This window comes from Capricornis sumatraensis, chromosome 10 (genome assembly GCF_032405125.1).
Source record: "Capricornis sumatraensis isolate serow.1 chromosome 10, serow.2, whole genome shotgun sequence".
Taxonomy (NCBI): Eukaryota; Metazoa; Chordata; class Mammalia; order Artiodactyla; family Bovidae; genus Capricornis; species Capricornis sumatraensis.
The window spans coordinates 9568525-9693526 of NC_091078.1; the positions used below are offsets into that span (position 1 = coordinate 9568525).

Here is a 125002-nt window from a genome sequence, read left to right on the forward strand (position 1 = left end):
GCAAAGGTGAAATGGGCCAGGACAGGCTTGACCCAGAAACAGAGAGTGGCCCAGGGACATGGAAGGAATGATGCACATATGTTGCAGAATCTGCTCACAGGCCAGTCCCAGGAGCTTGCTGGCTCCTAAAGGGAACAAAAATCAAATCAGAAAGCAGCTTTTCCCTTAAAAATGCTGAAGATCCAAGTGTGGGCAGCATCTACATTGCTCCTCAGGCAGGTAGATTCAAAGCATTAATGGATTTGTTTTCTGTATACTTCCCTCCCCTCCCCTAGTTCCCCTAGGGGCACCCCAAGCTGAAACAAAGTCTCCAAGACACAGACACTGATCTTGGTGAAAATAGCCAATGGGAATTTGCCGTGTGACTCAGGGAACTCAAACAGGGGCTCTGTGACAGACTGAAGGGTGGAATGGGGAGGGAGATGGGAGGGAGGTCTGGAAGGGAGGGGACATGGGTGTACCTATGGCTGATTCTTATTGATGTATGACAGAAAGCCACAAAATTCTGTAAAGCAATTATCCTTCAATTAAAAACATTAAAAAATAAAAGAACGCTCCAGCTCCAACATGTTTTTTCCCAAAGCAAGAGCTTGGATTTTTGCTCCCTGAATTTATTTAAGGCTGGAGAGAAGGTAGGGAGTGGCTGACGGTGACAAGGATAGTAATGTGGGGAGGGAGCGTCCGTCGGAAGGAAAAGAAATACCAACAAGCAAAAGATCGGGGAGCCAACTGAAAGGGCCCTGGCAGTCCCTCATTGACCCAGCCTGTGGACAAGAGCCTGGACTCCCGTGAACAGGTAATGTGGGCCTTGGGCAAAGCTAGAGCAGAGCACAAAGAGAAAACCTTCACACGACCATCAGGGAATGTTTAAAGGGCCCAGCGCAGTGGTGGGCACAGCCCTGGTCTGACGATGCCATGACAATATCGTCTAGCGCCCGGTAACCTAGAGGCCAGAGGAGCGCCGGTCCCATCCTGTCACAGGTACTGCAGCACTGGCTGGCATCACGGGAACTTCAGAGTACTAAGTTTGGCATCTAGCAGAAGTCAACAGCCCCCAGTGGGAGATGCTATGGTGAGAGCTGGAGGGAGCAGAGAAGCAGAAAGGTCTGACAGAAAATGGCCAGAGAGCCATTCGTGAGTACCCAGAACTCCAAGAGCCCTTAGATCAAGGGAGTGTTGCAGGGAGAAATCAGTTCTGACCCCATATTCAACCTGTTCCTTTGACTTGCTTTCTTGCTTTTGTTATAATAATCATACATAATGGTCTGCCTCAGAGAATCCTGCCTGACTGCTAAACTAAAGTGCCTTTATTCAGAACCCTGTGCACCTGTAGATGGCAGGAAGAAAGGAAGAAACTAACACATCCCCCCGCCTGAGGCTTGCCATGTCTAGGAGATATTTGCAAGATTAATGGCCTTTTTACTTTGTTTCCTCACCTCTCCCCCACACCCCCATCTCTGATCCATAAAAAGAACCTGACATCCAGACCCAGGTAAGATGGTTATTTTGAGATGCTAGTCTGCCATCTTCTCTGTCAGCTGGCTCCCCGAATAAAGTCATATTCCTTGCCTCAGCACCTCACCTCTGATTCATTGGATTCATCAGCTTATTATGCAGCGAGCAGAGCATGCTTGGACTCAGTAACAGAGGGAGAGCCCAGGCCCTGGGTGAGCAGATGGAGCAGGTCCCCTGAAATCAGATGCCTCCTGTTAGCATGCCCCCATTTGTTCTTCCAGCCAGACTAGTAAGGAACTGGGCTGATCCAAGACATGGCTGAAAATGCAGCTTCCATCTGGCAAAACCTGTTTGTCAAGTTTATCGCATATCTGATGGAGAAAAAATGATGACAGGTACACCACAAATTATGCAAGTAGAAAACTAATGTATGACTTTTAATTCCAGGAAAATGAAAAGTTGTACAAGAGAGAAAATGTAATCATAGGACCAACTTGACCTTTAGTGAACAGTGTTTTTCATTAAACTGAGAGGACTTGGGCAGATGAAGAGACTAAACAGGGGTGGGTGTGCAAAAGTCAGGAGAGCCGACTCTGCATCTACTGATGAGAAGTCAGTGGGTAATTGCCTAAAACTGGAAGGACAACAACAGCAACCCAATCTCATAATTCAGAAAAATAAAGATAAATACTGGGAAAAAATAGCTAAAGAATTGAGGAATGTTGTGTCTAAGGAGCAGCAGTGAGTGAAACAGGAGAAGGGGGACCAGGGGCATGCTGGGTCCTGCCTCCAGGCCTATGGGTCACCTTGAACCCGTGAACTCTGGTACTCAGTTTCCCTGTTTGAATCATGATGGAGCTGTGTAAGTGATCTCTATTGGCTGCCCCACTCTGGGGTATGGGGTTCTAGAAGGGTGGGGTTCAAAGCACATGGCTTTATGTGAATGAATGCACTGTGGGTACTGGGTGTGAGAATAAATGCATTTTTATGGTCATAATAACCTGAGTGTTGCACATTTCTGGGCCAGACCAGCTGCAGGGTGCATCTCAGACTGGCACGCAAACTCTCACATGAGTACTGTCTACCCAGGACAGCCTCAACCCTTCCCCAATTCAGCCAAAGGAAACTCTGCCCACCTGCTCCCAGGCTGAGGGGCCAGCCACAGGAAGGCTCCTCTGGAGTCACTGGACCACAACTCTGTTGCACATACTGACAATCATCCCAGCAGGATCCATCTTATCTCTGCAACTTCCTCTCTACCTCACCCAGCACTCCCTTTGACCTCCTCTCCCCCATATGCCACATTCCACCACCACCAAGAGACTTTTGTGTACTCCAGACTGCAAGGTGAGCAAACCAGTCAATTCTAAAGGAAGTCAGTCCTAAATATTCATTGGAAGGGCTGATGCTGATGCTGAAGCTGAAGCTCCAAGACCTTTGGCCACCTGACATGAAAAGCCAACTCACTGAAAAAGACCCTGATATTGGGAAAGATTGAAGGCAAAAGGAGAAGAGGGCTGGAGAGGATGAGATGGTTAGATAGCATCACTGACTCAATGGATATGAATCTACGCAAACTCCTGGAGATAGCAGAGGACAGAGGAGCCTGGCCTATTGCAGTCCATGGGGTCACAAAGAGTCAGACGCAATTTAGTGACTGAACAACAAAAAAAAAAATACTCCAGAACTGAAAGACTTACTTCAATGAGAAGATAAAAAGCAAATGGAAACTGACCTGCACACTCAACTTAGAGAGAAGAGGGAAATGATGGTGAAAAAGACATTCAATTCCTTGTACAGGCTTCCTCTAGAGGTAAAACTATTTTGAAAATGAGGGAAGCAGTCCCTATAGATAGAAAGTAACTTTCTACAAATCTTCCGGAAAATCTTCCAGAGCCCAGTACCCAGCAAGTCTACATGTGGCCACCACACAGGCGAATGGCCCTTCCTTTTACTCCTAAGGCAAGTCAGGATGGAAAATGCTGATTATCCTTGAGACTGAAGCTCTGAGGAGGGAGAGAAATAGCATGTATTTAAGACCTACAATAGGTCACCTGCTTTTTATGTATTTTCTCAGGTAATCCCAACAATAAACTTTCCAATGCAGGAATCATTACCCTGATTTACAAATGAAGAAACTGGGCTTCCCAGAGCTGACGTATCTTCCTCGAGGTCACATAGCTAGTGAGTATCAAAGCTGGTGTGTGGTCATCAAGACAGTATGGTACTGGCACAAAGACAGAAATATAGATCAATGGAACAAAATAGAAAGCCCAGAGATAAATCCACACACCTATGGACACCTTATCTTTGACAAAGGAAGCAAGAATATACAATGGAGTAAAGACAATCTTTTTAACAAGTGGTGCTGGGAAAACTGGTCAACCACTTGTAAAAAAATGAAACTAGATCACTTTCTAACACCACACACAAAAATAAACAAAATGGATAAAAGATCTAAATGTAAGACCAGAAACTATAAAACTCCTAGAGGAGAACATAGGCAAAACACTCTCCAACATAAATCACAGCAGGATCCTCTATGATCCTCCTCCCAGAATTCTGGAAATAAAAGCAAAAATAAACAAATGGGATCTAATTAAAATTAAAAGCTTCTGCACAACAAAGGAAAATATAAGCAAGGTGAAAAGACAGCCTTCGGAATGGGAGAAAATAATAGCAAATGAAGCAACTGACAAACAACTAATCTCAAAAATATACAAGCAACTTATGCAGCTCAATTCCAGAAAAATAAACGACCCAATCAAAAAATGGGCCAAAGAACTAATAGACATTTCTCCAAAGAAGACATACGGATGGCTAACAAACACATGAAAAGATGCTTAACATCACTCATTATTAGAGAAATGCAAATCAAAACCACAATGAGGTACCACTTCACACAAGTCAGAATGTCTGCGATCCAAAAATCTGCAAGCAATAAATGCTGGAGAGGGTGTGGAGAAAAGGGAACCCTCCTACACTGTTGGTGGGAATGCAAACTAGTACAGCCACTATGGAGAACAGTGTGGAGATTCCTTAAAAAATTGCAAATAGAACTGCCTTATGATCCAGCAATCCCACTGCTGGACATACACACCGAGGAAACCAGAATTGAAAGAGACACAAGTACCCCAATGTTCATTGCAGCACTGTTTATAATAGCCAGGACATGGAAACAACCTAGATGTCCATTGATGAGATAGATGAAACTGGAGCCGATTATACAGAGTGAAGTAAGCCAGAAAGAAAAACACCAATACAGTATACTAACACATATATATGAAATTTAGAAAGATGGCAATGACGACCCTGTATGCAAGACAGCAAAAAAGACACAGATGTGTATAACGGACTTTTGGACTCAGAGGGAGAGGGAGAGGGTGGGATGATTTGGGAGAATGGCATTGAAACACGTATATTATCATGTAAGAATTGAATCGCCAGTCTATGTCTGACGCAGGATACAGCATGCTTGGGGCTGGTGCACGGTGATGACCCAGAGAGATGTTATGGGGAGGGAGGTGGGAGGGGGGTTCATGTTTGGGAACGCATGTACACCCGTGGTGGATTCATGTCAATGTATGGCAAAACCAATACAGTATTGTAAAGTAAAATAAAGTAAAAATAAAAATTAAAAAAAAAAAAGACAAAAAAAAAAAAAAAAGCTGGTGTGTGCATGCTAAGTCGTTGCAGTTCAATTCAATCCAAAGACCAGGTCATGACAAAATACACTCTTCTCCCTTATAACTTCCAACTTGCACGGACTTATGCCATATGATTCTTGATCTGGCTGAGGAGGAGCCTGCGGCGTCAGACCCTAAAGGGGATGTGCGTAAGGTGCTTTCTCTGTCCCTGGCTGCCATGTGCAGAGACTAAGCTACATTTTCCAGGCTGGGTGTGGATGGAAGGTCACAGTAGTTTGTTGGCCAAAAGGAGACCGTGTTGAAAAGAACACAGAAGAAGAGAATTGGTGCAAGTTGGGGGGCTCAATCACATCATAGTAACTCTGTTCCCTACTAATGGATCTCTCGATTTTTTTTTCTGTTTCCATGTATTTTAAATGCATTTAAATGAAGTTGATTATTTAATGATTTCTGTGGGTTTTCTGGTATTTGTTTTGGGGTTTGTTTTTTTATGTCATTTTTATTTGACAGTGTTGAATCATCAAAACACTGTAAAGCATTTTTCTGGCTCACTAATTGATACACCCCTGCCTAATTGCCTGCTGTTTCATTTTTTCTTTGTTAAAGTGACACAAGGTTTTCTGTTTTGTTGCTTCCCCAAATAAACAGTGCTGCCTCACTTCCCCTCCATCTGTGCCTGCACCAGGATGACAGCACATGCCTCAGATTCCAAGGATCACTGGCCCTGGGCAGGGAGTGGGGAGCAGGCACTGGGAAGGATGGGGTCGGGGAGCACAGTGGCCTGCCTCCTCACCACGTTCCCTAAGCTCCTTCCCCAGCACCCATGCCTGACATTATCTAAGGGATCCTCTGACGTCCTCAGCAGATCTTAGTTGCCTATACCCTGAATTGCCTGTGCCATGAAGCTGGTGGAAGCTCCTGCCTTTGGCTATAGAGATTCCATGTGTAGCCTTATTTATCCATCCAGAAACTATGGCCTTAAACCAGCCAGCCTCACCCATGCCACAGAACTGCGCTCCACTGACACCTAGAGCAGGTATGGGTCCCACCTGAGGCTCAGCACATGGACCTTTCCCAGCACCCTACGTTTCCAACCTCTCCCTGAGCCTCCCTCTCTCCAACAGGAACAGGATTTTGAGGTATGGATACATTTTTATGAGCTCATCTCTGCCCTTTCCATAGAACCTTGCCAAAACCAGAGGTTGGCTGGAAACTCATATTATGATCCTGGCCTCCTGGATTATAGAAGAGAAAAACTGAGACCCAGTGAGAAGAAAGTGGAGTCGTTACAATGTGAGTCAACGGTAGAGCTGGAACCAGATCCAGGAGTCAAACTTCGAACCCAGTGCTATGCTAATTCTAGACTTTACTCTTGCAAAAGAAAACTCAATATCCTGACGTTCCTCTAAAGACCTGGGCATGCCTGGAAAAATGGAGAATGTTAGCTGGGAGACCTGGCTTGACAGTAGTATTTGTGAAAAGGGTTAGGGGGTGTGATTGCCTGGAAGAATCTCTGAGTCAGTGCAGTGATAAATCAGCTATAAAGTAACCAACAAATGAATTACCAAAATATTTATACCCTAGCTAATGTGACACATATGTTACACATATGTTACATAGATACTACACACACACGCTACATTTAGTTTAACAAACTTTCACTGCCAGAGTAAGGGACATGATCATCTTTCCTAACCAAACCCCACATAGAAGGCTGTGTTTTTAAGAGGAAAACTGATAAACTGAAGCATTCCCAAAGAAAAGCTACCAAGAAGCCAGGCTAACTCAAAATAATAATAATAATGTGAGGAATTATGTGTAAAAGCCAAGGAGAAGTTTAGTTACAAAAGAGAAGATTAAACATGTATCAGATCTCAAATGGCTGAAAAATAATGTGAAAAAGAGAACAGAATTGTTCTGGTTCATTTTAGAGAATCAAGCTTGATTCAATGCTGAAAGATAAAAATGAATTTTAACCACTGAAATTCTTAAAATATGAAGATTATTATGGAAGATAGCAAGCTCCCCAATCATTCCACGTATCCAAGCAGAGATGTCTCCTCAGGGAGACACCAGAGGACTTACTGAGTATGCTCTAGAATGAATTTGGGTAACAAAGAGAAGTTTGAAGTAGATCAAGGATATTCTGTCATCTGATAAACTCTACTTTCCTTTCTCTGAGAGTCAAAGGGGGAAAGGGAAAGAAAAAGTAAGAGAGGGTAACAGAGCTGAGCTACCTTTTCCAAGTGGAGTCAGAGGAGGTGACAGTGTTTTCACTAGTCTGTGTACCTCTTAATATCTCTTATATATTACCAAGATCCTTTGGTTGCTCATGTATTTTTAGGCAAAATAAAGGTCTTTATTGTCAGAACACAGGGTGTCTTATAAAAAGTGAAAAGCTCCATCTCTTTCATCCTCGCCTCTCCCAGAATATCGTCCATTCTCTCTTTCTGCAGACTACTTTATTGCATTCTCCAGAGTCTTAGGTTTACGAGTTTAGAATTTATTCTGCAGGTTTCTCAAGTTTACTTGAGGTTAAGAATCATCTGAAGTGCTTATTTTGGAAATGGATTGCTGGGGAACAACCTAAACAGCCTGATTTAGAATTTCCAGGGGAAAGTCCTGATATTCCAGTGAGAGATTCTTATCATCGGGGAAGTTTGAAAATCTTTGCAGAGGCAATTGGGAGGCATTGAAGGTTTGAGAGCAGAGTCGTGACATAAATGGTCACGCTTCGGAGAGATTAATTAGGTGGCCCCATGGAAGCCAGTGGAGAAGGCAATGGCACCCCACTCCAGTACTCTTGCCTGGAGAATCCCATGGACGGAGGAGCCTGGTAGGCTACAGTCCATGGGTCGCAAAGAGTCGGACACGACTGAGTGACTTCACTTCACTCACTTCAGTCACTTCATACTTTATCACTGGAGAGGGAAATGGCAACCCACTCCAGTGTTCTTGTCTGGAAGATCCCATGGACAGAGGAGCCTGGCGGGGCCCATGGGGTCACAGAGAGTCGGACACAGCTGAGGTGACTGAGCACGCACATGGAAGCCAGATTATCAGGGTCAAGATGCAGAGAGTTCTGATGAGGGAGACATGGTATCTCTAAGATCGGACTGGAGGGACAAGAAGCAAAGATCCCACAGCCATGTCTTCCTCTCATGAGCCTACTTCCCTGGCCACAGTTGAGAGGAACACGATACACACGTGACGTTGGTAGAGGCAACTGCCCAGATCAAAGCCCACCCCTACACTGATTTTCTGGCCAGATGACACTTCACCCTCCATTGAGTACTCATGTCACCTGTCCTTGACCTCTCTTCTGACCCTAATTACTTCCCTCCTTCCTACATCAGGGATGTACATGTCCACTTCAGCACTAGACTATAAATTCTATTAGGAATGAGGACCCTGCTTCATGCATCTTTGTTTCTATCCAACATTCCCTACACATATACAATAGCCTGGTTCTCAAAAATACTTCTCTAACTACCACTACAATGTGTTCCATGGAAACATTGATCCTTCTCAAGTTCCTTTCAGTTCTCAAAGTGGCCAAGAGGTTTCATACATGAGTGTTAAGAATGAGACCTCAGAGCTACCACTAGGTATCTGCAATTTGCCTCTTGTCCTCTAGCACCTTTTATGGGAATTTCTCCTTCCTTCACCCACTCAAGAAGTGAGGCCCACAACCCAGTGCCCAACCAGGCCCAGATGCTCATTAGATGCCAAAGCTCAGTGCCAAGAGCACTAAAGTCAATGCCGCTGCCATCCTCAATTCCAAATATATCAGTGCCTTGTCTTTTCTGTGTCCCACAGAGACGCTCAACACATTTGTTCATTCAAAGTATATTACTGTAGGTCTGGTTGGTACCGGGACCACTGCTGGGTTGTAGAAAATCAGTAGTATATAGTCCCTTCAGATTCACTTATTTTAAGGCTCAGACATCTGTCCCAAGGGTCTGGAGTGAAGGACAGACTTCCTGGCAATCTCACCTCACCCCTCCCATAGTGGCCTCTTGACCAGCAGCCAGGCATTTGCACCATGATGCTGTCTTCCTCTCAGGGGTACTTCATGTCAAGAGGGATCCCACTGCCTTCCTTTGAATTAACATCAGGATCAATCCCACCTCCATACACTCCTACAGACCATGTTAACTCCTAGAACTGATGTAGCTTAAACCCAGGAACGGGGGAGCCCAGTGGGAAGCCGTCTATGGGGTCGCACAGAGTCGGACACGACTGAAGCGACTTAGCAGCAGCAGCAGCAAACCCATACTAACAAATATCTGTCGGATACTGAGTGAATATTTTCCACCTACATATCCTATCTAGTCAGACTCACACCCTTCACTCTCCATCCTGACCCTTCACACACATCCTCCTGCATCACGGTAACTAAGAAGGCTTCACGGCTCTTAAAGGATTTTCAACACTATAAGTTGAGGACCTCATAGCGTCTGTCAGAAATCATCAGAGAGAACAATGATATTAATCCTCTCATACAGATGAGATAAGTGTCTTAGAGACTAAGAGCTTCTCAGAGCTGGAAGGATTGGCCATGGCACTTGGTTCCAGGTTATCTGCTTCTAGTTGCTATCTTTCTTCCAATCCAGCTTCTCTAGAGGGGAGGAAAAGTCACCTTGATGAAGTACCTACTGCGTTGCAGGTACCTTCTTTGCTTTATCTCATCCAATCATTGCAATGGCCCCTTGAGGCATGTGTCATTGCCCCCATTTTATAAGTGTGGTAACTGAGATACAGGGAAGTCAAGATCACCCAACGAATAAATAATGGGGACAGGATTCTACCTCACATCACTTGGATCTAAAACCCATGCATTTGGCCCTCATGACTTTGCCCCCCTCATGTAGAAAACTCCATGTCCTGTGATTGTCTCATTAGCAAACCAGCCCCCATGCTACTGCAGTGAAAGCAACCTTCATAAATAAATTACCTCCCTAATCCATCAAATGATGAGCAGCAAAGGGTGTTTTAATTCCCAGACTTCCAACCAGCAGAGTAAAGCACTATGTGTCACTTGTCTGTGCTGCCTGTGTCATGTCACACAAACCCCCAGCTGAACAACCACAAAACTGAAAAAGTCAACACATGCATTAGCCTGAACAAGGACATCTTGTCACAGGACTGAATGCCCTTCCACAAGAAGACCTAAAATCTCCAAAATTCTAGGAATTTGGCTGGGGTATGAGATAGTATCTATAGAACCTCTATTAAAACATAAATGATACCCACTACAAATTAGGACTTTAGCTCATTTTTCAGGTAGGCAGTGATACAGACTTCCCTGGATCTTCCTTCTGCAGTGCTCCTTTCCCCCACCAATGTAGTGACTTTCCCGTGGAAAGAGGATCGGGGCCAGGGAAGGTGTCAGGAGAGCCTGACTGGAGATGAGTGTGAGGCGCAGAGTGGCTGGGCTGCAGGGCACAAGAAGGCACCACCTCACTTGGGGACGACAGAACTCCTGGGTGGTCCCTAACAAGCCTGGCTTGCCCTCTTCCTCATGTTTCCACCTCTCACTCTTCCCCCTTGGGGCAAATCCCCCTGTCATTGTCCTGTGGGCCAAGTAGGGCAGTGAGAAGGCACTGAGGACACCAGCCCAGTTGGCTGCCCTTAAGGGAGAAATCACTCTCTTTCTGCTCCCAGCATCAGCCTCCTCATGGGTCGAATACTGGCCAAAGGACTCCCACGCTTTCAGAGCCATCTCCTGCATGAGTTTTGGCCATGGTTTCTTCCCTCCACCTGGCCCCACCAGCTTACCATACTTCAGAGATTCAGCAGGTTTTGTCCACTGTAAGGAGTTTCCTGAGGATCTGAGTAGCCAGAACTCATGGTACACTGAGTCTGTCTTCAACTCCTGTGCCATCTCTCCAAGATTGCTCTAGCTCCAGGCTCTCTTCTAATGTATGAAATAATTTTCCTAAATTGCCACTTGTTTGAAACTGAGCTGCTATGATGTGCCAAGAACAGAGGCAGGTAAGTGACAGGTGGTTTCAACAAGCACCCTATAAAAATGAGGACAAGATTTGAGTGATGAGGGGAACGTTTCTGAAAAGGCAGCCTCACCTCAACAGGTCCCTGATTGAGCTCCTTGTCTTCCCCACTGTCTCCTCTTTGCAGAGGCTCTGTCCTGATGACTGGCTTTCTCATCTGTTCAGTCACTCACTCTAGAAAGTGGGAGTCAGTCCTGAAGTCTGATATCCAATCAATAGCCAAGTGCTGCCAATTTATCTTCTTGATCTGACGCAAACATATCCCCTTCTCTCCATTCCCAGATGATATGACAAGATTCCAGTCTTTGCTGTCTGTTATGTGGATGATTGCCATAACTTCCCAACTTGTCTGCCTGTCTGTGGCCTTCCCCCAAACAACCAATCCTTCCTTAACTTGATGCCTCGGAGGTCTTCAGGAAATGCAGACTAACCTCTGAAAACACTGTGCTTGTTAGCACCACCTGCTACTTTCAGTCCATCTGAGTGCAGCCAGAAATGCACAAGCAGTAACCATTTTCCTGCCCCTCCAGGACCAATTTAGAGCCACTTGTAGGTGCACAGACAGCTGTGCTGTTCCACACCTAAATTCCTCAGTGTATATACTATCCTCTCCATCTAAATGCCCCTTCCCCAGTCTGCCTAGACTGTCACCAACCTTCTACACCTCCTCAAATTCCTTCTCAGGTACTGTCTGTTGTTCCAACAATCACCTAATACTTCCAGTCTCCTCTTAGCACTCATTAGTCTTCCTGTGTCTGTTCTATACACTTTGGCAAACTTGTTTGCTCGATTTAATTTTCTGACAATGCATTAGTTTTACTTCAATCAAGTCAAAACACTTTCTAGCTGCTGCAAAGTCCACCTCCAGTTTTCTATTACAGATTCACTTTTAAAATGTTTCCTGTGAATGGAATTGTTTCCTTAATTTCTCTTTCTATTTTCTCACTATTAGTGTGTAGGAATGCAAGGGATTTCTGTGTGTTACTTTTATACCCTGCCACTTTACTATATTCATTGATTAGCTCTAGTAATTTTCTGGTGGTGTCTTCAGGGTTTTCTATGTAGAGGATTATGTCATCTGGAAACAGTGAGAGTTTTACTTCTTCTTTTTCAATCTGGATTCCTTTTATTGCTTTTTCTTTTCTGATTGCTGTGGCTAAAACTTCCAAAACTATGTTGAATAGTAGTGGTAAGAGTGAACATCTTTGTCTTGTTCCTGATTTTAGGGGAAATGCTTTCAATTTTTCACCATTGAGGATAATGCTTGCTGTGTGTTAATCATATATGACTTTTATTATGTTCCTTCTGTGTTCCCTCTGTGTCTGCTTTCTGGAGGGTTTTTATCATGTCATGTGGATAACATTAATGGATGTTGAATTTTGTCAGAGGCTTTCTCTGTATCTATCAAGATAATCATATGGTTTTCATCTTTAAATTTGTTAATATGGTGTATCACATTGATTGATTTGCAAATATTGAAGAATCCTTGCATCCCTGAGATAAAGCCCACTTGGTCATGATGTATGATCTTTTTAATATGTTGTTGGATTCTGTTTGCTAGTATTTTGTTGAAGACTTGCATCTATGTTCATCAGTGATATTGGCCTGTAGTTTCTTTTTTGTGGCATCTTTTTCTGATTTTGGTATTGGGGTGATGGTGGCCTCATAGAACAAGTTTGACAGTTTACCTTCCTGGAAGAGTTTGAGTAGGATAGGTGTTAGCTTTTCTCTAAATTTTTGGTAGAATTCACCTGTGAAGCCATTTCATCCTGGGTTTTTGTTTGTTAGATACTTAGGAATAAAGCTACCTAAAGTAACAAAAGACTTATATGTAGAAAGCCATAAAACACTGATGAAAGAAATCAAAGATGACACAAATAGATGGAGAAATGTACCATGTTCATGAATCAGAAGAATCAATATAGTGAAAATGAGTATAATACCAAAAGCAATCTATAGATTCAATGCAATCCCTATCAAGCTACCAATGGTATTTTTCACAGAGCTAGAACAAATAATTTCACAATTTGTATGGAAATACAAAAAACCTCAAATAGCCAAAGCCATCTTGAGAAAGAAGAATGGAACTGGAGGAATCAACCTGCCTGATCTCAGACTATACTACAAAGCTACAGTCATCAAGACAGTATGGCATTGGCACAAAAACCAGAAATATAGGTCAATGGAACAAAATAGAAAGCCCAGAGGTAAATCCACACACCTATGGACACCTTATCTTTGACAAAGGAGGCAAGAATATACAATGGAGAAAAGACAATCTCTTTAACAAGTGGTGCTGGGAAAACTTGTCAACCACTTGTAAAAGAATGAAACTAAATCACTTTCTAACACCATACACAAAAATAAACTCAAAATAGATTAATGATCTTAATGTAAGACCAGAAACTATAAAACTCCTAGAGGAAAACATAGGCAAAACACTCTCTGACATAAATCACAGCAGGATCCTTTATGACTGACTTCCTAGAGTAATGGAAATAAAAGCAAAAATAAACAAATGGGACTTAATTAAACTTAAAATCTTCTGCACAATGAAGGAAACTATAAGCAAGGTGAAAAGACAGCCTTCAGAATGGGAGAAAATAATAGCAAATGAAGCAACTAACAAAGAATTAATCTCAAAAATATACAAGCAGCTCCTGCAACTCAATTCCAGAAAAATGAATGACCCAATCAAAAAATGGGCCAAAGAACTAAACAGACATTTCTCCAAAGAAGACATACAGATGGCTAACAAACACATGAAAAGATGCTCAACATCACTCATTATCAGAGAAATGCAAATCAAAACCACAATGAGGTACTACCTCTTGCTGGCCACAATGGCTGCTATCAAAAAGTCTACAAACAATAAATGCTGGAGAAGGTGTGGAGAAAAGGGAACCTCCTTACACTGTTGGTGGGAATGCAAACTAGTACAGCCACTATGGAGAACAGTGTGGAGATTCCTTAAAAAACTGGAAATAAAACTGCCATATGACCTAGCAATCCCACTGCTGGGCATACACACTGAGGAAACCTGAATTGAAAGAGACACATGTACCCCCAGTGTTCATTGCAGCACTGTTTACAATAGCTAGGACATGGAAGCAACCTAGATATCCATCAGCAGATGAATGGCTAAGAGAGCTATGGTACATATACACAATGGAATATTACTCAGCTATTAAAAAGAATGCATTTGAGTCAGTTTTAATGAGATGGATGAAACTGGAGCCCCTTATACAGAGTGAAGTAAGTCAGAAAGAAAAATACCAACACAGTATATTAACACGTACATATGGAATTTAGAAAGATGGTAACAATGACCCTATATGCGAGACAGCAAAAGAGACACAGATATAAACAACAGACATTTGTACTCTGTGGGAGAAGGCGAGGGTGGGATGATTTGAGAGAACAGCATTGAAACATGTATATTATCATATGTGAAATAGATCACCAGTCCAGGTTCAATACATGAAACAGGGCACTCAGGGCCAGTGTGCTGGGACAACGCTGAGGGATGGGATGGGGAGGGAGGTGGGAGGGAGGTTCAGGATGGGGAACACATGTACATCCGTGGCTGATTCATGTCAATGTATGGCAAAAATCACCACAATGTTGTAAAGCAATTAGCCTCCAAATAAAATAAATAAAAATTAATTTCAAAAAAAAATAGGTTTCCTGTGACAGTACAGCAAGCTTCTTTTTTCAAACAGAGAATGTTCCCAAATTTATCCTCAAGTAAAAGTAAAAATTCCTGAGGGCTGGCCCCACTGAATGAACAGAACTAAATTCCACCAAATTAATTCACTGCAAAGACTGAAGTTCATCCCTTGGTTTAAAGAGTTTGAGTATGTATTTTTCTATCTTCCTTGAAAAATGATATTAAAGGTAATAAATCATGACATACTTTAAGTTAGTTCAGTTCAGTTCAGTTCAGTCACTCAGTCGTGTCTGACTCTTTGCGACCCCATGAATCGCAGCATGCCAGGCCTCCCTGTCCATCACCGACTCCCAGAGTTCACTCAGACTCACGTCCATCGAGTCCGTGATGCCATCCAGCCATCTCATCCTGGGTCATCCCCTTCTCCTCCTGCCCCCAATCTCTCCCAGCATCAGAGTCTTTTCCAATGAGTCAACTCTTCGCATGAGGTGCCCAAAGTATAGGAGCTTCAGCTTTAGCATCAGTCCTTCCAAAGAAATCCCAGAGTTGATCTCCTTCAGAATGGACTAGTTGGATCTCCTTGCAGTCCAAGGGACCCTCAAGAGTCTTCTCCAACACCACAGTTCAAAAGCATCAATTCTTCGGCGCCCGGCCTTCTTCACAGTCCAACTTTCTCTTCCATACATGACCACGGGAAAAACCATAGCCTTGACTAGGCGGACCTTAGTCGACAAAGTAATGTCTCTGCTTTTGAATATGCTATCTAAGTTGGTCAGAACTTTTCTTCCAAGGAGTAAGCGTCTTTTAATTTCATGGCTGCAGTCACCATCTCCAGTGATTTTGGAGCCCAAAAAAATAAAGTCTGATGCTGTTTCCACTGTTTCCCCATCTATTTCCCATGAAGTGATGGGACTGGATGCCATGATCTTCGTTTTCTGAATGTTGAGCTTTAAGCCAACTTTTTCACTCTCCTCTTTCACTTTCATCAAGAGGTTTTTTAGTTCCTCTTCACTTTCTGCCATCACAGTGGTGTCATCTGCATATCTGAGGTTATTGATATTTCTCCCAGCAATCTTGATTCCAGCTTGTGCTTCTTCCAGTCCAGCATTTCTCATGATGTACTCTGCATAGAAGTTAAATAAGCAGGGTGACAACATACAGCCTTGACGTACTCCTTTTCCTATTTGGAACCAGTCTGTTGTTCCATGTCCAGTTCTAACTGTTGTTTCCTGGCCTGCATACAGATTTCTCAAGAGGCAGGTTAGGTGGTCTGGTATTCCCATCTCTTTCAGAATTTTCCACAGTTTATTGTGATCCACACAGTCAAAGGCTTTGGCATAGTCAATAAAGCAGAAATAGATGTTTTTCTGAAACTCTCTTGCTTTTCCCACGATCCAGTGGATGTTGGCAATTTGATCTCTGGTTCCTCTGCCTTTTCTAAAACCAGCTTGAATATCAGGGAGTTCATGGTTCATGTATTGCTGAAGTCTGGCTTGGAGAATTTTGAGCATTACTTTACTAGCATGTGAAATGAGTGCAATTGTGTGGTAGTTTGAGTTAAGGCAAAATAAATTACTCCCATCCTGGATATTGGCAAACGGTGCAAAGTATCCTGAGACTAACAAAAATAAGAAAAGAAGAGAAGCTATTGAGTGGGGCAGAAATCATGGGGTGAGTCACTCAGTGCCAAAATATGGCAAATTTTATGGGAAATATCTTTGATATTACTCTAAAGAGTAGGATATTCTTCCTCAATAAAGAGGAAAGTGACTAGGGAGATGAATCAAATGGCTATTATATGACAACTATTTTGTTAAGTGCTTTGTAAACATTTAATCTCACAACGGTTATGCAAGATGCATGTTATTAGCCATTTGCAAAAGAAATTAGGTTAAAATAGAAAATATTCTTAGTTTCATGCTAATAAATGACAAAACTAGAATTCAATTTCAAATCTAACTAAAGACCAGCTTCCCAGACCAAATGCTAAATCAAAATAAAGAACATAATCTAATAATAAAAAATTCAAATGGATCAAACAACAGTTTAAAATGAGACCCCCATACACAATGGATTCATTAAAAGTATCCACCAATATCTTGTCTTAGACACCTTTCATAGAAATAGAGAAAACCTTAAAAAGTTTTTAATGGGGGAAAGATAGACTGGGCAAATATGAAGCCAAAGAAAGCCAGGAGAGCAATCCTAACACTTGACAGAATGGAATTCAAAACAAAAAGAGCAACAACACTGTATATTGGTCAAAGAGAATAGCAGAGTAAGAAAATATATTAATAATTAGGACTATTCATGCACTTTACAATATAATTTCAAAATATATAAAGAGATAACTGTCAGAACTGTGGGAATAAATGTATAAATTAACAGTTACAGCTGAAAAATTAATACTCACTCCCAGAAACTGATAAATATAGCAATAAAATTGAGCAAAAATATAGAGTATCTGAATAAGACAGGTATTGAATATAGAGGACTTCACACCCAATAAATACAGAATGAATTTTTTTAATTGAGCACTTAATATGCACCAAGAAATGAGCATGTGCTAAGCCATGGGGGTGTCAGAAAATTCTAAGGACTCAGTATCACAGAGGAATGTTCTCTATAACATTAGAAATTAACAACAAAAATTTAAGTTCAAAACCTTCTGTATCAGGAAACAGGATTACATATTACTAATAAACGGGTGGCTAAAAAATCATAAGTAAAGTTAATAAATACTTAAAAACTCAGTAACAATTAAGACACCTCATTTCAAAATCTGTAGGAATAGCAGAAGCCAAACTTTTCAGATATTTATAAGTTCATCAGGGAAAATTAAAACAAAAATTGAAAGCACATAGTCAATTCAAGAAGTTGCAGAAAATTTAACAGCAAATAAAACAAAAAAGCAGAAAATAATACAGGTAAAGGCAAAAATAAATGAAATTAATAATCAAAAAATAGACATTTAACAAAGCCAAAAGCTAGTTGTTTGATAAATTAACAGCATAGAACTTTGACAAAACCTATCTAAATAAAAGGGGGAAATATTAAAATAAACAACAGAATGAAATAGGAACTAGCAACAGACACAATATAAATGAAATAATAATAAATTGAATAATTATACACTAAAAATCTAAAAACCTGGATAAAAAGAGTATATTTCTTGACAATGCTTCTGGCAGGGACAGAGCATGACCCTGCCCCAGTGAGCAGCATAGCCCCCGCTCCAGACCTCTGCCCTGCAGACTAGTGATCTGAGCCTAGATGCCAGCAGATACCCTGAGACCCACCTCTAAGAGGTTACCTACCTTCTGTCACTCTAGAGCCAGAGTTTTCCAAAGCACAAACCTGACCAGATATCATCCCTATTTAAAAGACTTTGGTGGGTCCAAGAAATTGTTTCCGCCAAGGGCAGCCAAAGGAGACATGGCAATGAAATGAAATCTGATATCCCTGATGGGATCCTGAAGCAGACCAGGGACATTAGATAAAAACTCAGGAAGACTGAATGAGGTACAAACTGTAGTTAATAATGATATATCAGTATTGATTCATTCACTGTGACAGGGCTTCTCAGGTGGCTCAGTGGTAAAGAATCCCATTGCTAATATGGGAGACACAGAAGCCACAGCTTTGAACCCTGGGTGAGGAAGATCCCCTAGAGAAGACAATAGCAACCTACCCCAGTATTCTTGCCTAGAAAAATTCCATGAACACAGGAGCTTGGCAGGCTGTAGTCCATGGGGTCTCAAAGAGTGAAACATGACTGAGCAACTGAGCATGCATGCACTGTGGCAAAATCACTGCACTAATAGCCAATGTTAATAATAGGGGGAATTGGGTGGGATGTGCACAGCAATTCTCTGTTCTGTCTTGGCAATTTTTTCTGTAAATCTAACCACCATTATAAAAATAAATGTTATTGAGTTACAAAGAATCTAACAAAGGGGAAGAAACCTTCAGGGGTTCTCCAACACTTCTAAACTCAAATTCCTTTTCTTGGGAAGCTCAGCCCTTCATGAACTGGTGCTCCCAGGGGGCTAGAGACCAACTGGTAGAACCAGCAAGAATGGAGAGAGATGGGAAGACTGCTTCTTATCAGGCTATAGAACAGGATGGCTAATGGGAACATTTAAAAAGACAGGGTCAAGCAAAGGAAGAAAAGAGAATTCTGAGGGACATCCCTGGTGGTTCAGTGATTAAGACTTCACCTTCCAACACAGGGGTTGTGTGTTCAGTCCCTGGTCAGGGAACTAAAAACCCCACATGCCTCATGGCCAAAAAAAACTAAAACATAAAAACAGAAGCAATGGTGTAACAAATTCAATAAAGACTTTAAAATAGTCCACAGCAAAAAAAAAAAAGAGAGAGAGAGAGAGAATTCTGAGAAATGGCTTAAATTTGGGAAGGGCCCTGGTTTTGACCAGCAAAACAGCAAACATTCTACAAGGTTCACCAAAAGGAGCTTTGGCATGCTTTGGGGACTTGTAGTCATGGCTTGAGGGACCCCTGCTGCTGTGCTCCCTTAGCTTGAGACCTAAGTTGGTTCAGCAGCCCAGGCTAGAAACCCAACCTTGGCTTAACAGGGGTCTCTCCACCAGCCAGTGCATCTAGATGTGGTCAGGCACAGTTCAGTCAGATCTAAATGGATTGGATGCTGTTCCTCATGGTTGCAGCCACAGCTTATTTTCAGATGTCACCCTCAACGCTTGGGCTTAACCAAGCCCTGGACGGTAGGCTCAGGGGTCCTTGTCTAAACTTGATCCTCCTGGGTCAAGTTCCCAGGGTCAGTCCAAATTAACTTAAAGACAATCTCAATTTTATAAGGGAGGTTTGGAATAGAATTGATGATTTCGAATAATCTTTCCAGCTTGAAAAATATTCTCTGAATTTCTCCACCAAATCTGTACACCTAGACTCTTAAATCCCCTTGTCCTTCCTTCTCCAGATTCCTTATTTTCAATTACTCTACAGTCCTAAGAGCCTCCAGCTTTCTTTCCAGCCAGACCCCCACGAGAAGAGAATGTCTGTGCTTGAATACCCAGTGGCCTACAGAGGAAATGCCAAGTGGCCACACACAGAAGCTACTTTGCAGGTTACGGACTGCATTTCCATCCATATCCCCCCACTCATCTTTTGGCAAAATGCAGACAGAAGATTAAAGACTGAGGAGGATTCTATCAAGTCAGGCAAAATTAATTAGCTGCAATTTCACTGCTGAGCTACCAGGTAAATTTCACATTGTGATCACTCCAAGCTTCTGCATTAATGTGACAATAATGTCTTTTAAGTATTCAATATCCCATTTTCCTCCATGCATGGGCAAGCCTAAGAATTAGGTACTAGCCTAGATGCCACGCTTGGTTTGGAGCTGGGGATAATCACATTTTGTAGAATGCTTCTCATAGAGAAACACAGTAGCTCCAGGCTTCATTTTTTTCTCCTCCCACCTTTAAATGGGAATAATATCAAACTCACTGGGTTGTTGAGACACTTCTAACGCAGCACCTGGCATATAATTAGTGCTCAGTATAGCTTTATATGGCAACAACACAGGTATGTCCCCAACGGCAGTGAAGGCCTCAGAAGAAAAACTTTAGAGGAGTGGGGATTGTGGTATTTGGGTTACATGTAATGATTCAGAAAGCATGGGGTCCACACAAAAGGAACAGCAGGTCACCTGGAGAGAGGACGCACGTCTACCCTCTGTGATCATGGCTCACCGAGCCTGTGCACCTCCCACACCCCCTGAGCCTGACTCAGAGAGCCCTAGACCCCAGCAAGTCTTCTCTGTGTGAAATGAAATCTTCTCAGCAGACCAGGCTGGGCCCTTCTCTGCCGTCTGCTGCTACATAGAACAGTTCTGTGATTCTTAGTCACTCTTTCGTGCCTGGCTCTTTGCCACCCTTTGGACTGTAGCCCTCCAGGCTCCTCTGCCCATGGGATTTTTCAGGCAAGAATATTGGAGTGGGTTGCCATTTTTCTCCTCCAAGGAATCTTCCCGACCCAGGGATCGAACCCTTGTCTCCCAAGTCTCCTGCATTGCAGGCGATTCTTTACCTGCTGAGCCATCTATCTGCTTCTAAATGGCAGCCCTGCAGGAAGCACTTTCATCCTCCCTCCTCATTCCATCCTCAGTCCCTAGTGGCCAGACTGAAGCTGTGTAGCCTTGTGCTTAATCACAAGACCTCTGAAGTCAGGCAGGTGTGGAGAGAATCTAGTTTGGCCCTGGTCCAGTTATTTTACTCTCTTAAGCCATAATGCCTCTTCTGTAATATGGAGGATTTAATAGAGAAGATACCTCATAGAGTCTTGTGCATAATTGAACACCCACCTTAACTCATATTAAGCACTTACTAAATGTTAGTCATTTTCATAAAATGGGGGATTTACAGGAGAAGATAGCTCAAAGAGATTGTGCACAATGCAAGCAGAAGTTTTAATGCATATTAAACATTCCATTAAATACTAATAAATTATTCTTCCTTTAAACTCTGTTGTATTTGAGTTTTCTGACACCTTTAACCATTTTCATAGGTAGATAAGTAAGTAGATAGATAGGTAGATAGATAGATATACCAGAAGCTCTCTGAAAGTGTCTAGTTTTCTCCTACCTCACTGGCTGATACTAACTGGTGTCCTCTGTTGATTCAGGCTCTTTGGATACCTCCAAATGGTGGGTGCTCAGGATTTGTTCAAGGCCCTCAAATTTCCTCTATCTACCCCTGGCTGTTAATAGCATCCCTATGCCTAAGACCACCCCCAACCATTTTAGCTCGAGCTCAGATATTTCTATTGAGCTCCAAATTCATATACCCAACCGTTCACCTCACATTTCCTTTTGGATGTTGTGCAGTAAAGAATTTAACCTTGCCCCGAAAGAAGTCTAGCCTCTGCCCTTGGCTTCTGAGAGGTTACCTTTAAGCCTTTGAAAATGTCACTTCTGAAAGGAGTATCTTTATTTGCCTAAGAGACTTGGATCATGCAAAATAGTCTAACAACGAGATTTAGGGTTAGGGAATTTGAGTTACGTGGTATTGGTGAGCCACCGAGAATGGAAGTTAGGATCAGTCACGTGAGCAATCGATCGTGCCTACACAACTGATGCCAATAAAAACTCCAAATACTGAGGCTCAGATGAGCTTCCCCAGTCGTTAGCATTCCACGCATATTGTTCTCATTAACACCAGTAGAACAATGCTGTCCTGACTCCACGGGGAGAGGACAATGTAAGTTCCGTGTCGTATTTCTGGACTCTGCTACGAGCTTCTTCTGTTGGCTGATTTCAATCAGTATTCTTTCCTCATAGCAAACCATCCATATGGATAGAATGGCTTTCAGTGAATTCTGTGAATCTTTCTAGTGAATTATTAAATATCAAGGCAGTTTTTAAAGTCCCTGAACTTGCAATTGGTGTTGAGTGAAAGTGATCTTATAGACCGTGCCTTCTAACCTCTTGGTAGGGAAGTTCTTGTGGATGTCTAATGGCCTCTCAAACCTAGTGTATCCCAAACAGAAGCCTTGATCTGATCTTCCAAAAAGTAAACTAACAATAAAATTTTTTAAAACCTTCAAAACCAAGGCTCTTAATAACACTTTGCTCATCACCATGAAACCAGCAGGAGGAAAACATACATGGAGTAGGCATGGCGGGGGTGGGCTTCAGAAGCCAAGACTAGAGGCACATCTCCTACTTGTACTTGCATTCCATTGGCTGAAACATAACGAGACAGTCACACACCTAATATTAGGGTGGCTAGAAAATATACAAGACTTGGGTGCTCAGCAGAAGAAAAAAGCCTGTTGAGTAGTTAGCCATCACTGCCATACTCCCCATCAACAGAGGACTGAAGCTCACTCCTTTATTTCTGCTCTTCACTAGGCTGATTCCTGCATCAGGCTGTCTACCACTGCTGTTACCTTTGCCTGGACCTCCACATGACTGGCTGCTTCTCGTCAATCATACATCAGCTCAGATGTTACCTCCTCAAACAGGGCTTTCCTGGACACCCAATCAAAAGTAACCTCCACTCACCAGTTACTTTCTGACATTCCCCCTGTTCGAATTTTGTCATGCACTTGTGTTTGGATCTGAATCAGTCTTGTTATTCCTGTACTTGTTAATCAGTCTGTACATTAAGAAAGGGTTTTCTTGTTGGCTTGGGTGGTAAAGAATCTACCTGCAACGTGGGATACTCAGGTTCATTCCCTGGATCGGGAAGATGCCCTGGAGAGAAGGGAATGGCAATCCACTCCAGTATTCTTGCCTGGAGAATTCTATGGACAGAGGAGCCTCGTGGGCTATAGCCGATGGGGTCACAAAGAGTTAGACATGACTCAGCAACTAATACTTTCACTTTTCATTAGGAAATCTATGAGTGCCTGAGCCTGGCACTGACACACTAGTATTTTTGAAAGAAAGAATGAATGAATCCTTCTCTATGCATTTGCCGATTCACCAAACATCATCTTAACCATGGAGAAGGAAATGGCACCCCACTCCAGTATTCTTGCCTGGAGAATCCTGTGGACAGAGAGGCCTGGAGGGCTGCTGTCCATAGGGTCGCCCAGAGTTGGAGACGACTGAAGCAACTTAGCATGCATCCATGCATTGGAGAAGGAAATGGCAACCCACTCCAGTATTCTTGCCTGGAGAATCCCAGGGACAGGGGAGCCTGGTGGGCTGCCGTCTATGGGGTCGCACAGAGTCAGACTCGACTGAAGCGACTTAGCAGCAGCAGCAGCATCTGAACCATGCAACCCCCAGATGAGATTTCCATAGCGCAAAAACACACATCATTTTGTGGTTCCCCTGCTTCTTCTGGTAGGCCCCATACTGTCAGGAGCACTGGGACCAAAACCCTCGAGCCTTCTGAGGCAGGTCCTAAAGCTCTGATCCTTCTTACTTGTACCTTTCTATCCGCTGTTACTGTCCTGGTGGTAATCTCAGAATTTATTCGTGTTAAAACTCTTCATTTTATATAAATGATACAGCTTGTCTCTGAGAGTCTTTAATGATCCCTTTGTATTGGTTCTTCCATCCAAATTGAGTCAGTACATAAATGGGTGCACCCCACAGGGAATGGGAAGCAAAACAGTGTTCTTTTGACTCTGGCTGTTACCCTTGCCCCAAACTTAACATTTCAGAGACTGTCCTTGTTCAACTAACTCCAGACAAAATTAATAGGCCCTTGAGCCCAACCTGTCCTTATTAATCTTGAGTCTCAGGCTCTCAGGAGCTTTGTTCTTCCTGACACAGCCTGCCAAGGTCGCTGTCCTGCCCACATGTTCCTCCTCCCACCTCTTCTTGTGCCCTGCGGAGCCTCTGGAATTTCTACAGGGCCCTTGGGTGTCAGTCACCAGGTTTTTCATTAAACATGCCATGATTTTAAGCATGGTTCATTCACTTACTAGCTGTATGATTCTGAGCCTCTGTGTCCTCTTCTCTAAGAAGAGGTGACCATGCTCATTTGAGGGGCTGTTGTGAGGATTAAAGAAAATAAAATGTGCAAAGCACAGAGCCCAGCACAGAGCAGAACTCTAACAGAAAGCTCACATCCTCAAAAGAGGATACGCCTGTGGGTTCACCAGATCCTTTAGGTCCTCACATCCAGCCCTGCAGGTGTTGACGAAGGAGAGTTGATGCCCCTTTCCTTAGGAATGTCTCCATGTTGGGCATCCCTCAGCCATCATCAGGTGCACTCACTACTGCAGACAGGGGCAGAGCACTGATGCCCCACCAGGCATGGCTTTACCATTCATGATGTTGTCTAAAAACAGGGTTCAGGGGGCCTCAGTCCTTTTCCTGGGAAAGGATCAGGGTCAACAGACTGTTAACCCAGGAGTTCCTATGACCTCTTCACCCACCCCTGTCTTAAAGCCTTGACCAATATCAAGTTCTGAAAGCTCTCATAGAGCAAACAGAAGAACCCTTCAGTCATCTGAGACACAGTTCTACCAATGGCCCATCCTGCGATGCACCATCCCTGTTGGAGGGGGCCTGTGATGCTGGACACGGGCCACTTTCTTCTCACTGACTAGGAAGAGAGATGAGAAGCCTGCAAGTCTGCCAACAGATCAGGTATAGCCAGGGCGAAACCAGGTCAGGACGGGAGTCGACAATGGCCACCTCACATCCTCCATCTCCCCTCACCAGCTCAAGGTGTCTTTGTCCTGGGAGATTCCCTTCTGTACCAGTTGCAGAGAAAAGACCAACACAATAGGGGAAGAGAGGGCAGCTGAAAGGTATTTCTTCTAGGAATAAAAGTAGCTGGTAAAAAAATGAAAGGAATCTTCTTCTTTTCATTGCGGCATTTTTTTCTTACGAATCGTTGTATCGGAAAGGTCACTCTTTGAGGCTGATGGCTTTCATTGGAATACATTTGCGTTCCACTCCTCAGTCGTGGGGCCTGCACATCACAAGACAGAGAAGCTGACGAGATGGCTACTCTTCTAAAATCTTAAATTGCAACCGTGTGAATAGCTAAAATAAAGCTTTCTGGGGCTCTGAAGTTCTGGCCTTTTAAAAAATTGAATTTATAGGTTACTCTGCTTTCAGATGTCCCTTGCCAGTTCTGGCTTGTGAAAAGAACCATAAACCCCAAGTGAGAGGCTGGTTTTCCAGAGCCTCTCAGGAGGCAGCAATTCTGCTTCATCCATCCATATACTCATCATATATCCACCCATCCATCCACCCATCCAGGCATTCATCTGTTCTTGCAACAACCATTGGCTGAGTGCCAGCCTCTGGCCTGTACAGTATCAGTATAGCAGGAAATTCATGGTGGTGGTCCCTGGTCTTGTGGAACTGGTATTGAAGGTGGGTGAACTAGTAAACCAGTGTAGCAGGATGGTTTGTTATAAATACACTATAACCTCATTTAGAAATGCTGTTGTTGTTGTCCAGTCACTAAGTCGTGTTCGACTCTGTGACCCCATGGACTATATAACCTACCAGGCTCCTCTGTCCATGATATTTCCCAGACAACAATTCAGGAGTGGGTAGCCATTTCCTTCTCCAGAGGATCGTCTCGACCCAGGGCCTGAACTCACATCTCCTGCTTTGCAGGTGGATTCTTTACCACTGAGCCTCCTGGGAAGCCCTTATTTAGAAATACACTATATATTTGCTAGAAATATACTATAATTTTGTTTAGCTTAAAGATACTATAACTGTGTCTTATTCCCCTAAAGAGATATTTAGGGCATTCATTCCTGAAGACTTGGGTTTCTTTTACCTAGTGGATATGTACATGAATAAGTTTTTGTTTTAAAATTTTTGAGTGAATGGTTCCTCACTGTCCACTGAGGGTCACCCTGCAGCCACTGTTTTCAGCCTACACAAGGCTTTTAAAGACACTGGATGTGGGCAGGTGAGAGACCCCAAATAATCCTGATGTTAACCACTCACCCTCTGCAGGCAGTTGAGTTTGTGAATGTTCTCTATATACACAGTGAAGAGAAATTGGGCTGGCAGAAGTTCTCAACCTTGGCTGCAAGTTAGTCACCTGGAACTTTTAAAAATCACTATGCCCAGACTGCATCCAAACCAATTAAATCAGAGAAGCTGGAGGTGAGAGCCAAGCATCAGTTTTTAAAGTTCCCCAGAGGCATCCAATGAGAACAGCTAGTCTTAGCAGAAGAGCTGGCAGCTTTAAACGCTGAGGGTTGAAAGAAGAATTATTTCAGCCCTTTGAGAGGGGCTGCAGAAAGGGAGCGTTTGGGTTTCCGTTCCTAATGGGAGCCAGATCATCATCACAGGGTCCTTCCCAGGGAAGCAGTGATGTCATTAGCAGAAGGAGCAGAGCAAGAGACACAGGCAGCCACCATGGTTCATGGAAGCCCCAGGGCACGTGTCTGAGGAGAGCCCAGGAATGGCAAGGCCTCGTGGGCAGAACCTCAGGGCTGAGTTTTATACTATTTAGGAAGCTCAGGACATGTGTCCCTTTTTGTACCTCAAGTGTCACGTAAGTAATTCATCCCTTTTACCCACTCAGTGATCAGCTAGGGTAGCAAGGGCTAAGAAGGAGACAGACCCTTGGTTGTGGTAAAAGAGGTTCACAAGCTGGCTGGTACTCTCTCTTTTTACCAGCACCCATCAGCCAACCTCACCTGCCTCGGCTCCCAGCCACATCCCACTGGGTCACATCCTCTGAGCACTTTAACTCCAAAGCAGAGAGAAGTGGTAGTTTGGGAACACTGGGCTCCAAGTAGCCAAGTCCTCCTAAGACTGAACTCTTCCTTTAACTACAAATTTCAAGGGGGATGCTCTTCCTTAGGTCCCCTTCCTCCTACTCTGTTGCTCGCTGTACCCTCTTCCCGCTGCACGCTCCAGCTTCCTTCCCAAACAAAGAAGAGAAAAGTGTCTGAAATATTTGACCAGCCCCTTTCCCTTCTGCGAAAAGGGAATTTTCCCACCCCTCTGAATTTCTCCTGCAGCATGTGGCTTTAAGAACCTTCCCTTGCTTACTGTTAGGATTATTCACCATATTTCATAGAAATAAAAAAAAACTATAAGCTTGTTCTCTCTGTTGGCACAGCCTACAAGGAACAGCTGGCAGCTTTGTAAATGACTCCATTAAATCCCATCTTTGTAGTGGGGCAAAGATTTCCACAGCCCAGTGTTTCTCAACCTCGGCTGCAGTTGGAATCATCTAGATGAATTTTTAAAAATAAGATGCCTAGGTCCACAGCTTACCTCCATAGATTTTGTTTTAATGAGTCTGTGAGGGGCAGGAAGGGCTGTACGAGAGAACTGACTTCTCAGCACTCCATGTGAGTCTGCAGGGTGCCCCAGGTGGAGAACCCCTGCAGTGGCACTGACAAATGCCTTGTCTGCCCAGGGAGCCTCTCTGAAGTGCCATGATCAGGGATGCCATTTCATGAAATAAAGCTACATCACTCATCCTCCAGGGGGTCTGCAGGTTCCCATCTGGTGCTCTCACTGCCTCCAAACTCACCTCCAGTTGGTATAGGGACGGCTGCGGCCACACCGTCTCTATGCAAATATATGTTCCAGGGTAAAATATCTTTACTTGATATACTTTTCAATCAGCAAACCCTCTCCGAGCATGTAGACTAAGACAGGTACCGCATGCATAATAGCCAGCGCTTTCCCTTCCTCAAAGAGCCTCATATCCAACTGGGGGGATGAGCAGGTGGTCAAAGGCTGACCTGTATGCTAATGCATATAAATTCAGGTGTACAGTGGACTTCCAAGGAAGGGGAAACAACAGGTGCTGCAGTAGAGACAGCTGTCTGGAGGAGGCAGGTCAAAAGTAGGGTGGAGAATAGAGAACAGCAAAGCCAAAAGGAGAGCTTCCTAAGGAAAGGCGAAAGAGAAAGGACAGCCCAAGGGCAGGAAAACGTGTAACAATGGGAGGAGATGATGGGAGAAATCAGGCAGAGAAAATTGCATCGAACCCCACTAACCTATCACAGCCCCATGAACTGAGGCCACTACCGTCGCCTCTCTAGAACTTTGCACCTGCCTCGTCCTTATCTGCAGGGGCCCTGCCACTGGGAGGGATACAGGTAGTAGGAGGAGAATTTGCTGAACCATAATCCAAACTATCACTCACACCGAGCCAATTAACAAAAATTCCTTAGTATCAGCTGATTTCCAGACCACCGTATTTCACAAATGTCCTTTTTATAGGCTATTGGTTCAAATGGAGATCCAAACAGTGTCCATATATCGCACTCAGCTGATGTGTCTCTTAAGTTTCTTTTCAACCAGAAGTTACTTCCCCACCCCTGATATTTTTCTTATGTCATTTCTTTTTCAAAGAAGTCAGGTCATTTGTCCCATAGCATTTCCCTCATTCTGAAGTTAGCTCTCTACTTCCTCATTTGAGGTGTAATTTAAAAGCACAAACAAACAAAAACAGGCAGAGAATCATCAGGACAGGGAAGAGGCAGGGAAGACTGCCTAAGAAATATTCTCTAGAAAAAGAGAATAACCGAACCATTAGCTTCCATTTATGTTAGTCCCTGAGAGGGAAAAGTAGAATGAAGCTCTTTCCTTTCCAAGCCTACTCATAGTTCCAAACTTTGGAAACTTATTGAGAAAAACAGTTAGTGGAAAGAAAGGACACATGAGCTAGGAGGGAAATGGCACTGAGGTTTGAACCAGCTCAGAAGAGGTGCAGAAGAATCCCAGCTGTGAAAGAAGTATTTCAAGTGGTCCCATCCTCTGCGGACACCTTTTAGGGGCAGAAGAGATCAAAGTCTTGTTCAGCCGTAGACAGGGACCCACATTGCCTCCTGCAGGTGAAACTCCTTCAACACCAGTGATGAAATCTCAGCTGGGATTTCCTTCAGAGCTTTGGAGAAAGCAGGAGTGTAGGAACAGCTTCCATACTGTGTGTGCTGACTCGTTAGAGGAGAAACAAGGTTTAAAATGTCCTGAGCCAGAAGTCAATCAGTGAAAAAGTCTTCAAATCATACAATTGATGGTGGAGGCCAGCATTCTCATTGACATTAGTTTAAATGAGAGTTCTCTCCTCTCAAGAAGACACTTAAGAAGACTGGGTATGAAGTTATAAATGCACTATATATTTTCTTTGGGGTAATGGGAATTGGCTAAAATATGATTGCTTCCATTTTTCTGTTTGTACAACACAATCCTGTAGCGATACTACACTGTATCTGTGTCTGATGCTTGTTGTTGTTTGGTTGCTAAGCTGTGTCCAACTTTTTGTGACCCCATGGACTGTACCCTGCCAGACTCCTTTGTCCACAGGATGTTTTTATAGGCAAGAATACTGGAGTGAGTTGCCATTTTCTACTCCAGGGGATCTTCCCAACCCATGAATCAAATCTGTGTCTCCTGCATTGGCTGGCGGATTCTTTACCACTGTGCCACCAGGGAAGCCCATCTGATGTTTATACATCCCAAATATCAAGATTAGAAACATACATTTTGATCAACTCTGTTGGAGGAAGCAATAGCTTATCTTTTTAATTTATTTGCAATATATTATAAAATGACAATTTTACAGAGATATAATCAAAAAGTATGAAGCCAAGATATGTAGGAAGTTGAAAGTACCATAGAGGTGTGTTAAAAATAACTATTTAGTGAAAACATTATACCATCTTTTTGAACTTGAGGGTGTTTGTGGTATTTGGCAACTTATTTAAATTTGTGTTTTATTGTTATTTCTTTTCATATTTTACATATTCATTTTCGTACCAAAAGAAAAGACTTAGGCAGAAAAAAGTGAAAGTTATAAAATAGATGAATTAAGGAGTGATAATTAGCTTTGCACAGTTTGATTTAACAAAATAATTCTTTTAAACAGACAATGTTCTCTTGGGACATTTTAATTATGACTTTACAAAATATTATAGAGGTGAATAGACCTGAGGTGACCTTAGGCAGCTTATTCCTCAGATAGCTGAGAAAAGGACCCCAGGTCCAGAATGACGCTGGGAGTCTGCAAAGGCAGAATTAGAACCCAGGACCCCCGTCCGCTGTCCACACGCTCCTGTGTCCACAGGTTTACAGGCTGTGGAGAGGTACACGGGCTTTTCTGGGTGGCTCAAACAATAAAGACTCTGCCTGCAATGCAGGAGACCTGGGTTCATTCCCTGGGTCAGGAAGATCCCCTAGAGAAGGGAGTAACAACCCATTCCAGTATTCTCGCCTGGAGAATTCCTTGAACAGAGTAGCCTGGCGGGCTACAGTCTATGGGGTTGCAAAGAGTCAGACATGACTGAACAACTAACACTTAACTTAAAGCCATCATTTACCCTGAAACACACATATTAACAAAAAAAACCCTACACCTCTGGGCCACAGCTCTAAGTTCCCCAGGCTAAGCAAGCGGAGGGCAGGGCTTTTTCACCTAACTGCATTTTTCGTGGGTGATGTAGATACCATATACATCTACCTAGGATGGTATCCAGTATGTAATAGACGTCCATCACATAGTGTCTGTTACTGTTACATGAATTTTCTCCCCGTAGGTTCTGTGTCCTCAGCAGCTTACTGCTCGTAGATACCGGTAAAATGCTGTGATTTACACCATCATGTAAATCATAGCATCTCAAACTTATGGACATCACAGTTTGATTTTATTAGCCCCTCACGGCCAAGGTTAGATTCACCTACAATTGTAAACCCCGAAGCTGTGGATCATACAAGTAGTATGACTTCCTACATTACACCCTTCCTATTGCCATGGTCTGAGACTCCCACCTGTCTTCCTGCTGCAGGAGAGGCTGCCTCAGCAGATGCTGCAGGTGCCCCCTGCTGGCCAAACCGAATATCACAGCCCAGGTTACCCTCCCTTTAAGAGATTCTGGCTCCTCTCCAGCAGCTTAGAACCTGTACAAAAGATGTGGGGCTAAAGGAGAGCTTTAGTAGAACTAAAGTAGAACTTCCTACACATAGAGGGGACGGAAAGTGTTCCATGAGACTTTGTCCTGTACATGCTCAGTTGAGACTACGGCAACTCCATCCTCAAGATCCTGAAACTATGAAGCCAAGTTGTGGAGCCTAGGGAGGGGCCTTGAAATTTAACATGAACAGACATTTCCTGGGAATCTTGTTCAAACACAAATTCTGATTAGCTGGTTCTAGGTTTGAGCTTCGGGTGCTGCGTTACTAACAAGGCCCCAGGTCATGCCGATGCTGCTAGTCCAAGGACCACACTTTGAGTAATGAGACTGTAGATGAAAGTGCATGTACTCTGAAGTCAGATAGAATGGTCTGAACCCCTTTCTTTCACTCACCAGCCATATGACCTCAGACAAAAGTGGTTAAATCATCCTGAACCTTGAATTCTAGGTCTATAAAATGAGCGTGCACACACCGACTGCATTTTTCGTGGATGATGTAGATATCACATACTTCTACCTAGGATGGTATCCAGTATGTAATAGACACTCAGTACATAGTGTCTATTACTGTTACATGAATTTTCTCCCCATAGGTTCTGTGTCCTTAGCAGGTTACTGCTCGTAGATACCGGTAAAATGCTGTGATTTACACAAACATGTAAATCATAGCATCTCAAATTTATGGACATCACAGTTTGATTTTATTAGCCCCTCACGGCCAAGGTTAGATCCACCTATAATTGTAAACCCCGAGGCTGTGGATCAGTTAGAGTTGGGTCCTTAACAGCGGTCTCAGGTGGCCCTGATGAATGTACATCTTCTCTCACACCCAAACTGGAAAGACACAGAAGAAGTAAGATTGATGCCTCATCGCCACGCTGGAGGTGAGCCGTATTTCACATGTGCTCCAGGCAGACACTGGAACGTGACCTGCACAGAAAATCTTCAGAGGAGCATGTAAAAAGAGACTCAGTTCTGTGAGCTGGAAGGCCTGGGTTCAGTGCCATGTCACGGAGCCATCTCAAAGAACCCTCTAAGTTATCTGAACTTCAATTTCCTCATCTGTAAAATGAGATGATGAAAATAATGCAGCCAAATTAGACACAGGACGTGAACTGCTTTTAAAAGCATCATCCCCATCACCTTGGCTCCCCTTGTGTGAGAAGGGTTAGAATTTAAGATAAATGGGGAGAGATCCTCTCTCCATAGTAGTTCTGAACCCAAGAACCCGGGAGTTTAGAGGCAGCAGATGTTGCAGAAATATTTGTTTGTGAATGAAATATACTGCGGTTTATTTTACATCAGAATTTAGGTTATAGAGTGGCAAAAGTCCATCCCCCCCCCCCCCACCCAATTTGGGTTACATTTTGAAGCAGGAAGTGATTGAAACACTGTAATCCCATCTCCACAGCAGAGCCTGTAAGAGCCTTCCACCATGACCCTCTCCAGCCCATCGCTGATTGCATCCCCAGTAACTCCAGACTGCCAAGTCCCGGTGCCCTTTTACCCCTCTGCACCTTTCCACACGCCCCTACCTTCCTCTCCCTCAGTACCCACCAAACTTCTGACTCAAGGACCAGTCAGTGCTTTTGGTTCCAACAGAGTCTGTCCCTTAGTGACATAAGCAGTAGAATAGCATACCAGAGGGTATCGGGGAGCTGAGAGAGCCACCTAGAAGGCTGGAGAGAGTGGCTGGGCAGGCGGAGGGCGATGTGGGAAGTCACAGGCAGAACCACAGCCAAGACTTCCATGCAAAACAGCCCAGGGACCACCCTTCTGCTGCCACTACCAAGCACAGGAAGCCACAGGTGTGTGTTCAACCAATACCCACCCGCAAAGGCTGGCCCTACCCTCACATCCCCCCGACTCCCATCACCAATCCAGGAAATGAGACTGGGCAGCTGCAGAGACTGGGCAGACTGTGCAGGTGGGCAAGTCTGGGGGACTTTGCCCTTCTTACCAGGAAGGCAGAAAATTGGGAAATTGCGCTTCTCAACTTCTGTGGTAGAATGCTGCATTCCAGCCAGACCCACTCAGATAAAGGGCAGGCAGCCAGATAGATAAGAGATGCATGTCCACAAGCCTAGCCTCACGAGGCCCCAGAACTTCCCTGCTCTACTTTTCTCTGTGTCCTGAAGCTATGTTCCCAGCACCCCTTAAATCTGATCATGTGGTTTTATATTTTTCTAACTAGGTTTCTCTGACTGCCTTAGGACAGACTCCCCAAAAACAGACCTTGGGAGGAGAAATCTCATACAAATGATTTATGAAGGAAATTCTCCAGGAAAGATGCACGAGGGAGTGGGACAACAGGACAGGAAGAAGAGAAGGCCAACAAGGAGGCGATCTTGGGCAAAAGTGAAACAGGGTGGCTTCAAGCTGACTCCACAGGGGACCTCCGGAGGGTAAACTATGCCTCAGAATCGGCTCAACTCAAGGTGAGGGGCTGGGTTCCCACACTCAGTACCCAATGGGCACGGGTTAACGGCAGCCAGGGTTGGAGAAGGAAGGTATGAGTCCAAGGCACATCCTTGCCCAGTGGCTCCAGTCGCCTAGCACCAGGCTCCAGGAAGACTGGCAGGTGCCACCGAGCTACTGAAAGCGCGGTGCTGACTGTGGCAAAGATGAAATGGGCCCAGGAGGATGGACGGGGCTCTGACTCTGTCTGCTCCAGTGGCCTCATTACACTGGAGCCCCCTCAAGATCACTGCCCGGTGCTGATTTAGCCTTATGTTCCCAGCACCCAGCGCAGGGCAGGAGCTTAGAAGGCACTGAGGAAATGTTGGAAAAGTGAATAAATGCTGGCTGTAAGGGGCTTATTGCTTCTGGGGTGCAAAACAAAGCAAAAAGATGAATGCAGACCCTGACGGGAGGCGAGCAGGCAAGGGTCAGGAAATCCCAAGCTGGGATTTATATTCTCTCCATTATCGTGCAAGTCCTGGCCACACCATCTCTGACAAAGGAAAGAATTTATGGGGTTCCCAAGGTCAGAAGGGACTTGTCTTTGGAAAGGGTCTAGTGTGACATGAACCCCTGTCTCTGGAAGGTGAAAGAGCATTTGGAGTTCTCCAGGCACAGCTGGCCCATAGCTACCCACCCCCTCAGGAAGCACCTAGAAGCTGGAGCTGATGCAGATGGCTTCTGAAATCACATACAATGCCCAGAGGCCACAGGCGATTTGCTGCAGCAGCTCACTTCTTGTCGCCTACTAGCAGGTGGAAGGCGGGACTGGACAGGCTTGTAAGCCCCTGACGAATGTGCTTTCACAGTAGAGCTCCCAGAGGAATTCACCCTGGCTGACTCTGGAGAGAGAGTTATTTTTAATCCTGTGCCTTTGGATTGGCCAACCTTAGAGAAAGAACAGAGCTGGTGGGGTGCGGGCAATCTCCCCCTTCCACTTTAGGATCAAGAAGAAGGCAGAGTGTTTTAGCACAGGCTTAATTTGGGATGCCAAAGAGATCTGTGTTCCTCCAGTCTGAGGCCCAAATGGTAGCCCTGTGAGTGTGGCAAACCCCCAAGAGAAGGGACCACTGATTAAGGGTCACCGTGGCCCAGGTCACGTCATCAGCAGGCCAGTGTGGAACACCATCATCAGCCTCTGAAGTTAAGGGCCACTATGACGGTTAATTTTATGAGCCAACTTGGCTGTGCCACAGTGCCCAGATAATGTGGCCAAGGATTTTTGCGAGGGTGTTTTTGGATGTGATAAACATTTAAGTTGGTGGACTTTGGATAAAGCTGCTTGCTCTCCATGATATTGGTAAATCCATCCTGGGAAGAAGAGACTGGGAATTCACTTACTTTAACCTGAAATAACCAAATTTTATTTAGAAAATGGGGACTTGATATAAAGTAGATTTAATTGCAGAAAATTAAAGTGGCATCTCTAAATAAAATAAAATAAAATAAAGTGGCATCTCTCACACAGTTGCCTAAATCATGAAGATAGTACATGTCATCATCGTCACAACGACAGCATGCCCACGCTGTCCTGTGCCCCACAGAGGGGACACTTCACCTCAGAAACACAGTCTCCACTTACTTAGAATAGACTGATGCTGAGGTCCCGCACAGACCAAGGGTTGAGCATCTCTAGAGTAGGAACATTACTGTCTATTTGGGTTTTTTTGTTTTGTTTTCAGGATCCCTGGAAACTGCTGTAGATCATCCAGTTCAGGCCCATCCTGTAACCCTGTGAATGGACAATTTCCTGGCTGGGCAGACAAAAACAGAACTGAGGTCCCTTCCCCTCTTTGCTGGTTTGTTTCCCTTTTATTGTGCAAAGTTTCAAGTACAGTCCAATTAGACTCTGCCTCCAGTCCAAACTGTAGCTGAGCTTCACTTCTTCCTTCTAATCTGCAGAATTTACACTAGAAATTATATTCCATGCTCAGATTAACCAGTGAGGAAATGACAACCATTTTAAATGGCCTTCCCCTTGTTCTGCCAAAACCATAAAGCAACTACACAAAGGAAATGGACAGAGTCGCCTGGTAGGGGGGACCCAAAGTCTCCACAGCGTCCCAGCAGCAGAGCCCTGGCTTCCCGGGCAGGGACACTGAGCCACAGGCTCGGGGGAAGAAAACCTTCGTGATGCTCAGACTATACTGACTCCAAGCGTGTGCTTCTCGGATGAATTTCCCTTGTCTCCTACTATTGCTTTGTCTTTGGAGATTCAAAAAAGGAGAAAATCTATACCACGGGAAAAGCGGAGAAAGTTAGAAGTGAAATAAACCTTTAACTAGAGATTGTTCAAATGATCCCTGCCAGAAATGTATGAAGAATGGGCTCCGTGCTAAAAATGATGATACTGGAAAATCCATGAAAAGCAGCATAAACTAAAGAATGTCGGAGTGCAGAGGATACGGTGGTCTGCCATCCCGGGGTCCGGTGACCACCGCCAGGCAGTCTGTCTCCTCAGGTACGGCGGGGAAAGGTGAGGGTCCTTGTGGTGGAGATGCTGAAACACTGCAGCCGAGTTTCAAAGCCAGAGGTTGGGTGATAGGATATGGCCTCTGCCTTCAAAAGCGAAATAAAAAGATCTGTTAACGGACTTCACGAGTGGACCTAGAAAGGTGACTGTGGTGGGTGGAACAGGACAGCAGGCAGAGACACTGTCTCTGAATACGTACAAGGACTCAAGGTTGGCAGGAAAAGCCGGGACACCTTCAGACTAACGTTGCCCCCCTGCCCAGGTACACTCTTGACCGTCCATCTTTGGTGGCTGTCCTGTGGAGAGTTCACCAAGAGTTTCAGACCCTCTGGCCACAGGCAGGTTCAGACACTGGGGCACCCAGCAGAGGTTAGAAACAGGGAGCAGGGTGAAGGCAGGCTATTTACTTCTTGCCCCGGCTGCCTCCCTGCCAGGTCACGTCAGCTGGCTCTGTCCCCGGACATAGTCCTGACCTGCTCAGAATGGCCGGCTGTACCTGTCCCTCCCGCTATAACTACCCTCCCCCCTTCACAGCATGAGGGCCTGGGGTACCAGGCGTGATGCCACTAAGCCACTGCCCTTTCCACCATGGGTCCCCTACGCCCCCACCTTTGTGAAGAAAACCTCATCTGGTGACCCTTGTTGAGGCCCCCTCATCCTTCCTCCTGGGGCCCCAACTGACATAGACACCAACAGCCCCTAGATCTTTTCCTGGCTATTCTCAGCTGTCACTGAAGAGAAAAAAATCCCAAATCACATATGCAATGGGGGAGAAAATGATTCCATTTGAAGAAAAAATTGAGACAAGACAAAAAGCTTATAAAAGCCTATGAAATGTGTCTCCTAACTTTTTCTCCTTTTTGAGTCACCATTGTACTTTTGGTACAATTGGTTAAAAATTAGTGTTCAGAGGCTTTTAAAATTGTTGGGAGAAATGGTTCCTCCCTTAAACCAATAATTGAATTGCTTAATTGAGAACATAAATCTCTGTTGCGAATATTGACCACTTCTCTTTAACGGCTCTGTATGCGACACCTACCAGCCTGGGCGCCATTGTTTTATAGACACGTCAGGTAAGTGCTTTTAACACAAAGTATTCCTCCCTGGGTATGTACTAAGTAATAAAAGTTAAGTTGTTACTAAAATGATTTTTGTGTTTCTGTTTCAGCGGTGAGTTAGCCTCTGTTTTTTAAGGTTAAGAATGTTTCTAATGCTGAGTATCATTAATTAGTTTCCCCATGGCCCTTGTGTTCAGGGATTCCATGCCTCCTGAACAAATTGCTAAGCGGTTAATGGAAAACGATATTTTGTTAGGCAGACTGGGGAAAGTGTCTGATTTATTCCTAAAACAACGTTTTAGAGTAGGGCCCTGGGTTGCTAGATCACGGATGTTCGTATGGGTTTAGTTATTTGTTCAAATACTAATTTTTGTATTTCAGCATACTCTTTTGGTTGTGCTGTGTGTTTTTATTTGCTTGTAGCCACAAGTGTTCTTTACTTTTCAAGAAGCCTTAGAAACTGGAAATGAGGAGAGAGGCCTCATTAATTAGCTCAGAGAACTTTCCGTAGTTCTGTTCAACAACCACTAGTAGAAAATAGGCTGAAAACAACACACGTGCAACATGGAAGGGGGCGGGCCCCCAGCTTATTAAATTGCCCAGCAGCTGCACAGGGGGAGAAGAATCACTAAAGAAAGGCGAAATGACAAGCAATAATTTCAGCCAATCAGAACAAGCCAAATGGGAAAACCCCACCAAAACCCCATGATGATGTGAGAATAAAAAAGAAATTAACCAGAGTCATACCGGCATAAATAGCAGTATGAAACATCAATTAGAGTCAAGAAAGGAGAGATGAGGAAAAAAACAAGTTATGGAAGGGCTAGGCTGAGTTTTTGGCCAACACCCAAGTTAGGGGTACAAACTGCTTGCAGAAGTGTCCAGGACACTTGGCTGATAAGTGAGAATCTACGCAGAATGAGTCCCTTATGATGAGTTCAGTTGTACAGATATTCCGTCTGTGTCATAAGGGAGGAGTGGATTACAGATGCTAAAGAGGGTCCCCCCACACACACACACATATATGTAGCCCAAGTTTGCTTCTGAAGGAACTTGTGGATCACAGGGGCTTTTAAAGCCTTTCTCCTGGAATATAGGCATACATACACTCATGCACTTTTATACTGCCATACCCTTACTCACGCCAGTTTTTCCCTGTTTCTCGAAGCCTCTTTTATTCTTCAACCATTCAGATTTGGACGCATGTTGGTGACCCTCAATGAATTACTCTTCCCTCTACCCTGCTTCTTCCTCCTGCCTACGTGGGGGATGCGAGATGAGATGTCCATGGAAGAGAGAAGCCCTTTGGTGAATAGGCTGAGGGTCCACCATAGATAAGCTTGCTACCTCCCTCTTCTACAGAACATGGATGCTCCTGAGGCCTTCTCTCCTTCAGCTCCCCTAGAGTGGGGTCACTGTGACTGCTGGGCCTCTAACATGCGATGCCTCTAGGGTAACAAATTTTCCTTCAGAAGAGTATCCAGAATAACCATTTTTTGAAGAGGGGTTATTTTTAAGATTTTTTTAATTTATTTTTTAATTGAAGAAAAATTGCTTTACAATGTTGTACTGGTTTCTGCCATACAACAATGCAAATCGGCCGTATATCCCCTCCCTCTAAAGCCTCTGTCCCCTCCTCCCATCCCACCCCTCTAGGTCATTACAGAGTGCCAGGCTGGGCTCAATGTAGCAACTCCTGACCAGCTATGTATTTTGCACATGGTAGTGTATATATGTCAGTTTGGCTGTGCCAGGTCTTAGCTGCAGCACGTGGGATCTTTGATCCTCGTTGCCGCATATGGGATCCAATTCCCTCACCAGGGATCGAGCCCAGGCTCCCCACATTGGGAACACAGACTCTTAGCCACTGGACCACCAGGGAAGTCCCTGGCATAACCATTTTTGAGTCTGTCTCTGGCTCTGAAACCTCACCATTGTCCACATTATACAGTTTCCTAGAGTATAAGCTCATAGCCCAGCAAGTCCATGAGCTCATCCTGTGAGATGATGTTAGAAATGGACATGGACTATTGCCCACCATGGCGACTCTCACAGCTGATCTTAGCATGGTCAACAAAAAAGGGACATTCAGCTGTTATCAACTGTTTATCATGGATCCCATAGTTTACAGATATCATCTTTATAAAGCCCACCAGCAAAAGCCTTCCTGGAATACATGTGTAACCAAAGTTAGATTGATCAGCTGGTTGCAGCAAGGGGGAGCACATACCAGAAGAATTCTGGGAGTTAGATAGGATAACTTGTTGGAGCTGAAGTTGATCAGAGCATAACCTTGACAGGGATTGGTCAGAATCTATAAACTAGGGAGTTGCTGAAACACCCAAGAGATCTTTATAACACACGAGTCATGTAAATACTCACCCAAGTTCATAGCAGCATTACTCACAACAGCCAAAAGGTTGAAGCAACACAGATGTCTATCAACAGAAGAACGGATAAGCAAAACATATACACGTACGATGGGACATTACTCAGCCTTAAAGAGGAAAAAAAACTGATACATGACACAGTATGGATGAACCTTGAAGAAATTATGCCAAGTGAAACAAGCCGGTGGCAAAAAGGCCAATACAGTGATTCCACCTTCATGAGGTACCTGGAGTCATCACATTAATTCAGACAGAGAGTAGAAAGGTGGTTGCCAGGGGCTGGAAGAAACGGAGAACGGGGAGTTACTGTTTAATTGGTTCCGTTTATCTGTTTTGCAAATCACAGAACAGTTTTGCCAAGATGTGATTTTTGTTTGAATTCTCAGTTCCCCCAGTTCAGACTAGCTGTGAGCAGAGCTGTTTTTGAGCTTATCCGTCTTGCTTGTTTGTTCCTCTTAACAGATGAAAGCAGTGGATTCAGGATTCCAACCCAAGACAGCTGCAATGCTCAGCTTGGGCTTTTCAACCACAGGACTCCCCTAAAGGTAAAAGCAGCCTTTTGAAATCCACACAGCCCATTTGTCCCCAATCCATAACAAATGCAATTTGCAACAGCGACTATTCCAGGCACCATAAAACATACAGGTATATGGCATCACTTGGCCTCCAGGACCTCACAGACTGAAGGACAAAACAAACAGAACTGTAGGGAAGGATGATTCATTCGAGAAAGCAAATGACCCTGTGCCCTTGTAAAGTATCTATATAACTGTGATAGTGCTTGCTTATATTTGGTTAAAATCCTTTGACAAAGAGACAGGCGTTGTCTTTGATCACTAGAGATGAGTTTCAAATTTAAAACGGAAACATGTAACACATTTACTTAGGTTTCTCAGACATATAAACAATGGTATTAGCATCTTTCCCAAGGAGTAGAATTTAGATAAAGCAGAAAAAGAAAGTAAAAGTAATTTCTCACATATACACCAAAACTTAATGCTGGGGTCAGCAAATTTTTCCATAAAGGGCTACATAGAAAATATTTTAGGCTTTGCAGACCATAGGCAGCCAAAGACTGGGTAAGCAAACTAGCAAAGCTGTAGTCCAATAAAACTTTATTGATGGACACTGAAATTTGGGTTTAATGTAATTTTCACAGGTCATAAAATATTATTCTTCTTTTTAATTTTTTCCAGCCAACTGAAAATATAAAAACCACTCTTGGCTCAGGCTGTAGAAACACAGTAGAGAGGCCGAATTTGGCCTGCAGCTTTAATTTGCAAGGCTTGCTTCTTCAATTGTGGTGAAGGCCTAGCAACATTGACCGCACCTGAAAACTTGTCAGAAATGCACACCTTCAGGCCCCACCCCGCAGCCACTGCAGGATGTTTTAAGAACGTCGGTTCAGTTCAGTTCAGTTCAGTCGCTCAGTCGTGTCCAACTCTTTGCGACCCCATGAATCGAAGCACTCCAGGCCTCCCTGTCCATCACCAACTCCCGGAGTTCACTCAGCCATCTCATCCTCTGTAGTCCCCTTCTCCTCCTGCCCCCAATCCCTCCCAGCATCAGAGTCTTTTCCAATGAGTCAACTCTTTGCATGAGGTGGCCAAAGTACTGGAGTTTCAGCTTCAGCATCATTCCTTCCAAAGAAATCCCAGGGCTGATCTCCTTTAGAAGGGACTGGTTGGATCTCCTTGCAGTCCAAGGGACTCTCAAGAGTTCTCCAGCACCACCGTTCAAAGGCATCAATTCTTCGGCGCTCAGCTTTCTTCACAGTCCAGCTCTCACATCCATACACCTGTGTTTATTTACACATCTGAGATTGAAAAGCACTGGTGTGAGGTCTACACAGTCTCCAAAGCCAGATTGGTGAACCCCAGTGCTTTAGGACAACTTCTCTGACAAGTGCCCCTGGGAAAGTTCTGAGCTTCTCTTTGCCTCAGTTTCCCCACGCACAAGATGAGGATGATAGCACGGTCTCCCTCAGCATGGTTGTGAGAATTACACTCACACACAGAACTCAGAGTTTGTCATTACTGTTACAGAATCGTGTGCTATTTTCCCAGCGACTGACTGCTCTGAGACCAGCCATTGTGGAGAAACTGTGGCCCCGAGAGTCGGAGACACTTGTTTAGAGTCACAAAACAAAGGTCTTTCTGCCTCCAAATTTATCCTGAGGATAATGAAGGATTTAAGGGTACAGAAGGGGGCATGCTCCCCAGGGACTCAGATCTTCCTATTCAACGTGTCCTTTCTTGTTTTTTTTATCTAAGATTTTTTTTTACACGTAGACCATTTTTAAAATCTTATTGAATTTGTTACAATATTGTTTCTGTTTTATGTTTTAGCTTTTTAGCTGTAAGGCATTTGTAATCTCCAGCCAGGGATCGAACCCACACCTCCTGCATTGGAAGATGGAGTCTTCACCACTGAACCACCAGGGAAGACCCAACACATGCCCCATCTAAGGATTCCCCCTCAGTAGCTCTTCGCAGCCTTTGTTCCTTACATATCCCCTCCCCCTACAGTGCGTATCTCCAACTCCACACACAGGGACCTTCCCCCAAATCTTTACCCCAAGTTCCCCTTTCATCCTTTGAAATTTATCCTCCATTAAGTTGCACAGTGTTTTTTACAACTTCTCTTTCTAGTTGTGGATTGTAAATTTCCCTTCTGCTGAGTCCTGTAGCTGGCTGACTGTTTTTCATTATATTTGTAGGCCTCAGGGAAAAAAAATAGGCAATTCCTTTATTTGAGAATCCTGACATTTATTAGCATAATAAAACTCTCAAGATGAGATTGCAGTTTTCCAGACAGTAATTTCATTTGCAGGACAACTTACAAGGAATTTATTTTAAGGCCAGGTAAAACCTAAAATCTATGAGACATGCAGAAAATGCAGGCCCCAAATAAAAGGAAATAAATGTGCTGGGCATGGGAAACTCAGCTGTTGTCTCTCACAAGTTAATTAGGGGTGACAGGAACAACAGCTTAGGGAATCGACTTCTCAGCCCATCCTGATCTGCTTTCAAAGCTGCTGCTGAATAGAAGTTTCTTCCTGTTAGTTCCTTCTAACACCTCACAAATCATCACATCCTATCCCCTCGACACTTGAAATTATTGTCACTGTTAAACCAGTTGTCACCAGCAATACCTTCCATTTCACAGAACTCTTATACTTATCATTTGACTGACCTGCCAAGAGGCCTAGTGATGGCCATATAGGAAATTCTCTTCTCAGTTACACTGAACTTTAGTGAGGTTGAATGACATGAACAGCGTCATATGATTAGTTAAATGGCAGCCAAAACTCTAATTTGATTCCTCAGAGTCTAATAGAAAGAAGGTAATTATAATAATAATAACAATCAGGTTTTAAAGCACTTTGAAGTTCAGAAAGCCAATTCTCTCAATCACTTTCCTGCATCCATTCAGGGCCCCTGCGATGCAGTGAAATACGAGGGAGGCCATGGAGTCAGGATGCAGATTTTATATTATAAAACACATTTGTATGATGGATCCTTACTCTGGCTTCCCCAAAATGCTAAGCCTGCGGCACATGCTTATGTGCTGCTGTTTCACATGGGAACAAAGTCCCGAGGGACAAGGAGAGAAGAAAAAAACAAAAAGCAGAAGTGAGGCAGAGATGGAGGGGCTGGACTGATCCAGCTACTGCTTGCTTCGTCATGACCAGCTGCTCGGTCTTATTGGACTGTCTTAATATGTCTTGCATAAGGAGAACTGCCTCGTGGTACAGTCCATCCAGAAGGGAGGAGGAAGGGAGAAGAGCTGATCAGCAGCCTCTGTCTCCCATTGATCCACGATTCCCTGAGTGGGGAATTAACTTCCCAGCTCTCCTTGGTCGCATGGTGTCTCAATGCCTCTGCAGTAACAGAAGAACAGCCCATAGCACCACACGCGGCAAGGCACCATTGGCCAAAGCTCAGGTAAAGCTGATCAACATGGTGGGGAAGAGAAGAGCCCACCCAGAACTGGTTTTAGTGGTGGAGACTGGAGCAAAACAAGTAGCAAGTAGCCAAGGTGATCTGAGGAACAGCTGAGGTCAGTGGTGGAATAGAGCATGAGAGATAGTTGATACGGTATCAAGTAAGGTAACCAGTTCACCGATGGCCAGAGTCCGTTCATCCTTTTACTCCCACCAAATACAATACTGCCAGCATTATAATACTAGTCAGGTTCAGGGTGTGGTTTGAACCCAAGTCTGCTTGATTCTGCAGCCTATAAAATTCCCATGATAACATGTCATATACAAATACATATAATCCATAAATGTGAAACATGAGCATACAAAGACCGATGCTGAAAGTTATTGAGGGGTTACTGGAGAGTCTTCTTGTTAATAAGAAGAATCTGCTCAGTATAAACATAGTATAAATAGAACATACTCAGTACAAACAGGCATGCGAGCATGCATGCTCAGTCGCTTCAGTCGAGTCTGACTCTTTGTGACCCTATAGACTATAGCCCACAAGGCTCCTCTATCATGGGATTCTCCAAGCAAGAATACTGGAGTGGTTCCCATTTCCTTCTCCAGGGGATCTTCCTGAGCCAGGGATACAACCCATGTCTCTTAAGTCTCCTGCATTGGCAGGCAGGTTCTTTACCACCAATGCCACCTGGGAAGCCCAGTATAAATGGAGAGTAAAATCAAAATCAAAAGGACTGTGAGGACAGAGCTAATTATTTGAGTAACCTGCATAAACAGGACCACATGCTAGAAAGCAAAGGCCATATCAGAGGTCTACAAACCATCCTTGGATTTTTAATTCTCCCTGGGGCTTAGGCACATCTGTAGAAATACATGAAACCACTGCCTCAATATTGCAAAACTGAGGCCAAGATATGATTCCAAGAAAAAGGAGAGGTTGCAGAAGAAGAGGGAAACAAAGGCAGGGCAAAGTCATCTGTTCCGGAAGCTGGGGCTCAGAAGCCTTAGGTAATTTCAATGATAATATCAATGAGAATGAATATCATTTAAAATACAGTACCTATGCCTTCCATATACATCCTTTACAATATTTCTTCCCTAATCTCCATGACTTTATAAACAGCGACAAACAGAACTTACTAGAAATCATTGCTAACAAGGGTTGGAAAACTTTCAGAAGAAGTGCATTCATTCAACAAACATTTATTGAACATCTACCATAGGTTAAATTCAGAGTTCGGCACTGGAATTATTTGGTTAATTAAAACATGACCGTGTACTCTAGGAGCTCAGTTTAGGGCAGCCCTGACAAAATGGCTTTATTTTCTGAGGTTGTATCTAAATTTTTCAGGAAAGAGCTGCATCAGCTATTAGCAATTTCTGTCTTGGGTCAGGAACCACCAACATATACGCCATATATTTCATATTTGTTGAAATACACTAATCCACTTGTTCCTCTGGGTGTTAGTGGATCTTCCAGAAGGCCATAAGGATTTGAGCTGGGAAGTTCTTGAGTTCAAAAACAGGATGCCCAATGAAGTCCAATTGAGAAGGGGGAAAAAAATCATTCAAACAACAGATGGTAGTCTGGTGGGCTGTCCCTCTGTCCACAGGGTTCCTGCAGCAACTCTCCCCCTGAAACAGTGATAATTTCCTCCTAAAAAGGAAAAAAAAAAAAAAAAAGGAAAATTCACTTTTAATTAGAAAAAGGAAATAAATGTCCACCAGAGAGAGACTGGTTCAAGATAGAAAGACTAAGAATATGTATCTCCCTCCTCCTCATTCAAATTTATAGAAATGACAGAAAAAGTGCTCTTAAAAAGAAATAAACCTATAAAAGCGTGGGAAAATAAGAAGGAAGGCCACCAACAAAGCAAGACCAAAATCAATATGTGATGAGATTGTCAGAGGAGTGAACGTAGGGCAGGGGGGAGAACGAGCTGTCAGTGGGCAGGTTGGGGGAACCCCACATGGCAGAAGTCTGTGCCTCAGGCAGGTGAGGACGTGAGGAGAGGAAGCTGAAGCAATCCAAACAGTTCAGACAATTCCACTCCCAAAGATGAGCTACTCACTGTCAGCTCCAACCTTCACCACATGAAGAGGCTGGATTTGAGAAACAGGAACTGTATCCACAGAAGAACAAATGGGAATTTCAAAGTTCAAAGATTCTCCCCAAAGCCCAAAACTTATAAACATTTAAGGAAAATCATAACCATAAAAGAAAGATGCCAAACTCAAACAATCGAAATGACTCCCAAGAAAATATCAGGTTTATAAAACAAACAAAGAGTCTTTCAGAGATATGTATTAAATTCCTCAGTGAAATAAGAAGATAAATCACCCATGAAATGAGAATGAACTATTATAAAATAAAAGAACCCGTTAAAGAACCTGGAAATGAAAGGGACGCCCATTTAAGTTCAACACTGTTTTTCAATAGAAGACCTGGAGAGCGGAAGGGACGTAACTAAAGAGCAATTTAGCCACCAGGAGAACTGACACATCAAACATCAGTAAGAAAAAGACACCTGAGTAGAGAAATGGACAAAGGATAGAAACAGATAAGTCACAGAAGAAATCCAAGTGGCCATTAAACATGTGAACAAATCCTCAGCATCAGTGGTAATGAGAGAAATGCAAGCTCAACAACAGTGAGATACATTGTCTGCCCATCTGGTGGGAAAAAATTAAAATGACTGATAATCCCCAGTATTGGCAGCAGTGTGGGGGAACAGCCTCATATAGTTTTGGAAGAAGCATGAGTTGGCACTACCTTTTAGGAGGGTAGTCTGGCAGATCTTGACAGAGTAAAATGTGCATAGTATTGAAGGCAGCAATTCCAGTTTGAAGGATCCATCCCAGAAAAAGATTTGCCCGTGTGCCCAAAGTGACACAAACAGCAGTTTGTGATCATGAAAACCTGGAAGCTACAAAAGCAACCAGCAAAAGGAGGGTGGAGGACGAAACTGTAAGATGCATCCACACCAAGGATGTGGTGCAAGCCTGGACATCAAACGATCCCACAGACACATGTCAGCAACAACCAGCTTGTCCTGATAATATACAAATGTAAGGCATAGTGTTTTTGTGCTTTACACAGTGATATCTCATTGAAACCTTCCTGACCTTAAAGAGGTAAAGACTATTATTAACCCTATCTTACTGAGGAGGAAGGGCTTCCGTGGTGGTTCAGTGGTAAAGAATCCACCTGCCAATGAAGGAGACGCAGGTTCAATTCCTGGGTCGGGAAGATCCCCTGGAGGAGGGCATGGCAACCCACTTCAGTATTCTTGCCTGGAGAATCCCCGTGGACAGAGAAGCCTGGCAGGCTACAGTCCATGGGGTCGCTAAGAGTCAGACATGACTTAGCGACTAAACAACACTGAGGAAGAAACTAAGGTCCCAAATTTGAATAGTTGCCCAAAGTGACACACAATAACGAAGCTGGGGTTTAAAACTTGTAGCTTGATTTCAGGGACTATGCTTTCAAAACACTCATTCAAGGATATATATTGTGAAAATGTTAGTCGCTCAGTCATGTCCAACTCTTTGTGACCCCACAGACTATAACCCACCAGGGTCCTCGGTCCATGGAATTCTCCAGGCAAGAATACTGGAGTGGGCTGCCATTTCCTTCTCGAGGGGATCTTCCTGACCCAGAGACTGGACCCACGTCTCTTGCGTCTCCTGCATTGGCAGGCAGATTCTTCACAACTGCACTACCTGGGGAGCCAGCGCCACGACGAAAGTTAAATACAACGTGGATCACGGATGAGCGCCACAGGCACGTGCTCAAAACAGAGAAGGTGCCAACATCCACACACCCCTCCTTCCTCTGTCCTGTGGCTGAAATGTAAGGAGAAAGTCTGGTTAACCGAGTTTTCCAGGCAGTTCTCTCCTCCCAGCATCTAGCTATTTGTAATTGGATAGTTTTCTACACGCTTTGCTTGAAGTTAAGAGCTGCCCTAGAGACCTGGGGACATTGTGAAGAAAAAGTAATACGAATTCCAGAGTCCCTTTTATAGCAAAAACCCAGTGAGATGGCCATGGAATTCTGTGAACATTTCTACACCTGCGAAGCTCAGGGAGATGCGGACCCCTGTGTTGTCACAGCCCCACCTTTCTGGGTCACTGAGCTCCACTGCTGGCTTTCTCACAGGTAGTACTGAAGCCACGTTAACACAAAAGTTGTTTCTTTTTATACACACTGTTTGGAAGGCAACATCTTTTCTAATGTGAGGTCCCCATCAGGGGAACAAATAACAAATAGAGTTGTGGGAAACAAGGATGTGCAGACCGCTTCACAGTCATAGGGCGCTGTTACATACAGTCCCCATGGAAGACTCACAGGGGCCAAGCTAAGTATTATTTATAAGACATCTGTTTGCCTAGTTAGGGGACTTCAGCTCAGCATGAATAACGAAACTGCCTGAGGTCACACACTGAGTGGTAAGGCTGTATTTGGAACAAGAGGCACCAGGAAAGCTTCCCTAACTGCAAGGTTGCCTGCTCAACCTCAGCTAAACCTACGAAGCTGCCAGAGGCTTGTCTAGAACATGCTCAAGAGGGACATCCTGGAACAAGCCGGGGGTGAGACATGGGCCTGGACAGAAGACAAGTCAACCAGCCAGCCCTCTTCTCACTCAGGTACTCAAGGTGAAAGCACGCCTGCGGACCAGGGTTGGAGATGGCCACACGAGTAGAGAGTTGCCCAGAGAAGAGCAGCAATTCCAGAGCCTAGTCTAGACAATCTCTGGTCTCTTCCATCAGGATGGTCTAGATCCCTGTGATCCTAAAGACTTTCTGGGGCTGCCTGCTCACCCTGCATCCTCATCTCTTAGAATGCCCACAGCCTCGCATTTCCTGCCGTCCCCCACATCAGCAACCCTAAGAGGAATACCTTGTGGAAATCAATGAGATCTGTGAGTGTCGCATGGCGATTGGGGTCCACTCCCAGGAAGCTGTAAAAATCCCCAGAGGCATCCACAAGAAAATGCTTGAACCCTTTCTGCAGGCGGTAGGAGAGGGTATAACCCCAGATTTTCTCACTGACCCGGACCAGAAATGCACCCTCGGTCATATTCTCAAGGAGATCTTCAGCATCTTCTCGGCTGATAATTCCTGGTTTAAAAAAGAAAAGAAAAGAAAAAAATGTCAGCAGATTCTGCAACCCCTTTCTCATCCTGCCACGCTTCCCCTCTCATCCTTGCCCCTCAGCCTCTGTGAAAGGTCTAGAGAAAAGGGGAGTCTCAGGAGCTGTCCAGCACTTCCTTTATTCCAGTGAGGGGACCTCTTGGCCCGGAGCAACTAGCAGCGGTGAGCTTGGGGTCAGAGTTTCTACTAAGACCCCAGTTTAGCATGTTTTCCTCCAAATTAAGCCACACTAATTTGGATTAATTGGGTAAAATCGGGCAAGCAAAGAACTAGTAATGAGCCGGAATTTTAGCATCTATGGATTACAAATACAAGTCAACAAACATTGCCCTGTGGAGATCCTTGAGAGTCCTGCTTTAATGAACAGGCCAGAATGGCTTATGGTTACTACCTTGGCTATCTCTGGTACCTGTGAGTGAGCACCTGAAAACAACAGCTCCTCTTACGAAGTAAAAAGATTCCCTCTGTCTATCTATGGACACAAGGCAAACAGTTTCTTAACAGGGGCACAGAATTAAGCACCACTTCAGCTCAAAGAACAAACATTCTCAGGTTCTGCAGTTCTACACAATGTGGTTTCACCGGAGTATGACAGTCAGGTCTGGCCTCAGAGGTATTTGTGCATCAGTGTCAATCCCCTGAAAGGCTTTTCAGGAGCTGCTCTCCTCTGGGGAGTACCGGAGGGGCCATGTGTCTGGTGGGTCAGGCTTTGGAGGGCAGGGTGGTGGGAAGAGGAGAGGGAGACTTAATCTGCCTGTCCACTCCTGCCGGCAGGAGCCTGCGGGACCTTCAGCCCAGCCCTCAACCTCTCCAATGCCTCTTAACATTTAAATGACTGTCTTAACCTATCTATTTCAAGGGCATGTTATGACTTTCAAGTGAGACCAAGAGTTGAAAACTCATTTCATAAACAGAAGAGCTGTGGGAATGTGGGCTCCTGCTCTCTCTGTTATTTGGGGGAAAGGTCAATTTGCAACACAATGTCCTCTTCCACACCCACTTATTTACCATCTACATACATTCAGCAGGGTTCTGCCAGTCACACAGCAGAGGGCAGAAGGTGGCTGGGCTGCTCATCACGCTGACCCTGAAGGCACTGCACACTGTCACTCACCCCACCCCCGCCCCCGGCCACGGTGCCCCCAGGGCCTCTGCCATGATCCATGCAGGGACTCTCCCTTCCCCGATCTTTCCTGCTTCACAGGAGTTGTGGCAGGACTTCCTTGTGCCCAAAGCAGAGGACACAGAAGCCACCACACTGTCACAGGTCCCCTGCTAAGAGCCAACAGCACAAGTGTGGGCCACCTCTTTCCTCCTGGGGCCGAGGACTTATGAGGAGGCAATCGAGCCAACAACCCCCACTCCAACCAGGTGGGATAAGCAGAAAACCAGGAAGAGAGAGGGAGAGAAATGGGTGCCCCACCACAGGGCACCCGGAGGACGGCACACACATCCACGCAGGAGTGTAGATGCCCCCAACGGCCTTGGTGGGTTCAGCTGGAGAGGCAGCAGCAGCCATAAGAAGACCAACCCAAGGGGCATCCCAAGGATTTGTCAAAAGACTCAGCAGTGTCCCTCAGCCACCTCCCTGCCCAATACCAGAGGACTTAGATCCCAAAGGCGGCTGGGCGGAGGGGTCAGTAAAGGGAGACAGAGACGAAGCCAAGGCCTATGAAGAAGAAGAAGCAGAAGACGTCCTCTGTCCCAGCTCGAAGCACCTCAAGCTGAAGCCCAGTATCGACTGGCGGTAGAGGAGAGTTAAAATGGGTGGACACACTTGATGTGACTTGATTTTTTTAATAAGCAAAAGTGACCAGTAACACCAAAATGACAATGCCACGTCTCAGTTCAGTTCAGTTCAGTCGCTCAGTCGTGTCCGACTCTTTGCGACCCCATGAACCACAGTACACCAGGCCTCCCTGTCCATCACCAACTCCCAGAGTCCACCCAAACCCATGTCCATTGTGTCAGTGATGCCATCCAACCATCTCATCCTCTGTTGTCCCCTTCTCCTCCTCTCTGCCATCTAAAACCCTGAAAGATCTTTCCACTGACCTCCATCTGGCAAAGCCTGGCTCAAGAACAGTGGACACCAGGCTCCAAACGCCCACTTTCTCCCAGCTGACCTGGAACCCTCACTGAAGGATTTCTCTTCTCTCCCAGGAATCACAGGCTGCTGGTTGCCTATACTCTACCTTTGTGTGGGTTAGAAAACATGCTTCAAGGTGGTTGAACTGGAAAAAGGTGCCTCTCTGAGCCAAAAAGACTAAGCTTACATTTCTGCCCTTCAATTCGTTCTCCCCTAAACCAGCCCCCATTGAAAGTGAAATTGAAAGTGAAAGTTGCTCAGTCGTGTCTGACTCTTTGTGACCCATGGACAATACAGTCCATGGAATTCTCCAAGCCAGAATACTGGAGTGGGTAGCCTTTCCCTTCTCCAAGGGATCCTCCCAATCCAGGGATTGAACCCAGGTCTCCTGCATTGCAGGCAGATTCTTTACCAGCTGAGCCACAAGGGAAGCCCAAACTATCCCCACTGGCTTCTCCTTATTCATTGCACATTCTGCCTGACCCATCCAGAAATCGTTTTATCCCAGGAGGTGCTGGGACAGCTCACCTTTGGGCTTTCCTGACCTTCTGCCCAGACTCTACAGTATATTAGTAAACCAGCTGGAACCAGCTCAAGGATGGAGACTGGCAGCCATGAGCTCTGCTCAGCCTCCCTCCCAGAGAGACGCTGCTTCAAGCAGCAGCATCTGTAGCTGTTGCCCCTGCAGGATCCACCATGCCCAGGAGACACCACATGCCTGATTCAGGGCAAAGGGTATTATAACTGAGTCCGGGGTACCGGAGCCACCATGCCTATCCTATGCCGATGCTGTTCAGTCGGGAAGTCCTGTCCGACTCTTGCAACTCCATGGACTGCAGCACACCAGGTTTCCCTGTCCTTCATCTCCCAGAGTTTGCTCAAACTCATGTCCATTGAGTCAGTGATGCCATCCAACCATCTCGTCCTCTGTCGTCCCCTTCTCCTCCTGATGACCCTACATGGGGGATGACAGTCTCCTATGTGGGACTCCTCTCCTGGGCAGTCTTTTCTCAGGGGCTTCCCCTCAGCCTGACCAAGGTGTTCCTCTGAGCTGCACTCCCGTGTCAGGCTCTTCCTCTCAATCATCCATCCTTCCTTCCCTCTGTCCGTTTACAGGTGTCAGACCTGCACCATGTTCTTAAGACTCTCCGCACCTGTCCCATTCCGTCTCCCCTTCATCCTTCAAAGGCATTTCCTCTAACAAAGTTCTTGGACTTCTGCTTTTGGATGACCTGAACAGACAAAGCAACCTTATCTTTATATTCCAAGTGCCAGGGATGTCAGGGGGAGGGGGTCTTGTTTACTTTAGAGCAGTGAATATAAAATCCCAGCTCAGGGATTTGATCAACAAGTGGCCTTGGGCAGGTCACTTAAGCCCCTCTGAAACCCAGTTCAGTGTCCTTGTGTATTAAATGGTACTGATTATAGCACTTATGCCTTCAGATTGTTTGAGACTTCATTACAGTAATGTGTTAATACGCTTATCACACGTGTGAATGTGTCTGAGAAGTAATGACTACCCAATACCATGCAACTCATCTGTACCAGATACACTGAGTACACGACCTACATGCTACGTTGGATGTTACCTCACGCTGATAGCAGCAATGATCACAGTACTGCTGGGCCATGCTACCCACACCCCACACACTCAGTCCTCTCACAGAGGCTGCTGAGGGTGACCTTCTCTGAAGGGGACCACTTGGGTCCCTGGGCCCCAGCCTGGGCTATTCTACATGGGGGACTCACCAGGTAGCTCAAATAATAAGCATCAGTGAACTTTTTGATACCTCTTTGATGCCTTCCTAGGACTCAAAATTGTCATCTGTCCCAAGACCAAAGGTAATATGACCTCATAGTTCAGGATGGCAAAGACAGTTTTACAGAAAACCAACCCTCAAGACCATTAGTCGGTGGTTGCGGGATGTGAAGGTTGCTTGGGGGAAGAAGCAGTTGCTTTTCTGCTCCATTACTCTGCTCTCCATCTCTCTCTTTCCAGATCACCCTTAAACTACGTGGACTGGGAATCAGCATTAATCATATCCCATCCCATCCCATCTCCTTTGATACGTTCTATAACCTCCTGGATGAGGAAATGGCGGGGCATACCTCCCAGCTTCTGGCTAGGGAGTGAGCTCACCATCAGGACCACAGAAACTTTCTAACTCTGCTAATAACCCAGATCTTCTGCTAAGGGATACAGCTTTCCCAGATAATGCTCTAGGGTTGTTGACAATTATTGGAGAATACAGCTACGGATTCTATCTGAGCCACTTCTTACCCCTCAGACAACAGGAAATGTAGGTTTTCCTATAATTTCCAAAAACACCTTCTTTTCCTTTCTTCCCTTTATTTCCTCCAATAAACATTTATCAACCACTCTCTAGGAACCAGGCCCCAAGCTGGGCATCTGAGAGTCACCGCTGAATCAGAAACAATTCCTGCCTTCCAGAATCTTTGATTCTGGACTGAAATCAAGATTGGCAGAATTTTCTATGGGGGGTGGGGGGGATTGTGGTGTGAGAGGAGCTCACTCTAACAAGTAGTGATAAAGATCATAGAATATGGGCCCAGAGAGGTAACCCACCAGCTCTGGAGCCCAGGGATGGAAGTGCCAGTTAGACTGAGAACAGAAAGCTTAAGACAGAGGGGCAAGGAGAAGGGGGCAGTTTGCAAAAGGGAAGAGCACATGATTCTTTGTGGCTGGAGGGAGAGCTGAAGTAGGAGCTGGGCAGTGGAAAGACGTGTACAGGTTGGAAGGGGTCAGGCCCCAAAGCACTCTCGACACCATTAAAAGGATTGTGGACTTCATTCTGAGGGCAGGGGGAGCTACTGATCTTCCCTAAACAGAGGAATGACACTAGAATCTTCAAGAGTGGAAAATCGATGGAAGGGCACGGATTAGAGACATACAAGCCAGGGATTTCAACTCAGTGATGGCTTTCTCACGTAAGGGTTGCTTCACAGCTACATTTCCACAGTTGCAACCTTGGTATCCAGCTCCCAAGCCACTAGTCAGCCAGGAACAGTTGCCATTGTGAGGCGGAGGGCCAAGGGTCACATGAGAAGCCTGATATTGAAGCCAGCACTGGGCAGTACCTTGGGGACTCGGTGGCCCCCATTGCATTTAGTCTCCTAACAACCCTACCATCGTCAGCTCATAGCTGAGGACACAAGTTCAGCAAGACAAGTGACTTACCCAAGGTCACAGAGCCATTAAGTGGCAGAGTCAGAATTTGAACTTGGGGCCTCGGACTCCAAGTCCAGTGCTCTTTGCTCTACAGCATGTTATCTCCTGCAGAGACAGTAAGTGCTGCGAAAGACACAAGAAGGAGGAGATTAATGGGACCTCTGGAAGCCAGGGCAAGATTTACAGAGGCAATGAAGAGGGATGGGAAGTGCGCCTTGAAGACGGGGTAGATGCTGTGTGAGCGGAAAGGAGTGATGATGAGGTGAGAGAGGAGAAGAGGTGAGTGAGTGAAACGTCACAGTGAAGACCAAGAATGGCACTTCCATGGGACATCTACATAATGCGACATACATTTAATCTACCCCACAGGAGGTTAAGAGACATGGAGAATGGAAGGAAAGGTCTAATACATGAATAATCTGAACACTCCTAATCAGAGAGGAGATTGAAGAGATGGGAACATCTCAAGAGTGAATGTTGATTGCTCTGAAGCCCCAGCGCCACAACTGCTGAAGCCAAGAGCCATACCGAAGCCTGTGCACCACACCTGGAAAATAGCCCCCGCCTGCCACAGCCAGAGAAAGCCACGGGAAGAAATGAAGCCCCAGCACAGCCAGAAATACGTAAACAATTTTTAAAAAAGAAGTCAAAATTATAGCAGAATGAATGAATGCTGAGAATTAATCAGCACATAATAGTGAAATGGCACAAAACTACTCAGTGTCGGAGTTTGTCAACCAGAGAGAAAAAGCAGATTACCTACAGAGAATAAACAAACTGGTGGCTGACTTTTGAGTTGCAATAACAGAAGCCAGAGGACAACGGGTTAGTAATATTTTCAGGGTGCTGAGAAAAAAATAATGGTGTTTAGTGAAACTCTTTCAAGGTGAAAAGAAATGTAAAGATATCTTCAGAAAAAAATTGAGAGTTTGACTACTAAGAAAATTTTTAGAGAATATATCTCATTTAGAAAAAATATAATCCTAGACAGAGAATCTGAGATGCTAGAAGAAATGATGAACACAGCTACTTTAAGTCAATTTTTAAAATATATTGACTTACAAAGTAACGATAATCATGGGTAATTTGAGGGTTTCAAAAAGATAGAACTAAATTACTGGATAATATCATTTGAGAGTAGGATGATTAGAATTTGTTTAGGAAGAGGTTAAAGACATATATTAACAAAGTATGCATGTGAAATCATCTGAATTAACCACTAAAAGATAGGCATTGAGAGTGGTATAACCTCCAAACAACAGAAGTGGGAAGATGCAATGAGAAAAAAAAAATTATTTTTCAATGAAGTGTAAAACAAGCTAATAACTGAAAAATAAATACAGTGTAGTTCCATTTATATTAAACTGAAGACTCACAAAGCTTAACACTCATGTTTGGAGATCAATATATAAACAATATATGAAGCAAAGAAATGATGGACAAAATACTCAGAATAGGGATCATATCTGATGAAAGGAAGAGGGATACATGGGTGAGAAGAAAGCTATGCAGGGGCCTCCAATGACTTTATGCCTTGCTTTTCACCAGGGTCAATGGCACAAGGAAGCAGAGCTGTAATCTGGAAGCTGAGGCAGAAGCCTAGCATACAGATGCAGGCCCTTGATGGGGACTAAGGGGAACAGGGTGTCGGACCTGACCTGACCCACAGGTCCCACAGGTGCCCAAGGCTTCTCTGGGGGTCAGAGGCAATCTGACTCACTGCAACGCCCTCTGTGGGGCCTCTGCCCAGAAAAGACAGGGCCGAGGTAAGGGGACAGAGGCCCTTCAGGGCAGCAGCCCCACTTCCCGTGGGTGCATCAGGTGAGGGTGAGAAGGCGGGGAAGGCGGCAGGGAACATGTACGCCAGCACAGCAAAGGAGTCCAGGATGACTTTCCGGCTCCTGGCACCTGCACGTCAACAGCACGGGTGGGAGTTTGCAGCCAATGCTCCGGTGAGGTGGGGCAGCAGCTGCCCCCTACTCAGGTCTATTATTGCACCTCAGGCACAAATCCCCGAGCATTCTTCCTGATGCCTCCCCTAATCATCTCCCTGGATTCCTCTCAAACACCACCAAAACTCAGTGTTCACTATCAAAATATTTGCTCCCTCTGTACTGATCGATAGCAGCCCAGGGAAAGGGGAGGCACTTTAAGCACACTTGCAAAGACACTCTGCTCTCATGGACCCATAAATCCACACCTTAGCAAATCCTAGAGCAGACCCAGGATTCAGTTCCCATTCCCTCCACCACTTCCATTCTGGTCCCTGAAATCATTAGCTCAAATCGAACTTGAGTAACCAAAGGAGCTCCTTTTATTTCTCTGTTAGGGCTTCTCCCCAAAAAGGAAGAAAGGCAGGCAGGCCAGACATGACATTTTACTTTTTATGGGTCTCAATTTATCTGACATGCATATTTCTTAAAGCTTTCACCAAAGCTACGCCTCACCGGCCAGCCAACAACACCTCCATTACCGTTCAGCTATTTCTCATTCATTTCTGTGACTTTCCTTTCTTATTGCCACACTTTCCAGACGATAACATTAAGGGGATTGGAATTATTAAGCTCTTCCTTCTCAACAGTTTCTCAGAGCCTCCTGAAGCCACAGAGATTGTGATGAATGAGTTCCAATGCCTTCATTTTTTATAACTCCAAATGAAATTTAGCCACAGCTGAGTGCTGAGACAAGGGCTTCACTGGACAAGCTTCTTGGTTTCAGATATACTATGCACAAGGGACACCATTCCATACCATGACTGCCTGCCTGTTCCAAGCTGACATGCCAGGTTCAAATTATGGATGCCGCTATTCATGACAGGGTTGCAACCACCCAGCAAAATGACTTCTGAAACTGGCTACACAAGGATCTTGCGTAGCACTAACCTCAACTGGAAGTAAAAAATCATTATTTGATTCACACCACTCTCATTGACTGGATTGTGAGTTTCACTAGGACAGTTACTTTCCTCAATATGGTGGCCCTCCATTGGTCTTGCCCACTCAGGACCATCTGTGCATCTTCTGGCAAGGGAATGGTGAGCTTCTTTTGGGGAGCCACACCTTCCCACTCAGTCTATCCAGTTGCAATGGGATGGACTGGTTCCTACTCCAGGAGTGGTCATGTGACTCAAGCCTAGCCAATCAGACAGCTCAACCATTTGGCCATGATGACTAGCTCAAGAGTGGGCATGTGACCACACCAGAGTCAACAAGGCAGAATATTGGGACTAACACTACAAATTATTTGAGAGAAAAGTATGTCCCCTCTTCAGCTAGATTTGAAACTAGGAAAGCAAGTGCAGGCATGCTACCTCAGGCTGATGCTTTGAGAGCGACAGAGCTGAGAGATGGAGAGAGGCCAGTTGCTGAAAACAAGCTCCCTGAATCAAGCAAGCCTGTAGCTGGACTAATCTCTTTTGAGTGTAGCGGTTTGGTAGCTTTCTGTCAATTGCAAGTGAATGTAAGTGCCACAAGGGGAAGGAAATTGTCAGTTTCGCTCACCACCATATGCCCTGTGCTTAGCACAGTGTCTCACATAAAACAGAAGCTTAATGTTAATAATCAACAAATGATTTACATATCTTACACAGGAGCCTGCTCCCTAGTGCCCCTGCCCAGACAATTCAACAACCTCAAACTCTAACAAGTACTATTATTACCTCTTCCGGAGAATTGTGCAGGCTTCCCCGGTAGCTCGGCTGGTAAAGAATCCTTCTGCATTGCAGGAGACCTGGGTTCAGTCCCTGGGTTGGGAAGATCTCCTGAAGGAGTGCATGGCAACCCACTCCAGTGTTCTTGCCTGGAGAATCCCCATGGACAGAGGAGCCTGGCAGGCTACAGTCCATGGGGTCACAGTCAGACATGACTGAGCAACTAAGCACAGCACAGCACAGAGAATTGTGCAAGGGATAAATGAAATACTGGATGTTTGATATTTACCAGACACAAAGCACAAGAGAAATTTTCACTAAATTACTAGTTAAAACATAAAAGCCAGTGTGATCCCACACATGGGGCAAACCAACCAAACCCCATGAATACAGACCAGTATACACCTGAGGAATGGTACCAGATCAGGCAACACCTGATGCCAGGGATGCCACCAATCCAAGTGGTACCTCTGAGCTCCTCCAGATAGACAGGGCCCCAAGCAGGGGACAGGACTTGGAAGCAGATCGGGGACCCAGATCTTGGCCTCTCTCATACCCTCAGTTGCACATCCTCATGCAAAGTCTAGACAACACACATGGCAGTCCTGCCCCTGTCCATCTCCCCACAAATGCAGAGAAGACTCTGACACTCAGATGCCCTTTGGAGAGAAGCAGGGAATGGGGTGAGACAACTGCAATCCCAAAGCCTATTCTCCCCAAAAGGACCAAGTTAACTAAAGATGACCACATTGAAACGAATGACACTAAACAGAATGGATGAGAGTTTATTTTTTCCCTACTACCCAGAGGGGTGAAAGGGGTTGGTGATAACTTCATGAGATCAGAGAAATTATAGAAAAGTACACTGCATTTTCACTGTACATTTAAATAGGCTTGAAACGTGGCTGTACAAATGTTGGTAGCACTGTGAGCTCTGCATGGGGGACAGACAGTCTATTCGTGATGAATTGCAAGCCATGCTAGCCACATTGATCGCCTGCAGGAAGTGTTTCTAGGAGGCTGCAACCTAGAGCAGGCGACACCTTCCTGCCTTGTGCACTCCTGTGGGCTGATGAGGAGTGTGACCTCAACACGTAAAAGCATCCTCTCTATTTTAAATGAAAGCTGTAGGCAAATGGGGCTTCCCTGATGGCTCAGCAGTGAAGAATTTGTCTGCCAATGCAGGAGACACAGGAGACTTGGGTTTGATCCCTGGGTTGGGATCAAACCTTCTCCCCTGGAGAAGGGAATGGCAACCCATTCCAGTATACTTGCCTGGAGAATCCCATGGACAGAGGAGCCTGGCAGGCTATGGTCCATAGGGTCGCAAAGCTTCAGAGCAACTGAGCATGTACACACATAGGCAAATGGCTCTGACATGTGACTCTATAAAGAACTTACTTACTAAACAAGGTAATTTGAGTATGACAGACTTTTAATACTTAAGCATAAGTATTATAAAAGTCATTTCCAGGAAGCTTCTCAATACTGTAGCAACCAAACTTCATTCTCTAGCAAATGTCAAAGCCACCATATTTGTTTCTAGATAAGCAGAGAAAGAAGAGCTCACGGTGGGAAGGTAGGGGAGAAAAGTCATGTGATTTGACCTAATCCCCATCAGCCTGGACAAGCCATGCCTTCACTGTGTTGACTGAAGGGCCGTCTGGCCTCTGTTTACACATCTCAGTTGTAGGTGTGCTCAGGGCTCCTGGACATAGTTTATTCCATCTCAGGACAACTAGCTGCTAAAAAAGATGGTCAAACTGAATCAAAGTTAACACCCTGTGATTTTCATAAGTGTTCCATTTCTTGAGGCCCCTGACCTAGAAGACATTACTGATTGGAAGACAGCAGCTATGCCTCACACCCCAAGGCTTCCATCTCATGCCTGTCATCATAAAAATGTGAGGCCATGAAAAGGTTCTGGCATGAGCTGGAGCCCTTCATCCCAGGGATGGGACAAGCTTGGGACTGGGCATCCATGGGAAACTAGACTGCAGGTCCTGGAGCACAGAAAACCTAAAGGCAGTTTCCTGGGTCTAACCGATGATAGAAACTTCCCAGTGTCAGCAAATTAGGAAGAATCTCTTGCAACCACCAGAAATATGATGAGACCATCAGAAGTATATTAAATCAATAACAACAGAAATCACAGTATATTGTTACTCTGTGCTTTTATTTAATCCCAATAGAAAATAAAAAATCAGTTCTATCAAATCCAAGCCATCTAGATCCTCCAACATCTGTCCCTTTCCACACACTTTAGTTACCCACACCTGTGCATCTCAGCAAAACATCGAAAATGAAAAAGCGTTAGGTAGACAAGGCACAAAGGGCTGAAATCAGAAACATGGAACTAGGGGAAAAGAAAGAGTTAAAATCTTGAGAATACCATTACAATTGAGGCTTTCCTAAAGCAAAAAATAATTCCACTCTTCTTTGTGACCTTTTTTTGAGACCCTATAGCCAGTGCACAATTTAAAAAAAAAAAAAAAAGAAGGAAGAAGGTTCCTTTATTTCTTAGTTGGAACAGCTTAAGCAAGAACTTATGAAGAAAGTAGGTCAACCAACCTACTTTTTTTCTTCTTTAGAAATGTTTGCATTTAGGATAAGAGTTGGTGGAAATTTTCCATTCCAAATTCTGCTCCGGAGAGGAAAATCAGCCATCTGACTTGACATGATAGCTGGTAACATGCTAACCATCACTTCCAAATGACCCATGTGTTATCCCTCACAGCTTTTTTAAAAAAATTTCAAGATGGGTATCATATTCATAATGAAAGAAAATTCAGACTTTTACTTTTTTGTGGGGAAGGCTAAATACATACCACCTTCCTTTTGTGAAGAGTTGTTTGATGTCATCTTTTTCTTTACTTCCAAGTGACAGGAGTGGTGTACCCTAAGGGTATGAGGCCACCATTCACATGCTTCAAATCCTGATATGCATCTCCAAAGGCTACCGTGTTTATTTATTCCATATAACAAGTAGAAGCATTTACTGCAAGTTCTAAACACTTTATAAATATGACACACTGAATCTTCATAACACCACCGTTACTTTCAGGACCGCTGTTTTCTTCAGCTAGTTCTTGCTTCGCATGGATTTGGTGTTCAGGTCTCACTACCCGCCCCACCCTCCCGATTCTGGCTGCCACCTCTCAACAGGTTCCAAAGTCTCACCATAGTTTCCTATCTTTCTATTGTTCTCGGGGGCTGTGGACAAAAGCCTCGGCTGGCTCACTCTCTCCTTCTCAGCCCCAGACACTCTAGCTTCCAAGACTGATCCCAAAGACTGTACAAGGCATTCCCTGATTTCCCATCAAGCAAGGTTAGGAACTAGAGGCAGCTCTGCTCTGGAAAGTCCAAGGAATGAGAAGGGGTGAGATTTAAAATAAAGAACTCAAGGGGGCTTCCCTGGTGGTCCAGTGGTTAAGAATCTGCCTTCTAATGCAGAGGACGCAGGTTCAATCCCTGGTCGGGGAACTATTAATAAGATCCCACCTTCCTTGGAGCAAATAACCCCAAATGCCTCAACAAAGACCCAGTGTAGCCAAAAACTAAATAAAATAAAAGTACTCGAGCTATGCATGAAAGAAGTTCACAGTAAAGGGATTGTGAATCCAGAGGAGGCACATTTTTGCCCCAGTCTCCCTCCCTGGCCAGCTGTATATTCAAGGAGCCACCAGGATGGAGGAACAAACACTGGGAGCCAGAGCCGACCCCAGCTCCCATATTAACTACTGGGTAAATAAGGGTGATTTCTCAAGCTTTTCTGCACATCAGTGATGCTATCTGTAGAGGGCTAACCATGCCTAATTCAAGAAGTTGAGAGTCCCTCTGAGACAGTGCACATCCAACCACTCTGCACATCTACACAGCCAGGCAAACACACAAGACCTCAGGGCAGCAGCCTGCCAGGAGGATCACCAATGGGTAGTACTGATCAGCCAGCCAAACTCTTTCTGTTCCGTGCGGCTCGGAGAGGATGTGACCTCCCAGCGCATGCAGTTGCGGGAGTCCACGTTGCCTCTCACCCTCTGCCTCCACGGGCACAATCCTTCCCACCTCCTTGGGGGGCTGCCTTTCTGCAGGACAGCCTGGTGTGTCTGCTCCCCCACCTCCCACAGGACTCCTGGAAGGGCCATGCAGGAGGGGGTGTCCACTGCCTGAGCCTCAGTTCCTGGACTGAAGACAGTACCAGTAATAGAGACACAAATAAGAACAAAGGCGCTCAACAGTCATTTTTAGGAAGAAAACATCCTCACTCCTTAGCCCACAGACTCCCACCCAGGTGCCTGCTCTGTGGCTAACCCCACACCCTGGCCAACCTTTCCCATGCGCCCAACAACCTGAGAAAACTTTGGAAGCTTGAGCGGCGAGTAAGACCGGTGGTCCTGGGGCAGCGCCAGCAGAATCACAGTGCATACCAGGCGCTGAGAACAGACATTCTTAAAGGCCCTCTGGTCACCCATCTCCAGAGTCCACTAGCCACCCCTCTGCCCAACAGTAGCTGCAACCATCTTTCTTCTATTGAAGTGAAATGTGTCTCTTTAGAACTCCCAGCCCCAAATCCGCTCAGTGATCTTCCTTTTTCCAGATGGGACTCTGGAGATTGAGGACTGGTGGCTTTGTTCCCCTGCCACACACACATTTGCAAGACAAACATTCCCCCCCAACCACCAAATAATTACTAAAAATGACTGCTATACTTCTATGTCCTTTCCCTGCTTCAAACACAATCAGATGTTCTGTGGTTAAAAATAAAGTGGACAAAGAGCCTGAAGGGATGGACCCACCCTAGAACCCTGCAGCTCTGGGACTTTCAACAATCCTCTCCTCCACGTGTGTCCTGAAGACACAGCATGGGAAGGTAGGAAACAGTGCCCATTCCACTTGGGAGCTCTGCTTTGCACAGAAAGCCAACCTCAACTGCTGGGTCCCTACAAGCTGCACCGACTACATGCATGGGGAGTGCCCTGCCCTGGTGATAGTCAGAAAAAGTTAAGAGGCGAACACCCCACCTAAGTGCAGGACAAGCCATCGGGAGGCCCACTCCAGCACCCAAGCCCAAACTCCGCTATTCACTGCGCATCGGCAGTCCCTGCCAAGCCCTCAGGGCAAGTCTTCTGGAGACAGCCGGTGGGCTGCTGCCAAGACAATAAGCCATGAACCAGGTGTGACTGATTTTCAGAAGTAAAGCTCAGGAGGAGAAATGGGTTCTGACTGAGGCAGTATTTAGACAGAGGATATTCTTAATAGTTTCAGATACATGTTGAAGTCCAAAAATAGATATTTTTCCCCCAAAGCCAAGCTTACATGCAATAGCTTTTCTCATGAGTATTTTTATATAACCAGAAATCTCTCTTAGAACCCCTGGAACATAACAATGAACACAGGAGAAAGGAGGAATGACTTAACATTTTTTCTCTTTTTAACAGAGGAGACTTTTATCAAGAACCCCGTGGTCCCAGTGGGAAGGCACCTCCTCCTCCCCTCCCCCTCTGTGCTCCAAGTCCACTTTCCCAGACTGTCTCTGGAGAGGAGGAGTCTCAGCCTCCAGGAGGCGTCAGCACCCACGCTCATGTGCTCATGGACAGAGCACATTTGTTGGCTTGATCTTCATACATATCCCATGGAGTCAATGTTATGGTCACGGATGAGGAATTGAAAGGACACACCCAAGCTCACAGAGCTGCTAGGTTCTAGAGAGGGCCCCAGATCTTCAGACTCCTGGTCCACATTGTTCTTTGAATTACGGTTCAACAACACATCCACATGTATTTGACAGAAGGGAAGAAAATACAAAGTCACAAGAGTCCTTTTTACACCTGAATTTTGCACCTAAAATTCAACTAAATTAATGATGACTGCTTACCCCAGGGAAAGAAAAGATTTACATTAGGATTGTGATAGATTGCATTATTGGCTCAAATTCTCCTCCCCTCCCTGTCTTCACACTCTTTGACACATGGCTTTGCAGTTCCTCACATGAAAGGAGCAGAGTATTTTTCCCACCTTCTCAACTCTGTGACACACTGTGGCCAACGGCATGAGGTGAAAGTGATGGCACGCTGGTGTGGAGACTGGGCTTCCAAAGCCTGGCATGGTGCCACTTGCTTTCTGGCTCCTGAGAAGAGCGTGCCCAGGCTGGCCTGCCGGTCCCAAGAGCAGCATGAGAGCCACACAGAGCAGAGTCCCCACCGCCCCAGTGATGATGCCCAGCCAAGATCAGCCAAGAGCAGTGCCTCAGCCAACCTGCAGCAGTGACTCCCTAACACTGACGGTGCGGCAGGAGGCTTCTTCTCTAGTACAGATTAGCAAGGGGGAGTCTCACTGAGGATGCTATAGGGAATTGCTACAATGGGAAAGAAGTTGGACCATACCAGGACTTTCAGATTTTGGGATTTTAGGTATAAGCATCAGTAAAAAGCCTCTGGAGAGGGAAATGGCAACCAACTCCAGTATTCTTGCCTGGAGAATCCCAGGGACAGAGGAGCCTGGCGGGCTACAGCCCGTAGCAACACAAATAGTAGGACACAACTTAGCTACTAAAAAACAACAAGAAATCAAACCAAAATTGTGGAAACCAACACGGGATTCCTCCCTTTTTCTGAGCAAAGGCAATATATAAAAAATAACCATTGCTTACTATCACCATCAGTTCATAAGAGATAGGACATGTTAACACTAAAACTGAGGAGAGGGTATTATCTTTGAATATGACACAGTCCTTTCCAAGCAAAGATAGCTGGCCACCCTCCATATATGAGCCTTTTTCTTTCCTCTTGTCACAGATCAATGAAAACTTTGTCACTAAATAGCTCTGGTCCATGTATTAGCAGCGTTTCTGCATGCTTTATCACTTGTGTGAATTGCAAGACTTAAATCACATTTCTGTTTGCTCTGTGACAATATAAAAATTACATTTTTAAAACTGGGATAAAAAATAAAGCTAAAGATAAATTTGAGGACCTCTGCCATGCCTTCTCCACTGGCAGAGCAGCCAATGACCCTGACAAACACCCTCCTCAACACTATGAGTCACACGCTATGCAAGCACCTAAGATGCTAGTTTGTGCTTTCATGATTACAATAATGTACGAACAGAAAGGAAAGCAGTGATCCCAATGGAAGCTCTCCCAGGGCTACAGGGACACATAACTGAGACAGAGGTTCCAGGCAGGGAATCCCTGGGACCAGCTCCAGGGACACACAGTGAGGCCACGCATAAACATTGACTGTCTTCTTTCTGAGCCATAAGGAGCCCCTCCACCCTGTTGGGTATATGGAGGCCCAGGAGAAGGAAGGGGGTCACAATGCCCAGAGAGAAATGCCTCTGAGGGACCCTTGACGGCCAAGCAGGCTGTGCAGTGAGGGTGGTGCACAAGAGTCCTGTTTATCCCTTCCCAGCAGAGAGGGCAGTGCTCGTCCGGAGCCCTGGGGGCCTGCAGGCTCCCGCACAGAGATGTTAAGCCGTGGTCTCTAAGGTCTCTGTGAAGGCCCCTCAGTGTTCCAGCACATGCCATGGGGACATCAAAGCCTGTGCCTCGAGCTCAGCAGGTTCAGTGAGCACAGAATAGGCAGACACCAGGCCTCTCTCCACTGCGCTCTCCGCAGGCAACCAGGAACACAGCCTCAGCCCCGGGAGACCACCAGCCTTTGTGGGGCCAGAGCAGAATCAGCAGAGTCTAACGCCCTCACTCCCCTGACTGCAGCGGCCCTTCAGACTCTGCCCCAACCCCAGAGGGAGGCTGAGATGTGGGAACCTGCCCCAGGGATCTGGAAGGTCAGCCTACCGTGGAACCAGGGGGCGATGGCTTTGGTGTTCCTCTCGAAGCCCGCTCGGCGAGGCAGCTGCTCCTCCTTAAACCAGCGGACTATGACTTCTCTGGAGACGGGGCGCAGGGGCCGCTCCCAGGTCCTGCTGAGACAGACACCACGGAGCGTGGGAGAGTCACAAGGGAGGGGCAGGGGGCGGGGCAGGAGGGAGGGGGAGGGGCCAGGAAGACCACCGCGAACACCCGGTGCCCACACGCACGCTTGAGGAAAGGATTAAATAAATCCAAGTACTTGACGGCTCTCTGCAGATTATAATGTACCAGCTGTTCGTATTTTTCCCCAAAAGAAAACTGTTATCACTTGTTTTGGGGGAAAAAAGCATACTAGCATAACATCATAAAGCTACTATACTCCAATAAAAAAAATTTTTTTTAAAGGAGGGGGACTTTCCTGGCAGCCCAGTGATTCAGTGGTTAAGACTCCATGCTTCCAATCCAGGAGAGGGGTGGGGTCCCTCAGGTTCAGTCCCTGGTATGGGAACTGGGATCCCACCAGTTGCCTGGTAAAGCCGATATTTCTTTTGATGCAAAAAAAAAGAAAAAGAAGAAGTTACACAAGTGCAAGCAGGAAACAGGACAGGAGGGGATGTCTAAGAGGGAGGAAAAGGCCAGGGCATCAACAGCAGAATCTAAGAAGAAGGATCCTAATGTAATACCAGCAAAACCATTATATGTGCGTGTCCTCCACCCTCCCCAAACCCCCACTGAAGAGGATGCTGGTTTTGCCTCGCCCCATCTCCCGCTCATCTCCCCTGCCCCTGCCGTCTAAGGGACACCTGTCTTGGCCAACTAGCTTTCATGATTTATGACACAGTGTCAGGACAGGGAACAGCCTCAATCTGCTCTGAAAATGGCTGAGCTTCACCTCCAAAAAATAAAAAGGGAAAGGACAGAGGAACGAGAGAGGGGCAGGAGCAAGGCACTACGCTGGCTGACTTTTGACCGGCGATCTGGTGAGGGTCTGAAGATCCCTAGAGTGAGATGAACAGGGGCACTACTCCCATGCTTTCTGATATTCTCCCACAAAAGCCCAGATTTTACTTGTTTTTGTGTCTGTATTGTGGCTCCTGGATGTATACAGAAATTCTGTTTCCTTGGAGCCATACTAACAGGAAGCCCAGTAAGGGCTGGACAGCATATGCCCCATAACAGCACCACCACTGTCTGTGGAGCAAGATTTGTTCTTGTTTAGTCACTAAGTCATGCCCAGCTGTTTCGTGACCCCATGAACTGCAGCCTGCCAGGCTCCTCTGTCCATGGGATTTCCCAGGCAAGAATACTGGAATGGGCTGCCATTTCCTTCTCCAGGGGATCTTCCCCACCCAGAGATCAAACTCAAGCCTCCTGCAATGGCAGGGAGATCCTTTACCACTCAACCACCAGGGAAGCTCAAAAATTCCATTATATTAATTTATGGTATGAAAGCAGAGCAGACTTTGGGCCCACCTTAAACAACTGCAACTTTTTCACCTTTCCACCTGAGTGACAGAAACCTGGCAAATTCTCATGGTCATTGCTGTCCGGTCCACCTAATAGCACTGGCATTTAGAATTCACCACTGTCATCATCTCTTATACAATAAACATCAGCTGTCCCCTTATGCAGTCATTGCATTTCCTCTGCACCAACAAAAACGGACGACAAGCCCAGGACTTCCTGGCAAACCCCAGAATGAGCTCCTATTTTTCCTGCCCTAAAATGAATCCCTGTACTCACGTGCGGTAGTGAACACTGCAGATTTTTTAAATGATTCCATAAGAAAGACAGGGTTTCCCTGGAGGCTCAGACAGTAAAGAATCCTCCTGCAATGCAGGAGACCTGGGTTCAATCCCTGAGTTGAGAAGATCCCCTGGAAGAGGGCATGGCAACCCACTCCAGTATTCTTGCCTGGAGAATCCCCATGGACAGAGGAGCCTGGTGGGCTACAGTCCATGGGGTCAGAAAGAGTCAGACACGACCGAGCAACTAACACACAAGAAAGACAGGGGTGAGGTTCCATTGAACGGCTCAGAGGCGTGATCAGTGGGGCTGTTCTCCAAATCCCTTCCTCCCCACAGCCACCTCCACAGGCAGAGCTCCTCTAACCAGCTTTGCCGCCCTGTATCCACCCTTCAGCATTTCCCTCTTCTCAGGAACCTCAGAGTCCCTTTCTCTTTGTGAAACAACCGTCCTGCCCCCAGCCTCTTCCTTCACACTTGCATTCCCCAGTAAATAATTATGCTTGGGGAGAAAAAATCCTCTGGATTCTAAGACTCATTATCCTTAGAAGGCAAGAGGAGGTTATAAATGACAGCAAGGAAAATTCATTCACTCTTGTCCCCCTGTTTCCAAGTAGAGAATCTGATTCCCCAGAATGTAAATGCTAGGGGGAGATGCTCCAAGAGGCCACCTGGCCAGAAGCCTTGCTCCTGCCCCTGCAGCTCTCTCCCATCAACCCCGTGTCTGCCCCCAGTACAGCCAGGCAAGCATGTGCTGGCACCACAGTGCTGAGGGCAGTGAGGCCACAGGGACCTGTGCCATAGGGCAGCCACAGGAAAAAGGCTGATGCACGGCTTCTGGTGCCTGGGTCTGCCATTCCATCCGCCTGGTCCCTGGTTCCCCCACCCCACGCAAGGGGCTCCCTGTGGCTGTCACTTCTCCCCTACTGACAGCTACACCCAGACAGCCTGGAGCCAGACTGCAACAATCCATGCAGCTCTATCCTCTGGGCCTGAAGGACAAATTATTTGTCTCCTTAAAAAAAAAAAAAGCACAAGAGGAAGAAGATTTCTAACTGTGTCTCTAAATCCAGTAAACATAAAAGAAACTCTGATCTCATAAAAATCAAGAATTCCTGCACGACAGGAAACGTTATCGTAAAAGTCAAAAGACAAATGACAGGTTGAGGGGGGGAAATGTTTTGTCACAAAGAAGAGAATCTTTTCCCCTATATTTTAGGAGTTCCTAAAAATAGATCAGCCCTGAATATTCATTGGAAGGGCTGTTACTGAGGCTGAAACTCCAATATTTTGGCCACCTGATGTGAGGAGCTGATTCATTGGAAGTGATCCTAATGCTGGGAAAGATAGAAGGCAAAAGAAGAAGGGAATGGCAGACGATGAGATGGTTAGACAGCATCACTGACTCAGTGGACATGAATTTGAGCAAACTCAGGAGATAGTGGAGGATGGAGGAGCCTGGTGTGCCACAGTCCATGGGGCTGCGAAGAGTTGGACACAACTTAGCAACTGAATAACAATAAACAAAAAAATAGGTGACAAAAAGACCAATAACACAATGAAGAGGCAGGAAAGGAAGAGACAGGTATGGAAATATCAAAAACCCTTAAACATATACAAAATACTTCACCTCATGAAATGCAGATTTAAACTTTCACTGAGATATTATTTCTCACACACACACAAAAAAAAGGTCTGACAACATACTGCTGGCAAGGCTAAAGAATGAGAGTGCTCACTGGCACCATCTCTGTGGAGGACAAATTGGCCTTAGCTATCAATACTATACATGCATGTAGCCCTTAATCCAGTGGTCCCACTTTTGGGAATCTCTGTTGTAGATAGTAGTTGCCCGAGTACAAAATTAATGTCTACAAGGTTACTTACTAAGGGCATTGTTGGCAATAACCAAAGGTCTCAAACAACACCACGACCCACCTGCCAGGCACAGCCAGGGGTGAAAGCGGCCCCGGGCCTGGGAGGTGGTGGTAGAGTCTCGCCTCCTGCTCGTGGCTCTGGCCGAGCTCTCGGAACCTGGAGCTGAGTCCGGCAACGGTGCCCTTCTGGATGGCGCGGAGCGAGTGACGCTGGTACTCGTCCCGGGCGCGCTGGGCTCGGCGGCTCCTCTCCTCGTCAGCCGCCTTGGATCGACGCACTGGAAAGGAAGCGAGAGCACGTTCACCACTGTACCCACTCCCCAAGCTTTCTTCCTTTTAAAGTCAGGTATTTCCAGGGACTTCCCCCCCGCACTGGAAGGCGGGGGATGGGAGTCCGATCCCGGGTCAGGGAACTAAGATCCCTCCTGCCATGGGGCAACTAAGCCCACACCCCAGCTAGAGAAAAGGTCTGCATGCCACAGTGAAGATTCAGTGGAGACAAAATTTAAAAAAATAAATCAACAAAAATATAAGTAAAAGGTGTCTCTGATACCAGAGCCCGGGCTATTTCCTACAAAAAGCCACAAGAGCCCTTAAGATCATCCCTCCTCATGTTACTCATGTGGAAACTGAGTGCCAAAGAAGCTGGGTCAGTGCGCAAGCCTGGCAGGGACCCATACTCCCCGCTAGCAGAGGAGGAGTCCCGGCTCCGGCTCCCTTTCTCTTTGGTTCCCTGAGGCCTTGAAGCTGGCGGGTGAGTGTGCTGGAGGCAGGGAAGAGGTGCTTCAGTGACTCTGTAACCACAGAGCTGCCGTGTCTGCCGTGACGCCCCCTCACCAGCACGTCTTTCTGTATCTCTCGAGGCAGGTTGGACATCTGCAAGTTTCTGCTTCTAAAACTCAAAAGGAAGTCCTGGAGCTGGGAAAGTGCACAGAGCGAGGAAGACCTCTGAAGCACGGTCTCGAATTAAAACCGATTATTTTGTGGTCTGACTGCATCAAGCCAGGCTCCATCTGCCCCTACAATCCAGGCCTTTCGTGGAGAACTCTTGGAGCTGGCAGTGGCCTCATTGCACAGGTCCAGGGACTGCCTTGGCCCAAGCCTTAAGAAAAATCTTACCCAAAGTCCAAGTCTGATCCAAAGTTCATCCAACACCTGTGGGGCACGCAACTGCAACCTACCGATGCCAGGGACCTGGGTTCTTTAGGCGCTTGCAGGATACAAGGCAAATGGTCCTCATCCTTAAAGAAAGAGCTTCTCCTCTTCAAGCGGTCAAAGTCCATTCTCAACACACACCATCTCCCAGATCTGAGGAAGGCAGCGGGAAGTCTGTCCCTCAGAAAGTATTTATAGAAGAGGAGGTCACCTAGACTGAGAGTGCCAGGGTGGCGGGAGGGGGATTTTCTTTGGTCTATTCATTGCTGCATTCCAGTGCCTGGCATACATATGCATCCGTCAGCAGGTGATACATATGCTTGAATGGCTGCACCCCATTAAGTGTTTAACCCTGCCAGACTCTGAGCTGAATATGGAGATAGCAAAGATGAGACTGTTCCCGCAGGACACTCAGAGCGTAGCTGGGAGAATAAGACAAATAAATATCTGTAGCATAAGGAGAATAGGAACCCAACAAGTCTTGTCGGAGTTTAGGGGCTGCAGCACTCAGGTTCTGTGAGGAAGTCAGGAGACTGAGCACCCCACTGGGCCTGGAAAGGTCAACAGGAGCTTTTCCAGGGAAGGAAGAGGGAGGAATCCAGAAGAGGCAGGGGGCAGGGTCAGCGGGGGAGAAAAAACCTAATTTCAGTTCCTGGTACTAAGAACACCACAATACCTGCCACCACAGTTTCCCAGCGTGGGCTTTCCAGTCACGAGACTACAGACAGAACACAGAAGCATCTGCCCCACCAGGAGGGCTTCCCTGGTGGCTTAGTGGTAAAGAATCCACCTGCCAACACAGGAGACCTGGGTTCTATCCCTGGGTTGGGAAGATCCCCTGGAGAGGGAAATGGCAACGCACTCCACTGTTCTTGTCTGGGAGATCCAATGGACAGAAGAGCCTGGTGGGCTACAGTCCATAGGTCACAAAAGAGTCAGACATGACTTGGAGATTAAACAACTAAATCTCTTCAGGGGCCAGTGACCTTTGAGAGTTGACAGCCCTTGAGAGACAGCCACAGTCGGTGATAGAGGGATGTCACATGCAAAGTAGGAAGACACGCTTTGGGAACTCAGCTAGGGGAGGGCACAGGCTGTGGGTCACACAGGGACTAAATCCAGCCTCCCAAAGTCCAGCCCTGGTTTGGTCATTGTCTTCCTCAGAAGCCTTAAGTGGCTCTGAGTATGTGCAGGACAAAAGGCAAATCCCTTGGCCCTTAAGGAATATCCACCCACTTTCTTTCCCAGCCCAGTGGGCCTCTGAGCTTCTCCCCACCCTTTGTTCAAGTGCCACCAAGCTCCCCACCATTCTGCAAACTCCCCTCTGTGCAGCTGTGTCCACCAACTCAAACCAGCTGTGATGCACGTGCAGCCAGATCAGCTCAGAAATGCCAGGCAGCAGTACAGAGGGTACTCAGAGGTGACGACATGGCCGAGGCTGCGAGCAGGAAGCCAGCCCTGCCGCCCAGCCTCGATTATGGAGAGAGACTGATATGGAGTCAGGGTCACTGGCAGCTCCAGGAGGGCTTCTTGGGTCTTTTTCTCTTCTTGTGTTTCTTTCTTTTTTTTTTTTGACACATAATTGATGTATATAAATAAGCTTAAAGTGTTCTATGTGCTGATGTTGACATACTTAATATATTGCAAAATGATGATCACCCTAGCATTAGCTAACTCATTCATCACTCACATAGTTACCTTTTCTTTTTTGTGGCGAGAACATTTAAGATCTAGTCTCTTGGCAACTTGAGCTTCCCTGGTGGCTCAGATGGTAAGGAACCTGCCTGCAATGTGGGAGACCCAGGTTGGATCCCTGGGTTGGGAAGATCCCCTGGAGAAGGGAATGGCTACCCACTCCAGTATTCTGGCCTGGAGAATTCCAGGGACAGAAGAGCCTGGTGAGCTACAGTCCATGGGGTCCCAAAGAGTCAGACACCACCGAGTGACTCACTTTTTCACTTTCATTCTAGGCAACTTAGAAGTATATAACACATTATTGTTGACTACAGTCACTAAGCTGTGCATTAGAGCCCCAGAATTTATTCATCTTCTAATTTTGTACCTTTTGATCAACTTCTAACTCATCCTCACCCCGCCACCCCTGCCCCCAGGCCCTGGAAACCACCATTTTACTCTTTGTTTCTATGGGTTTGACATTTTTAGATTTCACATATAGGTGAAATTGTGTAGTATTTTCCTTTGTCTTTTGTTCACTTAGCATAATCCCTAAAGGTCCGTGTGTGTGTGTTGTGTGTGTGTGTGTCTGTGTTGTGTGTGTCTGTGTTGTGTGTGTGTGTGTGTGTGTGTGTGGGTGGGTGGGTGGGTGGGTGGGTGTTGTGTGTGTGTGTGTGTGTGTGGGTGGGTGGGTGGGTGGTGTGTGTGTGTGTGTGTGTGGGTGGGTGGGTGGTGTGTGTGTGTGTGTGTGTGTGTGTGTGTGTGTGGTCCTCATTCATCCGTTGACATATGCTTACGTTGTTTCTGTAGCTTGGCTACCATAAATGTTGCAGTAAACATGAGAGTACAGATATCGCTTCAATAGCCTGATTTTATTTCCTTTCGATATATACCCAGAAGGGAGATTGCTGGGTCATATGGTAGCTTTATTTTTAATTTTTTTGAGGAACCTCCATAGCGTTTGCCATAGTGGCTACATCGATTTATACTCTCACCAACAGTGCCCAGGATCCCTTTTCTCTAACCTTCATCAACACTCTATGCCAGCTTTCTTTTGAAAATCCCTGAAGGCCTCCAGGCCTCAGTGTTTACCTCTGTCAAAATAAGAATGATGTGAGTGTCCGCCTCATTGAGTTATTATAAAGATTAAATGAAACATATAAAACACTATAAACGATGAAGTGCTTTGGAAAAGCAATGTCTTACTAAATGTGGCCTCTGACCTGGATCTTTTCTTCAAATTTCTCAAAGCCTGATTCTGGAGCCAAGCTGCCTGGGTTCAGATCTCAACTTCATTTACCAGCTGTGTAACAGTGGACAAGTTAGTTAATCACCCTGGGCCTCCATTTTGTCAAAAGTAAAACGGACATAATAATGGTCCCTACCTCATAAAGTTGTCATGAAGTTACTATGAAACTAGTATAAATCACTTACAACTGTGCCGGGTACATTTTGAGCACCATGGTGTTAGCTAAAGGTTTTATTTCCATCGGAAGTGAAAAAGGTGAAAGTTTTCGGCGCTCAGTCATGTCTTTGCGACTTTTGCCGTCCCATGGACTGTAGCCTATCCGTCTCCTCGGTCCATGGAATTCTCCAGGCAAGAACACTGGAGTGGGTGGCATTGCTGCTGCTGCTGCTAAGTCGCTTCAGTCATGTCCGACTCTGTGCGACCCCATAGACGGCAGCCCACCAGGCTCCACCGTCCCTGGGATTCTCCAGGCAAGAACACTGGAGTGGGTTGCCATTTCCTTCTCCAATACATGAAAGTGAAAAGTGAAAGTGAAGTTGCTCAGTCGTGTCCGACTCTTCACGACCCCATGGACTACAGCCCACCAGGCTCCTCCATCCATGGGGTTTTCCAGGCAAGAGGGTGCCACTGCCTTCTCCATGGGTGGCGTTAGCACCGTCAAAATGCAGACATAAGCAGTTCTCAGTCAGTCCAGGAGGGGGCACCCTTGACGCTCAGTGGCATGGATTCTGGGTCTGTTATGAGCAGCTTGTAGGGCCTTAGCTCTCCAGCCAGGGCAGTGAAAGCGCCACGTCCTAACCACTGGACCGCCAGGGAACTCCCAGCTTACCCTAAAGTAAGTTTGAAATCATCAAAGGTTGCTTCTGTTCCTTCTCTGAATCTGGGATAGATTCAAAGTGTAATCATGGGAATCTGCCATGGAAACCCTCAGCCAGAACTCAAAGCTTTTTTCTTCTATCCCAGTAAAAACAACCACAAGCACCTTTGGCCTTGAGGCAGCAAGTATCAGACTGTCTTATACTCCAGAGGACCCCACTGCAGAGGTGGGGCCCCAACCAAGCCAACTTCGCTTTCTCCTACGGCCTGAGTTCCAGTCCAGGATGACTTCCCAGGGGCCTGCTCAGTAGGCACGGCAAGGGCCTGCACTGCACGCAGAACAAACGGGGATCAGAGCCATTCCCACTTCTAAGGTGGCTTCCAAGGTCTCCTCTCTCCATCTGTTAAAGGGGAGAATGAACCTGGTCTCTCAGAAATAATGTAAAGACAGCTGAACAGCAGGAAAACACTGAAGACCAGAAGAAAAGCTGAATTGATAGACTGAAAAATGGACCAACCACAGAGATACCTCTTCACACCTATCCGTATAGCTATTGTTTTTAAATTAAAAGAAATATGATAATAACAAGTGCTGGCAAGGATATGGAGAAATTGGAACCCTTATGCAATGTTGGTGGGACTGTGAAATGGTGCAGCTGCTGTGGAAAACAGTACAACAATTCCATAAAAAAACTAAACGCACAATTACATATGGTCCAGCAACGCCAACTCTAGACATATCCCCAAAAGAATTGAAAGCAGGAATTCAAATAAATATTTGTACACCCATGTTCATAACGGCATGATTCACAATAGCCAAAACATGGAAATAACACAAATGTCCATCAGTGGATAAGCAGATAAACAAAATGCAGTATATACATAAAAGGAATATTATTCAGTCTTAAAAAGGGAGAAAATTCTGACACAAACTACAACATGGTTGAAACTTAAAGATGTTAATGCTAAGTGAATAAGCCAGACACAAAAGGAAAAGCCTTGTATGATTTCACTTATACTCCACGTATTGCACTTAGAGTAGCTAAATTCACAGAGTAGAAAGTGGTGGCCACCAGGGGCTAGAGGCAGGGTGAAATGAGGAGTTATTGTTTCATGGGCCAGAGTTTCAATGTGGGAAGAAAGCAAATTTCTGGAGGTGGGCAGTGGTGATGGTGGCAAAGCACCAAGAGTGTGCTCAGTGTCACTAAACTGTACACTTGCAAGCAGTTAAAATGGTCAGTCTGAAGCTGTGTCAGTTCAGTTCAGTCGCTCAGTCGTGTCTGACTCTTTGCAACCCCATGGACTTCAGCACGCCAGGCCTCCCTGTCCTTCACCAACTCCCAGAGCCTTTTGTCAAACTCACGTCCATCACGTAGGTGATGCCATCCAATCATTTCATCCTCTGCCGTCCCCTTCTTCTCCTGCCTTCAATTTTTTCCAGCACCAGAGTCTTTTCCAGTGAATCGGTTCTTCGCATCAGGTGGCCAAAGTATTGGAGTTTCAGCTTCAGCGTCAGTCCTTCCAATGAATAATCAGGACTGATTTCCTTTAGGATTGACAGGTTGGATCTCCTTGCAGTCCAAGGGACTCTCAAGAGTCTTTTCCAACACCACAGTTCAAAACCACAATGCCTTTGTTGGGGTTTTTTTTACCCTTTTATTGGCCACGCCATGTGGCCTGTAGGATGCAGGATCTTAGTTCCCCATCAAGGGTCAAACCCGTGCCCCCTACATCGGGAGCTCAGAGTCTTACCCACTGGACCACCAGGGAAGGCCCCTACCACAATATAAAATTTAAAAAAGAAAAACCCATTCTGTAACATTCTGGCTTGGAGAGCACTGGGCTTAGAATGAAGAGGCCAGAGCACAGCAGGTGTTGCCATTAGCTAGAAATGTACCCAGCTGTGTGTGCCCCCAGCCATCCCTTAGTTCTCTCACCAGCAGATCAGGGGGAAAGGCCCCTTCCAGCTTTGCCCTCCTATCACAAGGATGCACCCACACCTGCCCGGCCTGGGGCCACCTCCCAGAACTGAGACACCACTTTCCAGGACTGCCGGCCTGCAACCCTCATGCTCAAAAGGCACCAAGACCCCCAGTCTTAGGAGGCCAGCCTCACTCTTGTTGGACCTGGGAGTTTCAGCTGCCCCAGGCCGGGAGGGAAGCTGAGCATTCTGCTTGGCTCTGCTCCTGACTCTCTGTCTAGCCCATGACAAGTTTTCACCTTCCTAGGTCTTAGTTTTCCCTCTGTGGAAAATAGAGGCCACCCGCTCTTTCAGGCTGTGTGTGTGTTTACTAATCATTTAGTCGTGTCCGACTCTTTGCAATCCCATGGACCGTAGCCCGCCAGGCTCCACTGTCCACGGGCTTCTCCAGACAGGAATACTGGAATGGGTTGCAGTGACCTTCTCCAGGGGATCTTCCCAACCCAGGGATCGAACTGCCAGGCTGCTCTGGAATCACGTCCGAACCTCTGCTCAAGACTCCTGCTCAGTTCTCCCACGCTGAAGAGAAATGGCAGGAGCTGAGTTTCCTCTTGGCAGCATATCTGTGGGCAGTTACACAGCTCCAGAAACGTGGCCAGGCTAGTCACTGCAAGAGGCAGGATTTTTAACACTTTAAGTAATACATTCGGGCACAAAAAAACACATTTATTTAGCACATGTGTATAGTGCCTCTCTTGTGCCAGCTCAACGTTGTGCAGGCAGGAGCTGTGCGTTGCACAACTCCAGGGGGCACAGTCACCCGTGATCGCCATCAGTATGTACAGATGGTGTGACAGTTTCCTGGTAGATGGCAGTGCAGCAACTTGAAAAGCGGGCACCTTTTCCTAATTTTTCACAAGGTCACCCTATCGGCTGGCAGCCAGGCTGCTGCTGCTAGGGGATGTAAAAACAGCAACGAGCAAGACACAGTCCCCATCCTCGGAGAGTTCGCTGCCTTGCAGGGGGAACACAACAGCTAATGTGCATGGAACTGTGCAGTATGGACAGGGTGCTGGGGAGCCAGAAAGAGGGGGTACCTTATCCAGGCAGAGAAATCCTCTGGAGGACATCTAAGTTGATGCCCGGTGGACTCAAGGGATTCAAACAGGAGAGGCCAAAGAGGGGCTGTTCTAGCAGAGGGAACTCAGGGGCAGAGGCCCAGAGGCAAAAGGAAGTTGGAACATTTCTCACAGAATGGCTGGAAGGAAGCCCTTGTGGGGAGGGGGCAAGAGATAAAAATGCAGAAACAGAAAAGGCCATTTAGGAAACCCAAAAACACTGCCTAATCAATTTCAGGACTTTACCAAAGAGTGATGAAAGCCGCCAAAAGGCTTTAAGCAGGAAAGCAGGATGCTGTTGGAACTTTTCAAAGATTGACTTAGCTACATCGTTGGGAATGAACTTGACAGGAACAAGAATGAACCTTTGCAAAACAGAAAGCTAGACAAAGAGAAGTAGGGTCAAAGTTAAGACATGGTCAGGATGAGGAGGAGAAGGGGTGTAAATTCCAAGAATATTGAGGAGGTTGAATCTTTATAACTTGGTAGGTTTGGGGATTAGTAGTGAGCAGAAAAGAGACCAGGATGACAGCCAAGTTTCCACCTTTGACAGCCAGGTGATGAAGCAGGTGGGGAAGAGGAGCACTGGGTTTTGAGCAAGTGGAGGTAGAGGAGCCTATGGGATTCAGGGGGGAAGGTCCAGGGAGCATGAGGTCTTAGAAGATCACCAGTTGCCACTCATCAAGAAACCTATTTCTAGAGAACTTAACTACTGTTCTCCCTACTTCTGCCCAGATAGAAAAGACTCAGTGCTGAATAGAATTCAGATGAGCCAGTTAGAGCCTGCAGAGAAACCAAATGCTTCAAAGCATTATCAATTTGTAGTAAGCCCTTGGGTAAATAGCATAATGGCTCTGAAAATCAGTGAATAATCCTATATACAGGAAAAGGCACCAATAAATATTCAGGTTGTGTATGTATGTAGATGTGTTTAAATTCGGCTCCATCTTCTGCTTCAAGGGAACCTTAGGCAACTTGACTTACCTTGTCTCTACTTTATTTCCTCATCTGTAAAATGAGGGCCTCACACGGTTGCTTTGAGACATCAATGAGAGTGTACATAGATGGGGCTTGGACAGTTCCCGGCACATGGCAAGAGTTCATTAAATACTATTGTGTTTGCTGTGACACAATAATATTGGTGTCACAAATAGGGGGACTGGAATACAGCCTTTAGAAAGGGTCCAGTCTCATTAAGGCACAGAGGGGTGGAGGTGGGGAAGTGGTGTAAGATGGGGGGCGCTGCATAGAGTCAGGAGCCCTCATCAAAATGAAGCTTTGCGAGAAGGGGACGTTTCCTGACCCCAAAGAAAGAGAAACATGTGGTCCAGATGTTGGAGGATATACATTCAGGCCTCTGGTAGCCTGGGGAACAGCCATCACCTGGGGAAGAATGGGTTTGTCACCAAGGCAATGAACCCTGATGAGCCTCAGGGAAATCCAGTGAGGTCCACCCACAGCTAAACAAGACCTCTCTGTCTAGGGCTCTCTCTACCTGGACTCAGAGGCTTCTGAGGTCAGCTGTCAACCATCCTTGTTTGGCTTACAATCCTGATGGCTGCCAACAGTGACCCCGTCTGGCCACCAGGGGCAACATCAGGGGTTCCTTAAGACTAGAGTGCTCCCCAGGGATTTTTGAGCAATCAAGAGGAGAGAGAACCCTAGGCAGGACGTGAATCAGGCATGTGGGGGGCTCGGGCTGGCATTATTCTGAGCTGTAAAACCAAAAATATATGCACCTGGAGTTTGGGGAGCAGTTGCCCAAGGAGCAACTCTACAGTTTCCCATTCTATCAGTGGAGAGAAAAAAAACTGTGTTATTCTTCAGCTGTTCTTCAAACCCCAAATTCTCTGCCCCATCCCATCTCCAGACCATATCCCCTTTCCACAAGCCCCCGAGCTCTACCTGGGTCAAGTACACAGCAGTTTAGAATCACGAACTTTCTTTCTCTAGCTGCACTGGAGCTTAGTTGCAGCACATGGGGTTATTGATCTTCATTGTAATATGCAGGATCTTTAGTTGTGGCAATGCAAATTCTAAGCTGCACCCTGTGGGATCGAGCCCCCTGATCGAACCCGGGCCCCCTGTACTGGAAGCTTAAAGTCTTAGCCATTGAATCACTGGGGAGTCCACTAGAATCACTGTGTTTAAACCCAGACTCCAGAGCACATGCCCTTCTATGAGGGAAGAGAACAGAACCAAGATAACTGGACTCAGTAGACTTGAGAACACATTTTCTCAGTCAGCTCTGACCACAACCCCACAAAGGGCTGACACAAGGATGTAGATTGTGGGTTCGGGGACACAACTGGGATCCTTAAAGCTCAAAGAGAAAGGGGAGGGGTTAACTGTAACACTGTCCCAATTTTTACAAGCGATACCATTAGCCAAGTCAGACTGTCTCATCTCAAAATCTCTGGGCAACTAGATGTTACCTAACTCACAGTGCTACAAATTCCTGCTGAGAAATTATTAAGTGAATTTCTGCCTGATATATTCAGAGCTTCTTAGAAGTCAGAGCCTGCTCTGCTGTTTGAACTGAATAACTAACTCTGTATTCAAGTGATACTAAAGGGAACAATTCCCTCTTTTTTTCCTAACTTGGAGAATTTAATTTAGGTGTTTTATCAAAAACTGCTGCTCCCAGTAGATTAATGGCCCACTATAGCTTTCATATTAAGTTAATTGAGTGCAGAATGGCTTTGCTGGATTTGAATGACAGCTTCAGAGTTAAGCTCATCATTCTTTAAGAAAGCATAAAATGAGGGAACCGAAATCATGGGCCTGAATTATCACATCTTTTCTCTGTTTAGGGTAGGTTTTTCCATTTTCTGGTGCCACACAGCCCATCAATTAGCAAACAGACAGCACTTGCACCAAATGATTTCCATCCTCTATCCCCAGCTAAACACTAGCCCAGCCTGTAACTTTCCATCTCAGGGTGTAGGTACAAAAAAAGGAACGCCCCGTGAGTGACAGCCCTTCCCAGCTTAGAGAGCACCTGGGTTCCTCTCTCCCATTTCACCCTCCCAACAAGCCTCAACTCTCCAGGATCACCCTCCCTTTTACAAATGAAGAGACTGAGCACAGAGCAGAATGAGAACTTGCTTGACATCATGCACTAGCAAGCAGGAGAGCTAGGACTGGGCTCCCAGCCCGGTGCTCCTTCCCCGGAACACAGCGGGCTCGTGTGACTTCACTCTGTGATTGTTCACTTCTTTTTTCACTATAAACTTTTGTCCTGTCTTCTTTTTCCACCTCTCTCTCCATGCATTCCAAATTTGTATGAACAAATCCTTCTTAGGTCTTGCCTAAGGCTTTACCTTTTTAGCCTTATTTCCATCATGACCCAACATGCAGCCCAGGCTGTAGCCACGTCAAAACACGTGCTGGCCTCCCTGGTGGTCCAGTGGTTAAGAGTCCATCTGCCAATGCAGGAGACACAGGTTTGAGCTCTGGTCCAGGAGGATTCCACGGGCCACAGAGCAGCCAAGCCCAGGCGCCAGTTACCCAGCCTTCACTCTAGATCCCGCAAACCACAGCTACTGAGCCCGTGGGCTGCAGCTGTTGAAGCCCGTGTGTCCAGAGCCCATGCTCCACAAGAAAAGCCATCGCAGGAAGCCTGAGCACCACAACTCAGAGCAGGCCCCTCTCGCCACAACTGGAGGAAGCCCACGTGCAGCCACGAGGCCCAGCGCAGCCATAAATGAGTTTTTCCAAACCACGTGCCGTGTTCCACGCACGCAAGGCCCTCGCTTTTGCTCGGTGCTGTTCCCTCTTTCTGACTCAACTTTCCCAAACCAAATGCTGTTTCCTCCACGGGGCCTTTCCAAATGTTCAAATATTTCGAAGCAAAATATTACAGGATTCTTGTGCACTTATGTGTCTCAAGGATAGTGGCTTGTAACTCTCTTTGCTTATACTGTCTCTGTCTGGCTTTGGGATGAGGATGATGCTGGCCCCTTAAAATGAGTTTGGAAGTATTCCCTCCTCTTCAATGTTTCAGAATATTTTGAGAAGGATTTGTGTTAATTCTTTTTTAGATGTTCAGGAGAATCCATCAGTGAAGCCATCGAGTCCTGGACTCTCCTATGTTGGCAGATTTTTTTTATTACTGATTCAGCATTCTTATTAGTAATTGGTCTGTTCACATTTTCTATTTCTTCATGATTTCGTCTTTGTAGGTTGTACATCTTTGAAAGTGATTCATTTCTTCTAGGTTATCTCATTTGTTGGACTATAATTGTTCACAGTAGCTTCTTACAATCCTCAGTATTCTCATGGCAAGTGTTAGCTAGATGCAAATCAAAATCACAATGAGATAGCATTTCATTAGGATGGACATTAAGCAAAACACCAAAAACGAGCGCTAACAAGGATGTGAAGACACTGGCGCCCTTACACATTGCTTCTAGAAATGTAGAATGGTATGGTCAGTTTGGGAAACAGTATGGCAGTTTCTCAAAGTGTTAAACGTACAGTTATCATAAGACTCAGAAATTCCACTCCTGGATACATAGCCAAGAGAATTGAAAATACATATTCACAAAAACACAAATGCTCAGAGCAACATTATCTGTAATAGTCAAAAAATAGAAACAACCCAAATGGCCATCAACTGATAAACAGATAAACAAAAGTGTGGTATACGCCCACATTAGAATTTTATTGTCATAAAAGAGAATGAATGACTGACTCACACTACAACACGGATGGACCTTGAAGATACACTAAATGAAAGAAGTCAGACACAAAAGACCACGTAAGATATGACTCTATTTATATGAATTGCCCATAACAGGCAAATCCATAGAGACAGACATTAGATTATTTCCATGGGTATAGTGGGAGGAGGTGAGTAACTGCCAGTGGGCAGAGAGTCTCTTTCTCTGGGGATGAAAATGTTCTATAATTGCAGAGTGGTAATGGTGAGACGACTTTGTGAGCATACTAGAAACCACGGAACTGCACGCTTTGAAAGGATGAATTTTATGGGGGTGGTTTAGTCGCTCAGTCGTGTCCGTCTCTTGTGACCCCATGGACTGTAGCCCGCCAGGCTCCTCTGTCCGTGGGATTTTCCAGGCAAGAATACTGGAGTGGATTGCCATATCCTTCTCCAGGGGATCTTTCTGACCCAGGAACTGAACCCAGGTCTCTTGCATTGCGGCATGTGAATTGTATCTCAATTTTTTTTTAAGTCTGTCTAATGAATGGGGCAGGTGGTTGTGAAACGCTGAAGAACAGAATGCTGGCCAGCAGAAGGCATGCATATCTCTGCTCTCCCTGCTGTGGCCCTCGTCATCTCCAAAGTCAATCATGCCACAGTCTCCTCCTCTCTCTCACCCCCAAAACCAGCCCAAATTATGTCACTGGACTTTAGAAGTTTCCTCTGTCCACTCATGCAAGTCATGCCTTTTTATTTCCTGTATGTTTTGAAGTTTTGACATCTGGGACCTTGCTGGTCCTTCAAATACTGCCCCTCCAAGATCTAGCCATTTCCTAAAGCTAGCAAAGGACCCAGATGCAAGTGCACCTTTCAAATGCAAACCAACCAATGCAAAGCCCATAACCCCAACCACCTCGTTTATCTGGTTCTTATACTCCTCAATCTGTCCATCTGCCCTAATCACCCCAGTGCCAGGTATAGAGAACTAGAGACAGCTCCTATACCCCAGAGCCTGCTGAAATTATTCAAACTAAGTCGGTTTACCCTGTCCTGTCTTACCTTTGAGGCTTCCCAGGTGGCGCTAGTGGTAAAGAACCCGCCTGCCAATGCAGGAGACTTAAGAGTCACCGGTTCAATCCCTGGGTTAGGAAGATCCCCTGGAGAGGACACAGCAACCACGCAAGTATTCTTGCCTGGAGAATCCCATGGACATAGGAGCCCGATAGGCTATAGTCCATAGGGTCACAAAGAGTCGAACACCACTGAAGCAACTGAGCTCGCATACATGCATGCCTTACCTTTCCCAATGACACCATAGTGAAGGCTCTTGCCCACTTTTTCTACTTGTTTCCTCTACCTTTTGACTCACCCTGGTGCTTCTCGTGCGGCCCTGCATGGCATGCCATGCTCTCCATTTCTAGGAATCTGTGAGCAAAAACGTCTTGCAGCAGTCATTTCCATATCAGCATGCCTATCCATACCTGGTTAAAGCAAGTCTCAAGCACATATTAAAACACCACCTTCAAGCTTAGTTCCACTTCCGCTTTCCTACCTAACTTCTTACCACACCCGACACTCTCCAAGATTAAGAGCCACCTATGGCACCCCACTCCAGTACTCTTGCCTGGAAAATCCCATGGACTGAGGAGCCTGGAAGGCTGCAGTCCATGGGGTCGCTGAGGGTCGGACACGACTGAGCGACTTCACTTTCACTTTTCACTTTCATGCACTGGAGAGGGAAATGGCAACCCACTCCAGTGTTCTTGCCTTGAGAATCCCAGGGACGGGGGAGCCTGGTGGGCTGCCGTCTATGGGGTCGCACAGAGTCGGACACGACTGAAGTGACTTACCAGTAGTAGTATACATCTCTAATGGCTCAGACGGTAAAGAACCTGCCTGCAATGCAGGAAACCTTAGCTTGATCCCTGGGTCAGGAAGATCCCCTGGAGAAGGGAATGTCAACCCACTCCAGTATTCTTGCCTGGAGAATTCCATGGATAGAAGAGCCTGTCAGGCTACAGTCCATAGGGTCGCAAAGAGTCAGATATGACCAGGTGATTTTCACTTTTTCACATACATCTTTAACTTCCTAAGTACACACATCCCTTTATCATATTCTGGGCTCTCCATCCTGAGCACCTTCTCCAACCTCTTCGTTTGATATCCCCATGCTCCCAGCAGCCTCACTTTATACCTTCTCATCTGGAATGCCACCAGAATAGCCACCATGTGCTCCAACAGAACGTGTACCTTTTCCCTCAAAGCCCTTAGCCTGTGTGCCTAGCTCCTGCCTGACTGGCGAGTTCCCCCAAGATACAGACCATGATCCCTCATCTCTGGATCTCCAGGGCTTAGCACACAGCCATAAAATTATTGGTAACTCAGTAAATGTAGGGTTTTACTCTTTAGTATAAGAAATCTCCCCAACAGGCAAGTAAGTTCCTTGAGGATGGAGCTCTTACCCTCTGGGTCCTTAGCCAGGACCATATACATGGTTGACACAGGTTAAAGCCTTCTGGGCTAAGCAGATGAACTGGAATGATGACTGAGCAAGTAGACAGGTGGGAGGAAAGTGGCTGAGAAAGCAAGCCAGCCTCCCAGTCCCCAATAAGAGAGCTTAGGACCTTCCTGGTGTTCCAGGGGCTAAGATTTTGAGCTCCCAATGCAGGAGGCCTGAGTCAGGGAACTAGATCCCATATGCCTCAACTAAGAGTCTGCATGCTGAAAGGGAGATCCAGCGACCTAATTAATCACTGCAGATGGTGATTGCAGCCATGAAATTAAAAGACGCTCACTCCTTGGAAGGGAAGTTATGACCAACCTAGACAGCATATTCAAAAGCAGAGACATTACTTTGCCAACAAAAAGTCAAGTCTATGGTTTTTCCAGTGGTCATGTATGGATGTGACAGTTAGACTATAAAGAAAGCTGAGCACTGAAGAATTGATGCTTTTGAACTGTGGTGTTGAAGAAGACTCGACTCTTGAGAGTCCCTTGGACTGCAAGGAGATCCAACCAGTCCATCCTAAAGGAGATCAGTCCTGAGTGTTCACTGCAAGGACAGATGCTGAAGCTGAAACTCCAATACTTTGGCCACCTGATGCGAAGAGCTGACTCATTTAAAAAGACCCTGATGCTGGGAAAGATTGAGGGCAGGAGGAGAAGGGGACGACAGAGGATGAGATGGTTGGATGGCCTCACCGAGTCAATGGACATGCGTTTGGGTGAACTCCGGGAGTTGGTGATGGACAGGGAGGCCAGGCGTGCTGCAGTCCATGGGGTTGCAGAGTCGGACTTGACTGAGTGACTGAACTGGACTGAACTGAACTAATTTTTTTAAAAACTCAAGTGCTACTCACACTGCTCTTCCCACTCACGTTCCTCCTTCTCGCTGGGGTGGCTTTGCAGCTGGGCCTGCTTCAGGGTCCAGTAGAGCTCCTTCGCCCTCTGCTCTTCCTGGAGGCGAATCTGCTCTTCTCCTCGCTTCCTCTCCTCTTCCTCTTTCCTCTAAAACACGTCATGGAGACAGAATGACATTAGGTGATAGTAACAGGTTACAGGCAGGGCAGGGCTGAGCTGTCACGTGGAAAGGTGGCCAGAGGAGGCCACTCCAGACTCTGTCTCTACACACATGAAGTGGTAACAGTTATATCTAATCAGGCCATGGTAAATATCAAATGACTTGAAATATGTGAACCAAATATGTGAAGCTTTCTGCAATAATAAGAGAACTCTGGGCCACCCTTGGTCACACCTTCATTCTGGGGGAAGAGGGAAGTGGGCATGAGGAGGGGAGCCTGGTCTTCTTGGAGGCAAGTCAAGCAGGATATGATTATTCTCGTTGCTGTTCAGTCACCCAGTCATGTCTAATCCTTTGCAAACCCATGGACTGCAGCACACCTGGCCTCCCTGTCCCTCACCGTCTCCCGGAGTCTGCCCAAGTTCATGTTCATTGCATCAGTCATGCCAGCCAGCCATCTCATCCTCTGACACCCTCTTTTCCTTCTGCCCTCAATCTCTCCCAGCATCAAGGACTTTTCCAATGAGTCGTCTGTTCATGTCAACCACCTGGTCGTGGCAAACGGGCTTGCATAACTCAGTGAAGTCATGCCATGCAGGGCCACCTAAGATGGACAGGTCATAGCAGAGAGTTCTGACAAAACTTAATCCATTAGAAGAGGGAACGGCAAACCAGCCCAGTATACTTGCTGTGAGGACCTCATGAATTGTATAAAAGGTCCAAAAGATATGACACCAATAGATGAGTCCTTCAGGTCTGAAGGTGTCCACTATGCTACTGGGGAAGAGTGGAGGATGTGATTATATCTTAACCTTATTTCCAAAGAAGATATTGCAAAGCGAAAACAGTTTAGGGGCCCCCAAATCTCCAAATATTGTCCTGCTTTCAGGCTCCAAAAAGGCTGTGTGTATTTTCCTTTACTTTTGTTTAATCAAAGCAACATGAACACACATGTCAATCATGCCAGAAGGCTTGTTATAAGAAAATAATTAATTCTCTAAACCACTTTACCCAACCTACCCCACCCTCATCTGGTGCCTAGAGGTCACCATTCTCAATTGTTTTAGCTTTCCTTTATGTGGTTATATCCATGTCTGAATAATGCTGCTAATTATTGATTTATTGATTCTAGACATTAACTACTACTTCTTTTTTTTGGTACATGAATATTTAGCACTTATATTTCCCACACTGGTGTAAACCCATATTTTTCTTCTCATCACCCTCACAATAGATTTACATCACCATTCATAATTATATCACAGATTGGTACATAACTAAATATTGTTCACAGGACTGCCCTGGTGGTCCAGGGGTTAAGAATCTGCCTGCCAATACGGGGGACACAGGTTTGATCTCTGGTCCAGGAGGATCCCACATGCCCCAGAACAACTGTGCTCACGTGCCACAGCTACTGAGCCCAAGCTTTAAAGCCTGGGCTCTGCAATGAGAGAAGCCATCGTAATGAGAAGCCTGCACACCAGGACAAAGAGCAGCCCCTACTCACTGCAACTAGAGAAAACCCAGGCAATCATGAAGACCCAGTGCAACCATAAATAAATAAAATTTTTTAAAATAAATATAGTTCACTGTAAAGCCATCAGGGGCTCCCCTGGTGGTAAAGAACTGCCTGCCAATGCAGGAGATGCACATTCGATGCCTGAGTTGGGAAGATCCCCTGGAGTAGGAAACGGCAACCCCCTCCAGTATTCTTGCTTGGGAAAATCCTATGGACAGCATAGCCTGGTGGGCTACAGTCCAGAGGGTCACAAAAGAGTCAGACACAATTTAGCAACTAAACAACAGATCTATTTACATAGATTTATATACATATTTTGTATCATATGTATATTATTTATATATCCATATAGAGTCATGTCTGAAAGTATCTATGTTACCTTCGCATGTAACTGCTAGTCTAGCTAAGCATAGAATTTGATTAAAATCATTTTCCTGCAGAAGTTGGAGGACTTCACTTCCTTATCTTCTAGCATACAGCCTCCTGACTTTTTGTTCTACTTCCTGGTTGATCTCACCGACTTTATCCCCCAAGCCTTCCACTGAATTCTTTATTTCAGCTGTACATTTATAATTCCCAAGCCCTCTTTCATTCTTTGCTTCTTCTTTTTTGCTTTGTGGCATTCTGTACTTCTTTCATAAATGCCAACACTCATCTCTGAGGATTTTAGAGATTTTTCTCACTTGTGTTCTGATGTAGGTCTGTTTCTTCTGGTTTTTGTTTTGTTTTGTTCTTTTCTTTAACGTTTGTTTTATTAGGTACCTATCATTTGTGTCAGAGGTTATCTTCTGATGTCTGATGTTCCCTGACTGCTCACAATTCAAAGAGGAAATTAAGTGTGTTTCTGAGGGACTTCCCTGATGGTCCAGTGGTTAAGAATCCTCCTTGCAAAACCAGAAATGAAAGAGACACATGTACCCCAATGTTCATCACAGCACTATTTATAATAGCCAGGACATGGAAGCAACCTAGATGTCCATCAGCAGATGAATGGATAAGAAAGCTGTGGTACATATACACAATGGAGTATCACTCAGCCATTAAAAAGAATACTTTTGAATCAGTTCTAATGAGGTGGATGAAACTGGAGCCTATTATACAGAGTGAAGTAAGCCAGAAAGAAAAACACCAACACAGGATACCAATGCATATATATGGAATTTAGAAAGATGGTAATGATAACCCTGTATGCAAGACAGCAAAAGAGACACAGATGTATAGAACAGTCTTTTGGACTCTGTGGGAGAGGGAGAGGGTGGGATGATTTGGAAGAATGGCATTGAAACATGTATAATATCATATAAGAAACAAATCGCCAGTCCAGGTTCAATGCATGATACTGGAAGATTGGGGCTGGTGCACTGGGATGACCCAGAGGGATGGTACGGGGAGGGAGGTGGGAGGGGGTTCAGGATGGGGAACACATGTACACCCGTGGCGGATTCATGTTGATGTATGGCAAACCAATACAATATTGTAAAGTAATTATCCTCCAATTAAAATAAATAAATTTAAATTAAAAAAATAAAAAGAATCCTCCTTGCAATCCAGGGGACACATGTTTGATTCCTGGTTGGGGAACAAAGATCCCACATGCCTTGCAGCAACTAAGCCCACACACCACAACTACTGAGCCTGCACAGCATCACATGTCATAACTAAAGACCCAAGAGACTCAGAGTGTATAATCGGGGTTTCCTTGGGTTTCACTCTGGGAAGACTGGATGAGGGATAGCCACGCCACTGAGAACCCTCAGATGGAAATACCTGGAGATTCTTTCTCTGAAATTATTTGACATCTTCTGTGTCCACCCGGGTGGTGCCTGACCACCAACATCCCAGGAGTCTGCGTAGGAGGCAGGCTACAGGTAGGTCAGCCCTTAGACTCAAGCAAGCAGGACCCCTAACCTGAGCCCCATGATTCATGAGAAACCAATGCTTTGAGGTACCTTTTTGCAAATTGTCCCTGCAAGTTTCCCAGAAATAGTACCCCAGGACAGGCAGGGGCAGCAGAAGGTTCAGGTAAGATGCCCCAAACCCAGACCAGGTTCCATTCAGCCCTTCAGAGTACTCTGTGACCCTTTCCTCCATGCAAAGGGTTAACCAAGTGCCCTATGAAGCTCCAGCATTCATAACTACGGAGTCATTCGCAGGTCCAGCGGCCAAGCCCTGGTTTCAGAAGGGTAGCCCAGCAAGCAGATGAATGTTCCTGGTCAACAGAATATTTTTATCATAGGATCACCTGAGATTGGGCCACCAGAATAGAGTTAATAGGCTGAGTTTATGTAGTTCAAATTATTAACTTGCTATAGACAAAAACACCATCAAAAAAAAAAAATGTTACCAGTTCTGTACACCCTACAGGCAACCTGACAGTAGGCTCCACGGTTCAGAGTTCAAACCTGTGCTTGTTGCCCCTGATTCCGACCTGCCCCCACCTGTTCTCTCCACTTGTCCGGATACGCTGAGCCCCAGTGGTGTCCTTTCAGGTCCTGGGCAGAGGGAGGGATGAAGTAGCCTGAAGAAACAGGTGAAAGCAGGGAACTGAAGGTCCAGCCGCTCCACGCAGGAGTGTGTGCCACCAGTCCCTCATTCTCAGCGCCATCCTTCACTGAACCCGCTGTCCCCAAGTCTCGAGCCTGTGGGGTCTCTCGGCTGAGCTGATTCAGGACCACCAGCCCCTTCCTGCAGGTGCCCCGCTAACCTCCCATCACTCTCCCTCTGTCTTCCAGAAACCAAATTTCTCTGGGCATTATTTTCATCTGCTCTCCCCTTCTCTTATTTTCTGTTTTTGCGGCTTATAATTTTTTCAGTCCACTGATAGTTTAATGGATCAAGAAGAAAAAACAAAGAAGATGGGAACTGAGTTTTGAGCCCCTCGTCTAAAAAGGAAAAAAAAAAAAAAAAGGATTTTGTCGCTTCTGCAATGACACAGATTGAGAATTTTTCTCCAATTCAACAATCACGTTTTTAAATTCTAAAAAAAGACAAATTCCTAATGACCCACTCTGTAGGAGTTAGCAATTAAGGGATAAAGATGTTAAGTGGCTTCTCCAGTCATTCACCAAATCCTTACTGAGCACCTAGGAGAACCTGCCTGCTCCAGGCACTGGGGACATAGCCGTGAAAAAGGCACTTAGCCCCACTCTCTCAGAGCTTGCCTTCCAATGACAGAAAAACACTCATCCGGTAAAATAAAAAATATATCAGAATATCAGAAGTATTGTATTATATATCATACTATGTAATATATCATATTACATATAATATTTATATAACATACTATACAACATGCCATATTATATAATAAAGTATACAGAGGATTAAAACAGGGTAAGTGATAGAGTCTAGGCAGCTACTTTAGACAGAGTGACCAGAATCGTCTCAGAACGGGCTGCTCTGCGACCTAAATAATAAGAGGGCTGATAAGTGAGTCTCAGGAAGAAGAAACTTCTAGAGAGAGGGAACCACGGGCACAATGGCCCCAGCATTGGAAATGGGTTTGGCATGTTTGAGTAGGGAATTATCCACTACAGCTGGAAGGAAGACAAGTCAAAATTCTATGTTTAATGCATCTGAGATGCCATCTGACATCCAAGACACCTGCTGTGGGTAGTGGGATGCCTAAACCTGGGATGTAAGGGTCCCAGGAACTTAAGTTCAGGCTGCAGAGGTTGAGTCAGAGGCCCTCTGCATGGGGGTTATGTTTCTCAGCCACAGACTTGATGTTATCAATGAGAGAGAGAAAGGAGATCAGAGAAAACAGCCAGAATGCCTTGGGGCACTGAGCCATTTATAAGTTGAGAGAAAGAGTTGGAGCCAGAAAGTGAGACTGAGAAGGCAGACCAAGGGGTAAGATAAAAACCCAGAGGGGGCTATGTCTGTAGGAGAAGCTGAGAGGAAAAGGGGGTGGTGAGCCGAGCTGCAGGCTGCTGAGACACCACGAGAGACGACAGAGAAGCACCGAGGGGCTGCAGAACGTGGTCTCGGGACCACGCGACGTGAGCTCTTGCCAACAGCAGCCCTGGTGGAGCGGACGGGCAGCCATCCAGGCAGCATGGGGGAGAGAGAGGAAGTGACCACAGACAACCCCTTTCAAGACATTTCCTGTTAAAAATGAGCAGAGACAGGAAGCAGCAGCCAGAGGGGGCTGTGGGGTTAAGCTAGAAAAGGGAAGGTGAGTTGGCTGTTTTTAAGATGCGAAGTACTAGAGCAGAGAGTGAATGACGGATGCAAAACTGGAACCAAAGTCTGTCTGCCTCCAAAGCAGAAAAAACCGAATTTTACCCCAAAGTTGTATTTCACTTTCATCAGTCACTAGCATCTCAGCAGCATAAAAATGAAGCGTCACACTGGCACGGCACTTCACAGTTTACAAAGTGGGTTTCCCATTCCTCCCCCAGGAATCCTTAATCGGATTGCGGTCACCACATTGCTCAATACACAGCGCACTAACCAAGAGAGCTTTCACCAGGGACTATAGATCTATCATCCACCCACATAAGTCTTCCAAACAGGAGTGATCTCAGGGAAATCACAAACAGTTGAGCCATGTCAGAGCCAGAGGGCTTGCAACCCCCCAGTCTTACTTCCTTGTGAGGATACTAGTTTTCCTGGCTGCCATAACAAAGCACCATAGACGGGGGCAGGTAGGCTTAAACAACAGACATTTATTGTCTCGCAGTTCTGGAGGCCAGAAGTCCAAGACCAAGGTGTCAGCAGGGTTGATTTCTTTCTGAGCCCTCTCTCCTTGGCTTATAAGCAGCACGTACATGGTCTTTCCTCTCTGTTCACGCATGTCTCTGTCCAAATTTCCTCTTCTTTTAAGGGTAACATTCATATTGATTTAGCTTGGACTGTAGCCCGCCAGGCTCCTCGGTCCATGAAACTCTCAAAGCAAGAATATTAGAGAGGGCTGCCATTCCCTTCTCCAGATCTTCCCAACCCAGGGATCAAACCCAGGTCTCCTGCACTGCAGGCAGATTCTTTACCATCTGAGCCACCTGGGAAGCCACTGATTTAGGGCCTGCCCTAAAAACCTCATTTTAACTTAATTTCCTCTATAAAGACCTTTAGGTCCAAATACAGTTACATCCTGAGACCCTAGGGTTGGGAGTTCAACATATGTATTTTAACTGGACACAATTTACCATAACAAGGAGGCTTAGTACCCCTAGAAAAGGGTTATGACTGGTGTATCATTTGACCCATACCATAGATAAATGGCATTTGACCAACCACCTCAAATTAAATACAGTGTTCCTACTCCAACCAGCTGTGGCAACAGGAAGCAGCATGGTAAATGGCAGTGCCCACTTCCCTCCCCACCCACTCCTACCCCAACTCCACGACTTCCATTCTACTCCCTGCTTCTACAAGTTCAACTTTGTTGGACTCCACATTTAAGTAAGATCATGCAGCATTTGGCCTTCTGTGCTAGCTTATTTCACTTAGCATAATGTTCTCCAAGCTCATCTGTGCTGTCACGAATGTCAGGATTTCCTTCTGAGACTACAGAATATTTCGCTGCATACACACATATATGCGCCACCTACTTTTAAAAATATATCTATAGAAACTTCAGCTGTGTGGCGAAAAGGCACGAAGCTTCGGTTATACAGAATGAGAAAGTTCTGGAGATCTAATGCACAGCAGGGGGACTATAAACGACCACTGTACTTAATGGACGTGGGTTTCAGCAAACTAGCGCTCTCATCACACAAAAAGAGCCGGTGAGGTGATGGATATGTTAGTCAGCTTGATTGCGTCACCATTTCGTAATGCATATGTATATCAGAATGTCACGTTGTACACCTTAAACTCATACAATTTTGATTTGTCAATCACACCTCAATAAAGATGGAGGAAAATTTACTACCAATAAATAAATAAACAGATAGATGGATGGATGGCAGTTCCACAGTTCACTCAATTCTTTTCTCCTGAGAATGGGACAACACCAGAAACCTCAGACTTCCCTGGTGGTCCAGCGGCTAAGACTCTCTGCTCCCAAGCAGGGGGACTGGGTTCCATCCTTGGTCAGAGAATTAGATCTCATGTGCCACAACTCACAGTTCCCATGCCATAACTAAAGATCAAATAAGTAAAGAAAGAAACAAAGAAATACTTTTAAAAGAGAGCCAGAAACCTGCATCAACCTCCACCTCAAAGGAACATGACCAGTCACTTACTGTGGCAAAGGTAAGCTCTTCACACAAATGAACTGATAAAAGAAGACATTTTCCACCACAAATAAAAGAGTATGGCATCATCCTCACCCTGGTTTTGCAAAAATGCTCAACCTTTACAGCTGAAATTGCCTGAAAACTCTCTCTGTTGCTACTTTCAGAATCCTTTGGCCCATCTGTGATCACTGAAGAAAAGGCCATCTTTCTTTGGGTTAGCAGTAAAAGGCCAATACAGCCAAAAGGGAGATAGGCAAACACTCGCCTTCCACCTTAGGAGTCGACTGCCTTTTTCTGGCAAGCCCAAAGCCCTCTGAGCTGTCCAGCTGATTCAGTCCTCTTTCTCCTGATAACACATCAGTAACAGCACACCGCAGGAACCCACAGATGCCCAGTCCGTCTCACCCCGACGGAAAATGTCATGAAGACACGTGCTTTTTCTGGAAGGCATAGTCCTTTTTGTAACACCAACCTCAGCACGACCATCTCAAGCACATTCTCTCTCCTCCAAGCGTGAGCCTCCTTCCCAGCTCCCCACGTGAGAGGCTGGTGCCATCTACCCATCCCTCCACCTGGGGCTCAGACACCTTGCTCTCTGCTTTCCTTCGTGTGCTAAGGCGCTTCAGTGATGCCCAACTCTTCACGATTCCACGGACAGTAGGCTCCTCTGTCCTCCCGCCAGGCTCCTCTGTCCACAGGATTTCCCAGACAAGAAAACTGGAGTGAGTTGCCATGCCCTCCTCCAGGGCATCTTCCTGACCCCGGGATCAAACCTCAGTCGTGTCTGACTCTGCAACCCCATGGACTGCAGCACGTCAGGCCTCCCTGTCCATCACCTACTCTGGGTGTCTACTCAAACACACGTCCATTGAGTCAGTAATGCCTCTTAGGTCTCCTGCATTGGCAGGTGGGCTCTTTACCACTAGCGCCACCTACCAACATCTAACTGATGGTTGATTTCACCACCAGCATTTCTTTGTTCATCCCCTTTCTCTTCATAGTCCCAGACTCTGTCCAGACCCTCGTCACTTCCTATTTTGACCTTTGCAAAGATCTCCTAATTGGCTCCCCCTCACCCTAAATGTTCATCACTTGAATCACACCACCAGGTTTCCTTGTAAAACATGATCAAACGTGGCCCTCTGAATACACGCGAGTCTGCTTTGCCTACAGAAAATAGCCCACCTCCTTAGCATGGCATTCAAGGGCCTCACAGCCAGTCTTTCCAGGTTTTTGTCTCCACCCATGATGTCCTCTTTTTCTCTCCCCCAGCAGATCATTTCTCACCCCATTTATCTCCTTTCCATTTTCTGTCTTTGTTTGTGCAGGGTTCCTGGAAGGACCTCTGCCCTCTAAGGTGCCTCCGGTCACAGTTGGGGCTGAGTGGCTGCTCAGAATTATCTCTTCCCTGGCACCTTGTAAGCTTTTTGAGAACAGGGAGTTTATTACTACCACCACTACCCTCCTCCAAACAACCTCCACTTCTGGTCTCAGGGGGAAAGAGTATTAAATTAGACGAATGTTATCGGTGCCTCGCTGCATGCAAGACTCGTATTATGTTAGCATCTTGATGTAGGAAGACACAATAAAAATTATCTAAACCAATCTCTAACCCGTTGCGTAAATCCCTTTGGCAAAGCTGTTGCAGTTATCTATTGCTAAGTATTATAACAACAAGCTATCCGCAAAATTTAGTGGCTTAAAACACAAACGTTTTATGTGCTTGAGATTCTGTAGATACTAGTTCGGGCCAGGCCTGGCTGGGTGGCCTTTCAGCTCCACATTATGTCAGTCATGGTCGATTACTTGGCTGAGGTCATTGACTGGAAGAACCACAAAGGCTTCATTCACGTGTGCGGTGCCTAGGTGCTCCTTCACACAGCCTCTCTTTAGCTAGCCTGGGTGTCCTTGCAGATAGCCTGGGAGCCTAGGGCAGGAAGGCTTCTTGTGAGGCAGCTTCCAAAAGTGAGCCTTGCCAGAGGGCGCAATCTGCTCTTATCCATCCTCAGAATTTACACACAATCATTTCTCCTGCACCCTACAGACCAAGGCTAGCCACAAGGTCACAGAGGCTCAGGGGTAGGGAACCAGACCCCTCCTCTCAAAGGGAGGAGAGGCCAAGAATTTGCTGCCAGGCGTGTTTAATCCACCTATGAAACCTTCTCAGATACTGTTTCAGCCTACACGTAACCACTTCCTGTCATGGAGAGCCTGTCACAATACAAGGGTAGTTCATTTACAGACAGCTCTGCCAGAAAATGGGGCCTCCCAGGTGGCTCAGTGGTGACAAATCTGCCTGCTAAGGCAGGAGAAGCAGGAGACACGGGTTCTATCCCTGGGTGGGGAAGATTCCCTGAAGAAGGAAATGGCAACCCACTCCAGTATTCTTGCCTGGAGAATCCCATGGACAGAGGAGGCTGGCAGGCTACAGGCGTGTAGCAAAGAGTCGGATATGATTTAGCAACTAAGCAAGGACGCACTGACGGAAAATATCTCAGCTCATTATCAAGGACCGTCCAGCCCCAATGTGTACTCTGATGTCCTTTAATGAGCCTTCCAAGGCCTCAAAGATGCTACTTGCACTGCTGAGGCTCCTCAAAGCAGACATACTTACTAGGTATATTAAACACATATAACACATTTATATGTGTTCACACAGAAAAAACACATACAAAACACACACACACAATAACGATAACCTTTGGAAATAACACAAAAGCCTGCATTTGGGTTCCTCAGTGAACATGGTGCCTGGCCACATGGCTTTACTGATTCCTCCATAAACCCCAACACAGAGCCAGCATACAATTTCTATCCCTCAATCACTGAGGTCCTCAAGGAGAATATCAGAGAATCTCTGCTGGGAACCGAGCCCCAAGACTCCAGCTCCGCCAAGCTACCCTCTCAGCATCTGGGACTCAGCCCACCTCTGGGGAGGAGGGAGGCTAGGGATTGGACAGGTGATGCTCACAGCTGGAGACATGTGAAAAGTACTGGTTTTCTTCCCCAGCAGACTTAAATTGTTATTGTTTAGTTGCTAAGTCACATTGGACTCTTTTGCAACCCTATGGACCATGGCCCACCAGGCTCCTATGCAAAATCCAGCAATACAAACTAAGTATCTCTCCGGTGTGGATGGGATTTGAGTCACTACTATGGAATTACATCGTTAATTTCAATCAATGTGACAATGATTACTGACGCTATGACAGGAAATGTCCTTCTTTGTGGGACATGCACACTGAAGGATTAAGGTTTGATCAGGGAGATTAAGGATTAAGGTTTGATCAGGAAGCTCGCAGGCCAATGACAGGCATTATTTGAAAACCTTGTTGGACCACAGTCTCACTCTTGTGTTTACGTGTTGTCGGTGGCTGCTTTTGTGCCATGGTGGCCTAGGTGAGTAGTTGTGACAGAGACAGCATGACCCACAGAGTCTAAAATATTGACTATCTGCTCCTCTACAGAAAATAGTTTGCCGGCTCCTGGGTTAGAAAGCACTATGTTTGCAATTTTCTCTCAAACTGTTTGACAGCAACAAAAAAGCGCAAGTATGTATATGTGACTGTGTGTGCACCTGTGGGTATGCAAGTATGGATGGAGAAAGAGAGAAGCAAGGAGCATGAAATCGAGGCAAAATATTAATAATTGGTAAAGGTAGGTGGATAATATTAATATACGAGTACTCATGTCATTTTCTCTCCACTTTTCTCCAAGTTTGAATTTTTTTTAAATGAAGTGTCTTGAGAGTAAATATTCCTTCACTTAAAAATGCAAAAGATTCTCCTAGGAAAAAAAGGGCAACTCGTGGGAAAGTTAAATAAGGAGACCAATAACAATGTAAATATACAGGTAGCAGTTGCAGTAGGTTTAAAAGTAATGAGTACAGTCACAACAGCAATAAAAATATTAAGCATAAAATTTAAAAGAAAAGAAACATAGAGCACCTAAAGAAAAGAATAAATTTTACCCAAGTCCAAAAAATAGAAGCCCACATGAACATATGTCACTGAGAATGTTTAGGATTGGGTGGCCGGTGCATTTACAGGTATTAAAAAAAAGACTATATCAAAGACAAAAAAAGAAACTTTGGATAATAGGAAGAACTTACCACATTCCTGAGTAAGATTTAGTGATTCAATATTATAAAAAATGTTCATCTTCCACCAATACAGCAATAGTACTGATGCAATTCAGCGAAAACCACCACATGGATTTTTTGGATATTAGGGGAGAAGAGGATACTGAGAAAATAATTCAAAAGTAGCTCTAATGGGGAAAAAATGGATGAGATTAGCCAAGGACATTTTAGAAATGAAGAATAATGATACACTCTAACTTTAATAGATGGTAAAATTTATGTTAAAGTTACATATAATTAAACAATTACATCTGGCTCAGGAATAATCAGTCAAAGAAGAAAAATCCACAAAAGGATCCAAAAGTAAGTAAGAAGTAAGAATCAAGGCAGGAAATCCAATGAGAGGGAGAGGATGATTTACATAGTAAATGATGCTAGCATAATGGGCTAGCCATTTGGAATAAAATAAAGTGAGAGCCATATATCATACCACACAGTAAAGTGAAGGAAAATTGAGTTCAAAGAAATGAGTTCTGGAAAGACATATAAAGCAATGTAGATTAGTATTTTTATAAGCTTGTGATGGCCTTTGCATGCATAAAACAACTAATAGAGAACAAGATTCATATAGTTGGCTAATAAAAATTTTAACCTTCTGTACATCATGAACCGCTATAACCAAAATTAAGAAAACCGCAACAACACTGAGAAAAAATATTTACAACGGAAATGATATTAAAAGGCCAATGTCCCCTTTATCTAACCATTATAGGGGGAACGTTTTTAAAAATTCAAAAATGGGCAAATGCCATTAATATACAATTCACAAAAATATACAACTGCTGAGATTCAGCATGATTCTTGTTTTTTTTTCCTTTTTGTTTACAGTATTTTCTGAGTTTTCTACCCCCTCAAAAATATATTATTCCTACATAGCCAAAAAAAAAAAAAATCTCAAAATAGGAACCAGAAGAAAAAATATTAACCTAAGCTTTTTTTTTAGGAAACTTAAGCTTCTTGCTACAGGACTGTAAAGCTCCTTTACCAGCTCCAAACTCTGAGTCTCAGAATGAGCAGATATGCAAACTTACAAACAATGTCCTATCCTGGGCAGAAAAATTTACATTTTTCATCTCCTTGAATCCTCCAAAAATCTCAAGGAGAGTGTTGTTATTACGAATATTACAAACAAGAAGCTCAGAGAAGTTCAGCAAGCTTCCCAAGGTCACACAGCAGTGAGCAATAGAGTTGGAACTGGACCCCAGGCTGGTCTGACCACAGATTCAGCTCTCTTCAGGCCCCATTTCAGGACCCTTGGTTTGGGATGCAGAGGGCTGAGTTCTGATTCTGGCTCTGTCCCCAAACCAATCACCACTACACACAATCTCTTCCCTATCTGACCCTCAATTTCCTCATCTGTACAAGGAGAAGTGAATTAGCCAAGATTGTATGTCAAGTTCCTTCCTACTCAGACATGTCTGATTTCTATTCTCATAAAGCACGCATTGGCCAAGGACTGGTCCAACCAGAGATCAGCCTGGGGGTTGCAACAGGTGGCCTCACACTGACACCCAGACACTGGCCCACCTTGAATTCCTCATGGATGCGCTCCTCCAGGACTTTGGCAGCCTTGCGGTCCTCCATCTCCACCTTCCACTTCTCTGCCAGGATCCGGGCTTTCTCATTGGCCAGAGCATCCCGGAACTTTTTGGTGATCTCCGCCTCCTTCTGTCTCCTTTCAAGAGAACACCAGCAGATATCAGGAGGCGTGGGAAAAGAAGGGACCACATGCCAACAGCATTTCAAACAAAAACCACACCCAGTCATTCTTGGTCTATCAGAATGGCAAGTAGCTGAGGTTCACAAATGCTGACAAAGGTGGGAAAAAAACAGTTCCTCTCCTGTACAGGAGTGTAAATCAGCAGAACTGCTCGGGGAGCCAGGAAAAAAAAAATCTTAGGAATCCCATTTCTTGCTTGAGTTTACAAAGGTGTAAGGAGATGCATATCAGAGGATTTTTATAACATTAAAAAAAATGGCAAACAGCACAAATGTCCCTCAACAGGACCAATAAGTTGGGTTCCTCATGTAATGGGATACTACACAGTTACCTTGAATAATGCTGTGGACCTGCAGTGACCAATTTATCAAGGTGTGAATAAAGCACTTTACAGAGCAGGTATCGCCCTAATACGCATCATACTTATCTTAGGTGATGGGTATTGAGTTGTTCTTTAATTTATTCTTTATAGTTTTCAATATTGGTCATATGTCACAATTTTTTAATTTATTTTTATTGAAGGATAATTGCTTTACAGAATTTTGCTGTTTTCTGTCAAACCTCAACATGAATATACGTCACAATTTTATTATTAGAACATTGTCATTGGAGTTCCCTGGTGGTCCAGTGGTTGGGAATCTGCCTGTCAATGCAGGGTACCAGGTTCAATCCCTGGTCCAGACAGATCCCACATAAGAGGGGCAACTAAGCCCATGCGCCACAAACACTGAGCCCGGGCTCTGCTGCTGCTGCTGCTGCTAGGTCGCTTCAGTCGTGTCCGACTCTGTGCGACCCTTGCCTTCTGCGGAGCCTGGGCTCTGGAGCCTGCATTCCGCAACAAAAGAAGCCACTGCAATGAGAAGTCCTCTCGCCGCAAGTAGAGAAAGCTTGCATACAGGACGGAAGACCCAGTGCAGTCAAAACCAACAACCAAAACACCGGGATTAAAACTTGTGGGAAAAATGTTGGCACCGACCTCATACAAACATCCAAGTTCAGCAAAAAATACGTCTTAGGTTGTTTATGAAAGAAGTCTGACCCTCCCAGTATCAGTAGAGGCTTCAGTGTCCATCTTGTGTGAAAAACAGAGGTAACATAAAGAGGACCAAACAGACTTTAAGAGTGATATTCAAATTGCCTTTCTGTCCTCGGGACAACTCAGCGAGGGAAGAGGCGAAAGAATATCAAATGTATTATCTCAATAAATCCAACTATATAAAAAAGGTGTTGTGGTCCCCAAACCATAGATGTAGAAAACTGAGGCCTCAAATCACCTCCTTGAATCACAACATCGACCTGATGTAAGACTGGTTCTTCGGCCACCTAATCTTAGCACAGCTGCAAACAGCCTGCCAGCTGCCTGGCACTGCCTTCTCCTTCCCACCCATAATCTATTATCCTTCATTTGAGCCCACCCCAAGCCTCCATGTTCAGGCACCAGCACCATCCCCCCCACACACACACCGGCCTCAACACCCGCTGGCACCTCTCACCAGAGTTCCTCGGCTTCCTGCTGTGCCTGCAGCCGCGCTCTCTCTGCAATCAGCTCCTCAGAGATCTCTTCATAGGGCTTGTCGCCGGGACCTTCTCCCATGATCCAGACCCAGACCTCACCATCTGCACCCAGCAGCCACTGGATGTGCTTGTCACTTGCTGCCTCACAACAACAGGAAGAAGGAGAGGGAAGGGAAAAAAAAAAAAAGATCAGAGTTGTAATGAGTGAGGAATGACCTGGGCTGACCAGGGGTACGCAACCATCACATCACCGTACAAAACCTTGTCATCTGCCAAGAGGATGCCAGACAGAGATTGACCTGAGTGCAGTTCCACAGCCATCTCCCCCTCCCATTCCCTCTAGGGGGCAATATGGCAGCCAGGTCAGCCTGCTAGTGCAGGTGTTCAGGGCTGGAACTGGTGTCCAAAGCCCAGAGACCCTGAGATCTTCAACAGAGTGGACATCAGGTGACTCACTGAAGGAAGACTTGTGACACTTCCAAGCCAAGGCTTCCCTGGTGACTCAGATGGTAAAGAAGCTGCTTGCAATGCAGGAGACCTGAATTTGATCCCTGGGTGGGAAAGACCCTCTGGAGAAGGGAATGGCTACCCACTCCAGTATTCTTGCCTGGAGAATTCCATGGACAAAGGAGCCTGGTGGGCTACAGTTCATGGAGTTGCAAAGAGTTGGAAAATACTGAGCAACTAACACTTTCATACAAGCCAAGGCACTTCGGAGCCAAGCATCTTCTGAGTCTTCTCTCTCTCTCTCATTTCTCATCTCTATCTGTCATCTTCCCTGTCTGTTGACTGGAAGCAAAGAATTGGAGACGGTGGTGTTGCAAAAGGAAGCAGCTGGCCCCTGAGTCTCCCTGACCTACATCAGCCCATAACCTGAGCAAGAAATAAATTTGTGTTGGATTAAGTCACTGAGATTTTTCAGTCTGCCAGTTCTAATAGATTCCATTGGTAACCGTGACTAAAATGGAGATCTACCCCTAAGTGGGGTACTGGCCGCAACAGGAATATCAACTGACTATCAGTGCTTTAGTAGTGGTGTTTAGCAGGGTGCTTGGCTGAAGATTCATGTGATGCAGGAACAAAGCAACTGGTAAAGCTGTCAGACACTATAACTTAAAAGGAAGACCCTCATGCCTTCTGAACTTGTCCCTCTAAGAAGGGAGGTTGGAAAACACAGCACTGGGAGTATGCGTTAGTTGCTAGGTGCTGTGTTTCACCAGATGTTAAGGGAAAGAAATGAGTTCAAGGAAGAATTGAGGAGACTTCCCCGGCAATCCAGTGGTGGGGACTCCACTGTAGGGGGCGCGGGTTCAGTCCCTGGTCGGGGAACTAAGATCCCACCTGCTGGGTGGTGCAGCCAAAATTTTTTTTTTAATTATTTTTTTTTAATTTAAGTGTTTAGAAAACAGAAAGAATTGAGCCCAAGGTCATGCTCCCAGCCTTCAGCTGAGCACGGCAGGCTGGTTCCTGGGAGACATGAGACTCCTATGAAGGGCAACTCCTCAGAGGCCGTAACAAACCTTCCCTGGACAGCCTGGAACACCTCCACCCACCCTTCCCTCCCCTCTCCTTCACTCAAGGTCATGCCTGCGCTGACTACAGCACGATGGTTCTCCCAGCTTCCTCCAGCTCCCGGCCCTTTTTCCCTCACAGGTGTTTCCTGAATAAATTCTTGTGTGATTGTCTCCCACCCTGTCTCTGCTCCTGAGAGGAACCAGGCTAAAACAAGACATGAAGGGTGCAGTCTTTCACACTTATTTTTCAAAGAGCCTAAACGGAGATGACCTTCAGTTGAAAAGTAGAGGCATAGGGTAAAGAGGCAAAGGAAAACAGGCAATTTTTGAAATTTGTCCAGAGAAGAATCTTAGCTGTTGCTCCTGACACATGGAGGCAAAGAGATCAGAAGCCTACTAAGTCTCTGAGTCTGGGCTTAATGACTTAAACAACCCTTGGGCACCCAACCTCGATGACCAGGAGGCAGGTTTCAAAGGACCATCTATATGGTCCAAGGAGGATGAGATCCTCTATACTCACTTCGGATGCAGCCAAGGGGAATAATGAACAAGGAGGAGCCTCCAGAGTACCATCAGTGTCCATTCAAGGTCATCCCTTCACTGCCAGGGCAGGGGGTCCTCACAGAGTCTAACCTGGAGGACCTCACGATGCTATAGGCTAGTGACTAAGTGGGGCTCATACTCCTGCCTTTTCCACAGTGGACATTCTGACCCTGCTCCCCCCACTGTGTATCGTGTCTCGAGGGTGTGAGGATGACGTGTCTTTTGAGCCACATCAGGACCTTAGAGAGCCTAATGCCGTACACATGCAGACTGTGGACTTTGGGCTGATACAGTGACCAGGTGAGACTTGCAGGCGCCCCCATTACGGAGGCAGTGAGTGTATCTATGCAGAGAAAAACAAATGCAGGGATGACTAGAATGACAGTTTGGGACAGTGATCACACTGTGTCCAGCACGCCACCGCCTCTCCCTGAGCCCAGCAGGTGACCACTTTTCTCAGGTCCCCTTCAATTCCATGGGGCCACATGGCTGTAGTCTAGGAAATGTCAGGGGAAGTAACTTGTGCCACTTTCAGGCTAAGGCTGTTTGCAGTCAGTGCGCCTTTTTCCACATTCTCTTTCCCACCCACCCAGCAGGAAACTGACGACTCCAAGATGGTGGAGAGAAAAGCGGCCTGATCCCTGAGTCAGTGTTCAAAGGCGAGCCATGCCACAGCTACCCAATCCACAGCAAGCTGTGATGTAATCAGAACTAGACCCCCATTATAGTAACTCACTGAAATTTCAGAATTTATCTATTGCAGACGGCAGCATTAATCCCCCTGGCTGATATATAAAGGCATTGTTATCGTTTTAGTATGTTAAAACCAATGCAGTACTAGAGGAATGCCAGTTTAATTATGACTGATAGAAGCAAGGAGGCAACTACGGCTAGAACTGCAGAACTTCCAAATTAACCGTGGGCAAAGGTACGTGATAATAGGCTTGTCAATCCTGTAAAAATACGTACAAGGAAAAGAGAAACCAGCAGAAAATGAGTAGCTATCATAGCAGACACTACCAGTTTCCTCCTCACCATCCATCCCAGCCACCTTCCTCCCTTACGAAAAACCCCAATTTGTTTGGGAAGTAACAGAGATCCCTTCGTTTCAGGAAAGGCAAGTTTCTACTCCAGCCTCAAAGGACAAATGAAACTGGTCTAAACCCATCATGTACTATTATTCTCATTGGCAAGCAGGTGACCTAGGAGTGACCAGTCATCCCCACTTTTGACCAAGAAGATGTGGGCAGATGTCCCAGTGAAAGGCTTTCTTGTTCTAAACAAAAGGGGAAGACTTCTTAGGAGAAATGGGTTCACTCTTTGCTCATTTTCCTCCCCTCCTTCTTCCTGGCTGGAATGAAGAAGTGATGTCAGGAGCTGCTGGAGGGCTTTTTCAGCTATGAGGAAGAAAGCCACATGCCAGAGATGAGTAAGCAGAAATGTGAGAGGAGATGAGGCCTTGACGATCTGACTGAGAAGCTAAACTAATCTATCCACCGCAGTACACCTCCAGACTTCTTATCATTTAGGAAAAATGACGAACTCCAAGCAATAAAGTTCTTTAATTATTAAATGAAATGTGGTAATACAAATATGAAAGATTTCTTTAATCAGGCAACTATTAATGGTGCATTCTGTTACTTATGGCCAAGCACATTCCTAACTGATACAGAGAGCAATGAAAAATAACACAGAAGCCCTAAACCCTAAGTATACTCATTAACACAAAAAGGGGAACAGAATTAATTTCTCTATAAAAATCTGAGACTGTTAGATGTAAATAAAAAGTAAAATCCAGACACTGCTTTGGGAAAGGCCAAGTATTCTTCTTACTGGCTGCAGGTAATAATAAATCCTTGCTTCTCCCAAGCAAAAAAAAAAAAGTAAAATCCAATTCTGTACTATTTAAATATAACACACACGTAAAAAAAAAAAAAAAAAAGGTTAAAAATAGTCAGCAATAGGCCGTGCAAAGGCAAGCAAAAAGGAAGCAGAAGTGCCAATGTCAGACAAAGCAAATTCAAGGACAAACATGTCAGACAAGGCAAAGAATATGATGTGATAGTAGAAGAGGCAACCCACAAAGAAGCTGTAACAGTCATAAAACTTTATACAACCAACAACATAGGAGACGACTACATAAAACAGAAACTCCTAACAACTCAAAGAGAATTTGAAAATGTATATATTCCCATAGTGAAGAGTTCTACAGTATTTATTTCAGAAGCTGGCAAGTCAAATAGCTTTTAAAGATTAATAATATGAAGTTTTTGAATAATATAGTCAATAAATCCTACTTAGCAAGTATAGAACTTTACCGCCTTAAAGTTTAAGAATATAATTTTATTCTTCTGATCTTGCAATCTGTGAGAAAAATGTTATAGGCCATATTCTCTAATAATGACACAAAATTTAGAAATCAATGAGGGGACATAGCCATCAAGAAAATACTCCTAGAGAACTCATGGATCTTAGGGCAAATCAAAACTGAAATTATACATTATCAAGGGGAAAAGTTGTAGCAAAAAAAAAAAATATGAGTACAAGTAACAGTAAGCTCAAATGAAAAATTATAGGTTTAAAGCCTTTTCTTTTTGATGTCCCAGTGAAGATAAAACTTTCTTCTCCACACATTCCTTCACTGTCCAATAGTTAGGACTCTGCCCTTTCACTGCCGAGGGCCCAGATTTAATCCCTGGTCTGGGAACTAAGATCCTACAAACCACGTGGTACAACCAAAATAATAAAAGTTAAAATTTTTAAAAAGTTTAAGAAAAAAACTCTCTTGTCCAAACACATAACAGTATAGAAGCAAAATGACAAGAACAAATGTATAGGAATACAAGAGATACCTCCGTAGACTCATACTAAACAGAAGTGAAGCAGTCTGCAGGGTGGAAGCCTTCCGGAAGGAGATGGTGGTCACCAGGAATGTGACTCCTACAGCGGAGAGGGGAATCAAACTTCTCCAGGTGAGACAGGGGCCGGAGGAGGATGCAAATCAGGTGCTGGTGATGTGCTCAGCAAGCTCAAGGGGCAGCAAGGAGGTGACAATGGCTGCAAGCAGAGGGAGCAAGAAGGGAAATCGCAAATGCAGTTGGAGAAGCATCAGCTTCAGTTCATTCGGCGACCCTCGCATTGGACACTGTTGACCCTGGTAAGGACTCTGGATTTTGTGCTAAGTGGGATGGGAAGTCATGACAAGTGGAAAGTGGGGAAACTGACATAATCTCATGGATAGTTCAAAATGCTCACTCTCCCCGTTATGTGGAAGCCAGGGGACAAGGAAACCCGGTAGCGCAGTGAGCATCTGTAATAGTCCAGGGGCTAGATAATCATTTCTTGGACTAAGATGATCCTGGTGGAAGAACTATAACGTGGTTAAGATTTAGGATATATTCTGGAGGAAAGAGCAATATTTGCTTAAATTTGGGATATGAGTTGTGAAAGAGAACGAGAAACCTCCAATGTTTCCACTTAAGTAATGGAGTGAAAGGTGGTGTTACTGAGAGGAATAACATGAAAGAAATAGCTTGGATAAATCAGCACTTCTGTTTGGGCCAAGTTAAGTTTGAGATGTCTATTAGACATCCTACAGGCAATCGAACAAAAGAGTTCAGAGGAGAGACTAGAACTAAAACATAATTTTTTACAGGCATCACTGTATAGATATTTAAAGCCGTAAGGCTGGAGGAGAGCAGATAAACAGTGAGTATAGGAAGGAACTAGGAGAGGTGGAAGGCAGAAGTCCAGCACATTCCAACATGTAGACAGGAGAAGGACCCCCAAGGAGATGAGGACAAAGAAGCCTGTGAGGCAGGAGAACAACAGAAAGAGCCCAGTATCACAGAAACCAAAGGGAGAAAGCATTTCGGGGATTAAAGAGAGGTCAACTGTGTCAAAGGCTACTGATGGGTCATCAGGATGAAGACAGAATCGACCACTGGATTCAACAACGTGGAGATCACCAATGACCTTGACAAAGGTGATTTCACGACTCTGTGAAAGGGAACACTTAGAAACCTTTAGAGGAAAATATAAAAGCATATCATTATTACTTTGGGGAAGGAAAGAATTTCTTCTATGAAACATAAAAAGAATATGAGACAATGTTGATGTATTTGAATACAGATTCAGGCTTAAAATTTTCCCACACAAAAAAATACCACAAAGACAATTAAAAATCAGCAACCAACTGAGAGAAGATACTTGAGTATGCGCAACTGTCAAATAACTGCACCAATTAATAAAAGCAATAATAACAGTTAACATATACTGAAGGCTTATATGCTATTCACAGTTCAACATATTTTACATGTATTAACTTATTAATGTCTAGAACAATCTTTCTTTACCAGAGTCCTGTGAGAGAAATAAGCCCTATAAAACATAATTTGAATGGTGATTTTTTTCTCAGTTCCCTAAGAATGGTATATAGATAGTACCAGTCTAGGTGCATTGTAGAAAAGTCAACTCATTACATACGATGCATCCTTTCAAGCAACTATTGTCAACTAATTTGCTCTCAAGACCCCTTTATATTCTTTAAAAATATTGAGCATCTCAAAGAATTTTTGTTTATGTGGATTATACCTATCAATATTTACCATATTCAAAATTAAAACAGAAAATTGTAATATATATTTATTTAAAATAATAACATATCAGGACTTCCTTAGTGTCCAGTGGTTAAAACTCTGTGCTTCCACTGCAGGAAGCAGGGATTCAATCCCTGGTCAGGAACTAAGACCCCACATGCTGCCGGGCATGATCAAAAAAAGATAAAATAATAGCAAATCCATTACCTAATAACATATACAACACTTTTTATTTAAAAATAGCTATATATTCTAAAATAAAAAATGTTTAATTGGGAGAGCGGTTTCATTTTCCGTTTTTGCAAATCCTTTGAATGTCCAGCTTAATAGAAAGCAGCTGGACTCTGTTGTAATACATAATTTTAGTTGAAGCATATGAAAAAAAAATTGACTTCACACAGATATATAATAGGAAATAGAAGAAAAGAGAAAAATCCATGCCTTTTCATATATTATAGATAATCTTTTATTATACCACACCAAAACTAAAGTGGTAGTTTCTTAAATGTTTGTTGTGATGTGAAACCTGAAACAATATCAGTGAATTTATTGTACTTCACCCTATTAAAATTCATAGGTCATGTTCATCTCCTAGTTTTGGTCAATGTATCATGGTGACATAAGCTGTCACCATTAGTGGAAGCTAGATGCAGAGTATAAGGGAAATTCTCTGAACAACTTCTATAAGTCTAAGGTTACTTCAAAATTAAAAATTAAAATTTTTCTAAGCAAAAGAAAATTAAAATCCATTGGTTTATGTTGCACTTTGACAGGATCTTTCACTCATGCGTGATTTAGCAACTTGTTTGTTCGTTTGGAAAACACTGATCCGCTGAGTCAAGCAGATCTTCCAAATGTGGACCTGTTTTATTTTACAATATCGTAAACACAGGTCTGCTAATATCACTTCAACCCTCAAAGAAAAGCCTCTACATATTGGAAACCTAATAAGCTCATTGTGGCTGATATAAGTTTTCCAAAACTTCTAATTTTGGCTTGAAAGCTGGAATTTTATCACTGCCTTAAATTTTATCAGTTGTTTTCTTTGAAGTGACAGAGTCACCTTATTAATTTTCAAATATCCAAGTTTGAAAAAAGACATAGTTTGTCAGTCTTCTTTCAAATAAAAATAGCATTCCATGAAAAAAGAGGCTAGTTCAGCACATAACTCAAAAAATCACATACTGCTTTTCCTCAGGACAGCCATCATACTTCAGTATGCAGCAGAAATGGTTTATGCAGCCTTCTAGTTGTCACACAATAAAACAATAAGGTTTACTGTTTCATCAAGAAGTGAAACCACCATCAATTTTACTGTGAGTATATGATGATGAAAAAATACAACCATTTCACTCCTACAAGACTGGAAAGAATAAAAATGTCTGATGAAAAAGTCTGCTTGTTGGAAAAGATACGGAACAACAATAATTCTTATAAATTGCTGATGGTGTAAGGTACTGATACAATCACTTTGATGATATTCGGCAAATATTTAGTAATGTTAAACATGCTACACATTATTACAAAGCACTTCCAAGTACACATGTGCCCAGAAAAACCTGAATAAGAAGGTTCATGGAAACATTGTCCAAAATATTAAAAATCAGAAACAACATAAATGACCAGTAAAGGAAAACAGATAAACACATTTTGGTATGTTTTTATAATGCAGTACTCCATAGCAAGAAAAATAAATAGGTTTGAACAACACAGACATATCTCTTAAAAAAATGCAGAACCAATAAATTAAATTCAGTCTGCATATAATATAATGTCATTCATATAATGATTAAGCAACATACTGCTTACAAAATATATATTAAAGTACAGAAAAGATATAAGGATGATACATTTTGTATTTATAATAGGCTTGCATATGGGGAGAGTGATGAAGAGTGAAATTTTAGAAAGATATTAAAGTGTGAAGTATACTTTAACCAAAAACAAAGAAGGTAGGACTTCCCTAGTGGTCCTGTAGCTAAGACTCTGCACTCCCAGTATAGGAGGTCGGGTTTGACCCCTGTTCAAAGAACTAAATTTATGTCACATGCCGCAACTAAGACCCGGCACAGCCAAATAAAGAATTTTTTTTTAAACAAAGAAGGCACCATGTTAACCATTAGTAATATGGGTCCATAAGTACATATTACACTACTTACTATTTTTATCTATATGTTTAAATATTTTACAGTGAGTAATTTTTAAGGCTTTCTTTAAAAAAAAAAGATGAAATATGAATAAACTAAGTTCTCAATCTAAGATATTAATAAAAGAAAATAAAAAGAGAAAAGAATTACCAAAGAAAAAAATAATATTAGTGAATATACAGGATATATATTATAAATACAACCAAGCATTTGTTCTTTGAAAAATGTAATATGCTAGGAAACCACCCAGCATGCTTAAATTAAGTTAAAACATATATATATATAAAAAAATATATGTTATACATATATTATATATGTGTCTATATATAATATATATATATGGAATTAGGAATAAAAAAAGAGTGTAAAACAAGAACGGATTAAAAGAGAGTCTCAAGGACTTCCCTGGTGGTACAGTGAATGAGAATTCGCCTGCCAGCGTGGGGGACAGGGGTTTGATCCCTGACCCAGAAGATTCCACATGCCACGGAGTAATTAAGCCCCTGTACCACGGAGCCTCCACACCCTGGAGCCTGTGCTCTGAAACAAGAGAAACCACCACATTGAGAGCCTGCCAACCAGAACTAGGAGGAGCCCCACTCTCTGCAACTAGAGAAAGCTGGCGTGCAGCAACAGACCCAGCACAGCCCAAACCAAATAAATAAATAAAAGAGAATATCATATACTATTCTGTATTAACAAATTTGAAAATATAGATATAGGCATAAATCATCATAATCTTAAATTAGACAATGGTTTCTTAGATATGACACCAAAAGCATAGCAACAAAAGATATATATACGATTTGGACTTCATCAAAATTTGATACTTAAAACTTTTGTGTTTCAAAGGATGCCATCAAGAAAGTAAAAGGGCAGCTCAAAGAGTGGGAGTAAATATTTGCAGATCATATGTCTGATAAAGAACTTGTATCTGGAGTACATAAAAATTCTTACAACTCAATAATAAAAGGACAAATCAGTCAAAAAATGGGCAAAGGATCTAGACATTTCTCTAAAGAAGATATACAGTTGTCCAATATGCACAAGAAAAGATGCTCAACATCTTTACTCATCAGGAAAATACAAATCAAAACCACAATGACATAACACTTCACACCTCCCAGGATGGATTTAACCAAAAACATAAATAATAACGAGTATTGGTGAGGGTGTGGAGAAACTGGAACTCGTATCCACTGCTTGTGGAAAATTAAAATGGTGCAACTGTTTTGGAAAACAATCTACCAGTTCCCCAAGTTATTAAACATAAAGTTATCAAAAGATCTGGCAACCCCACTCATAGATACACACCCAAGAGAAATAAAAACATACCTCCACACGAAAACTGGCACATGAGTGTTTACAGAAGCATTATTCATAATAGTCAAAAGTGAAAACCCAAATATCCTTTAAGAGATGAATGGATAAACAAAATGTGATACATTCATATAATGGAATCTTATATAATGGAATCTTTATTCAGCCATAAAAAGAATGACATACGGATATACGCTACATTGTGGATGGACCTTGAAAACATTATGCTAAGTGCAAGCAGCCATTCACAAAAGTCCACATATTATATCATTCCATCCATATGAAAGTCCAGAATAGGGAAATCCAGAGACCTAAAGAAGACTGCAGGCTAAGTCGCTTCAGTCGTGTCCGACTCTTTGCAGCCCTATACATTGTAGCCCGCCAGGCTCCTCTGTCCATGGGCTTCTCCAGGCAAGAATACTGGAGTGGGTTGCCATGCCCTCCTCCAGGGGATCTTCCCAATCCAGGGATCGAACCCGGGTCTCCTGCATTGCAGGCAGACGCTTTATCCTCTGAGCCACTAGGGAAGCCCATTCTAAAGAAGATTAGTGGTTACTAAAGGCTGGAGCAGGGAGAGAGGGGCCTGGAGGGTACTAGTTAAAGTCTATGGGTTTTCTTGAGGGATGAAAATATTCTAAAATTGACTGTGGTGAGGGCTGCACATCTCTGTGAATATACTAAAAACCACTTAGTTGTACACATTAAATGGGAAACTTGTGTACACTTTAAACAGGTGACTTGTATGGTTTACGAATTATGTCTCAATAAAGCTGTTCTGGACAACAACAACAAGAAAAAACTCTCCTGGTAATTATTTGATAAGGTAATTTTAAAAATTAGTTAAGGTACAGAAATCTAAACAAGATATGGACAAACTTTACCTAACCGACATCTGTAGAACAGTCCACACTATATTGGAGCACTTTCTTTCAAGAGTGAGTGCTCTTTCACAGAGCGCTCACCTGGATAGACTACATTCTCGGCCATTATAAAAGAAACAACAAGTTTTAAATGTTTGAAATCATTTATGGAATGTATAGGGAACCCAGCCATGGTGGCCAGATAATAAGCATATCCATGCGATGATAAGATAAAAATAAATGCTCCCTGAGGCCCCAAATCATGTCATTTTGAAAGGACAGGTGGGAAACAGGTGCGGAAATGCACCTGAAGAATTTAAACCCCAAAGCTAAATGCAAAATCTGGTTTCAAATGAGAGAATCCTAGGAAGCTTTGCTAATTTTTAATGTGAGAAAACCTGGAAAGCAGTGATGCTACTAGCCACTCCGAGAGATAGCAGAGGGGCTGGCAGCTGCCTGCAACCTGCTACTTCAGCATGACTCCACTAAGGAGAGTTGAGACCTGGCGTCAGGTTACAGGGAGTCACGAGATAACCAGGTGATGCCTTTCTCAGAAACTGCCCCTGCTGACCTCCAGGCAGAGGAGGAAGCAGTCAGGTGGACAGGGAAGAAGGGAGGTGGCAGGCATGAACACCTCTCAAGCAAGGGGAGAAAATACAACCCGAGCAGCTCAGCCTGGCATGCCCAGCTGGGGTCCTGCAACATGCAGGAGAGGCCAGAGTTGAGCAAAACTCCATCTGTTTAATCAGTCCCTGGGCTGCAGGAAAGAAACTTACAGTCACCAGGGAGGAAAGAGAGGGTGGGGTAAACTGGGAGACTGGAATTGACATACACACATTACTACATATAAAATGGATAACTAATAAGGATCTATTGTATAGCACAGGGACCTCTACTCAGCACTCTGTAATGCCCTGTCTGGGAAAAGAATCTTACAAAAAAGTGGATACACGTGTATGCGTAACTGATTCACTTTGCTATACACCTGAAATTAACACAGCACTGTAAATCATCTACACTCCAAAAAAAATTTTTTTAACTAGAGAAAAAAATATACAGCCCATGGACGCTTGGCAGCATCCAGGAAAATGGTGAGGGGTAGGCAGGCAGGAGAATCCCATCCCCATGGGCCAAGCTCTTTGGGTACTTGCAGAAGCTCTCTCCCTCTTTATATGTCCCTCTTTAGCCTTGTAGGAGGATCCCCATCAACATTACTACTATCAAACTTCTTAACTTTTGCCAGTATTATTGTTTTAACTGGCAATGACATACTTTACTAGTGAGGCTGAAGACCTTTCCACATGGTCATTGTGGATTTGAAATTGCACTCTTGTGAATGGCTTGTTCATATCTTTCCTCCATTTTTCTACTATTTTTCTTTTGCTGATTGGGGAAGTTTCTTTCATCTCTGGATACAAGTCCTTTGCCTGTTACAAATATTGCAAATATTTTCCTCTCGTTTATCTCGCCTGTTTAGTTTTCTTTTTAAACTCAGTTTGGTACCTTTTATTAAGATTTTTTAAATTTAGTCATATTTATCTTTATTTTCCTTATTTTTCTTGCTGTGTCTTATTCTAAGAAAGCCTTCACTCTCCCCAATATGCTCTCATTTTTCCTTTGATTACTTCTAGAATTTTGTTTTGTTTTTTCTGCATTGGTCTTTAGTCACCTGGAATATGTCATTTCACCATAAGAGTAGCTGTGAGAAGGAGGAAGATGCTGTGCACTGAAGTGTGGGGACCTGGAGCCCCAACAAGCCTGGACCTGGATTCTAACTCTACCTCAACTCAAATGGAGATAATAACCTATTTTGTTAATTTGATGACACACATCTTAAAGTTTCTGCAATCAGGATGTGTCTTAGAAACAATGGTGTATCATGGTTTCACTTACAGCTTTCTTAGTAGTATATAAAAATAGTGTCTTTCAAGCTCCGGCATCTTAGATTTCATGAATCTAAGGTGGGTATGCTGATTTTCTTCAACTCCCTTTTTAGATTTCTGTTAGGTTCAACTTGGAGGGCAATGAGTTTGTAGGAACATTGGGGAATTAGGGGCTTGGAAACCCTGGATTTGGGGGCTGTAACTCTTCAATTGCCCATCTTAGATTTCATGAAACACAAAGGACCCAATCTCAGGTCCCTAAGGGGGTGAGATAAACAGGCACTTCATGGGCCCAGGACAGGTGAGACGTCCCATCTGGGTGAGTTCACCTTCATTCCAGAGAAAGCAGCTGCTCTGAGGCCTCATTCTTCCTTCAATCCTGGCCCTTCCTCCTTAGCCTCCAGAACCTGAGCCTCCATTCCAGAAACCCCTTCAGGCCCCCTTCTCTAAAATCTTCAATGGGACAAGGTCATACCTTCAGTTGTCTGCCAGATCCAGGACGCTCAGAGCTGACAATTGAGGGCTCTGTCTAAGGCTGATCTCTGTCCACATTCAACAAGACTGCACCCTCACCCATGGGGACACCCACACGTGCTGGGCACCAGAAGCGATTAAGGCAGCGCCCCCACATCTTCCCATAGCAGCTTCTGCCTGGCTCCTCCCACTCCCCACCTGGCGAGTCTGTGGGTTTGCAGCTTCTGCAAATGCTGGAGACAGGGAGCCGAGGGCTCTGGCAGAGCTGCCTCGGTCAGAACCCTGGACTGGGCTCAGGGAAGGCCAGGAGGACAGGGAGAGAGCCAGGGGGCTCCAGAGGCCCCTGGCCAGGGCCAGAGTGAGAGCTTTGCACCCTTCAGCCCCACTGCCACCCAGAAAGCCCCTGCATCACCCCAGATGAAGGGAAGCAGAATGACACCCCCAAAGAGTTACAGTCCCCAAATCCAGGGCTTCCCTGCCCTTGATTTCCCAGGATTCCTACATACTCACTGTCCTCTAAGTGGAGCTACTGGAAAACTTTTGGAACTAATAGAGAAATTTTAAAAGGGAGTTGAAGAAAATCAGCATGCCCACTGCAATATGACAGCAAGAACAGGGATGGGGCAGGAGACAGCTTCAAACATGGATTTCCCTTGATGTTTAATAACTTCTGTGTGACGTGCTGAGAATCCAAACAGTGAGTGGTGTGCTACTGGGTTGGCCAAATCATTTGTACAAGGGGTCAGAGAGGGGATAAAATATTTATCACTTTCCCCTCAGAGGAAAAAATGTGGAGAACTAGCAGTACAAAGTGGAGTTAGTGTCCAAGTAATTATTGTTGTTATGACTTGATTATAAAACCACTATTGGCATAAAAAATGTCTTGAAAGACAACTAAACAAAATCAATCTAAAATTCTTGATTATACCAACAAAACCATGGAGAGGGATATTAAAATATCCTTGTTTCTCATCTTCAATCGATCACATTTCATTCCTGATAAAGATAAAATGGGTTCAAATACATATTTTAAAGCTTTAAATGAATATATGCTATTTAATATACACTTTTCAATCGACTCCCTTAAAAAAAGTGATAATATCAAAGGAGTGGGGAAAGAAAAGTTACAAGGAAATGAACATTAGGCAGATACAAAAGAAAAAAGCAGAGTCAGTCAACCTAAAAATCGAAGTCAAAATCCTAAAAAAAGAAATGAGAAGGAAGGACTTACCCAGCGTCCAGTGGTTAAGACTCTGCCTTCCAATGCGAGGGGTGTGGGTTTGATCCCTGGTTGGTGAGCTAAGATCCCACAAGGTATGCGGTACAGAACAACCAACGGGGCTAGAAAACCTGAATACCTCTATGCAAAATTACAGCAACAACAACTGGTCACATCTTGCACCACATACAAAGATTAACTCAGATTAATCATAATTAACTCATTATGGATCATAGATCCAAAATGTAAAGCCTAAAAGGAATTTTAAAAATTAAATGGTGAATTGTATGGTAAAAAAAAAAAAGAAATGAGAAGGAAATGAGTTGTAAGTGCGAGTAAAAAGGTGACAGGATGCCACCACTTGGCGGCTCGGGTGGTAAAGGACCCACAGGCAATGGAGGAGACTGGGCTTCAGTCCCTCGGTGGGGAAGATCCCTGGGGAAGGGGATGGCTACCCTCTCCAGCATTCTTGCCTGGAGAATTACAGGAACAGAGGAGCCTGATGGGCTACCATCCACGGGGTCACAAAGAGTCAGACATGACTGAGTGACTAACACTTTTCATATATTACAGACTGTAGTTCAGCTTCTACAATATATATCACAAAACACAAGTATACTGAGACTGTTAGACTTTTACTGAAGATTTTCAATGTCTAGGGGAGAGGTCACACTGCACAGCTCACAACGTGGGTGTGCTTGCTCAGGCGCTCAGTTATGTCCGACTCTGTGTGACCCCGCAGACTATAGCCCACCAGGCTCCTCTGTCCATGGGATTTCCTAGGCAAGAATCCTGGAATGGCTTGCCATTTCCTTCTCCAGGCGATCTTCCCAACCCAGGGATCAAGCCCATGTCTCCTGCGTGGCAGCCAGATTCTTTATCACTGAGTCACCTGGGAATCCCACAGCTCACAGCCTTCTACTCAAAAGAGAAATCCTTTAATACCCGTCTCCTCAATCAAGCCCCTCTGACACACCAGGCACACCAGGGTCTCAGCAGCTCCCCGCCTGCAGCTGGCCCCAGCCATAATCCTCAGGTTTGCTTCACTTGCTAGGATGGACACGACGCAGCCACAGCCATGCTGACACGGCGCACGCAGGCTAATGGAGGAGACAGACCACACACAAGCAGACAGACGTGAGAGAAAAAGAAGACGATGACAACAAAGGCGGATTCACAGGGACAGAAAGCAGACTGGTGCTTGCCAGGGGCTGTGGGAGGGAAGGACGGGGAATGACCGAGTAATGGATACGGGCTTTCCTCTGGGGTGATGTTCATGACACACAATATTCTAAATGTCACTGAACTGCACACTTTAAAATGGTTAAAATAGTAACCTTTATGTTGTGTATGCTGCTACTGCTGCTAAGTCGCATCAGTCGTTTCCGACTCTGTGTGACCCCATAGACGGCAGCCCACCAGGCTCCCCCGTCCCTGGGATTCTCCAGGCAAGAACCCTGGAGTGGTTTGCCATTTCCTTCTGCAATGCATGAAAGTGAAAAGTGAAAGTGAAGTTGCTCAGTCGTGTCCGACTCCTAGCGACCCCATGGACTACAGCCCACTAGGTTCCTCCATCCGTGGGATTTCCCAGGCAAGAGTACTGGAGTGGGGTGCCATTGCCTTCTCCGTTATGTTGTGTATATTTTACCACAAAAAAAAAAAAAAAAGGTATTTTCAGATGAGGTAAAGTGCTTTGAGGGAAGTCAGACAGGATGTTCTAAGAAAGACAAGGATGGGGCTCCTTGAGGGCAAGGAGACAGTGAAGAGCTCAACATTTAACTGAGAGATGAACGAAGAGGAGAACCCAGGCTCATGAGGATTTGGGAAAAGAGCATTCCACGCAGAGGGACACAAAAGAGGTAGAAACTGGGCTGGAGAATGGGTAGAGGCCCTCAAGAAGCATCTGTGTTCCTTTGAGTGCAGTAGAAGCCACTGGGGCAGGGAGATCCCTGAGCTTAATGTGTTGAAAGGGCACTTTGGCTGCTCTGCAGAGAAAGGTCATAGGGCATGAGCCTGAGACAGGGCAACCACTGAGAAGATGGATGCATTGGGAATGTCTGCAGGCTAGTACAGGTTCCCATGCCCGGAAAGGGAACACACTGAGGCTAGGAGGGTCTAGGCCCAGCAGGGGAGGTTGCCATGGTTACTGGAAGGTTCCCAGGAAACAGAGACAAGGTGGATGCCCAGGGAGAAAGATTGTGTCCCACAGGTTTCATTAGAGCATGGACCAGGCCCACCTGGGCACCAAGTCCAGGGCAGATGCGCAGTGGGAATGGCTGAGAGCTGAGACGGGATGCTGGATCGGGTGTCTCCTTCTAGCCCCAGGTCAGGGCTGCTTGTAGAAGTGGCATAGGATGGGAGGACAGAGAGAGGTGGGCCTAGGAGGTGGGAGCTGCCTCTTGACCCTTAGGGAATGGAAGCAGTAGGGGCTGGACAGCCAGACTTACAGTCTCCCATAGGCTGGACTGAGGGGCAGGCACGAGGCTGGCTGTGTGGGCGAGAATAAAGCACTTCTGTGAAGCTGCAGGTCTGGCTTGCAGTGTGGCCAGTGTCAGCCACGTGAAAGGAAAGAGCAGGAAGGAGAGTAGGGGAAGAGGTCTGGATCCCAGGAAGAGGATGTCCAGACAGGTAAGGAGATGGTCACGGAGGAACCAATTTAACACTGACAGGGACTGCCAATCGTGGCCAGAACCAGCAAGACCAGGTGGAGACGCTTCCTGTGTGATTGCAGCGGTAGGAACACGTGTCCCGAGTCCTGTGTCCCAGGTGACACACAGCTCCAGCCCCAAGAAAACCCAGAAGCGAACAGGAGGTTGTGAAAGCTGCAAGAACCCACATCACATGTGAGCCTCTGCAGTCACCATCATGCTTGATGGCCGTGGCTTAAATCTAGAAGAATATAATGTCATAACACGCCTTCCCAGAGTCTCAACAAACAACACAAATTTCCACCAGACATCAAATTTTGCCAGAAACGTGAAAAACTAGTAAATATGATGGGAGATGGGAAAACATTGTAGGCTAAGGGTCTGTATCTTCTACAACAGGGCAGAATACCAGAAGCGTCTCAGCAAAGTACAAAGCAAAACCAAAAAGATACACCTGCATGATCGGGGGGTGAGATGAGCCCAGCCATGACCATCCTCTTCCAGCCCAGCTCACTTCTGTGGACCCTCCCAGGACCAGAACAACCACCGAGTTTCTGTAAACCAGAATAATCCATATCACCAGTGTTTATCCCTACCCTCTGCAGGCACAACTGGAAAGCAGAGCCGTTCTCAGGGTCAGGATGCACCTTGCCCTGCCGGAGTCCTAGGGACAGCGAGGTCAGGCCTGCTAGGAGCTGAGAAGTGTCTTCAGAAGAGAGAGGGTGGGATGGAGTTCTCCAGGGACCAATGGGACTTGGGGGATCAATGGGCAGGAGGAGGTGCAAGGTCATTCCAGGCTGACGGGAACTAAGCTGTGCTCAGGGATCCCAAGAGTCTGGCACACACAGCAGGACGCAGCAGGTGCTTCCTTCAGGACAGACTGGAGGGAGACACCAGCTGGAAAGGAAGTGTCTGTGAAAGGAAGGAAAAGATGCAGCTGATAGAGCCTGTGCCCACACACCCTGCCCTGAGCCACCCCATGGCTGCTTCTTTCCCAAGTCTCACTCCTGACACTCCAGTGGGCATGCTCTCTTGGATCTGATCTGTTTACCCATGGATTCAAGAGCTGAATCCATGTTCACCAAGATCAGAGCTTAGTGATGCTGGCTAAAGGTATGAATGAATGAACAAATGAATACACGCACAGATCATCCATTGAATTGAAGCACTGAGTTCAGAAGTGAATGAATAGGAAAACATCAGTCACTGGACCAAGGTCAAAGTCGCAGGATATTCATCCCGACTCCATTCTTAGCAGCTAGATGACTTTGGAGGACTGGGCTGTGGCTTCCTCATCTGAGACTGGGTCACAGGGCTATGAGGGCGTTCAGTGAGGGCAAACACATGGTAAATACTAAAGGTCTCGGACAGGTGGGGTGGTTGTTGCAACCCTTTTTCAAGATTCCAGGACGAGAAGCAGACAATGTGCACCCAGACCCAGACTAAGAAGCTCTTCAGCCTTTGGGGCTGAGCCTGCCCCCAGGGCTTCCCGGAGGTTTTCCCAGACAGCTCTGGGACTGCAGAAAAGAGCTGAGATCTGAGCGGGATCCTGACCTGGAATACACACACTCCTCCTTGTCTCCATTCTTTATAAATCAGAAAATTAACTATCTGGAAAAGAGTCTTCTGCACCAGAAACCAAATGAGCTTAATGTATAATTTATGCACAAAAATGTAGATGTCAACGTGTGACAAATCGCAGTAAAAATATTTTTGTAGTTAAAGTTTTAGGCATCTGTCTTCCTCCCAGAAGAGTCACAGTATCGATAACATGCGACCCCAGGGCTCTGGGTGGGTGGGGCAGGAAGGTGGCCTGTCTTTTTCACCAGCAGTGATGAAGCTGCCAGTGCATTCCTAGCGTTGGCACGAGCCACAGGCAGCCAATTCATAGCTTTGCCTCCCAGGGGTCCTACCATGTCTTGCTCAAAATGGGGATTTTATACCCTGTGACAACTCCGTGTTAGACCCAAGGGTGGAAGACAGAATGGAGAATGATCTCACTCCCGGAGCTTTGAGTCTCCTGGGAAAGCCAGGCAAGCAGAGCATCAAAGACACTGACAGTGTGGCCAGTGCTAGGGCAGGGATGGGTCCAAGCAGTCACCAAGGAGCAAGGACTTCTCTGTGCCAGGAGCATCCCCAAGAGACTGCAAGAGGCAGGAGTCTGTCAGGAGGATAAAGGCAGGAGAACATTCCCCAAGAGAAGAATCGAGTGTGTAAAGAGAGAGGCCACAGCAAGATGGCCAGATGGGTGCAGGTGTGTGTGGCCTGCAGAACACGGCAGGGGCTAATGGTGAGCCTGGAGTGAAGAGAGGGAGCCAGGTCACCCAGGGGCCTGTGTGTCTATCAAGAGGCAGAACCTTATCCTAGACTGAAAACTCACAAACTGATCGAGTCTACACCTCACTCTGGTCAACAGTATAGAGGCTAAGAGGAGGGCTGCTGTAGGCAGCCAATGAGAGCGAAGACAAACGGGTTTGTGAATGGTAAAGTGCAGCAGCCACGTGCAGTGGCCCTCCCCAGCAGGGTCTCGAGTACCGCACACCTCAGCAGCCTGCCTGCTTCAGATGAGCCCTCGCTCACAGGCTCCATAGCTGTGACTGGCACCTCACTGCATGGTAATACCTGAGATGTGGGATGAACCCTTGCTTCTCATCTGCAGGTGCTACTACCTTTGGGGCTGCTCACTGTTAATGCAGGTCCAGAGGCCCAGTGGGGCTCCAGCACAACCCAAGGCATCCTCTCACACAAAGACAGAGAGGAGGGCCACGGGGCACCATGCTGGAGCCACTGAGCTGCACTTGCAAGGGAGCGAGGAACGGTGTGTCTCCATTGTACCCTGCCCTCTGTCCATGCCGTCAGGGTCCCCAGGCAGTCCCCTGTGCAGCCTTGGAGCCCTGCATAAAAGATAGACTCCCAGGCTAATGGGATAGGATGCGCACAGAACAAGGGTTTCAAGCCCCTGACCCTCATCACATCAGTACACATTTTAAAGAATGCAGCCTGATATTCTCAACTTTTCTGTCTCCCAGGAGGCCAGGGCTCAGGCCTTGGGTTACTCCCAGCCACCTACCTCGCTTGACCTTGGGGGGCCTGAGGCCCTCGACCTGGGCCAGGGCCTCCCAAGCCTCACGCTCCCTCCAGCGTCTCAGCTGCTCCTCGCGCATTTTGTAGAAGAGGATGTGCTTCTGCACATCACTGAGCTCAGCGAGGAGCTCGGGGTCGATGTACATGTCATGCAGGATCTGCTGAAGCATGGCGCCACCTGGGATGCACTCGCCAGCAGGACACCCCAGGCCACTCCTCACCCTGGGCTCCTCATGCCACAGCCACTCCCAGAGCCCCTTCTTCACGCAGCATTGTTACTCTGCCACAGCTCCCAGCTGACAATGAACTCATTTCCTCTGCTCAGGACAACAACAGGGATCAGGCAGCTGGAAGGAAAGAGGCAGCCAAGACTTGCAATGGCGATCCAGCACCTGGAACAGTCTAGTCCTTCTGTTGGGTCCCCAAGAGGCTTGGTCGGCCTCCCCTGGGCTCTCAGATGATGAAAGAGTCAAAGCCTCCAGCTCTGCAGGCAATGCCCAGGCTGGCCCTGCCTGGCCCGGCAGGTGTCGAGTGATCTGTTAGTGGAAGGTAACGATGACACCAGCTGTATCAATGACACTGCCCCAGCCAACCAGGAACCGATCTTTCCTCCAAAGGTAAGAGGAGGAGGAGGAGGCAGGTTTGCCAATGAATTCCATGTCTTCTGAGTCAACATCAAACAGGCCAGAGGAGCCAGCCAGGAGCTTCTAGGCTGCGCAGTCTTTCACTTTAGTTGCTCCATCATTGGCAGTCTACCTCTTTTCCAGGACGTTGGCCGACTGAGGTAAAGCTTCTAACACTCTGCCTTGGAGGAAAAGAGATCTACCCTTCTTTCTGGCTTGCAGTTAAGGAAGAAAGCAAAATGGAATCAGTAGGGACACCCGTGGGGCTCGATCACAGGATTCAAGGACATGAAGGAAGCAGATATCCTCTCCCTTTCTCCTGTAATGGGCTGGCTCAGTCTGGGGTCAATTGTGGTCACTGCTGATCATTTTTTGTTGTTGTTGTTGCAAGTATCTGGACATGATCACAAACAATACAAGTGTGTTTTCTCCATCCTCTCCATGCCCTGATGTGAAGCACCCTGGACAGAGGGGGGATGTTGCTTTGGCTTGGAGGGAACTCACCTGTCTTTGGCCATGAGGATGGGTAATGTTGCTCATGCTGAGATCGAAAGTTCACCCTAAAAGGCACTCAGAGCTACTCCCAGCTGCCCCTGTATTCAGACAAGGAAATGGGTTCAGAGAAGGTAAGATACTTGCCTCTGGCTACCCACTCCATAGGCTGCCACCTGGGGACTTCATCTAATTTTCAAATTTGACATCCACCAGACACTATGACAGAGAAGGTAATGGCACCCCACTCCAGTACTCTTGCCTGGAAAATCCCATGGACGGAGGAGCCTGGTAGGCTGCAGTCCATGGGGTCTGGAAGAGTCGGACTCGACTGAGCGACTTCACTTTCACTTTTTACTTTTCTGCATTGGAGAAGGAAATGGCAACCCACTCCAGTGTTCTTGCCTGGAGAATCCCAGGGATGGGCGAGCCTGATGGGCTGCCGTCTATGGGGTCGCAAAGAGTCAGACATGACTGAAGTGAGTTAGCAGCAGCAGCAGTAGCAGATACTATGAAGATTTTGATGGTTTGTAGCCTGAGCAGGAGAAAACAGAGTTTGACACTATGGCCTGGGAGGGATGGTAACCTTCACATCCTCTTCCCTCCCCAAGAGGACTAAAGGTGGGTCAGGCACCCCAGAGTGATGGCACCCAGGTGTGAGTGGGTGCTCTTTATGCCCAGGGGGTCACAAGAAGTACGAGGGCCAGGCTGCCCCTCCCCAGGTCTGGCTGGCCTGTCCCAGTGTGACCCAGACCACGGAGGCCCCACACAGAGGCTCCTGCCATGCAGCGCTGTAGTCCTGGAGGCCACCCACCCTCTTCTCTCTCCTCCCCACTCAGGGAGGGCAGACAGCGGGCAAAATACAGGGCTGCTGGGACGGGCCGGTTGCCGTCGGCATGCGGTCTGGTCCTCTGGCCAGAGCAGAGCGGTGATAGTGTCATCCTTGTGGTGGTGATATGTTTGAGAGCGGGTGGGTGGTAGCCAAATGGGAAGGACGACGCTAGCGCCCCGTTTTGTGCCCCAGCGGGCAAAGAGCTCCCTGGCAATCCCAGGTCAGTGGGGCAGGAGGCCGAGCGTGGAGCGCGGCCAGGGCGCGGGCTGGATCGGGTTTCCGGAAAGACGTGCTAGGGCCCGCGCAGGTGGGAGTTGCCTGGCCCCGCTCCCCGCTCCACCTCTGGCCTGGCTTCCGCCCGCCGGTCGCTGTCCCCGGACGAAGGAGGCCACTAGACTCGGCCTGGAGCGCCCCCTGACGGCCAGTCGGAGTGGGCGCGCCTGCCCGTGGGAGAGCCAGACAGGAGAGCAAGCAGCTAGCGCCGGCCAAGCGCCCCGGGACGCCCCGGGGTCTGCGTGCCGGTGGACACCTTCCCGCCGCTGGCGCGCTGCGCTAGTTCACCACGGCGGTCCAGAGCCCGGATGCCAAGGCGGCGGCAGCGCAGACCAAAGGAGCCCGTGGCAGTTCCGGCCGAGACAGCGCCCAGCGACTGGAAGCGAACCAGGTGAGGAGTCCCAGGAGTATTTACACTTGGCCCTTTACCGCCTTCCAACTGGTTTTATTTTGTTTTCATTTTTCATCGGCTGATGTGATGTGTTTAACTTTGCATACTAACGCAGTTCCCTCTGGGGGCAGGGTGCACGTAGGCAATGTTCTTACGAAAGTAACTGGAAACCACCCGAATGTCCCTCAGTGGGGAGGGGAGTGGCCTAATGAGGAACACCGACTCTTGTCACAAAGAATGGAGTCTATATGTCTGCTTTGGCCGAGGAAAATGTCCAGGGCAGAAAAATGGAAAGGTGACACTCAGACTATAGTGCATGGTGCAATCCATGTTTAAAATTCTATGTTTGATTGTTTTCGTGTTAACGAAGGAAGAATATGAAAGAAGACGCACACGGTTCCTTGCTTTCTTGTTGGAAGGGGGTGGAAGCCTACTTTAGACCGTTCTGTATTGCTTTATACAGTAAGTAAGATATATAATTCCTATGAGTGAAATAAATATATTTGAGAAGCGCTGAAATGTGCCCCAAGAAAACTGGCCTCTGGACACGGGACAGGACAGGCACACTCTTGCCCACACTGGCACTCACCCCCAAAGAGGGACATGCAGACAAAGCCAGGCCGTCCTAGCAGGAAGGCCAGAACCTTGACAGGGATAATCCTTCCTGTCACCAGAGGTTCCTGAGCTGCATAAGGGCTTGGAGACATTTCTCTGAGACAGAAGAGCAGGAGGTTGGGAGAAGTCAGCGGACTCTGGCCAAAGGCTGTGCGGGAGGTGACGAGGACACATGGCCAGTGGGGACCAAGGGCCCAGAGTTTCCTATCAGGCATCTGCTTACATCTAAAACCATTTTAAAATGTAGATCACGCCATTCCTCCACTTGAAACCCTGCGGTGGCTCCTGTTTCACTCAAAGTCCAAGGCTTACAGAATCTGCCTCCTCCCAGCTACACCCCTCCCAAAGTCCCTGTTACCCACCACCCCCATTCTCAGCTTTCCGCAAATACACGTCCCTCCCTTATACTGGCTGTTCCCTCTGCCCAGGCCCCAGCTAGCTCCTTCACCCGCTTCAAGTCTTTGCTCAAACTTTTAGCTCCTCTGTATTCCCGACCCTTCCTTGGTTGCGTGTACGCTCAGTCATGTCCGACTTTTTGTGACCCCGTGGACTGTAGCCTACCAGGCTCCTCTGTCCATGAGATTTCCCAGTTGACAATACTGGAGTGGATTGCCACTTCCTCCTCCAGGAGATCTTCCCAACCCAGAGACTGAACCAGTGTCTACTGTATCTCCTCCACTACAAGTGGAAACTTTACTGCTTAGCCACCGGGGAAGCCTCCCTTATTCTGCTCTATTTATTCCCGTATCACTTACTCTGTTAAAGACTATTTTACAGTTGGTTTGGTGTTGTCTCTCTCTCCCTACTTGCAACAAGCATCACGAGGGCAGGTGCTTTGCTGATCCCCAGTGCTGAGAGGTCTGTTGGGTGTGCAGCAGGTGCTGGATAAACACTGTAGCTACTAGAAATGAGAATGGATGATGGAACATTCATGTGGGAATTGACCAGAGGCTGTGTAAACGCTGCAGAACAAGGCTCTGGGGAGATGCTATTGGAGATTCATACCTGGAGGTCGTGGGCAGATGGGCTAAGTCTCTGGGGCATTAGGTGGACTGGCCACTTGCCCTGGCTATTCCCCCAGGCCCTGACCACAGGGCTCCCTTAAAGGCAGCGTCAAGTCATGGTCAGAGAACCCCATCATCTTGACTTCAGGCAGCCCTGAGCACCGCGTAAAGACGGACTGCAGGAAGGCCTTCCTTACATTCTCCTCCCACCTCCCTGGCACACAGTCACTTGGGGAAACTGGTCCCAAGCGCACATTTAGAATCTTATCTGGTCTCTGTTTTGTGATCCAAAGGCT

The 125002-nt window shown here is 45.5% G+C and overlaps 1 protein-coding gene across 2 annotated transcripts; it reads right to left on the minus strand.

Annotated features, from left to right (window-relative positions):
- Positions 1 to 45036: 45036 nt before the first annotated feature.
- SH2D4B (SH2 domain containing 4B) lies at positions 45037 to 120646 on the minus strand. Of its 2 annotated transcripts, XM_068982866.1 has the most exons (8): positions 120449 to 120646; positions 100165 to 100328; positions 98479 to 98626; positions 84946 to 85093; positions 69049 to 69265; positions 65351 to 65478; positions 48373 to 48593; positions 45037 to 45129 (listed from the first exon to the last, which is right to left on the minus strand). In XM_068982866.1, exons 1-8 carry the CDS (start codon positions 120644 to 120646, stop codon positions 45037 to 45039), a joined length of 1317 nt encoding a protein of 438 aa, XP_068838967.1. The 2 variants fall into 2 exon arrangements, with proteins under 2 accessions (XP_068838967.1, XP_068838968.1); XM_068982867.1 differs by lacking the exon at positions 48373 to 48593 and having other exon boundaries at positions 45041 to 45129; positions 65351 to 65475.
- Positions 120647 to 125002: the final 4356 nt, after the last annotated feature.

What these genes read in the sequence shown, in the direction of transcription:
- SH2D4B (XM_068982866.1), bottom strand. Translation starts at nt 120,646, where the DNA reads ATGCTTCAGCAGATCCTGCATGACATGTACATCGACCCCGAGCTCCTC. An exon ending in AGCGAGGTAGGTGGCTGGGA is followed by an intron (nt 100,329 to 120,448) that starts GTAACCCAAGGC and finishes TGTTGTTGTGAG; the next exon opens with GCAGCAAGTGACAAGCACAT. An exon ending in GCATCCATGAGGAATTCAAG is followed by an intron (nt 85,094 to 98,478) that starts GTGGGCCAGTGT and finishes GACGTGTTTTAG; the next exon opens with AGGAAAGAGGAAGAGGAGAG.